This window comes from Megalops cyprinoides, chromosome 6, assembly GCF_013368585.1.
Source record: "Megalops cyprinoides isolate fMegCyp1 chromosome 6, fMegCyp1.pri, whole genome shotgun sequence".
NCBI lineage: Eukaryota > Metazoa > Chordata > Actinopteri > Elopiformes > Megalopidae > Megalops > Megalops cyprinoides.
Window position 1 is genome coordinate 32943344 of NC_050588.1, and position 121896 is coordinate 33065239.

Below are 121896 nucleotides of genomic sequence, written 5' to 3' on the forward strand. Positions count from 1 at the left end.
ACGTGTTTAAATGAGCTGTGTAAATATGCAGTTGTTATAAAAGAATGTATTTTTATCCTCAAGCAACTACTGTGGTTCTACAGTATAATTACAAATTGCTTCATACCCCGTATGATTATTTGGTGCCCCTAGTCTGGATGTATCTTTCACCTACTGTAGCACACAGTAACTCATGAGTCAAACAGTCCAATGTTGCCTTTAGAAATCAGTGTCATGCACTATGAATAAGTTAGGAGAATGCAAGACAAATCTGCAGTAGTGGATCATCATTTGGCTTCATGTTTAATGAAATATGAAATAATGTTGCTGTGAAGGGGAGCCTTTACTTGTCCCCCACAAAACTGTTTAATTGTTTAAATGTGTTTGTAAAAAGATTCTTGCCTCTCCAGATAGTACTTTTTTCAATATTTGAGCTCATTTCATTCAATCACATCTGAACAGGTTAATTGTTTCATTGTTAATTGTGTAGCTGTTTGTGTGTCAGACAAGCCATTGGTTGTCAAGCCACACCTGCCTGCTCAACTGAAGGCCTGTTAAATACAAGTGTGTGGTTGGAGAGCAAGGAGATGGTTTTGTCTATGTGCTCACACTGGTTCGTTCCTGTGTTGTTGTTTTTTTTTTTTTGTTTTTTTTTTAAACTAAATTCTGTTTTTGTAACTTTACTCCTTTTATTGGGGTTTGTGGGAAGCATCAGTCAGCTTCTCCACAGTTACTCTTACAGATCATAGGTTTTTTTTTTTCTTCAAATTAGAATATCGGTATGTTGTACTTGAGGATAATTGTTGGAAACTATGTACATTAAAACAACTACTGTTTTGAGCTTATTAGGTTGTCACTTTTTCAACTTCATGCTCAACCATGCTGTTACTGGCTATTCCGTATCTATGTTATGATTGTTTTTCAATCTTGTGATGTGCATTCAATGTCTTGCTATAATGGCCTTGTAAGTCATGCTGGGTTGAAGTGTCTGCTAAATAATTACATGAATACAATGAATAATAGATGGATACTTCAGATAGCATGGAATTTAAAAAGGTATGGAAATGGATAAATGTGTGGTGATAAGAAAATTCTTTTATAATGTCACATAATTTTAGACATTTGTAGTAAAACAAACCACGAAACAAACCATTTTAAAGGTTAAGAGTAAGTATGCTTTCATTGAGATGAGACTCTTAAAAAAAAAAAAAAAAAAAAAAAAAAAAAAAAATGTCCTGGAGCAGGTAAGCATTATTTCATTCACATGTGACAACAGAGTGTAAGCATAAATTGCACATGCACATTCAAGTATTCTATGTTTTCATGATCAGAAGCAGGCATGAGTATTCACAAATTTGCATGTTCACACAACGGTCTAGGAATATGTTGTGGTGTTTCAAAGTCAGTTGTAATTGCTTGAGATGTGGAATTTGTGGATTTAGTGACATAATCCCTTACAGCTGTAGAATTGGTTGACTTGTTCTGGTGCTTGTCTGGAACCAGTTGACTGTCCTTGTAAAAGGTACAGAGTCACAGAATAGCAGGAGGCCTACACACAAAGAGGCAGAAGTGACTGGATTTTATCCAAGACTGATGAAAGGTACAGTATCTTGGTGAGGCAAAATTAGCCAAGGATCTGATCAGTTGCCAGGGCTAGTTTTTAGATTTTTGTGCCCTTGTATTTTCTGACTTTGTACATGTCCATTTCTAGTTATGGTTATGGTTGTTATGGTTACTGAGCAGCTTTCAATTTCATGCTGTAAATGATGTTTTTAAATGATGTACTACAATTTTACCCTTATGTCTTTCCTGTTTTTCAGACATAGGGTTTATTTGTGAGTACCTAGTGATTCATCCTCAGCTCCATTCAAATTAGCCTTGAATCCTGAATTTTTTATATCCCTTATATTGTTCATCAGAATTTCCACCACAACACCTGCACATTGCTGTAGTTGGAAGTGCCCAACAGCACTCAATTCTCAGATATTTTTTATCTCTGGTTTGGTTATAGTACCACTACTGAAAAACAAGGGAGGGACAGGTGTGCCTTTGGGAGGGCAAAGTGTGTTAGGTAAAAGAAACGGACAACATTGAGCTTTATCTCTGCTTGAAGTCTCCTTTTTTTTTTTCCTTTCTGCTCCTCTACAAAGAATCTATTTGCCTTTTCTGCAATAGGTGATATAGATCTGATTAGTGTTACAAAATGGCAGAGTGATGTAAACTGTGGTACTTTTATTTTAAAATGGTACATTTATTTTAAAGTATACAATAAGTTAAGAATGAACACAGGCAACAAACACTACCACTTTTAGCTCTTACAAGTAAAAGAGGAAAAAAGCCAAAATCATTTATTCTCATTGTAATACAGTGTTGTGTGGTGACTCAGCCCTGAGAACATGTTTAATGAATAAATCCATTCAGAGAAGTGCAAGTCAGAAGGCTCTCAGGCTAAAGGTTACAGTCTGAGTTTAATGCCCGCAGTGGGATCTGGAACTCCTGGGTGTGACGAGGAGCAGAGGTCACTGGCTTCTGGACTCCATCTTGAATATTGATATGTAGACTTCACATGCAAAGTAAAGTCAAAAGGAAATTAGATAAGCTAAGTTTCAAACTAAGTTTCTTCAACTTGGAATTTATACCAGTATTTAATAACACAGACTCTTGTGTCTGAATCTTTTCATAGTACAAGTGAATGTAACCAATGTTTCAGCCCATTTACTGTAGATATGGTTATAGATCAAGACGTAATCTTGGAAAACTATGTGTAGCATGAACATACTATAACACAAATCAGAACTGACAGTGGAACCAATGTGGTAATGGGAAGAACAGGGTTGCAAGGAATTGTGATCTTGATCCTAGGCTGGCTTCAAGTCTGAAAATTTGACTGTTGCTTGTAAATACCTCATGAGACACTATTACTTGCCTCATCAGACATGCCATTCTGATTGCTGGAACACACATCTGGAACACACAACCTGCTAAATGAGTGTGTATGCTTGTGGTTCTTATATACACAGTACATACATGAATGGGTGATCAATGAAATGTCCACAGCTCTGGGAATGTTTGGAAAGCCAGACATGGTGCAAAATCCATCTTTGATCTTGTGGATTGCTTTCTTAGTGCTGGAAAATTTGGTGTACCTGGCCATCTTCTGTAACATGGCATTCATATACTGGACAAATCTGATGGGGATATGCTGAAATGAACCTGAGGCCAGAAAGTGCATTGTGAGAAGGAATTTTGGCATTGCAGGAATAGAATGGCCTTTGAGTGAGTGGCTCCAGGTCATCTCTGATTTCCTCCTGCAGGTTTAAGATTACCTGGCTAGACAGACAATGGGTCTGCATTATTTTTTTGCCTGGGACCTCTGAAACAGACAAATATGAGTTGAAAGTACCCTTTACACTGGAAGTCATGCTCTTTGATTATGCCTGTGTCTCCTTCTCTTTACAATTACAGCAGTCATTACACCATTTTATGTTATTGCTAAGGTTAACACCTGCCTCCCCTATGTATTTCTATGCATGTGCAATTACCTTTCCCACAAATGCTTTGAGCCTTAGTGAATAGTATTATTTATTGTACAATCATTTATTAGAATATTTATCTCAAGCTATTTTGTGCTTTCCCATAGGAAAGGCTACAGTTACAAAATCATTCACAAGCACCAGCAAAAATCTATGGTTCATGCATCTTCCACATTTAAGACGTGTAAATTTCAATGAACCAGATTAGTATATATGCCCTGGTGATTTATTTCTTGTGGTGACACTTGCCCATGTTAAAATGCCTGCAAGCCTTTAGTAAATCATGCTTTAAGTATACTCCTCCAGCGACAATCACTCTGCTTCACATAGACATCAGTTAATAGCAAGTGCTTTGCAGATCCACTAAAATGCATGCTAAATGGATGCGCACAGACATCAGTGTAAAACAGATGCTTGGATCCACTAATCTTTGTTATATGGGTGTGTTATATGGATGTGTTAATCTAATGATCTGCATCCACTACCATCCCTTCCTAATGATACAAAGATTAACTGATCTCTGCAGTGCCTGCTTTGAATTGATACTTTGTGAAAGACGACCCAGGCTTATCAGTGAGAACAATAGCCTTGCGAGCTCTGAGGCTAGGAAAGTTCTGAGGCTGGGGAAAGTAAATAATTGCAAACTGGCATTTTGTGATAATGCATTTCTCGATATTGATTTGTGAGCTATTGTGGGATAAGGGCTTAAATTGGGGGAAAACTCACACAATTTTAACAGCATGTACAGTCCATTAGTGAAAATTGAATTTTTGGAAAAATAATTTTTCTGATTGCTCTATTTTGTCACTATACTTACATGAGCCCCAGATTCACAATTTGTATGGCTACATGAAATGTGACAGTTCTTTAACCTTGTGTTTCTGTAAAATAAAATTACCAACAGATTAAAAGAGATGATCACATTTGGTCTTTTACAATAACACAATTACATGTAATATTATTTCAATCATAAACTGATCTTTATTTATTTCAGAATCAAACTGGAAATATTGACCAGACCAGGGACAGCCAAGAAAGGTGTTGGAGTGGATAATAACAACCAATTTTTCATCTTTTATTGTTTTGTCCAGTTAGGTTTCTGGTCACTGCTCAGACAAGATAAAGGACTTGTCCTTTGGCTTACATTTGGGGTTTGTGTGGCCAATAATTTAAACTGCTATTTTCATTGTCCAGGCACCTTACAAATTCTGGGTTACATGTTTTAATATTGCCCTCAAGTCTCTTTGTTTTGTACCCAGTATACCCAGGTAAGTCCCTAGAGTGAAATATAATAATTGTCTGTAACTGTCTGTAAAGCTGACAGTGTATAATCCTCATGTTACTGTAAATTCTGGTGAAAATGAAAATAAAGAATTATCCAGCATGACATTTTACTAATTTAAGGTTAATTACTCATTAAAGATTTTTAATGAATTGACATCAGTAATCTCATACATGGCACTGCCATCAACATTGAGCAGTGTCCTAAAACTAATTATAACACCCAGCGCCCCCCCCCCCCCCCAACAAATACAATGAATGGGAAACTAAAATACCATCAGTCACACGGCCCATAATGTTTTTATTAGGGAGATCAAATGTAAATAATTTATGAAAAGCCATATAGGGAGTTCCAGAGGCACTTATTTATTATGTTAATAGTTCATTATCTTCCTGCCTCTGTCGCCTTGCTCCAAAATCCACCCTCATTAACTGGAGCCTCACTTTTTCCGAGCAGTTCTGTAGCCGCCAAGGGGATTAGAAGCGTAATTTGTGCTGAAATGATAGTATGTCACTGGAGAAGTATTGACCCCGCGTGAAAAACAATACAGGCCCCTTTTTTCAGCATTAATAATGGAAGAGAATGCATTGGTTTGGCTTAGGCCGTCCATTACTCTGTAGGTCTCCTCACCATAATTTATTTACTCAAGCATTTACTTACTTACACGTTTATCCCAGTTCTTATAAGGATACACATTTCTCTCGTCTTCTAACTTCTTCATCCAGCTTGGCGCTTTGGAAGTATCAGGAGGACTTTACTTAATGTTTAAATAGTTTAATGTTAAGTGTTTTTTTTTTTTACTGTATACTTTCTTTAATTAATTGTTTGCCCTTTCTTAATGGTATGTTAGTCAAATAGCAAAGGATTTTTCTGGCCTATGCATTTGATTCTTGTTAGAGGAAAAAGTAATGAGTGTTTTACTTGGCTATACTGCACTTCCCTTCAAAAAAGCCTGTTCATTTCAGACTTGCTAGTACTGGCAAAGTTTCAATGTAGAATCTTTGAAGATGCTATGAAGTTCATCATTAAACAAATATTTTACATTTTATGAAAATTAGTAATCATAAAGTCACTTTATAGGCTTTGAGAACTCCTTTTGCATGTTTTTTTTTATTTTGAATGGTATTTAAACTATATTTTTTTTTTATCAAATTGCTTGTTGAGTTCAACTCATGGATCAAACAGCTTTCACATTATTCTCATACACATAACAAATGCAACTTTATCAAAAGGCTGCAAGTGCTTGTCAGGGGAGAGAGAGGTTATGAGAACAAAACACCTTAACCATTTCTGTAATCATATGCCATGAGTTACATTTCTTGCAAATTCAGTGATGACAATATGGTCAAAGAAATACCAAATCATGTTATCGGTAATTGAAGATTGCAAAATTATATAAATAAAATAAATATCGCCGTTAATGGTGATCCTCATAAAACAAATGGCATGTTGTTCTATGAAGTTTCATTTTGTGCGGTTCAGGTTTTTTTCCCTCTAGATTTGCCTAAATTACAAGATGGTCTGGAAATGTGGAAGGTAGTGTGTTGGTGTTTTATCAGGTTCTCTTTGTTCAGCCAGTCTTATGGGAATTCATATACAATTATAATAATTAAGTAATTATTAAGTTCTGCGCAATTTGTTTCAATGGAACCCCATATTTTAACAGGATGTTTTCCAGACTTCTGAGCTGTTCGTCAATTGGTGTTGACTGTACTGTAAAAAAGTGGTAGTGTAGCATAGTGAGCGTGTAAGGTTGCCAGTTTGATTCCCCGCTGGGGAACTGCTGCTCTACCCTTCCGCAAGGTACTTAACACACAATTGCCTCACTAAATATCCAGCTGTCTGGATAACATGTAAAAATTGTAACACATGTAAGTCGCTCTGGTTAAGTGAAAATAAAGTCATGTAAAAGTACATCTTTAAATTCAAAGGTATCAAATGCAAGTGAGATGCAATATATTAATAGCAACACATGACTTTATTGTTGCGAGAATGACCGCACTAGAAAAACCTTCCTGTATATTGTTAAATTATGTCAAAACAGGTGCTCTTCAAGATCATTTTAAAAGGTTTAAGTGATATTAGAGGTAAGAATGGAAGGTTATTTGCTTTTTTAGACTTCTTCCTGCTAGGAAAATGTACAAAAATGAAGTGTGGTAGCAACACTTATAACTGCTAAAACAATCTTATTTGCATTTTCAGTATTCTCTCAAACCCACACATGCCCTTCCACTTAGTTTTTCTTGCTCAAAACTTGCAAAGTGGAGCATAATTGCTGCCAGGATTAACATACAAGCACAATGGTGTAGTTAATGTAACAGGCAGATGTCACTGAATGATGAGCAGAAGGAACAGTTGTCTTAAGCCCTTCGGGACAATTGCTTTTCAATCTGTGCAAAATACATTTGGTACAATGCAGTCAAGTAACAAATAATACAGTAACAAGGTGGTATTTTATTAATGCCAATATTAAACTCTTTAGCAAGGCACTACAAATTTGATTTTAATCCATCATTTAATATTCGTAAACCAATGATTGAGGGGATATGAATACAGTCCTACTTTCAATGTGACTTTCACCTTGAATGATAAAATTCATGAATATAACATACACCGAGTAGTAATATATTTTTCAATTAAACTTGTTATTGTCAGGCTAACAGACTTGTGCCCATGTTGGATATGGAGTCATTTTTATTGTTCAGGATTCATGTCGTCCCAAAGAGAACTGGGTCGTGAACTCAATCTAAGATCTGAACTCCCCTGCACCAGGACCCCTGTCACTCACAGGTTCAAGCGACAGATGTCTCTCAATGAGGAATGAAAACACGCTTTCCACATCATGAAGCATACCTAATGAAGCACTAACCTCTAACGACACAGAATTTAATGCGCTGATTAATTTTGGTCCTTGTCATTTGCGCATTGTTGAATTTGGCTGGATTTTTAAAAAAAAAAAATGGTACTTCAAAAATTGGAAGAATCATGAGATCATGTACACATTTACTCATTAGCATATACACATAATGTGAAGGCTTCACATAAGCCATTGGATATTTTAACAGAGTTTAAATAAATGACCTCTGGCTTTCAACCCAAACATATGAAAAAGCCATGCAGACAAGAGGAAAGTTCTACACAAAAGACCTGTGCAGTAACACACAACTCTTAATTTTAGTTTGTGCATGAGTTATATAACCTCACCATTGTTTTACTGATATTGTTCTATAAGGTGCTGCATGAAAGTGTTTGAGAATTTCACTGCAAAGGCTTCTGTTTCAAATAAAATTTGATCGATTGAATTTTCAGGTGCTGGAAAACTGAGACACACTCATTTTCAGAGATTCACACGGACATGTACTTTTGCAATGAATCTATTATACTGATTCACATTCTCTCCCATAATTGATGGTCCTCTTGCATCCTCACCTTCAGGGACAGATCAAATCTCTCTACATTGCATTACAGTAATGGGAATCCACATTTATTTATTTAATGTTGACTTCTCTAATTGAATTAAATGCCACTGATCTATTTCCATCACTGTCATATTGACAAAACTGGACATAATACAAGTATAAAAGAGGCTTATGTTGGCGCTAATTTGTTTTGAACAAATATATAAAAAAAATGCAATCTTTATGCATTTCAGTTGAAATATTTGTACTCTTACAAATATCAGCAAGAATGCTTAATCTCCTGGAAATATTCTCTCATTTTCTCTGTCAATCATTGTATTTAGGATTATTATTTTATTTATTTTGGTGGACCATATAAGATACAGGAAAAATTTTTTAAAAGTACTTGTAAATATACTTGATAAACAAATATTAACAAAACTAAAAAGAGAAAAAGTTCTTGAAAAGCACAGAGTGCTGACCTCGAGACTATGTTGTGCCTAAAGGGTACTCAGAAAATAGCCCTAACACAAGTCATTTTCTCTCAGGCTTGATTCTGTTGCTTTATTTTCTACGTTTATCATCAAAGCAAGCCAACATTTCCATCTGTATTGTCCTCTTGGTGCTGTATAACCTTGCTCTGCAGATGGGTTTAGAGGTGTGGTGCCAGTGTTGGGGCTTGCCTCTGTTGGACAGCAGTGCCTCCTGACAGGGACACAAACTTGGCTCCGTCTTCCTGTGCAAAGCTAAGCTGCCTGATGCGCCTCCAGCCAACATGTTCCCCGCTGTATCCCAGAAAGCAAAGCAGGAAGAGGTGACATTTTTCTTCCTCACAGCACTTTAGGCAAGCAACGCCGTACAGCATTCAAACACTGGCAGTCTGTTCAGACTGTCTGTTCAGACACTGAAGTCTCTATTCAATCTATTCAGGTTGACTTTGTCTGTAACTTTGAGCTAGTTTAGAAAAGCATCACGTTTTATTGAATCTCTTCACAAAATTGTTCATTGATTTCAGCAATAGCTGTAGTATCAAAAGTGTGAAGATGCAATTGTGATACTCAAAATTTAGGACAAATTGCATTTTGTTTGGTTTCAAAAATGCCTGAGCTGGATTGTTGAGAAGCTTCTGTGCATTTTGTTTGTCAGTTGAAAGTGGATAACACAAACTGGGGGATAATTATGCCAGTGATAATTCAGCTAATTCAGCTGAACTCACTGGGTTGCCTCCCGCTATCTGCTGATTATCTCTGTTGCAGATCATCTGTGGGAATGATTCATATCTTTTGATGGTTGTCTATACACCTGACCAATGAGCAGTTAGGGTGAACTGATACTTTACAGTCAATAATAACCTTTTCCAGCTAGGCTTCAATCCCCTTTTGGAATTTTCCCATTGGATCTTGCAGCATCCCCAGCTTAGTTTGCCTAGTTTATATCTCAGATGGTTATTCATATTCTAAATAAATTATACTCATCTTTTAACTTAGTATTAGTTCACAACAAAGTTTTGTTTCGTAATTGAAATTCTACAGACACACAAAACTAAAACATTGTAACAGGATCAAGGGATCAAGGTATGGTGCAAATATGAACAGACCTGAAAGGACACAATCTATTGAAATGCTCTTTTGAATCCTTTTTTTTTCCATTTAAAACAGCTAGCTTTAATCAAATTTATTAAATTCATATTAACCAAAATACTTCCAAATCAGCTATTGCTCATTAGATTGAGTAGGAGGCGGAAACCATAAGGTAATCACTGCCACATGTTGACCATATCCGACCAGCTGAAAAACCTCTTTTGGAGGAGAAAATAAATTTGGTGAATTATTTGTAACCTGTATATTAATATTCAAAAGTGCAGGATGCCAGCAAGTACTGATGAACACCCTATAACTGAGCCAAAGTATTGAGCCACCCTAAAGAAAGACCTGGGGGTAGATTAGCAAAACAATCAAGTGAGGGGGGAAATGTACAGAGTGCTTGATGATCTGTTTACTGAGTCTGGCGTACTCATCACATTACTCCACAGAACAGAGACCCTGGGAGGAGCAACAACTCGTCTGCATTGCCTGTAGTGTCTTGCTGTCCCTTTGTCTGTGAATCAACTCGCCAGCTCAGTGGAGATCAGCTAGGCTGCTCTTCCTACCAGTTGACTGTGATCCCAGATGTGTCATTCTCATTTAGTTCAATTAAAAACACTTTCAGCTTGCTGTCACAGCAATTTGGGTTAATTCACTGACTGTGATGGATCCTGCTCTAGACAGATAAATCCAAGCATCTATGTCCATGACAGATCTGTAGCATGCTGTACTCCTGTGTGAAACTTTCTTAAGCTGGTGTCAAGCCTCCATGCACTTTTTTTTATGAACACTGTGTGCAGAAAAATAATTATGGATCCATTATTTGTCTGGCTGCCCTGCTTCTTTCCCTCTTTCCTTAAAAAGAAAGCAGTTGTGTGCCATTATACAAATCACAAGAACTGCTAAAATGGCTGAAATTAGAGATTGTGGCAAACCTGCTGATGCCAAGAAAGAGAGTGTGTTCCTGATCATAAGAACACCATGGTCCAGACGTGTGAACAAAACCAGACATAAAGGTACATTTTCTTTCAGTGTACTTATCTATTACTGGACATAAGTTACATTAGTGGTCTAGAAGAGGTCTTTAGAGAGTCAGGGGCTTGGGTTATAAAAAATGCAGGGGGGACTACAGCCTGAAGTTAATTTGTCTTATTACCTCTGGCAGGAGAAGAGAACTGAAGCACATATTGAACTTAAGCATAAGACTTATTCTTTTTTTCTGCTGCTAGTCGCACACTTGTTGTTCTGTAGCTTGTCCTTCCCACACGGATTTCAAACCCAATTACTGAATCGGTGAATATAATAGAATGAATTGAAAAATGTATCTCAGGCTGGGAATATTGTGTTTATACTCATTAAAGGGCTTTTATTGACACTGGCAGGTAATATCACAGAATTGCATGATGTTGAAAAATTGTGCAATTACAATTAATAGTTTTTTTTGTTAAGGGATACCTTGAATGAAATTAACAAGTTGTGAAATTAAGTCTAGTAAAAATGGCTTATCAAATGCTTTTTCCATTGTTTGGAATTATGTATTAAATTGGTTTCACAGGCTATTTATGAAATTGTATAATAATGAGTAGGAAATATTCCTTTTAGAGAAAAAATAGTCACTTTATGCAAATTTTATCAAAATTGTGCTCATTCTGCCTATTATTTTGATAAAATGGCCATAGGGTACAATTTTCATATTACCCAGTCAGTCTTTTGAACAACATGCTAATATTTCTAAAGATTGTCATGACTGTATGTTGTGAACAAAAATCAATCTAATAAAATCAGTATGTTGCTATGCACAATTTTTTTTTATTGATATCTGTCACATTGACAATTCTTGTTCCTCTATAATTACCTTAGCAAATTTACTATTGTGTTTAATTTAAAAAATCTGTCTCCACCATTTTTGAGATAATATCCACAGTGCCAAAACTACCCATAAAGTTTTTTATCCTGCATCGTTTTAGTTAATACGGATATCTGGCAGGCATTACACCACACACAGGGATAATCAAATCTAATCCCAGGGAGGATTATCCTTACCACAGGTGATATATTTCAAATATCTCCACAGGAGCGCTGTCTGCCAGCCCCTATCTGCAGCTAGCAGCAGGAACAGATAATATTTCTATACATCAGTCACCAAGCATTAAATACATTATTTTTTCCGTCCCTCTGACTGATTGTTTAGGGTCTGGCTTGTGCAGATAGTGTAACGTGGACCACTTATCACGACCCTCTGAGGGAGGCATTAATCACCCCGCGAGTCAGTCACCGAGGAGGTGGGGCTCTTATTCCAACTGACATTTAAATATAGACCACTTTTAAGGGCTAAAGGGCTGAAAAGCGGTGTGTGGGGCAGCAAGAGGCATGTTTTCACTCACAACACCTGTCTTTAAACGGTCAGAGCAGAAGAGAGCATGGAGGCACTGATGGAGATAAACTGATTTGTGCGCGCAAAAGATGCTTCCCTGGAATTATGTGCAAACAGAACAGCGACTGCAAAGTAAGAGGATGGCAGATTGAGACCATGACGACAAAAAGACAAGTGGTCAGAATTTAAAAAAATAATGGCTCATAAGTGTCATGTATTCAAAATGGTTGAGGTGAGTGACAGAGGCACAGACTGACAAGGCAAACTATGAGGCTCCTATGAGTCTTTTCATAGTACACAGCAGTACAAGGCTCATCATTATTAGTTACAGTTTCAATTGCACTTGAAAACAACCTTTTATAGTAAAGATAATCATGCACGTCACAAAAACCAGGGAGAAAAAAAAATTATATATATATATATATATATATATATATATGTATATGTGTATATGTATATGTATATATAATGGTCAGAATGGTTTAGCATTCTGTGTACTTGTACTTGTACTTACTTGTATCCTTCAGTGCCAAGGTTGTGAATGGGGAATACACTTATAACCATCACACTATTACTGTTAATATGCTGCATAATTTGCCCTGACGTGCAGAGTGCAATTTATTGACAAAACTCCGCTGGCTTGTTGACGTTAATATGAATGTTACGCTGGACTGGCCCAGTCAGGGGTCTACCTGCATTTCTGTTTGAAATGCTGCTTTTTTATGGTCAGTTGAACATGGAAAAGCACTGTGTGCTGATACACAGTGCCTGCAGAGAGAGAATTGCAATACAATGTACATTCTTTGGAAAAAAAGGTGGTGCACTGATGAGATTTTAAGCCTTATTTCCTAAAGGACGATATATATATACTGCAACAAGTCCATACTGCAACAAGTAGTAACAGAAATGGGTCACATTTTGCATTAAGTGCAATGCACAATGTAATGTGAATGCTTAATGCAACTATTGTTCCATGCTTAAGCTGGCTTTAAGTATGCCTCATGTAGTTGCATGTATTCTACAATGTGAGCCAAAACTGTAATATATTCACATTTGGTAACACACTAAATATTTTATATGTATTATTTCTTAAACATTGTTTTTCAGTGAAAATTGACCCCTCTTAAAACAAACACCGTTGCAGTTATTAATAGCTTGTGATCATCCAAGCATTATGGACTGTAAGATCATATGAAGGGGTTGTGCCAAAATAATAATTTCCATAAATGTTAATCATTATATATTTATTGATCGGAATATTGGACCTCTAAATGGTTTGCGCTGAATGATACTACAAATATGACTCTAAAACATGAAATACAAATTCTTACCACTAAAACACTTTTGTGACAGTTTGATTTTATAGAATTTCAACAGTTGCAAACAGTAGTCTGCTGCTTACCCCTCTCATTAGTAAAACAATGCCAGGATGACAAATGAGCAATCAGCTGCAGAAAGGGGAGGCATCCAATAGCCAAATGTGACTGTGACCCCAGCACATTTTTACACCAGGGACGGTTTGGCATTCAGATTACACCTGAATCCTTGGGAGATGGCTTGTGTACAGCCTTGAAATACATGAGCATAATAGTTAAAGCAAATGCGTAGGAGCACTGGGTAATCACATATTCAGACCCTATGCTGTCAGTTCCAACGGGACCAGTAATATCTGCCTGCATGCAGAAAACCAGGAATCTCCTGGATAACTTTTGCAAGTTTGTGAGTATGTATGACACACACTGGTACACATTGTTGAGAGAAGAAAGAAAACGGCATAATTGAAGAATGTCCTCATGGTTTTAAGCCTATCTAAGGGACAGTACATAATTTACAGATTCTATCTCTGGGTATGTTCATTGTTTTGATTTCCCTAGCAGACAAGTCAGCAAACATACTTTCCCAGCTATTATTACATTATTTGGAGAGGCAGCGTTCTTATGCAGAAATTTACATTCAGACATTTACATACATGTTAAACTATGGGACATACCTTTGAAATTCAGTCTTACCAAAAACACTGAAGGGGTGCAGACATTTTTTATTATAAATGTGCTCTCATATATGTGTTCTCACATTTTTCCATTTAATCCCTTCACTAAAGCCAAACATGTTGCCTAAAGCAAATGCCATTTCTGTCTCGCTTGCCTCTGTCAAGTCAGAATAAAGATAATGGTGACTGCAAAATGTAGATGAGCGGTTGATAGATGAAGGCCGTAATTTGTAATGTAAGGACATCTTGACTATATATGAATCACATATTCTTAACATCTCATATCCTAACAAACAGCAAGATTGGAGCAATATGCTTAAAATGTATCTTTTTCCACTGCTAAATTTGTATCTAGCTTTTTAAAAAGCCACAATGAAGAAAATTAATAAGCTTTTCATGGCTCTTAAAAATCACCCTTTTCAGAATTTTTTTTTTTTTTTTTACAAGTGAGGTGTTCTACCAGGTGTCCAATGAGAATCCTTGATATCTTGTTGGCAAAAGTAGCCATGTTGTCAATAAAATGAAATTAAGCACCCTACAACGTAAATGAATAGCTGGCTTGTAATAAAACGATGTATATGGGATAACCGAAATGTATGCGCGGATGTAAATCCTTAAATGCAGAGTGAATCACGATATACTCCTGTATCGGGTTTGACACGGCTGTTTAATAATTAATAACAACAGCAGTGGGTGTACTTTATGGATTAATTCTGTGTGGGATATTCTATTGCTAGCAGCAGTTGTGGATTGAAATGATTTCAGGTGGGATTTAAGCGCATAAACACCCACCTTCTGGGTTTTTGAGAGGGAAGGCACAGATTCCCATGTCAAAGCTCCAAGGACACGAGGCAGATCTTGAAAGGTTTAGTGATCGGCTTGAATTTGCATCATACTGACAGAAGGCCACAATTAAACCTTTTATTTTTTTGTTAGTTGCCTTTGTCACAAAAAAGGGCAGAGAGAGAGTGAGAGAGACAAAGTGGCATGATGCCTGCTTCACATTCATAATCCATTTAATTTGCTCTTGAATTAATAAACGGGGGCCTGGGCGTCTTGTGAGAGCGAACATTTTGATATTACAGGAAAATGTTTTATCTTACTTTTATGACTTAGCTGCTCCTCTCAAGCACTCAAGGGACGGAGGGCAACCCGGTTTCATTCCATGCCCTAAATTAATAAATTAATCTAATTTCCCTAATTGAACCAATTTAGCTCATTTTATAGTCTTAAGCAGATGGTAATTTCAAGGAACCTATAAAGCAAGCTGGACCAAATCACTGTGGGAGTGTCGAAGACACTGCGGCGCCAGATGGGAAGCAATCAGTGGGTGTCAAAACGGGGAGGTGAGCGTGTGCTCATTCATCAAAAGGCCGGTTCACTGTTGAGACACAGGAATGTCACGAAGAAACCGCGTTTTGACACCCACATCTATTCACAGCTGCCTTTAAATCAGCTATGAAGAAACTGTGCTGTCTTGGGGTCAAAAAAAATGTTTAAAACAAATCCCGTATTAATGCTCTGCATTGTCAAAGTGTTTAACAATATGCCAATCAAATATATTTTTATATACCTTATTTACTTTTTAAGTTGCAATGCACTCTTAGCAGTGGCATAGGAGCCCTGTATTAGTCATGAAAGCCATGTGGCAGTGGCAGCTCAGAGAGGCACAGCTTGTTACTAACTGTGCCCTGAGAAACCTGTATTCAATTAAAGAGTCCACAGTAATTTGCTTTGGTCATTTTTTCACTGCATAAGTTCTGGCGGAGCTCATACCTCTAAAGAGCGCATTATTTCCTCACGGCAGTGCTCTCGCCTCCCACGGAGATCAATTACATGAATCTGCACAGGCAGAAGGAAACTTACGGACAAAGATTCCCTGGGTCAGGTCTGACATTTCACACTTTTCCCGTAACTGCTGGGGAATGAATCTGAATCCAGATTATGTGTCATAGCACCTTTTTTAAAAATCTGTGGGCTTTTTCCCCTCCCCCTCCTGTAGCCTGTAGCGTAGCTCTCTGCCCCATTTTTCATGAGGTCAGAATCCCTGGTGGGTGGCAGGCATCCCTGTCACACAGCAGTGTATACGGGGCTAAGGAATATGACAACTCTTTCCTTCTATTTAGAATGAAGGAAAAGGATTACCCACAACTGGAAATCTCTACAGGAACATAAGTAGAAGCAGATGTAGAAAGAACAGGGGAGACAATGTGGGACAGCAATGGGGTGTGGTGGTAAGGAGCAGTGCTTGTAACTAAAAGGTTGTTGGTTCAATTCCCCACTAGGGCGCTGCTGTTGTACCCTTGGGCAAGGTACTTAACCCAGAATTGCCTCAGTAAATATCAATCTGTGTAAATGGATACAATTGTAACCTACTGTATGTAAGTTGCTCTGGATAAGAGCATCTGCTAAATGACAATAAATTAATAATGTAATGACAACCTAATGGTATAATAGCCAACATCCTGAACTCTGACATTGATCATGACTGAATATCACTGCTTGATGAATTTGATGAGTTTGAAAATGAACCCAGCAGCTCAGCAGCATTCCTTGGTATTGAGCACTTCAGTTGCCTTTTGGATCAAGTCGGCATCAAATAATTTACCCACAGCCTGACAGGATATCAGGCATCTGATTGCTCTGCATGATCTATAAGAACTCCATGTTAATGAGCAGACATAATACATTTAACAATGGATCAATATGTTCAGGGAGAGAGGACACTGTATTGCCATTCCATTTCTTTGAGTGCTTGTTTTTTTATATGTATATACGTATTCAATCCAGATTAGATGTGACAGATTCAACATGAAAAAAAAACAACTTAAAATTCAAACTCAAATCAAAAAGACAGAATTGTTTGAAATGGGTGTTACGGGTGGTTTCATCAGCCACTATAACTGAAAAGCATAAAAACCACTGTGTAGCATTATCAACACGGCTAATCACAATGAACGCCTAATGATACCTGGAGTGTGCTTTTCTTCCACTCGTCAGAAATATGACATAGCGTGGAGTGCTGACTGAAAACAGAAATGTCATGAATGATTTATGCTTCTGCTTCATGTAAAATTGTTTGCTTGACAATTTGGCTTCATCTGTGGATTTCCCATGAATGATTTATTAGAAGTAAAACAAAAACACTGAAACTGCAAACACACAAAGCTGTTGGGTAAGGGGAAGAGATGTTCACGCTGGGAAGTGTTTAGCGGAACGTGAGTACAAATTCCGTAACTTTTAGCAATAAGAAGAATTCAACCAGCAGTCTTTAAAAAATATTACTGAAACTGAAAATGATTGCAGCATTTATCAGTGAAAATGTCTCCTGTAAATTGTCAACTGTACATTCACACATGCATGTGAATATTCATATGTAAGCACAAATGAATTAGACAACTAGAATGATGCAACTGTTTAGAGGCAGGCTTTGTGGCACCAATGTTGGAATTCTGCTGATAACCTTACATACATACATGCATGCATGCACATACTTTACAGTAAATAACACTGCCCTAAAGCAAAGAGCATAATGAATCTCGCAATTTAGTGAATTAGCTAACGTTAGCTGGACTTGTTTTAGTTACACTAACATAAAACCAGCTAATTGTCTGACTGAACATAAGCAAGGCATATAGACTTCCTTGTCACAAGTCTCTCAATAAGTTAGCTAGCAAAGTAACGCTATTGATATTTTGGCTAGCAAGTTAGATATGTGCCTCGTTATAAACAAAAGATAAAAATAAATGTACTGTACCCAGATCATTTTCATTGGCTGCGGTATTTAGCCATATTATTCTTTATTGTACAGGACAAATACAAAATACATAGTGAACTAGCTACTGACCTGCCAGATACACTTATTGATAAGCAGTGTACAGTAAGCCTAAGTAATGTATTGGCATCAGGGCAGACAGGTAGATCTTCTTGATTATCGGTAACGATGATCAGATTTATGTACATTGCATGTCTATTAAAGCTGTTAGGACATTACTGTTTGTTTGCTGTTTGTTATTAGAAATGGAATATATTCATCCTTTCAATGAAATATTATGGTCCAAGTGAAAATCCCGTTTTAATGTAGGTTTCTGTCATAAGATAAAGATTCAGAAGATCCATGCATGTACAAAACCTGGCATGAAAGGTGGCTCTTAAACTGATGACAAGACTGAGATTTTCAGTCTTAAGGTCAAAGTAAAAATGCTGGTAGAAAATCATGTCATTGGCTCAATGAAACAGCTTTATCAATTCTTCCCTAAACAGTTCCATTTAATACTCATACTTCATCTCTCCTGCTCAAACCTTTTTTTTTCCACACACAAACTGCATTTTATGATAGCTGAGTCATTGTAGATGAATTACTTTGCAGCTGCGAGCTTCCATGTAAATATTTACTGTGTCGTTGTATGGCATTAACAAGTCAGAAAATGTATTGCCATTTCATGAGAGTTGATTAATAACAAAACTAATTTTAAGTGCACAGTGCTGAAAGTAAAGCTGTAATTACTGTACATTTCTGTTGTTTAGTCAAATGTCTTTCAGCTGGCGTCCTACATGAACATCCTTCAGTAATTTATTTTGGTATCTGTAACCCCTTTTTATTAAGGAGTTGAGTAAATCTGCTGAGACCACAACCTATGCTTAGTTGCTCCATGTACATTAACTTTCCCTTTATCTAAACTAATAATGCATTTGCAATGCCCAACCCCTCATATGGGCACTGCCTCTTGTCCATTCATTTCAACTCACAGCATTGATTATTACATTACTGTCATTTAGGAGATGTTCTTATCCAGAGCAACTTACAATTTTTACATGTTATACATTTATACAGTTGAATATTTGCTGAGGCGACTATTTGCTGAGGTTAAGTACATTGCCCAAGGGTACAGCAGCAGTGCCCCAGCAGGGAATCGAACCAGAAAACTTTCAGTTATGAGCCCTGCTCCTTACCACTATGCAGCACTGACACCTGCTTACACTGATTATAAGTGCTTCCTCATACCATTAGCAGTCTTAAATAATTTCCAACATCGCAATTTATTATGTAAATTGGTTATACAATGTTTTTTCTCTTCAGTGCTTGGCACATGTTTATGTATAAATGGATGTGTGGATAACCTGGTGATACATCCATCCGTGCATTGCATTTAGAAAACCACCTTCTATATTTATAGAGAAAAAAATACATGTATGCTCTGACAGTTTCTGACATATTTTAAGAATACTTCAACTGAAGAGTGAATTTTGGCAAGCAGATTATAAAATGAAGGAGATTTTTTTTAATATGACACACATATGATACACTAATAGAGTGGATAAAATACTTTGCCATGCATTTTCCAAGCACGCCTCTGCAAAATATAGTCTGCAGAGACATGCAGAAATAGCTGTATCCTATTAGCTTGTAGCTGAGGTTTTAGCATTGCAAATATAGTATTTACCCATCTCCCTGGGAATATGTGGTCTACTGTTAGATAAATTCTCTACAGTTGAGCAATTGTTTTCATTTGTGAGTAATATAAATTCAGTGTAGCATACACAATTTAAAGAGGCATCGTATTCATTTTATAAATAGATGTTTAAATGTTAAACATATTAAATGTTTACATTTAGTACTTTTTTGCTTAGCACACACCCTTATCTACAGATATGTATGTAGTATGTATAGGATAATGTTATCTGCTAATGTTATAGCTATATATGCCAAACAAAATAAAATACAATATTCTATGATTTATTATTACTTCAAGATGCTATATACAATCAAACCAGATTTAGTGAGATTAAATTAAAAATGATCAGAAAAGGAACTGAAAAATAGCAGAAATGCAGAAGCAATATTTAAGAGAGAATTCATATAATACGAGTTGCATCTGTAGGAAATGATGCAAGGTAATAATAAACCTATTATGATAGCGGAGATCTCATTCCACTGTTACAGAGCCAGCATAGATTTTGAAATGGGTGAATGAAATGTTGGAAGTTGGTCTGGCAGAAGATGGTGATCTGAAGGGATGAGAGGGAGTGTATTAGAGGCTGACAGATTGAAGATAATCAGGATTATTAAAGTGATCTTTGGGGAGTAATCAAGATGAATAATGGACAGAGCCCGGACAAGGGCTTATGTAAAATATACTGTTAGACAGGCCTGACTTGCCTGTACACTACATTATGTCCAGCAGCAGTGGAGCAGACAGAACATATAGTATAGGTGGGGTCAGAGGTCAGCTTGGTTGGTGCATACATAGAGAGGAGCTGTAAGTCTCAGTGCAAGCAGAACATAGGTGATCTCTTTGGAGAAAATAATGACTACCACAGCTATTGAATGGCTCTAAAAATGAATTTTCGTCTACCAAGAAACTCCAGGCACCTACCAACAAACATCTTAGGCATCTTGTAACTTGATAGGCACCTAGGAGCCTGTCAATGACATCAGTGTAATTGTGGCTATCCTTCTGTCAGCTTCTTTACTATTGTGCTGTGTGGGACTTGAAGTGTGAAAAATAGGCATTTTGTCAGGTATTAGATTAGCTGTTTTTTCATTGTGAGTCTGTTGGAAGATTGCATTCATTTGGCTTCAGTGCTCCTGCACAAGTGTGCTTGCCGATTCCAAAAAGGGTGGCATAAGGGGGGAAAAAGCATTTGAGAAAGTCACCCCTAGGGGGCTCTCAAGTGGCTCAGTGAGTTTAAGCACTCATCATGAATGCAAGCTGAGCTCTATGGCCCTGGTTCAGGCGCAGCTGTGCCATTCAAGACAACGATCGAGAGCTCACAGCCGTGAAACAAATTGTCTTTGCTCTACCTGGGTGGGGTGGGTAAGAGTAGAATTATCAGTAAGATTCCCACATCTCGCCAGCGAGTTTACCCCAGTGTCTTATGTAACAGCTGTGGTGCTGTGGTGCACTATGGGACTTGTAGTGTGAATAACAGCCATTGACTGCACCTGACTCAGAACATTTCATTCCTGTGGGAGAAGAGGCAGCAGAGAGAAGCTTAGCATGTTATAGCTTAGTTATACCCAAATAACATTAAATTCCTGGAATGGGAATGTTCTTTGAATGTTCCCACTTACCAGGCAATGATGTTCTCTGTATGTTATTAAAATTTTATTAATTGCTTTGCCTTAATTGCTGAAATGGTTTCAATGCATTGTTTTCAGTATGTAATGTTATTTGAATATGGACATGGAAACAATGCCGTAAAACTTTTCTCTATGAATTTCTGAATATTAAGTTGTTGCAAGATTTTTATGGGTTTTATGACCACACACAGAGTACTGTATGTATCACAAAAATTTTTTTAGAATTCCTGCTGCATTCTGTTCTTGCAGAATGAAAAGGAGAGGCAGCTGATCTTTTTCATGCAGGTTACTATCTAAATGGAACAACTGGTGACAATTTATTTCACAATGCGTTACCTGTTAACTTCCTGTGATGTTTGAAATGATGGTTTCCTATAATTTTTATATCTTTTATCTCCGCATTGAGTGGAAGGGCCTCACAGATATTTGTATGCACTCATATATGCACATTCTATGTGCTCACTGAATATTTAAGATGACCATTCTACACAAAATCGACCCGAGGCACTTTATTCACTGCTGTATCTTTGTTTTGTTTTGGTTTGTTTTGCTTTAACAATGAGAGTTCAGCGGCAAAAAAGATACAGATCATCTCGTTCAGGATACGCAATCAATTCTTAAGGATACAAAGTAGTGTAGCAGCACTTTGCTTTCCTGCTTGGATCATCTCTGTCAGCAGTTTCTCCTCTGGTCTGGTTAATGCAGACTCACGCCAACCCACTCCATCGACTAAAGTCCAGGCAAGGAGGTGCTCTCTTGTTTTGGCCTCGTCAAATAAGAAAGCAGTCATTATTGGCAGGTAGGATCTATAAGCAACTGTGAACAAAGCACTCCAACTGGGGATCCCAGCAGTTGCCTGACTGGCTGGGCTCCAAGGGACAGTGCTTCCCACGGATCTCTGAAAATGACATCTCAGGCTGTGGTAGTCTGCATGCAGCCCCCACATTACCACAGAACAAATCTTTCAAAGGAGGTTTTGTTTGCAAACTGCTGTCTTCAGACCAAACAAAATTTTCTGAGTGATGCTCAGAATGCCTGGAGCTCTGAACGAATATCCTGCGGTACTGAGAATCGTGAGGAGGTACCCCGATGAGTAAGATAATCTTTTAATAATCAGCAATCTGCATTTGAACTGATTAATAGCAAACAGCCCCAAACAAAGTGTACAGAAAATACAGACAACTCACTTGGCCCTCCTCTGTTCCAACAAAGTTGTTACAAGTAACAAAGACACAGCAGTATAGCAAGCCCCTGCAGTGCATCTTCAGTACAAGATATAAAGACTTGCTCTGATGTCTTTTCAGTTAGCCTCTTCCATGACTGTTGGAACATCATCACTAGTGAACCCTAAGTGCAAGCATTCCTACATTCTTGTCACTTAAATGATTTTTTCTCACCCCTAAATCTAGGAACATTCAGACTGACCTGATATCAACCAATATGCACATAAATGCTGTCATTTTTCTTTGCCAGGTTATCAGACAATAAATGGTACGCCATCCCAGAAGGCTCTGAAAACAAACCCATGTCAGGTGCCTGAACCCTGTTGACTTCTGTTTATAAAATGACTTTTACAAGGGCGGCCTAGTGATGCTTTGCTTTGATGAGTTCACAATACCGACACACTGACCCTGACACTTCACCATATCAGCCCTTAAAGCTTCTGCACCAAGGAAGCCATCCATCTGCTACACATCTACAGATATCTGGTCTGTGTCATGCACGCTGCTAGACATACAACCAAACACCTGGACACAAAGGCAGATGTGCTTGCGTTTAAGTATTTGCTCTTTATAATAGATCCGTTTTCTGTATGCATTGTTCAGAATGTAACCATGGCAACATCAATGCACAAGTTCGGGGGAAACAATGAATTATTACATTACAACACTTTTGTTGATAACTGTAATTGAATGTCATGTTTTATGGCTTCACAATGATTAATTAGGAAACTGCGTGTCCCGGTCGAACGCGAAAACCCGTAGATTCTGAATCAATTTATGCATAACCATACCAACACCAATTTGAAAAGCAATAGGGAACTGTTTATTTCATCACATTTTCTAGGCTTCCTCTTAAACTGTATGTTCCTTGACGTATTAATCTGAAGCTGAAATCACTTAGTCTCACCTTCTTCAGCCTGTGTTGCACTGATTTCAGTACCATGACAATAGAATCAGCTTTTTGCTTACTAAAATATGCCAGTTAGGAATAATCTAATCTGTTCCCCCTCTTTATATTGTTTCCATTCATAATGCTACACTGTTGTTACAGTATAAAGTTATACTGTACCTCCCTGCCCAGGGATAGGCTGTTAAGGAAGGTGCAGTACTTCAAAGACCAAACTCCTTACTTACATCTGACCCTGAGTTCCAGGCACAAGTGAGTACAATTACACGTCCTGCAGTCAGAGCGTCAGCAAAGCTGGGTGTGTCATCACGGCCCCCTCACCCATCCCTCCCCAACAGCCTACGGTGTGACCGAGGAAGCATCAGCAGGAATGAGTCACCCATAAATTGGGCTCTCGCGTTTTACGTGTGCAGCGTTCTGATTGGCACAACAGAAATCGCCAAGAAAGAAAAAAAATCAATAATTTAAGGACAGTTTATACACAGCAGCTGAGGAGGTTGATATTCTGCGCACGACTCATTTAGACTAACACCCGAGCCTTCCTGTCCGGTCTTCTCTGCATAACAGACCTTTTCATTTCTGCTGATACGCCTTTGCCCAGAGGAGCCTGTGGCACAGAACCAGTCAGCAATACAAAGTCAGACCTCGAAACGGGGATATCAATTACCATGCATATACTACACAGATATACTCCAGTCATGTCAAAGGCCTCAACTAATGAAATCGGAGAGTTTGGCTCCGATTTGCTTAAGAAGTTAGGCTGACCTAACACCTGCTATTTTCTGACAGTTGTACACAAAAAAACCCTGATGCTGCTGTCCCCGTGCTCATCATGATTTTTTTAAAATAACTGAATATGAATATAGTTTTGTGCATTTATGTTGATTTTGTGAATTAATGCTGTAGCTCTTGGACTGTGCATTGGGGGAAAACAAGCTGCTAATGAGCACAGACACCTGTGTCTTGAATGTAAATAGCATGAAGGACTACGTATTATGTGATGTATTGTCTGCGTGCGTGCGATTCCTTACTGTGTTTACCAGGCAATTTTAATTGACAGGATTTTTTTTTTTTTTTTTTAGACGTGATCAGACGTAAAGATGTAAAAATGGTGATACCTACCTATTAAAGGAATGGTTTAGTCCAATTACAGTAGTTTCAGGCAGTCAGACTCCTTAGGTGGAAAAAACTAACTTAGGGACATAGGTTTTTATTTTAGTTTTCCATATTTTGTCCCTGAATTTATGCCATTTTAAGGGAGTACTTTCTACTTGACATTTGCTGTGGAGGTAGGTTTTTCTAGATTTTTTTTCTTTGTAGATTATTCTTTATAAATCAGCCATCTCGGCTGTTTAGCACTATTGCTGGCAAATGTGTGGCACCCCAATAAAGTGTCATCTTAACGAGACTGTGTCAGTGTCTTGCCAGTACCATCATCCTTAATCACTGGGTCATCCTTAAACCCACATTTTGCATTACTGAACCCAAGCCTAAGTCTCTATCTTACATGCTAATGGAATCACCTTGTATCTATATATGTTGTACCTATTGTATTTGTATATTGGGAAGTGAGTGACAGAATTGCCACTTATTGTCAAGTGCAAAGGTAAGTCTATGGAAGTATTTAGGCAATGACTATGAGAAAAATGCAAGTCCTATATGCTTTGAACATTATCAATATCTGTATATAGAAATAATAAAAAATATAGCCTCTCCTCTCTCTCAGCCTCTGATTTGGCTTGAAAATGGTGAACTGGTTTTGTCAACATCATGGGAATTAGGGAGGGAATGTTAGCGATACGGAAAAGGAACATAAACAACCAGGCCATATTGTTTTGATGCCTATGGTTATAGAACATTATTTAGTAAATGAACATCTCTCTTAAAGGATAGACATTTTAGGTTGTTCAAATGTAAAAAGAAATCATTCTGGTGCCTGAGATGAGAATGTTAAAGGTGCTCACTTATTTTTAGCTCTTCTGAATGCACCAGTAAGCAACATTATAGATGAAACCACACATGTGCATGCCATCAAATATAATGGGGCCATGTTTTTCTTAGATAGGAATTTAATTGAACATCTTTGGACTGTAGGTTTGGAATGGAGCTACACAATTTATTTCAGGAGAAACATCTTCATACAGAGACAGAACAAATAGACATACATTCACATACACTCACACACTGGGAATAACAGTAGTCTTAAAAAAACTGTCCATAATGTGAGTTATAATTAGAGTACAGAGTACTACAATGTGAACAATTAAGCAAAACCACATATCACACTTTTGCACAGCAGGATGGGTTTGGTATCTTTTAATTTAGAAAACTAACATTCTACTGTAAATGCACACAATTCAGATAGATAAGTGGAGCCCATCCATCAAAAGAATTCTGACTGACATCTTTATTGTATTTGTATTTTCATGTCATGCAAGAAATGCACCAACCATACGTCTTATACTTTCCTTTGATCATAAGCATTGACACAGAGGAGACACCTGTGAAAATGTTAAGAAGCTCCAGAAATGAAAGTAAAGCTCCAGGCCTGGAGAAAGTGCTTTGGATCATGAAACTTCATCTTTCAGTATCAGGCTTTACACTTTGCAGATACATATTAATACCCTTTAAAAATGTATATTTTAGGGGTGAGTGCTTTAATGCATAAAATAAATTCCTTAACAAAACATCATTATGTATTGGGATTGCCTTCAAATTTATCACTACAGAGCTGTATTTAATTAACTTTTGCTTACTAAACACAAACCACAGAAACAAATAAGACAACCAGTTCCTGAGATGTGTTTTTGCCCTTTAGTGGAGAATCAATCAATGGAATTTAAATACATTTTAAAATAATCAATAACCTCTGCTGTGGAATATTTTCAGTCCTGTGAAAAATATCTCAATGAATGCTGGGATACATCTCTGCAGAGTTTGGGGGAAGGATCACAAATTGCATCAGCTGACACTTGCATATCGCCAGTTTTATTAAAAACCACACTGGCATCCTCCTTGGTATTTCCTGTGTGCCCTTCTCAGTTTCAAATGATCAATAAATGTAAAACAAATATAATTACCATGCCAGTCTTTCATTATGACAAAATTTTGTCTGTAGGTTTAACTGATGTCAAAGTCATTTTATACAAAGTAAATGCATAAGCATGTGTATAACACATTCTGAAGGGCAGCAGCTCCAGTTTGAAAAATGACATGGTTTGGCAATGGCCATTCTGGCAGGAAAGGTCACTTTTGACTTTAGGACCCAGAGGTTATTAAACTAACATGACAGCAGTCAAAACCAACAAAAAACACACTTGTAAACAGGAGATGAAGTGATTGATTAAATAAAAAACCAATAAAGTCTGATTTTGTACTTGCAAGCCTCAGCTAAGATGTGACATTTAAAAATGTAGAGATTTTGTTTTTCATTCAATTAAACAAATTCCAAGCAAAGGTAAAAGATAATCTTTGTTTTGTCCATGATCTGGTGAGCTAAGAAGGGACAGAGAGACCTGTTGTATGGAAGATGCTGACAGAAGAGAGGATGCCTGCTGAAAAGTGAGCAGTCTGAGTGGAGTAACCTTTTTCTTACCTTTGTATGCAAGAGGTGTGTCCACTGACCACACATCCAACATTGGACAGCTGCCCAATTTAGGCTTCCTGTAACAGGCTCACAGCTACATGTAGGGCTGAATGTGTATCACACAAACACTAGGTGCAAGTTGAATGGCCAAAATAAGTGCAAACCATGCCTAAAGATTGCTTCTTCAATAGTCCATTCCGAGTACTGTTATTTCAGACAGTGCTGTATACTCACTTCTGACAGCTAGCTGTTTAAACCAAGCCCTCAGCCTCAGCATCCATTGTCATTCTAACAGTGGACAGGGGTTACGGCCTGGAGGAATGGTAGAGGAAATTGGAGCTTGAAAAGCATTTGGGTAAACATGATCAGATGAGAAAGGAAAGGCCAGTATCATTGGCCAGGGGTTGGCGGTGGGGGGTGTATTTGGATAGATAGGTATATCTGGAAGACCACCTTAACAAGAAATGCAAATTTATCACTTTTGGATTTTTCATTTTGTTTCTGCATGTATTTTATGCCATTGCTGATTTCCACACAGCACTACTGTGTCATACAAAATTCCGTTTTCTTCCAAAAAAGCAGCTCTGAAATGTATACCCCTATAGTACCAAAAGATTTACTCATACGTGATTATACACACAAAATGTTTTAAGCTAACCAGTGCTATCACTCTTCCATATAACTAATAAGGGAATATCAGGGCACCAGTTGAAGAGCTATGTTATAATAAATGGATGAACTGAACTGGTTGGACTTAAACTGGCTTATATTAATATGGCAAATAAATGCCTGATTGCATCCTGCTTTCATAGTTCTCATCTTCAGCTTTCAACTGCATTTTCTAGGCTGTAGGAACACCATTCAGTCAGCCACATGCCTTTACCCTCTAATCTAGTTTCTGAAGCATTTTAGATATCATCCATTAAATTCTGAATATGCTCATAAATTATACAAATATAACCTTGTTTTCTGATTTCCATGGAAAACAAATAAACGGTTGTGTAAAATGCCATCAAAGAAAAAGGGTTTACAGGTGCGATATATCAACAGTAAGGCACATTCTGTCTTTTAAACGTTGGCATGCCTCAGTACAATGGTGGTAACATTGGGAATAAATGGACATTTTATTAAACATTTTCCGAGAAAAGAAAAGGGAAAAAAATATTCAGGTCTATTGAGCACAACTGAGTGAGTCATGAATAGCCTGACATGCAGCTACCAATCTTCCAATACCAATACACATTCAAATCCACTGCTAACCAACACCCTGCATGTTTTTTTTTCTGCTCAATAAAATTTGACAAAATTTTAATGTACTGCAAAAAAACTGTAACACAGGCATTGTAAATTCCTTTAATAAATGGCAGAATAAATGGCTAAATAAATTTCGCACTCACACATGCATTGTTGAAGCTGGCGCTGTGGATTCACCAAATTACTTTTATTGATTATGTGAAAGTGAATATCAATATATCATACATGGGTTATTTGTATACTGTGTGTATTTGCATTAATCTTTGTTTTGCACCCAATATTTTCAACAGTAAAGAGCACAGTAGCCAGATTAATTAAGCACATTTGGAAGGAGTGTTAAAATTCGCTTTCATGAGATACTTTCTGTTACCAGGAGCTTAAATGACATTGAGCCCCTCAGGTGAGAGATGATCTATTCAGCTTGTTTTGCTGCTGCATGATCTTAGCTGACAGATTGCTTCCTGCACAGCAGACCATTGCCACCTCTGATGTCTGAAATTCTAATGTTTTGCTGGTAAAGAACTGCCTTGTCTCAGACCACAACAGCACATGCCCTCCCTCACCTGTCCAAACTTTCCTGAATACTGCTTATCTGGTGTTCAGAGTGGTTCAGTCAGCAGCACCCTCGCCTTGAGTGGAGGTTGAGCCCTATGGTTTGGGTTTGAATCTGGCTGTGCCACCTGCCAACAATGACTGGAAGCCCACAGCAGCGGAACAAATTGGCTTCATTCTGCTGGGGATGTCATCAGGGTTTGCCTACCTCACCACTCCCATGTGATACAGCAGGAGCCTGTAGGCTGTGTAGATGACATCAGTGGACTCGTGCTAAACTTCCAATGAGCTCCCACTGCACTTTGGTGTGCTGTGTGAAAAATAGCTGTTAACTTTGTGCAGGTGTGTCAGGTTACTTTAATCTTGCTTTATTACTCCTTTATGAGTGCAGAGGTTGTCACAGTGAGACAAGCCAAATGTAAAAAAAAGTGTTGCATAAAAAAATACTGCTCATATTTTAAGGAGCCATTTACTGATGTGTAACAAGAATTTGAACTGACAAGAACTTTAGAATTGTTTACTCATATTGAAACATTAGAGCTGTCTTTCTACAAGCCTGTGATGCCAGGAAAGGCCACCTCACCTTTGGGGGGGTCGGGGGTGGGGACATTGAAGATGAATTGAGAAGAACAGATGGTTGAGAGCTCAGGTCCATAGACAGTCACCGCAGACCTCAAAAACACAGCTGGCTCTAGTATCAAGGACAGCCCACACATTTGCAGGTTATCTACCTGCAGCTCATCCAGCAATGGGTCTGCCCAATGAGAGAGGTGTCAGCAGCCCAAATAACACAGCCACAGCGTGCTGTGCTGTGCCCTCCTGTGAATTCCAATGTGTTTTCTTTCAGACGGTGCCGACACGGACTCCTCCGGTCCTACAGTGCTCCAGCCGTCTCACATTTTAATAGAATCAGAGAATAATTTAATAAAACTCTAATTCAGTTTGGGCTTTAACACAGTCTGCACCTTTATTGTTGTCTGGTAGGTTTCCTGCACGCGCACACACACGCGCACACACACACACACACACCACCTGTGCTGCACTCACAAGTGTGACAAATGCAGTGGAAAATGCAAGCAAGCATTTGGTGATCCACAGGCAGATAAGCATCAACTCCCAAGGTCTCAAGTGACTGTCCCTTCCTTTTTTGACGTCCCCCAAACAGAGGGACAATGACACTGTGGAGCAAAGGACTTGAAAACCTCATCACGCAACTCCTCCACATGAACAGGCAGTCACACCAGTGGAGGCGTACAGTAATGCAGGGAATAGACAGGCTCCTACAGGAGATGTCACAGCTGACCCACAGTGTGGAGGCTGCACCATTAACTGCCTGTAGACTCAGGGCCAAGGAAACAGCTCAGGAGCCTCTCCCACTGACATCCCCCAAAGGGCTCTGAATGTCGCTGAGATATCACAGGCCGAGGACTCAAAAGCTGCCCTCCTCACCTTCAAGAGGAAGGCAGAGCACAAGATGTGGGAAAGGGAAACCTGAAAAGGCATCCTGGCCCTGTGACTCGCCAGGCCATGGTCTCTGATTATTATGGCCTGAAGGAGGAGATAAGGGGTTGTACTGTGAGTTGCACCGTCTATCAGTAAATTACATCAGCGAGTTTATTCTGTCATATTTGCTTTGGCAGACTAATATATAGGCCGATTGCCAAGGATACCATCTAGAGCTGGTTTTGTTCTTCACCAGAGGTTTTTGTAGGGATGTTCAGGGCAATCAGAACAGTTGTAACTTATCAACAAGATAAGGGGTGATAGCCCCTGTAACTTGTCGCCTTGTGTTGGGCAATAATATTCGCCAACAATATGCAAGGTCTGACACACTTTAAAATATCTTGAACATGAAAATGCATGCAGGGCATCCTATGTTGTATTTTTCCATACCTTTATGGAAAGAGTTTAGGTGCTTTCAGCAGATCTATAGACAGGCTTTGACAGGAGGTCCAGGGAATCAGTGGCCCACGTCTCCCCACAGTTAATAAATATGAAAAGTTTCCATTATTGACCCATTCATTGCAGAGCATATCTTCTCTAATAAATTAAATATTTCCAACTGTGGGGTTTGTGAGATATTGTACATGTAAAATATTTCAATGACATGAAAAATTAACAACTAGATCCTTAAAGTCCAAGCATACTTACCAATCCAACAAAATCAGATTATTGGTTTTACCTGTTTATTTTGTCTCTGAGGTTTGTCTGTCATTGCAATGCTAGAAGGACGCCTCAGTGTGTTCCAGTGAACCATGAAACTTGGCAGGAGTTGACTTGACTTTTAATCCAAGGAAAATTTGCTTTAATCTTAACATACACCCTGTGGACCGGCAGTAGATAGTTACACTCTGTTCATGGAAAAGTATTTTTTCTCATTAGTATATATACGTTTATTTTAGAAGCACGTTTAATGGGGGGGGGGGGTGGGGGGGGATTGTTGCTTTTTGCTTTTTGTTTTGTTTTGGTTTACCTTATCAGCTAGAAAAAGATTTCCAACATCAGCACTGAAACTCTACAGTGAGCAGCCGAAACACTGTCCGTCCACAATGAATTATTGAAAGGTGGACTGAATAATGTATGTGAGTGTATCTACAGATTCCAAACAAGGAACTGGACCGCAGCCAGGAAACTGACTCTGTGAGCCTCAGCCGAGCTATGAACTTATTACGCAAGTGGTCTCTCAGACCGAGACGATTTAACTTTATATCCCTGCAGCAGGAAAAGCTGCGTCAGAACCTCACCGGGCCTTTCTTCCTGAGCTGGTCTCCGGAGACTCCTAAAGGTAATGTTCTGCATTGTAAAAGGTGAGGCTGAGCAACCCAGCCGTAAAACACAGAGACGTAAAATATGTTTTTGATTCAATACTCAAGTCAATATTCGTACATCACATATTTAAAATAAATACTGCTACCGTGTAACAACAATATGGTAAAAAAAAAAAATTGCGAATGAGGTGCTTTTTGTTGTTTTTGGTCAACTGAGATACATTGCCAATCCACAAAGGAGAAAATGGTTTCAAGTGAAATTTCTTTACTGTGAAGGGGAACGCCTTTTTTTTCTGAACAATGTACATCATGTCCACATTATTATAGTATGGTCATGATCATTTCTGCTCAGGCTGACCTTACGCTTTCCTTCACACCTAGGAGTGGGCCTGACAGGGTGAGATGATGCTCGGGTCAAGTTATTGACAGATTGGGTTTGTAGTCAAGGCAGCTGACATGTGGTCAATCACCAGACACTTTCAGTCCTGCCCAGACACTTCAGAGTGGTTTTGTTCTGTTCTGTCCTACCAAATACCGTTAACTAATCAAGATGTTTAGCGACTTAGACTGTGCAGTAGTTATAGGGAGCATTAAAGGGCCTTTTAGTAATAAGGGACTTGTCTGACACATAAACAGTGGTTAATATGGTCATGACCTATAGCAGCTTGCTTTCCAATTGGTTTTAAAGCTATTTTATTGAGATTTTAAATTCCACTTAGTCATTTTGGAAACTAGATAAAACTATTTTATTTTGTCTGTTTAAATCATGTGGGCAATGAAAAAACTACCTTACTGTCACTCACTTTTATTATTCCCCATCCTGGTGTGTCTTGTCATTTTAGTAAGGGTGGTCTAAATTCACTGTGAGGAGCTCTGGCAGACAGTAGCCTGGAGAAATCAGTCTGATACAGTCTACCCAACTATCCGCAGTGATCACGTTTCACCTATTCATGTAACTGAAGACATACTGTAGGTTCAGGCTCAGGGCTAAAAAAATGTCACATCTGTTACTGAGCATGGCTGAATTTCTTGAAATTTATTAATAAAGATCAATATAGTTATGATATTAATTATATTACTGTAGGCCTCATTATTCCCAAATATTCCCGAACTCACCCTTTACTCATATCTTGTCTACTCTTGATTGATGGGTCTCGGTCTTCTTTGTGTGTCCATGCTGTGACATCAAACCTGATAAATAAATACATACACACAGCATTTACTGAAAATATTCCAGATATTACAACACATTGTAGTTAAGTGTAGCTCCATTTAATATTCTTAAAATTAATGCTCTAGCATGGTGCATTTTATTTTCTTCTGTGGTAATGTTTGCTGCGGTAATGTCTGCTTTATGCACTTAAGATGTGCTGTGGAAATTTCTGTAGTCTGAGACAAGGAGAGACAAATATGATGTTTGCGACCTAAATGTGCTCGTCGTGGTTTCCACTCCACCTGTCGTCTTAAATGTCATTGCACGTTAATTTGAAAACATCTTTCGCAAGTGAGATTAAAAATCCTAGTGAGCCATCTTAACGTTGCATTTACTGGAATATTGTTCCCTAGCTCTTGTCAGATTTTTTTCTTCTCATTCCCTCAGATTTTTTTGCAAACTTAAGTTGGATGTAAACAGTAGTCTCCCAAGTGTTGCATGACAGAACTTTGAATGGCCCATCTGGATTCCCTTCAACACAAAATAAATACTGTCGATTTGCATATGAAATTGGGTTGAAAGCAGCTCTGCTGAAGTGGAATTTAAAGTTGAATTTTCATTTCCATGTTTAACTAATTTGAGCTGTCCATTTGTGCAGAAAATAAATTGGCATTGTGGCACCATGTTTTTTTTTGTTTTGTTTTTAAATAGCCACATTTATTAAAACAGAAAAGGTCACCAACAGTGGTGTTAGCAAAAATAAATAAATAAATAAATTAATTAAATAAAAATCTGCTGCTGTGACTGTTTCTGTTTCAATGTCAAAAGCCATTCACTGTAAATGTGTACTTGCAAAGACCAAGGACTCCATCTGTTGATAATGCAAACCCACACAAATGCTTTCAATTACCCTCTCCCCACCTTTTCATAAACTGTGAAGATCAATTGCCGTAGAACAGGGACTACCAGCCTTTCCTGAGACCTATTCATGAAGAATACCCTGCCCTATTACAATGTACATTGACAATATATGAATTGATTACGGTACACATTCAATTACTGGATATGCATTGCAAGAATGCATTTAAAATGAAATGAAATGAAAGGAAATCTTTACACTTATTTCAGCTGATACTGTGTGCACCTCACCAAACACAGTGCAATCTGGTGTGTACCTGAGAGGGGAACCTTCAAGGGTGGTGTTTGAATGCATGTTGGTCACACAGGTTCAAAATGTGGATTCGATCAAGTTCAAGTTCATTCAAAAAGAAAAAGCTAATTTGCACGGACAGGTAGACCTAAACCAATACCAAAGGACAAGGCTGGTCCTATACATAAGCAATATAACGGGGATAAAAATGGAGAAATGATTGCAGAGCAGCTGTATATCATTAATATTTTTTGAAAGTTTTACCTATTGCATGATTATTGTGTAAGAACTGTATTGTAGTGGTGGGTAAGTGTTGTGTCGTGTTGCTGTGTTTTGGCTTGTCTGCATTGTGATTGGTTGTTCCCCTCTAATTACACTAGGGCCGGCCATGCATTAGGACCACAATGGAAATAATCTTATGTCCTTGATTTATTTTTATATGCTTTGTATCCACCATGTGATAGTATTGTGTTTGTAAACCTACCAAATCCAATAGAAAACTACATTTAATCAAATTAACAGGGAAGCTCCTTTCACTGCTGAAGTACAGATGTTTCAGTCCTTCTCTGTGTCCTCCAGCAATTGAAAGCAGACTGTCTTGATTTCAACTGCATGTCATTTTAAGATTGAAATTCTCCATTTCCAGACGTGATGCAATCAAGGTTTAAAAGCACACTTATTTGTTGAGAAATGTCACTGACATCCACTTCCATTAAGAGGGTTGAAATAAACATTATGCAGAGCTCCAGCTGCCTGAAGTCATTAAATTGGTTGTTGAACACTTGGCTAAGCCTGATCAGGTGTTCATAGCAGTTGCCAATGTTCAGCAGCCCAGCAGTGCCTTTATTTTCAGCTAGCATTTGGTGTACAAAAAAAGTAATATTTACAATTCCCTTTCTGCATTCACTGTGCCAAGACTTTAAGTTTCAATTTGAAAGCTTTTGCTGTACTTATCATGTCAGCTATTGCTTTCAGTTTCCCTTACAATTCAAAGTTTGGGGTATTCAACTTTGTGGGCACAGCTGTTAGATATGCCAAGTCAAGCAGAATCTTTAATAATATGGCAGTTTCTTTGTTTCTTAACTACATAAACAGTTTCACTTCGGACAAAGGTCATGGAAAAACAAACACAGAATTTTGATCTTCCAATGTGTTTCAGTATGCCATATTCAATGCTATCCTCTGATAACGGCCTGTCGAGCTGAAGCTTCATTACTGTTTGGAATTGCAAGGATGAAATTTGTAATTCCAACCACTGGAGTCTTGCTGTGATCAAACCCCATCACTTTAGCAGTCATAGCCTGTTGATGGATAATGCCGTGCTAATTCAAGAAACATTTGGGTCTGTTTTACAATTTAAAAGGCACAATGAAATAATAAGGTACAATAAAACCGGCATAATATCCTATAAATGCTGGCATGGCATTGGTTATTCCCACTAGCTTCACACTGGTTGGCAACTGCATAGCCAACAATGTCAAAAACTGAGTTTCAGGGGAACTCTTCAAATAGAATTTGTATAAACACAGCAAATAGAGCAGCATCGCATGTCAACTGATTTATGACAGTAGACAAAAAAAAACACTTCTTAAATCCCCCACAAGTGTTTGGTCATGTTGGCCAATAATGCAGACACTTTTAAAGGCAACCTTTTAGTGTTAAGGCAACGGTACCCGTGTTGTCAGAGTTGGTAAATTAATTACATTGGAAAAATAATTACAGACTGGAATCCTGTAATCTACCTGAGAGTAAACTACCATTCACTTGAGATGGATGTGTCCGCGACCACTGCTTTAGAGCGATGTAGAAGCATTTTCCTCATCGGCTTAAAGGTGTTGGAATCCTTTAAGCTCATTCTTACAACTTGCATTGCAGGTAAACATGTGACTGCACATAACTAACTATAAACTGATTGTAGAAAACTATTAATTGATATCTTAAAATTGTAAGCTATGTAAGTTGCTCTTGATAGGAGCATCTGCAAAGTAACTGTAATGTAGAGCCAGTAAATATAATTTATAGGAAAATTAATATAAGTATAAAAGGGTAAATAGTTCACACAAACTATATAAAAGTGGTAAAAAAAAAGTACATACATAGTTTTCAAAGTACAAAAAGGTATAACCCTTTATTTCTTTGGTAACATAACAGGAATAGTTAACTAGAAAAAAGCAAACCTGCTTCAGCACTACAGAAATAGTCATTATGCATTAATGCATTAGCTATATAAAAAGGTTTCCGTTCTTATTTTAGTCCTGGGAAGATTATGTGAGGTCAAGAACAGAAATTCTGAGAAAATACTATATTTCCAGTCGGCTTGGAGATGACTTCGCATACCCACATCCTCATTCAGCCCTGGAAGTACATGAACAATAATAGGAGTGACAACAACCATCACTAAAGACTCCACCAACTGCTTTTTGCAGTAGCACAAGAAAAAGTGAAGCATTTACAAATCCAGATCCTTGAGTTGACATGAAAATTGAACCCATTAGAGACTCCATTTGACAGGACTTTTTTATCCTTGTATATTTCACAGAATTAGCAATATCTTCTATACTTAGAAGTTGTATTTTTTCTACTGTAAAAATGTAAAAAAATCAAAACAACTAAATAATAACCAAATATTTTCACAACCAGCCACAGAGTAGACAAATTAATATATTCCATGACATGCAACTTTCCTCAACTTCACCACATTCCAGCTTTACTTTCCAGACTGTATCTGCATACCCTGCAACACTGACCAGGCAGTCATTGGTGTAGCAGATGTATCTTTTAACCAAGGTCAGATATCCCTCTGATTATCTGTACAGATTAGTTTGCATACTGTGTCATAGTGTTCAAGGTTGTGTTCAAGATTGTATTTTATTAACACTTTGCATTTTTTCCAAGTGTTCGTACTGACTACAGGCACAGTAGTTTGTCCTGGATGGGGGCATTTGCCAAATAAATAAACAGCATCAATAATTGCAACAGAGAAAGGGTGAGCTCTTAGGGGTGTATAAAGAGTCATCTGTGCAAAGGCGATTTGCAGAATATCCCTGTAGGGGTAAATTTACCATGTAAGCTAGCAGCACCGGAGCTTTCAGAAGATCTCCTGCCCCATAGCCGTATCTCCCCGTGTGTGTGTGTGTGTGTTTGTGTGTTCATGTGTGTTTGTGTTTGTGTATGTGTGTGTTTAGGGGGTACTATATGAAATGGAGGAAAAGAAAGTTCTAGGAAGCAGTATGTATCTTCACATTGTGATTAGAATGAGAAGGAAAGCACTGCAGCCTCAGAAATAGGCATGCTACCCTCACGCTCTCTGATCAGTTATTGATGTCTTTGTGACTTGTGATTTTTAACGTATACAGAGCCGTATAAGTGTTAGGTTATTATTCACCTTGGTTCACTGGTTCCATTTGTCATGTTATGCATTTGTATACCGTCATTTTTATTTATTTATTTATTTGGCAAACTTATTCAGCTTTTGTTGTGAATAACTGCCTGTAGGGTGCAAATATGATGGTATTATATCTTTCAAGTAATTAAGCAAGGATCAACTCAGCAATGACCCATCTGTAACTCTGCACGAATGTCATTATTCAAATCAATTTTAAAGGTTAAGCACTACCCAAGGCAACACATCTTATTCAAAATACACTATTTAATTAATATCCTCTCAAGGAACTATTTACTAATAATGTTTTCAGGATGAATTTAATTCATAAATCCATTAATTAAGTTTTGCAATCCTAGCCTGAAGACAAACGCATTATATTATTTATTATCTATTACTTCAGTGGAGGAAACTCATCTGAAAAACAAAAACGATACTAAGTCATTTGGTCATCTAACAACAAATTGTAATGCTGGTTTGCTAAAGTCATTCATACTACAGTGCATCCAATCGTACTGCCTGCATTAATGCTGAGTTTCTGTGCCGAAGAGCAGTTGTACAGATTGCACAGACTGATCAAACACCACATACAGTGCACTGAGTACAAATAAGTGCTTTGCACAGTAATAAATAAATAATGAGCATTAAAATTGCTATTGTCCAAGGCGAGGCCCAGACGCATTCTCCCATGCATAACCGGATTGATTCTCACTACCCACCTTCATATTCCACAGGAACTCCACATTACAAGTCCTGCAAATAAAACCCTGTGACAGAGTTATTTTTCTCTTCCTTTTATTGAGCCAATCAATTGAACACCAGCTGCTTCTAATTGGTGAGCAGAGCAAATGAAAACATGCCACCTGCGAGAACCGCACAACCCAATAACTTCACTAAAGCATTTAACTAGCCTTTTTGTCGCTATTATTGAAGCCTTGTGCGTGATGCTTTTATATAATCAAATGATGATTTGGCTGTTATACAATATTTTCTATTTGATTCACATCACTGCATGAAAACCCCTGCTGTTATACATATTGCAAAAGGGGAGAGGCCAAGATTGTTTGCGGCACAATATTGCCCCTCTGATGTAACTTCCCTTCCTGTAACTTCTGGTGTTTGCTCTTTCTGTGTGATGATCCCTAGGCATAGCTACACTTTGAAGAGGTGTGTGAGGTGAGGAGGTATAAAAACACTTCACTCACCAGGCTTGGCTGAGCTCTTCTCCTTTTCCGCATAGCTGAGAGCGTACCTTGTGAATACTGATCTCTCTTATTTTCATTCTTCCCTCACACTTTGGCAACCTGCATCCAAGACTTGCTTATTAAGAATGGATTTCGATGGAAAATTGATTGTCACATTTGGCGGGTTTAAAAACTAAACTAAAAGAAGAAAACTTTTGTGACCCCCCGTCTAGATGACAAAATGTATATTTCAAAGTCTTACAGTATACAGGTTTGGTGTAACAACAGTTCTGATTAAAACAAATGCATCAGCAGAACAATTATATTGATCCCTCCACAGCAGACTCCCATTGACACTGACCCCCATTGAATGAACCAGTTACAGGACATACATGACTCTACCAATCAAATTGTCACTCTGCCTGACACCTGTCCAATATTGAGACATAAGAACATTAACAAGTGCTGAGCACAAACTGATACCTGTTCACAACTGAGGTTTAATTATGTCAGTTTAATTTAGTTTGATTAATTAAATAATTAAATATTGAATGATTTTTTTTCCTAATGCTATTTCCAGTTCACTAGATAGATTCTAGTTTGCATGTATAGCAAAAGCATCTCGCTCATGAAGCTAATTATTGATAACTTGTGATTAATTTAGAAAGGCTCACCCATGTTCTCTTAGGAGGAGATGTAGCTGTGGAAATCTACATAACCTTATTACGGGTATTCAGAAGACTGCGAGATTCCATCTTGGTTACTACAGAGCCCTTTCTCTTGCCTTTTCCAAATGTATGGGAAAACTCATTATTTTAAACTTTTATGATACCCGCCACCTGGGGTATCCAGTTTGGTTTTGTATTTCTCCGCTGTTTCTACAATAACCCTGCTGTTTCTGCTGTTTACTCTGCCCTGGACAAGGCCTTTTTATTCTCAGTTATTTGTAGTCCTGCACAGGTGTACAAATCGCTAGCATCATCATTGATAATCGGCCCCCAACAGTGCTGGAGAGGACTGAAACAAGTTTGAAAGGTGGTGGAAAGAAGGCTGAAATCTGCCTGCACTCCAACACAGATCATTCAGACTGGGCCCTGGTTCAGTTGTAACAGGGTTATACTGTTATGTGACTGTTTTTTTTAGTAGCATTTTATATCTCTTCAATGTGGGATTGAATTGTATTATATGTCATCCTGACATAAAATATTAATTTACCGTTATTCTTGACAAGACAATGCCAGCTGGGCATGGTAATCAATGCAGAATTTGGAAGATTGAAAGATGGGGAGAGATGAACCGTGGGCTGCCCCAGAGCCAAGTCTCTAAATGTAGTCTCTAAAATGTTAACCTACAGACAAGACAGCTTTTTGAGCCCAAGGTATTATATTTCTGCAACAGCAGTCAGCAGAGGAGGCCAGCCTAGTTAACATTCTGAAATTTGCTAACTTTTTTTCTGGGGGGTGTCATCCTACTTAATATGTAACTTCTAATATTCATATGTAAAATTGTCATGAAAGTTGGGAGGGGCTGTCCATTAATTGTTCTGTTGAATTAGCAAATGTAAATTTTGAAATTGAAAGCTTTATATTTGTGCAGAAATTTTATTGAAAAAAAAGGAGATGATAACTTGTTTTTTGTAATTTGTAATTTATTTTGGCCAAAGCAAAAATGAAAATTTTTGCCACTATTAATACATCATCCCTTCTGACCTAAAGTTACAAACTAATTTTTGTGGTATTTCATAAGTGTAAATTACAATGTGTTTATGCATTCAGGGACTGAATGTGTTCTATACTTAAAATCCATAGATTCTATGATTGTTAGAAGTATGATAGCATAAGTAGATGTGAAGAATATTCAGATATATAAGTCTTGATAGGTCTAATAAAGAATTACTGTAAATAGTAAAAAACAGAAAAATTTTTATGAAATTTGTTTCCTGTTTAAAGGTGAACATAAAATAAGTTATTGAGATGACAAATACAGCATATTATAAATAATAAATTTATATGTGATTTATTCAAGTATCATAGTCAGATGGATTGCCACTAAACGGACCAAATTTGATTTTAACATAAAATTGATAAGTGTCTTGAGCTTGTTCAGACGTGGTCTGTTGTTGTTCTTGGGATAGATATCGACATTTTGAACAGATACTGAACCTGGCTTTGAATCTATAAACATTCCCATCAGACATGAACTTTTCTGTAAGCCATTATCAAATAACCTCACAGACCTGAGAAAGTTAAGTATTTTAAAATATTTTGAGTCACCATACACATCAATAATAGATTTACTGACTATATGTAAAATCTGCTCTGAATGCCCTCACTGTAGAGAGGTGAAAATGAATCAAATGTCTCTCCTAACTGTATATAATTATAATGGCCCTGCTGATGCATAATGCACCATTGCATGTATTAAAATTTATAAAAGCAGCATGTTTCTGGTCAGAGAGGAAGGTGACACATCGTACTAAATGTGACACTTACACCATTCAATTTATGATGTGCTGAAATGCGTAAGATGGAGCTTTTTTGCCCATCAGCATTGGTGGATGCATTTATGGATAGAATATAACAAATGAAGAATCATGTGCTCTCAACTCGAGGGTCTGTCTTTGGTTAAGTGGCTTTATGTTTAGTTTCTCATCAAACCCTGTGACGCTGTGTTTGATTCCTCGAAAGGTCGTGCCAGAGGTATCAAAATTCTATCCACAGTCGTTGCTTGGCACACAGAATTAAAATTGGCTGAGTGTAGTAATGCCCCTTTGACAGACCAGAATCTTCTCCTGGGGGTTACTTGTCTTAGGCAATTCATGCTAACAAATTCAATATAAGGTCCAATCCTATGTGCTATACCAGCTTTTTAACATGATTTGAATTCATTCATGAGCACATATCAATATACATACACAGGTGCCGGATAATATTTGTGTTCTAGGGTGATTGATTTGGGTGACATTTTTTGATGTTTTGGAAAAAAAAGGGATCACTAAATTGCTCACTAGTGCTGACAGGCTTCATTGACAGTGAAATTATGACCACAAAACTCATGAAGATGCGCTTTGCTGGAAAAAAAAAAAAGCTCAAAGAAAGAAAAGAGTGGGCTGAGAAAGCAGTGGCAGCAATATCAAGTAGCACAAGGAGAGAAGATCAATGCAGAACAGAAAGCTCTGGCTCTCCCATTAACCCTTGACAGTTTTCCCAATGTGTTCAGGTTATATTTCAAACTCCTCACCTCTAGAAAGTGTATCCAGGACTTAAGTAATTCCAAATACTGTCAAAAAGTTAGGGTTAATTTGATATATCTGAATGCTTACAGTAAAATGGGAGTGGTGTACTGTAGGCCAGAGATTTTACCTGATGTCAATAGGGCCTCCTAGTTAATGACTGAAATCTTAATTAAATTAATAGACTGAAATTCTAATTGTATAGTCAAGTGATGTGGGTGCATAAATATTAAAAAAATAATAATTATTTTTAGTTAGTTAGCCAACAATAAAACCTACAACACATATTGTAGAGCAGCATTGTTTACCATTTAGGAATAATAAACAGAATGTGTCTTAAATTTTACAGTATGTGCAGTTCACAATATGAAAGTTCAATACAAGCATGTTTAAATGAACTATTTGGGCCTGTCATGAGAAAGGGCATCAGTCCACATCATGATCAGATTCTGTTCCTAATCCCAAAGCCTATTCCAGACAAAATATCTGTTAAAATTTTCAGTTAATGGATGGATTTCCAGAAAAGACCACAAATTCAAAAAAAGAAAAGAACTGTGAAAAGGTTTTTTCTCCACTCAGGTGCAAGTAGCATGACAACTGCTTGACAAAGGAAAATATCACAAACTCTTTCAATGTGCAAATGGTTCCTGTACTTTTATATAAATTGTTGTTCTCCTTGAGCTGTTTGTTTTGGTAGCATCAGCAGTGTTAAAATAGCTGTGAAGCTAAACTGATTTGAGGAATTCATTTTTTTGTCAGTTAAATATGGTGTCTTCTTCAATGCGTGTTTGCAATATCCAAACAGACTTTTATCATTCCACTCCGATTTTCTCCTTCTACAGCTTTTCAGCTACACTTACGAAACTTGGCCAATACCTTCAGCTAAAATAGTTCTGCGAGATATTTATGATAACATGAATGGAACATTTAGAATCTGCATTTGTGCACCTGATGTCACAATGGGCCTACTATAGCAGCTACTGCTACAGCAGCTACTGTCTACTGCCCATCAGTCATTAGCCAAACTGCTGTGCCTTTCGGCTCTGGATATCTCTTATTCTCCATACAGGCTCAGCCTTTGTGTAACTACCCCCAATTATTAAAAAAAAAAAAACTGGAGTCTGACACACATACTTAAACTCTGGACCTCTTTCTGAATTTTGGACCATTTAATCCCACCTTGATCAATATTTCATTACTGCTGTTTGCCATGTAATCTACTGAACATGATGAATGTGCCTTGACAGGGTCTGAAAATTGCCCTCCAAAAATTGCATTTCTGATGGAAGTTGGAACAAACTGACACGCTAAGCAGGAACACTGTTTCGTCCTATGTAGCTATTTGTGTAATTGTGTTTGTTTCACCAGTGACAGCACTCAAAGAAGAAATCAGACCCTGCTGGATCAATGGCTATTTTGGATCGCAATGTACGTTTACTAATTGTACTTTGAGCTGGTACAGCTATCTTCTGTCTTGTTCCATGCAAAACTGATGATTATGTGGATTAGAAAGTCAATGCACCCAAATTATAGATAATCACACAGTAATTAACACCATAGGACTTTCAAATATGCACTCCAGTTAAAATCCCATCCATATGAGTTTGCAGTTTGCAGACTGCAAACTACAGTCAAAAACAAAGTGAAGTGCGTTACTTGTATGCACCACTTTCCTCTTCAATAAAGCAGTTGTGGTGGGAGCTGAAAGGGTTACTGGAGATCTTTGCGTTATGCCACCTTCTATGTGCATTATGGGTGTCCCCGTTATTGACAAAGGAAAATATTGAGATTGAGATATATTCATAAATTCACATCTCCCCTGAGCTGTTCATTAATGTGGGTTGAAAGATCTTATCTCTCTCATGGCCTTGTACTATGTCCATGAATTAAAAAAGAGACTAGGGACTAAAGAGATTTTTATTATGGTCAGCAGAAGCATATACTTCAGTGCACTTTAGGATACAATGAATGGATATTTATAAGTGTTGACTGACTGGATATAAGGAGACTTAAAGATAGAAATGTTCATGATACATTAGCATATAATATTGTGGCTCAGAGAATTCATATTCTGTATATAACTGTTATTAAGAGTGACTTCACCTCCATAAGGAGTGCTTGAGGACCACACTTACAGAGTAAAAATGGTTCTGGTTTTTGAGTGCCACCATAAGTAATGCTAATACAAAATATTTTGAGTTTTTGTCTTCAACAGTTGCGCAACAGCTTTTAAGAGAGAATAGAAAAGAAGCAAGTAACATGAATACTATTTACATTTTACTTTAGCATGTAAGAGTTTATTTAGTTCACTTGATAAACTTCTCTCAACTACAATCATTTTCAAAACATGCTGCCTGTATAGTCAGCTATAAAGCTAAGTCAATAAATCTATTTTGTCACTCCCGGGAAATGTCAAATGACTTATAATTCTAAGAGATTGCTTTAGCCTGTAAATATAATTAATTTCTCTGCTTTCTTCTTTTTTGTGTGCTAACCTTGTGACAGTGCATATTAGCCACAAATCAGAGACTTAGCTCACTATCTAGCTGGCTATCTTAACTGCAGTTGTATTAAATTTTGAGAGCACAAAGACACTGCCACCAGTTGGACATGGTTCTGTTTGTAATTTGCTGTCTCTGGTTGAAAGTTGCTCAGGGTGTTTTACAGAAAACCTTTCTCGTATCTGAAATAGACTGGTATCGTGGACATTGAATAATATTGAACAGATCATTGGAAGGATACTCTTGCCCTACAGAGATCCCTGTTTCACAGAGCATGCAGATAGTGGCGTGGTCTTTGACTCTGGTTTGGACTGAATACTAAATACAGTTAACATTCTGCAAAGTGGTAGAATGAAACAATTTCTCAAAGGCTTCTTAGTGTCAGATGGGGAGTTGATATATGTAGTGTATTTTTTAGTATAATTTTTATTATTTTAACTTGGCAGTTCACCAGCAAGGCCTGGCCACTCCTGACCTTATTGAAGCCTCACTATTTGTTTAGCCATAACATTTATGTGCCTTTTGTGGTTTTTTTAGCCTTAGCAAAATAACAAGGTTTGGACCACATCAGGTGCTGACCCTATGTTTAGGACTGTTGGACTGTACAAGAACAAAACCATAAAAAGGCACAGCAGTTATGCTGAACACCCCCCTTAGTCAAGGAAACATAATGTAACGTTCAGTGCAGCACTCACAAACTAAATAAACACAACTCTTTTTAAACAGCTTGGTAAAAGCATATAAGCCCGCTAGACGTTCATCGTTCATGTAGCAGTAAATTCTTTTACTACTGAACAGACAAGTGATCTTCTTTAAGCTCTGTTTCAAGTAGCTTTCTCTGTTTCTGCTGCTGCAAGCACATTTGATTTCACACATGTAAAGTGGCAAACTGATGAGTTGAGCTTATGGAATATGAATTATCTTTACGTTATTTAATTATTGCATTCTCACCATTCTGCCTAGAGTCTATCTAGCACTGTGTCAAGCCTGGCCTAGAATACTCTAAGGGTATCTGAGTCTACTATGAATACTGATAAACTATTGCATGCATTAATACCTCTAAGTCATAAAATACTTCTGAGTGTCAGCGTGAAATTTGCCATGAAATTTATTCCCTCAGTTTTTGGGTGAGTTCATTTTATGCTGTCTGTCAGTCTTATGTAATGGCTATAAGTCCTGATTTGGACCTTGTTTCTTTGGGCTTTCCTCTGGGTGGCTCCCTTGATGATTTTGTGCCTGTATTTTGAAGTTGCTCTTCATCAGAAACATAACTCTAGTGAGCTTGCTAGATAGTATTCATGGTCTAGCCAACTTCAGCAGGTTACTCACCTTCTTGCTGAGACATTTCTCCATGTGTCCCTATATAAACCTTTTAATTCACAATCCATTTCATTGGCTTAGACCAGCATGGGTTATTCCAGTTGGAAGATACTTATGCTATGCTCCCTGACCTTTTCCATGTCTGAATTTGGTGATCCTTTTGTTGGTGACCTCTGACCTTCAGGATGTTTTCAAATCTATTTGAACTTACCAAACACTGCTGGCATCTAGGAAAAAAACACAAAGAAATGGAACACAGAAATGGAATAGATTCATGTTTTGCATAAAAACTGAGATGAGATGTGTTAGACACTAAAAAAGGCAGTTCACTTAATTATATACTTGATCATCCTGGTTGCAAACAGGAGCAAATAAATTCAGAGAACAAATTACACTTTACTCAGATGCATTAACTAATCTGATCTCACTCCTACGCTGTTTTCCAGGGCAAATATTTCTGACAAAACTGTAGATATTGACAGTTGATATTGTCTTTGTAACTGGCAAATTTCCGCTGTCGATATAACTAAATATACCAGTGTAGAACTGTAATTGACGACACTGTCTGTTGTAAGGTGTCCAGTGCTTACACACTTCAGCATCACCATGGTGTTGACATTTATAGTGTTACAGTACATCTTGTCATAATAATGACCCTTTTTTTTAAGTGTAGACAATAACACAAAATTGCTGTAGTCACATGTTGCTTGGATGGAATCCAGCCAATTTTTAATGCTGTTGTGATCTTTTAGGAATATGTATCTTCAGTAAGTAAAACAGCAAGGGAATTCAGGACCTGCACATTGTGGTTAGGGTGCCAAAGCTGTAAACTGTGGTTAGGGTGCCAAAGCTGTGGCTGCAGTGTTTGAATCCAAGGTGTGGCACTGCTGCTGCACCCTTGGGAAAGTTGCTTAACCTTAATTGCTTCAAGTAATTATCCAGCTGTTTCAATTGATAATATGTAAAATATAAGCTTTCTGAGTTTCTCTGCAGAAAGAAACTTACAATGATGATAAATAATGCGATGATGTCATCTGATCTAGTTCTAAAGCGCATGCGACCAGATGAAATGGCCACTCACAAACATGATCGTAAACTTCATAAGTGCATTATCACTTCATAAAAATGTACATCCTTAGGAGTTTCCATGTTCTTGAACTTCCTGGAAGCAGATCCTCATGAACACCAGGTAATTAGGCAATAATTACAAAATGTACAAAGCAAGACCACAAAGACAATAATAAATCGGAACATAATTAAAGTTATATAAGAAACGGCTCTCGTGGAGAATTAAATGATGGAATGGGATTTTTTTTTCAAAGCTACCTTTTCAGTCATATTATTGCCCATGGCTTTTTAATGATAGAGCAACTTTGTCTGCTTTTCCCCTAGACCCCTCAAGGATGTGACAGAATCTAATTTTGAAAAGAAAATGAATTTTTTCCAGCATTTATCTTCTGAAATGTAATTAATTATAAATGTAGTTAAATTAAACCATCCAGAAACATCTCGGGAACTCATTTAAAAGCTGTGGACATTTGCCTGTTGGGTTCATCCATGTCAAATCAAACAGAGACTCTGTTGCCTGAAATTGCACATGTACAACTTGCAAACTTGTGCATGGCATAGGTCTATTACAACAGTGTGGCATATATTTTGCTGTTTTTAATTTTTTATGAGTTATGAGTGGCGAGATGTAAAGACATTTTTATGCCATTTATTTTTTAAAATATAGCTTATAAAGCCTTTTCAGAGTTTAAACACTTAAGATTGTTTCCTAAAATCACAGATGGTTGCAAGAAATTTTGGTTTATCACACTTGCGCTTTGGTTGTACAGGGCCTCAGACAAACAGACAAAGGGACACTGGGAAAATATATTTTTTCTTGTTCTGCCTAGACAAGGATTTAAGCCAGCAACTCCCTTCTACAAGGTTTATTGAATCAACAGAACAGTTGATGTGATAACCCTGTTCATTCACATACACACAGTAACCAGTCTGTATGCACACAGAGTGTGTATGTTCTGACAAAGGAGCTTGTCTCCAAAATGCGTCAACTTTTTCATTGATTCAATAAACCTTGTTGAAGGGAATTGCCATCCTAAAACCTTTATTTCTCAAGATTCAAACTTTTCTCTGTGAGGCAGCATCTTTTTTTCTGCAAGCTAACTTCACATTTCCAATCCCCGTTACAAGAGCTGGCAGTCTTTGTTGCAACATAAATGTTATTCATCTAAATGAAGTACAGACAGGGAAGGGTGGAACAATGCCAGCTGGAAAAGGGGTCATTGTGATTAAGAAGAATTTCCGCAGCTGAAAGACAGCACACTCATAAATTCTCCTCCTTTTTTGGAAGGCTCACTTAAGCCCAGTTCATTCTGAAACAGTCACCCCTCCATCAGTCATAAATCCTTACAAATGTGTGCCACATGGCACTTTTTTTTACTCTAAGAGGCCCATTCTTTCCAAGCCTAAATGCATCATCAAGGATGCTGTACTACTGATATTTCATTCAGCTAGGGGTTATTTTAATATGGCTGGGTCATGAAATGCTTACCTTTTTTTGGAATCTGTGATTTAGCAGGCAGGTGGGGGAAAAATGTTTTCATTAATCAAGCCTAAAGGATTTGGCAGTTGAGACATACTTGCACACCTGTTGTAGCTGGTTCAGCCGCACCTTGCCCAAATCCCAGTACTTTGCAGTATCAACAAGTCCTCTAACCCCAGCGCTACATTTTAGTGAAACAACAGTAGTACAGCTTAACAGCATAATGCAAAACTGGTTTTTGATGGCATAATCAGGGAGCCATGTCATCGTGACCGGCACACAGATTACCGCTTCCTGAGCGCTCTTTCTCCTTCACTTGAACTTCACAGCACCTCAGTGTGCGCACCCTGCGGGACCGGTGCGTAAAAGTTAATGGGGGATAAAAAATAAGGAGCGATAAAGGGGATTTATTTAGGAGACCCATGATAAATAAGGCCCTCTAATGATGTGGCTGATGTTATTTATGTGAAGCGGAGCGCAGACAGACGGCTGGGAGGACAAACTGGGCCTTGTCTTGTCAGAACCTTGCGAGCGCAGGAGAGGGCTCCTGATTGATCAGCTTCCACTGGGCACTTTGTCTCCAAACGGACATAATCATTCAGCACGGGAATTGATGGCCACCGAGCCTTTCCGCCAGGGGGGGTTTAAATCAGGACAAGTGGAGGGTCAAGCAGAAAGGCCCATTGGCTCTGACAGCAGCTGTCTGATCCACCCCTTTTCCACTTTGCTCAAAGTTTCCAACTGAAAATGTCGCTGATGTTTTTTTTTTTTTCTGTCTCTCTCTCTCTCATTCTCTAGTGATTGAGATACAGATAGTGATTATGAGACACACTTCATCTCGAATCCTTCATCTGACACTGATCAAACAGAGAACCTATTCATACTGCTCAAGACTATGTCTGTCATATTGCTTAAATTAAAGAAACTCTGCCTAGAGCGTTGTGAGATTGAAACACTGCAGCACTATAATTGATGACCGCTTTATGTTATGCTGCATATTGGAAACTGACAGACATCAGACATTTTTGCTCAAAACACAAAACTACAAAACTTTAAGAGATGGATCCAAAGCCCAGTAATGTGCAGATTCCCAGTATAAATATTCATTAACTTGATGTAATCCTAGAGGAGAGCTGGAGACAAAAATAGCACTGATTCCTATGCTTTGTTTGAGCACATTATTAGTAAGACACTTTGCTTTGCTTTCATATTCATACTCTATATTTGTCTGTAGGGTGAGCGGTGTGTGTGTGAGAAGTAGAGATATATCAGAAATATTCGATATGTTTGCTATGGCATCAGTCATGCAGCGCAGAAGATTTGTGGAGCTGAAGAAAAGATTGGACAAAAGCAGTAAACTTTTATACAGACACAACTATGGCAAGCATCTTGGAGAGAAGTTAAGCATTAGGATTGGATCCTGAATGTATGAAAGGACACGCTCCATTGTTGTTTCCACACACTGGATTGGTAAATGCTTTAATAGCACTCCGATGCCTTAATAACCCATTAATTTCAGAGCAGGTTTGATTACCGAGCTTGTATGCCTACAGCGGCAGAAGCTTAAACATGTTTCTCAAAACACTCCGCTTTTAAATAGGCTATAAATACATAGCCTTTATTACTGGGTCTAGAGAAAGGCAAATGAAAAAAAAGCGAAAATGATTATGCATCTACATTTCTCTCTCAGACAGAGATTTATTGGGATGGTATTTTTCATCACAGATGGTGATCTGTGAAACTCAGCAGAAAAATATACTGTAATGAAAATAAACTCAAACTGACATAAAACACGATTCCAAAGTTTAAAAACCTAAAGATGACTCTCAGAACAAAGGCGGACCATTTTCATTGCTGTAACTCTACCACATTACTGAGTTATTGCGTTGTCATGGGCTCCACGCTGCCTTTGGTTAATAAATGCCTTTTTGTGTACATGATGGGGGAGATGTTGTGGGTTTGAACCTCAGGTGAAACACTACTATTGTATAAGGTGCTATTCTTCAGTCAAAAGTCTGTCAGTAAAAATGGGTCACAGAATGTGTATGATTATGAGCATTATTTGCTGTAGACATTCCAACTCAACTACAGCCAAATGTGTGGTATAAAGTTATCCTTATAAATCCATAAAACAACTTTCATTCCCTTTGCATTAAAAAGTTTAAAAATTGCATTTAACTGAGCTTTGAGGACATGTAGGCAGTGAGGTGAAATAAGACATTTCTAGCCCAATTACATGTGCCACTGTGTACCTGAGGGGTCTAGGAGTTTACAGAAGGAACACTATACCACACAGAGGCTGCCCACACACAAGCTCCAATGCTCCCTTGGCATTATATCCATAGGCTCCTTTCAGGGAAAACTGCATCTTTCAATAAACACACCCACATAAGATTAAGGTTAACCTCACATTGTGCAGCGGTAATGTGCTTTCACAAAGGCAGCTGCAAAGATTCTCCTATACTGGACCTACTTTTGCCAGTGTGGGGAGCACTTATGAGGTGGCATATCAACACCCAATTAAAACACTGACTCCGGCAGAGGAGAAATTTCACTCGCAACAATATGCACCATGATACAGAGGCCTACCTCATTTCCACTTGGATGAAGAATATCCTTAAGAACATATTAAACATTTGAAAAGGAGCACATTAAAGCTAATTGAACCTTCATGAGCGTAATAATGAACAGTCAGCTACATTTCCCAACTCTTATCTAGACGTACAGTATACATGGTTTACTTAGTCAATGAAAGATTTGACAATCATCATTCTAGGCCTGACTTTAATTGAAGCCAGAGATGCTGAATTCTTAAGCCAGCTGAGGAGTGGGTTAGGGAAATATTAAAATGGTTTTAAATTCACTTAATTTAAATGCAAATGACAACAAGGTCTTTTTAGCATTACTTGGCACTGCCGTGAGAAATTGCCTAAACCCAATGTTTTTTTTCCCTCTCTTCACTTACCCCCAAAATTTAAAAAAAGAAAATAGCAGTACTTCTTTTTGAGAAGAGTCTGATGTCATACACACTAAATCACAGACTTTTGGGCTCTGTGCATAGGTAACCTCTCTATCAGACTCTCTGGACATTAGACATTCATTCCATTGACACAAGCACATGGGGCCTAGGAAATATTTATAACACTTACAGCATTGAATGTATAGTCAGTGCTAATCCTCAAAAAATGGTCACAACAACTACAGAAGTTAGTAAGGAAATAAACTTAAATCTAGGGACAATTCAGTAAAATAAATAAGTATACATTGTTTGGATGTATGAATTATGCACTGTAAAAAGAGATATTTACATATAGGTTTGGTATGTCCAACTAAATACTTTCCCTTGGGTTCATCTGCTAATACTTATTTACTTGCTAAAGAAATTGAAATTGACAATATCATTATACCAGATATATATTTTCAGCGAAAAGCCTTAGGGCCCATATAAAGTGACAGCTTTGCCTTTCCCTGCATTCATAAACCATAACACACATTTATAAAAGTAGCCTTAATGATTGTAAGGCACAATTTTTCTTGGGGAAAATTGAACGTAGGAAGGGATGAGGGTTAGGTCATACCGTCCTTTGAGGGGTAATGTCATTTGGTGCCGGCGCTGAATAGCTCATCAGCTTCCTTTATTGCAACGGTGCTTTCAGTGGACAGAAGAGGGGAAAGGCTGTATGTAGTTTGATCATTTTGACAGCAATGATCTGCGCTGTGCTGGGTGTTGCACCACACTGCTCTGCTAACCTGTGCTGGTTTGAGCACTGCCCGATGATCAGGGCTGTTTCTAACAGTGAAGACAGCCGGGACACTGAGCACACTGAAAACCCAGCGTGCGGGGGCAGAGCCCCGTCGGTTTGACAGGCGTTTTCTGTCACGAGGTGGGACACAAAGCCCAACGAGAACCCAATAGTCCCCCTCAACAGTAAATGAAGTGTCTGCTCTCCCTGATGATTTCTCTACTTCAGGCCTATGCTGCTCAAAGGATCCTGTGAGGCAATTGCTTCTATGGATTAGGTCTATTTCAAAGAGCTGTGCATCTGTTCTTGTTATAAACAAATATGGTCCCAATTTTAATCTCTGTTCTCTAATCTCTGCCTAATCTGATTCATCATGCAAGTGCAATTAGGAGAAGCAGTGTACTCCTGAAATGCGATATCTCAAATGTACCATACAAAAATAAAATCTCAATCCACAAATCCCTGTCAATGACTGTCTGACAACACATCACACAGTGTGATACAGCCTCAATGTTATGGTAATACATAACATAATCTGCAATGATACAAAGTACAATTTCTGTCTCTTTCTGTCTTGATTTTTTTTCCTTCTGGTTTTCTCTGTTTAATTAGCCCTGCCTAATCCCCCATGCCACACCTGCAGTTTGGAAACCAAGCTCCATTTAGGGTCACTGAGGATTTCAGTAGTATAGAAAAAAACACATAAACTGAGGCGTAACATAATAAAACATGATTTACAATGGATTCACCTTACTGCGGTTACAGAAGAATATTTTAGGAATCCGTGAGGCATCCCAAAATAGGCATTTTCTTTCTTTCTCAATTTGGTGTCCTAATGATACACAAAACAATACAGACGAGAGACTGTGCAGCAATGTGCTGGCTCCATTATTGATAATGGATAAATAAATAAATATTCCCATTGTCACTCTGGAAGAGAAAGAATCCAATTTGCAAGCACACTGCTGTTACCTTGAATTAAAACCAGGAGCTTTTGTCAAAGCTCACAAGTTCCCTTTGTTGTTTTTATTGATGTTATCAGCTGGAGAAAATGCTGGAAGCCTTTTTGTCTGTAAAGCAGAGGCAGGTGTTGAATGTAGATGGTGGAAGAGACATAACTTGCAGCTCTACTGTGGTATCAGTGAGGTATTTAATAGTATAGGACTTTGTTGATTCTCTTGCAGCACTGACTTGCAGAGGCATGCGGGTCAATGGACTGTGCTTCTGTTGTATTGGCCTCCATGCTTATTCATACAAATGATTAAATAATAACAAACATTACATAACAGAAAAAAAATATACTGGGTCATTTCTTCTGCTGACAGTAAGGAATGTTATACTTATTCTTAATATAATTCCACAGAGTACACTGTCATATTGCAATATAGGGAATTCATATTGTCCCAAGATAATATATTTTATTCCAGAAAACCAGAGGGTCATGTTCATTCACACTCTTGTAGCATTTTGTAAATTCTCTGGTATGGATTACTCTTACAATTTGCTTCCTGCAGAGTTGTAAAGGGTTATGGGTCTTGTAAGGGGGTATTGACCACTCTTCTTGATAGAATTGCTCCAGGTTCTTCAGGCCTTTTGTTTTTCATTTGCGAAGTGATGATTTCAAACTACATATTAGATTCGACTGAGGTCTGGAAAGTGGGATGGCCAGTGATTCATTTTGAGCTCAGTTACCCATTTCTTTGTAGATCTGGATGACTGATTTTGATCATTGTTTACATGCTGGAATGTCCATTTTTGGCCAGGTTCAGTTTTGGCCTCATTGGACGGTAAGATATGCTTCCAGCAGACATTCAGACTGAACTTGCAATACAGAATGTATAGATGTTTTCTCTGATTTTAATGCTTAACAGTGTGAACAAGTGTGACCCTCAATAAAACTGTGACCCTGTAATAAAAGTATTGTCATGAACAAAATGATCCAAGATCTTTCTCCTAGAATACATTTGCTCCTTTTTAGATGGGAGTTTGAATAGATGTGGAGGCCACTGTATATCTGTATACTGCAATTGAATGGTGAGAAATAAAAACTCAGTAACAACTGTAACAACCAATTATATGTCTGGAGCCAGAGTTATAATACTAAAAGCTCTTACTGTACCGTGAGGTCAGGCAACATTTTCAATGTGCTTCACAAGAAGGGAGCAATTGCAATATTGATGCAATTGTAATAAAGTTCATGCATGTTCAACAACCTAGAATGATGCAAAAGACAAAGTCGGCTTCAACAAAACGCTTTAATGACGGTCTGTTTTTGTTTTTCATAATTGTAAACCACACCTCAGTTCATGAGACATATACTCCAATATCAGGGGACACTTTGACCTTCTATACACACCAACACCAAACAGTCCCATCATACAGGAAGGCTGCTGTTTCAACTGTTTCAACAAAGAGAACAACAGTTGTTTCAGAGTACAACACAGCAAGCACACAATAAAAGCATTGTAATGTAGGTTTGATTGACTCTGGTTTTGTTGGTCATGAGTCTCCAGTTAAAGTTAAACGAGTTAAAGAGTCACTGGGTTGAACGGAAGCCACCCATTTCCTCATCTGGAGTATGCATCGGCACGTCCGTTAACCCTGGATGGACACAGAAACTGCAGAGGCGTGCAACGCCATGTGGCATTTGACAAAATATCTCTGCGAATATCATGCTGTTTGCGCTGATCGTCTGTCCTTGACGACTCCAGATATCAGTGTTAAAGACAGGAGACAGCCGTGTATTTATACAGGCAGAAGTCTGGCTTGTCTCTGCCTTGTGAATTATTCAGGCCCAAGCGCTTTGCACAGAAGCAGTTAACAGGTGATAAATTGCCTGGTATCATTGCGGGCAAGGAAAATTTCATTTCCCCAAAGCAGTGGGTGTTTAGCCCAGATGGGGGCTGGGGAGCAGGTCCTATGGAGTATGTGTTTGTCCTTTTGCTACACATTCCACTGACAGTTCTATTATGAAGAAAAATGAACTTTGGATGTGGAAGGTCTGTCTTCCCTCCAGTGAGGGGCCCCGCGTACTCTTCTTAAATGAATATGAAAAAAAGAGAGCTGTAATCTTTGCACCCACTGAAAGTGATTATAACTATATTTTTTGTAACATTTTGACACTCTATTACAGTGGAATTAAAGCCAGTGTCAGTGATATTGAAGGGGGTATTCCAGTCCATCCATCTGAGCTGAAAGTGATGGATTACTTTGAATGTTAAACAGCTGATTTCTGCAATAAAGCTGCTGTCATATTTAAGAAAATTTAAACTAAATCAGAAGGCAGCCAGAGTTCTTATTCATTTACAGTACTGACTCCAAAAAGAAACATCTATTTCCCAGTCAATTTAAGCATGTTCCCAAGGCTGTACTGCAACAAAAGCTGTACCTGAACAAATTAAAGTTTCAGTGTATTAAAAAATGTGAAGGGGAACAGAACCAATACTCCCATGCACACTGGCATAATAGTTGAAAATCTATGCCATCAAGCGTTTGCTTTCATCTTTCATCATCACAACCTTAACCACTGTAAAAGAGTCACCATCCATGGGATACAGATAACCCCAGGTGAAACTATGTGAATAAAAACTATTTTGGTTGATCTGCCTACCTCTAATAGTAGAAGCACAATAAAAGCTGTTATGAATGAGGCTGAATAGGTAATGTCTCCATCAAACTGACTTGTCTCATGCTTTATTTAAAAGATAACTAAAAAGTAAAAATAAATGGAGCATATATTTCCCAAACAAAATCACTGTACTTCATGTTCTGTGAACATGTGATGTTGCCAGGTGTTGGGATTATGAATAAATGTATGATCCTCAAGTAGACTTCAGCTAGATGGATGGCCTTGATGGGAGTCTTCATGACTTAATCATGATGAAGAAGAGATAGCTCAAAGATAATTACGCCTCTCAGCTGATTTAAAATGTCATGCACTCCTCTTCCAAATCTCAAGCCTTCCAAAGAGGAATGTAAAGTTCTTAATCTTATAAATTCAGAACCTCCCACTGCTCAAAAATAAGAAAAAAAAAATGTTGCCTAAATGACATGAGATGAATGGATATGTCAGCTAAGGAAAGAAAGAAGTTACTCTGGGTAACGGTGACTGCTGAATTATTATGAACTAAACAATATCACATGGTGAACTGCTTTACATGACAAAATGGACGACAGTCTTCTTACACATACTCCTCAATGACATCATTGTCTAAAGCTTCTTCAGCTGTGGTGGAATTCCAGGATCAAGACTTGCTTGCTCCTGTGCTGCAGAGATCAGGCCCTCCGAAGATTACTTTGAATGAATGGGACAACTCAAGCCCCTAACTGAACACGTACAGGCTGGTTCCCTTTAGAGAAGGGAGTACTAAATCATGGTGGATCCAATGCATTGCCTCTAGACCTAGAATAAAGCACCCTGTTCTGTTTCTGTGTGACTTGCCGTTTCCCATTGATGATCCTGAGATAAAGTACAGAGTTCATCTTTTCAGACTAAAGAAATGTCCATCAACCTGAGCAGCGCAATCACAGTGAGCAGATGCAAGTGGCAATGTTTCCCAGAGCTACAACAGGCCAAATATTCACAACATGAGGACATGCATTTACCACCATCATTGATCAAATGTATTAATACGGTTGCAGCTGATGGAATAAACATGATAGAAAAATATTTTTACAAATAAAACAAGAAAAAAAAAAAAACTAGAATGAAAATCACTCCACTCCTCATACAGAGCGACTGTCGTATATATCTGGCTCCATCTAGTGGTGTTCTGTATTGACTACACCTCATAAGGTCAGAAGAGGGCATTTTAAGCAATCCACCCCCCACCATTGTATTGTGAACAACAATCATTAGATTGAAGATGTTAATTTTATTTGGAGAAGGTAAACTAATAAAGGTCACATTCATAAAATAAATGTGACATCTGACATTTAAAGTACCTTAGCAATCACAACAAAGGCTTATTCTGAGCTGAAAGCTATCAGCTCAGCATATGCGTAAATGGATTTGAGTGTAAATGATGTGCATCTTGACAATTCAAGTATTAGAATGTGATGCCTGTGAAAGGAGGTTCTTTTCAGTCCAGACAGAGTGCAAATGCTTTCTGTAATCAGCACTCCAATACATGTCAAATGTGACAACAGAGAAAATTAATTTTAGATGATGCAATCGGAACCCAATTTAACAAAGACCGATATAGTATTAAAAACAAATTATCTTCCTATTTTTAAGTTGTTGATGTCTTTTATACAATTTCTGTTGGAGAGCTCTGCCTTTGAAGGATCACTGCAAACAAATTTATGAGTGCCTAGAAATGTTAAATAGACCAGCAGGAGGAAAATGCAAGGCTAGCAATTTGTTTTGTCCTAAATAATTCAACACAAAAGAAGCAGGGATGCCATAATAGAACATGACAGGCGCTTCTCAACAGAAGCAAGACGACAGAATGCAAATAAACAAGAGGCACCCAAACTGAAGATAACCATTTAAGCCTTTCCTGAAGTCATCAACAATGAGCCTAAGCCAATCCCGCCCAAACACTAGGTGCAAAAATCAGAGCACAATGCAAGGTTAGAAGTGTGGGGAAAAAAATGCCATTTATTTTATATGTACATTCAAAGGCACTGATAGTCTATAAAGTTTAACTGCTGATACAGTTGCTACTGAGATGTGCTTTGGAGCAAACATTTAAAACAATATGAACGGTGACTTCTGCTACAGGCCAGTCAGTTTAACATTTAACATTACAATCTAATAACATTCAGAAAATAATACTGAAACATACAGTAATTAACATGTTAAAACACACTCAAGATCTTTAGAATTATCCAAAATAAAAAGCCATAAACTAAAAACAACTGATGGTGTTTTTTGTTATATTTTCAGCAGTCTCTTCTACTGAAAAACCAATAGGGGATATCAGGTATGCTCTGTTTTTGGGTAGGTGGTGAATGTTCACATTTGGCTTGAGTGTGGGTCATGGAATTAAGCAACAAACTGCACCACCGTACTGTGAGGTGCAAACTGAGGGTAACTCAGGATCAGATCTGTACCCTGCAACAGGGTGGACCATTGCTTATTTCTACTATAAGCACTGCTTTGCGTACATTTTCCTGAATATTGCAACAAAGGTAATGAATCTCATATTAAAGAAGATAAACTGAAAATGGTGTCAGTACCAATGCATTAAACTCCTGTAAAGAGTAAACCGCTTAGGTTAAGACATCTTACAAAGGTCACAACAGGGGACTTGCTGCACCTGGAATTCAGAAAGGTGATGATGCTTTCAATCACAAAGGGCCCTTCAGCAGAACCTCAGTAGTTGCAAAATACAATTTACAGCACTGATATTTTAGTAGAAAAATACAGTTAAGCCAAGTTTACAAAACAACTACTGTTTAGCAAAATAAATGCATTTTTATAGAAAAATGGCACTATTAATTCTTAACAGTACAGTCATTTGCTTAAAACTTAAAAGCTTAAAAGAAATAAAGTGTAGATACTACACATTCTTAGACAGAATGCTGCCAAAACGAACAGCATAAAAACCACAGACCTTTGGAAACCACCACACCTCAGGTAGACTACTGAAGACGACTGACATCAGTCCCAGAGCCTCTTAAACATTTTAGCTACCAGCCCAGAGCAATCTTGGCCTGGTATCTAAGAATCTCAATGACGAATGCTGTTTGTTTGGATCAACTGCAATCTGTCTGCTCTCTCTGAACTGCAATCCAGGTAACTGCACAAAACACAATCTGGCTTCTGGTTCAAAACCAAAGAATGGGATATGAAAACATAGCAACACATATATATTATCGCAAGTTTAACCTTGATTTCTTTTGAAGGGGCAGGGATTATAAGGAAGAAAACCCCATCCCTGCTGACCCACGTTCACTGTTAAAGCTACAGACCCGTGCCGTGCTTGACGGACAGTGACGCGTGACATGATTGCGTGTTTTGGGGGTGGGGTCAGTGGTGGGCTCTCTCGCTCACGACGTCCTGCAGACGTTTCAGCAGCACGTCCTCACTCTCCTGGCAGAGCCTCTTGGTGGGGGACTCGGAGTAGTCGCCCTCCATGGTGAAGGCCCGCTTGCGGCTCACCCCGCCCTGTTTGATCATCCTGTTGATGTCGTTGAGCTCCTGCGGACAGAGAGGCGCAGTGAAACAGATGCTCCAGAGAGGGGCGGGAGCGGCCGTTCTCCCGGCTACATCAGAGACCTGCACTTCAAACAGGTCTAATCATAGTATGCCTGGCTTCTGTCAGATTGCACAAGTTAACTTGCGGTAGGGCTTGAATAGTGTTAAGCTCACACTCACTGGTCTGGGAGTGTTGTTAGCCTGGCCTGATACCGTTGCTTGTTTAAATTTGAATGGATACACTTATGTTCTACTGTGACTGAAGTCGCTTTGGATAAGAGCGTTTGCTAAATGCACTTAAAGTTATGTAATTTAATATAATGCCTTAAACCTGCACAGGCAGATCGGCAGAAGACTGATTGCGCTCTTACCTTGGAGGGGCTGCCGCTGAACTTGTAGGTGAAGGCGGAGTTTGGGGTGACACAGGAGCCGTTCTTGTGGGGCGACACGTAGATGGAGTGCCTCTGGGACACGCGGCGTGGGGACAGAGGCTGTGCCCTCACAGAGGGGAACGGGGACAGGGGGGGAACCTCCATCTGAAACGCAACACAAAGCACCTGAACTTTTCTGGCTCCAGAATTTGCTGGAATAGGCTGCAATCAACTCTCCGCGGGGAAAGGACTGCGAGCCACGCTGGACTACTTAAGCCAGAAGAGCTCTGATTGATTCAATCAGCACAGTTATTGCTTTTTAAAGTACCCTGTCGTCTCTACTTGCAAGTTACAAAAACGGAAAGGTCAAGCCGCGGTACGTGGAAGTGGAAAGGACAGGCCCAGATGAGGTTAGAGTTAAACTTGGGCGCGGGCGCACAACATCATAGTATAGCCAGGCAAGAGAAATCAATACACCCGCAGAAATCTCATCTGGGAGAATCGTGCACAGCATTAGCAAGCATCAAAGTATGCCACAGTGCCAGTTATCACTCTGAACATTTAATTCATTTAGCCTCCGGAAATCAGAATTAGATGCCAGGTCCCCTACCCTGTGGTCCGCACTGGGGATGGCGTATCTGAGGGCGAAGCCCTTCATCCTCAGCACATACACCGAGTTGTAGAACTGGATGAGGTCACCGCGGTCCTCCCCGGACTCACTGGCTGCAGGGGAAAGAGCACAAAATAATCAGCCAGTACGTCAACCAGTAATGGAAAGGCATGGTGTCTACAGAGCTATTTGAGACCTGCCCCGGTTGCTGTTATTCTGTAGTTGTCGTATAAAAATAAAAACTGTACAGACAGAGACTGATGAGATGGAAAAGGTAAGCGAAGGTAAGGTCCAGTCACCGTACCCCCACCCACAGATGGGTCAACCTCCATGCTGTTCTCATCAGAGGGCTGCTCTCCAGTGTTCTTCCGGAGGAGGACACTTCGATAAACCTGGGGGGGGCACAGGTGGGTTACATATGCTACCAAACACAACCTTTGATAATCTATTATTAGAATTATTAAAATATTATATTATATTATATTATATTATATTATATTATTAAATATTACAAATATATGTCAGTTACAACCAAATTCTTAAGTTTAAGGCTACTTTTGGTTGAAACACGACTTTTTCCACATACATGACTGCTGGCTTGAGGCTGACTGCGGTAACATTTCATGATATCCTGGAAAGTGCGCTCTTCTTTAGTGATCTGAAAAAGTACGACAATGTATGAGGCACTGATACATTTCACAGGAGCACAAACAGCCCTACCAGAGGGTCAGATGAAACAGGAGGACAAAGCCATTACACAGGTTCACACAACTTTCAAACAAGCCTGCACCAGTCACGAAGAGCCCGAAGAGAACGTCTTTCGCAGCTCACCTTAGACACGATGTACACGGCACACAGCAGCAGCTGGTCCAGGTGCCTGTCCTTCATGAGGTCAGTGCAGTGAACGACAGAGTGCTCAAAACAGGTCCAGATTTTCCCCCGCAGATCTGAGGAGATGTCCAGCTTCAAGCACAGGTCCCGCAACCGCACGCTGGCCAAGTGATAAACCTGTAGGGGTGACAGCAAATGAGCTTTTAACCACTCCCCTGCTTCTGTCAGTATTACATTGCTGGAAGTATCAGTAACACATATATAATGGCACACAAAGCAAATCAATCGTTTATTACAAAAAGCCTCACTTTTAAAAATCACACGCATAAAGGTGACAAAAACTGCACTCTAGAAGCTACATTCACAACAGAATCGGAAGGCTGAGCCAGTCAGATCTGCCATCAGTGTAAAAATGGTTGTGTAGTGAGCACACAGGAGCATGCAGCTTTTGGGAAGAGAGCCTGTGCCCTGGCAGGGATGGGAGCTCTCACCTTCCTGAAGAAGAGGGCCAGCGAGCCCGTGCGACGCGGTTTGTTAGCAGTCTGGGCGTCGGGGACGGCGCTGCCAGGCCCAGGCCGGCTCGGGGACGCCGTGAGGAGGACCTGCGTGGTGAGAGGGCTGCTGTCGCTCGGCTGCACCTGGATGAAGGTGATCCCGCCCGCCTCGTTCACACCTGAGAGCACCAAGTGGGAAACATCACTGATTAATAGAGGCTAGTCTTGGGTGTGGATGATTTAGTACTGAGCTTAAAATAGACCATAAAGGGAAAAAAAGCTTGCTTCGGGTAATATATGCTAAGAAGTTGCAAGCCGAAGATCAAATGAAGGTTATATTGCCTGTTTTATAACAAACCCAAACTCAACTAACAAAACAGCAGAGCAGCCCTACTAATTAATGAGAGCTGGTGAGGCAAACACACCTTGCAGAGGTATGCTCAGCTGTTGCTGGCCACTGTTCGCCGTCATGGCAATGAGGGTCCTGGCGGGGGAGTGGAGTGTGGCTTCACTGGGAGAGGGGGACGTGGGGATAATCTTGAGCCCGCCGCCGTACGTCAGGGAGATCCTCTTTGAGGGGGACTGGGGCTGGCTGTCGTCTCCAAACAGGCGTCTCTTTGCGACTCCGGCAGTGGGAGAGCTGTAGCGGTCGTGCAGATATATTGGCGAAGGGGGCACATCTGAACAGAGAGAGACACGGAAGACGTTAAAGCTTTGCTAAACCTGTACGTCAACAAAGCCTGACAGTACACAGCTTTAATTTACTTTTGCTGCAACATAAACCAACTAATTATCAAGGAGAACTACAAAATGAGAAAGGGGTAGTTACTGTTTTCTGATATGACTGTTTACAGACATGTCATAATGGCATCTGTTTTGAAGCACTGGGGAAGTATATCACATCAAAGTGGCTACATATTGGCTTCTTATGCCACATTTCCATAATGTGTGTTTTACTGGTGCCGTGTCACCTCTGAGCCATTGTGAATGGTTATCTGCATTTTTATTAACTGTCCCCAGGTATCCCTGACCCCAGAAGCCTTGCTGAAAACTACTGATAAACTGAAGGAGACAAAATTACTGAATATACCTCCCACTGTGTTTTGTTTTTTGGGGGGGGCATACAAGATCACATGTAATTGATATTCCAAGTTAGTTTAATGTAAATCGTGTCATTTACAGGACATCAAGGGTTTAATATTAGTCCACCAGTTAGCTAGTGATGTCAATTATATAGCTTTAAACTCCGATATCTGTTGCTCAGTTCCCAATCAGCAAAACTTTTTAATGACTCACAATAACACAATAAGAATTTAATAACTCTTTTCTGCTGTGTGTGCAAATGAAAATACATACAAAAATAATAAACCACAAAGACTAAACCAAAACAAACAAAAACGTGCCCATTTCCACTGGGGCACATATAGTCAATTCAAGAATCATATTCAAGACTCAAAAAAAAAAAAAAAAATACATGACTTGGCATAGTTAAACTGGTGATAACATAAGCACCCTACATCTGTATAAGGATTTGATTACAAAAAAGGAAAGGGGGAGTTCTGCTAAAGTGAATCACTCTCTTATGATGGAGCACCGGTCTTACCTTTACGAGCACTTCCTCCCAGGCCAGTCCTTACCTCCCTGAGCCGAGGGTGGATGACAGGAGACAGAGCCATCAGCGGCAGGTGCGTGGGACCACCGCTTGTGCTCCCATTCTCAAAACTGCTGGGGAAATTCACCTGGCATGGAGAAAGCATGGAGTAATAATTAGCCAATGCAATGTACTGTAGCATTACACACATGTATCATGGCAGGGCTGCCACTGTATCACAATCCTTAAATTTCTTAATGGACACTGAAGTGGAAAGCGGGCGATTCAGCTTGTTTGTGAATTCCTTTACCGCCATCTTTCAACCTGTTGAGGTCAATGGCAATTTACCTGCAGTCCTCAGAGAGCTTTATACCATAGGTGAAGAGAATCATGTTGGGATGCATGTGTTTTTTTGCACATTTTATCATACTCATACTTAAATGTTTGACTAAATGTAACCATGTTTTTGGATTAAAATGTATTATTGTTCTGTGCAGCGCTATCATAAGACTGAACTTTTTTAAGCAGAAAAAAGTATCTAATATGTACATTTTCTTCCAAATACTGGATTTTTTTGTCCCAGTTTAGTCAGGGATATGGAAAAAACAGAGGGCACCATAAAAATGCATATATAATGAATGTACTGTATGTCAGCGAGCAGCTGGATAACTTAATTTCCCACTGGGATTAATAAAGTACATATCTATCTATCTATATTACATATTTATCTCTGACAGTTAGTCCCACCTCCTCAACAGTAGGGACCTTCTTGTGTGCAGCCTCTAGTGCCTCCCACAGTGCAGAATCACTGGTCCAGGCTCTGCATTCCAGGATCTGTTCCTCTATGTTATTCAGGTGCTTGACCATGTCCCGCGACAGGCCCTCCTCCGAGCGAATGAACACCTCAATCACCTGCGGTTGGGAAAAAGAAGGAGGGTGGACATCTTGCCAAAAAGTTGACCCATGTCTTTGTACTCTCTCGCCTAGATTAGTGCAATGCGCTCTTTACTGGATTACCTAAAAAAACTATTGATAAGCTGCAACTTGTACAAAATGTAGCAGCCAGAATTTTAACAAAAACCAGGAAAAGAGAACATATTACACCAGTTCTAGCCTCATTGCACTGGCTCCCTGTAACATTGAGGATTTTTTAAAATTCTTTTACTTGATTACAAGGCCCTAAATAGTTTAGCACCTTCATACCTCTGTGATTGCTTATCTAGGTATGTTCCAAACTGTTCCCTTATGTCATCTAGTGCTGCGCTTGCTCAATGTCCCAAAAATGAATTACAAAAAGTATGGTGAAGCAGCTTTCTGTTCTTATGCACCAAAGGTTTGGAACAAACTCCCATTACAAATAAGACAAGCAACCTCTGTTGATAGTTCTAACAGCCAGCTCAAACCCTATTTTTATGATCTTTCTATCAAATAATTCCACCTTTATTTAAACACTTTGAGCTGCATTTCGTGACATGAATAAAGTTTATTATTATTATTATTATTATCTTGAATTCAGACTTTCACAAACACAATCATATTCCCTTCTGGTCACGGCGCATACCTTGTAGAAGTAGAACGGCCGTATGTTGAAGACTTCGATGATCCAGGGGAAGGTGCGCTGAGAGTTATAGGCGAACAAGACCACGTCCAGACAGCAGGCCATCAGAGAACGGTGAAAAATATCCTGCTCCAGCAGCACCTGATGGAGGGCACCAGGTAGAGCTCTCACATCGGCACAAAAAACCTCACTGCAACAGCCATGACAGTCACACTCCAGCAAAAGCTATGCAGGTCATTCTGTGTGAAATCAATATAGGTTTTGATGCGACCCTCTCCGACTTTTATTTGAAACTGTATCTGTGTCAGACAAACCTTGGCCTGAACAGCTCTACTCTTATGAGCCAACTTGCGTCAGAAGTTGTGTTCACAGAGATGTTTTGCAACTTCATTCCCATTAGGTATGGCATGTACACATTTGTTGTGTAATGAATTCTATGTATTTTTCATATCTTATATAAAATGCAATCAATCATGAATGTGAAAGTAGGAGTGAAAACTTCACTTACAGCCATGTCTTTGCCGTGCAGCCTCTTTATCTCCTGGGCCATGACATTCTCCAGGATCTTATAATACAGGATTTCAGCCAGTTTCAATCGATTATCAGCAAAATCTGGAAAAGAATGGACTGGATCAGGAGCAATTACCTGCAAGCACAAATAATGACTTTTCTGCAATCATCTACGTTCTTTACTCCCCTATTAACTACTTTGGCAAAGTCAATAATAATGATAGAAATACAACACAGGCCAGCCGCTACTCTTTCACTCCAACTTCTTATGTTTACTTGTTCACTGCTCTTGTTTTCTCACCCATATGTGATCCTGGCTGCTCGTCTGTGCTCTTGGTGTAATGCTGACGGAAAGTCTCCCCCAGGGACTTAACTCTGTTCAGAATAGTTTCCGTAGGGTCTCGCGAACATGACCTTCAGAAAGTAAACAATACCTGAAATGAATACATGCCGAGAGCCACCCGTATACAATAATGATGAAGCAGAAAGCACCAGGGAGCAGGCCGACTTGTTCGTGGAGATGCAATTTAGGAGCAAACTGCAAGGCGTGAGAACACCCCAGTTTTATGTTCTGAAGCACTCCTCACCTGAAGATCTGCAAGAGCTGCTCGCTGGGGGCGTTACGCAGTCCGGACACCATGCTCTGCAGCCGGCTGACACTCTGCGTGGCCGAGGACACCGGCGTCACGATCACCTCCTTCTCCTTCAGGTAACGCCGGCCCGTCAGAGGGGTGGAGGGGGCGAAGGACCGTGTCTGCAGAGGAATACACAGAGATCACGGTTCTCAATGATGCGGCCCTCTTCACACGTCTGAATTCACCAGTGTGGCTCCAGAACTGCACGTGCAATAATGGCTTTGTGACTCAGTCTCTCTGTGGTTGTAATGCTGCTGCACACTTAAGCAAGGCACTTAACCTTAATTGCATTACAGAGCATAGCGCTACAAATAGCAAGCATGTAAAATTTAAGCTACACATGTCACCCTTGATAAGGGCATCTCATAAACAATTAAAACAATGCAAATGTTATGTCTCTCATGACAAATTAATCCACTCAATTTATTACGAGGTAGTGATGTCAGTTCAGCATTCATTATTTTGAATGGTTATTAAAAATGTATCACACAGGCAAAAACAGAGGCCCCTGTTCTCCCTGCTGTGGCTGTTATTGAGTACCTTCTCAAAGTGCTGCTGCAGGTTGCACTCCACCTGCATACGGGCAGACAGTTGTCCCTCGGGGGGCTCCGTGACCGCCTTGCGAGGTGTGCCGATCTCCTCATCAGCGTCCGCTCCCAGAAACACCCTCTCGTCAAAGTCCCCCACTGTCAGAACATACTCCTCGTACTCCCTGTTTACGGCTTTACTGGGGGGAACAGAAAGCAAAGAGGCTCTCAGGACACCATACCATCAGTGATATTACATTTTTTAACCTCTCACATAACAGCCGTTTTCTAGATTGTAAAACATTGGTTAAGACTACCCAGATTCTCTGGTGAGTCTGAGGGTCAGTCTATGTTAGATACACATCTTGATGTACTTCAGTAATTAGACTGGAGAATGCAAGGGATGATGACAAAGTAAAACTTGTCGATTCATTCAAGATGACAGACGTTATCACGTCCAAATCTGGTCTTACTTGTTGTCGATGAAGTTGGGAGCATCCAGCAATTCTGTGAGCGTTTCCTCATCCCCCTTCAAAATCTTGAACAAAACAGAAAAAGGAACACATTCTGAATTTGCACTACACAGATAAGTGGAATTCACTTGATTATATCTGGCAAGCCAGTTCTGTACCTTGTGCTTTTAAAATACAAGTTCAATTTCTACCGGAACAAAAAAACATTACTTTCCTCCAGGGAACTGCTGAATACAGATGTCATCTGTTATAATTTCTCACCTAAGGATCTGTACAAAGTGTAACACTGAGCAGTAATCAAAGGTTAGAATAACTACTGAAGAAAACTTAAATGAATGTGACTGGGAAGGTTATGACTTGTCTGACTGTCTCAGTTCTCAGTTAGGGCAGGTGGCTGGAGGTCACAATAAAAAGACCTGTTACCTGTCTCTCAAAGAGCTTTTTAATGTAGGGCTTGAAGTAGTGCTCTTTAATCCCTTTTGCTTCTACGACCAGTCCATCATGCAACTCACACAGCCTTTCAATGATACAGGGAACCTCCTCTGGGGGAGAGTAATCAGGACTATGACAGTCTTTGGTTAACCCTGTAAACACACAGAAGAAAACCACGCAAATAAGAAACTGATACATTTAGTAGTGGTCATACATCAAACAAAGATATGGTTAATGGAACTAGGCTTGTAACCACAAGATTGCACATGTAAATCCTAGGTAGGCCACTGTTGCAAGGTACTTACCCGCAAACTGACTCATACTATACCCTGCTGTGGAAACAGGTAACATGAAATATAAACGGTACTAGTCCTCTGAATAAATGGGTTTACAGTCTTTTAAAAAGCCGGTACCTTTAAAGCTGGGGTTAATAAGGTCTTTCCTGTTGGCACAGAGCAGGGCATTGGCAAACACCAAATCCAGACAGCAGAGGAGGAGATGGTATGAATTCACCAGGTCATCTCCAATCATATGGAAATTTCCTACAAAAAAAAAAAAAATAAAATAATAAAAGAGGCCAGAGAGGACAAATCAATGAAAGCTTAAACAGCTTACTTCGCTATCAAACCCACGCTACTCCATCTCTTCAAGTAACAGCGCTACCAGCACTGCTCCAAACATGTTGTGATGAATCTGTACACAGAGTTTAAGGAGAGAAATAGAACCTTACCTTTTGTGTGGACAAACAGGGTCCAGCAAAATTTGAACACATCACTTATGTGACATGGCAGACGTCTAAAAAGAAAGGTGGAGGTTAATTTCAGTCTCAAGTTTCAACCAAGATATCAAAAAAAAAAAGCTTCAGCATTGTAACTGCTAGGGTAATGTCTGAGGTAGCAAAGCACACGTGAATAGCATCAAACAGGATTGACTGAACACCTGTGTTTCCGGCTTCTTGGCTGACGTGGCGGCTCTCCTTGGGGGTTCTGAAACATGTCCATGAATATGGGCTCAAACTTCCTGAAGATCACTGTTGATACTTCAAAATTCCTCTCAAGGCGCCCGATTCGCTCACGAAAATCCTGGGACAAATTAGACATGTCCGCCCACTTCTTCATCTTACTGAAGAACTGAATTAGACTGAAAATGAAGAAAAGACAGACAAAGTGTTACAAACACGCCAGAAAAATCAACATTCCATTGAGTTCAATAAAAAATAGTGGACAAAAATGAGTGCTTTACCTCAGTTTGGAGGACCTCAGGATTCTGGTAAGGGACACACAGTTCCCCTCCATTACCCCCTTCCCCACTGTGGGTGTCCACCCTTTCCTGCAGGCTGCATAGAGAGAGCAGGCCAGCCAGTGCACCACCTCTCCCTGGAGAAACAGAGAACACAAGCCAGTGCTTATGAAAAAGCCGCTTACGTCTAAGGCTGAGCTTAGTACATTGTGAATCTTCTGCCTTCGCCAGTCTAACACTTACTGTGGAGGCCTGAGATCAGAAAGATACAAACACTGCGATTTAGGGTCAATGCACTTTACAATTACTGATTTAGCAGTTGCATATAATTAAGTAAATAGATGGCATTATAGATGCTGCAAAATGTTCACAACATAATGTAAGTGAGAATTTACAACCAGAGATTTATGTAGGCAAATACATTAGTTTATATGCATCAAAAGCTCCACTGTCCAAGGTGAAACTATACTGTGAAGAAAAATCAAAACTATAAGCTTGTTTTGGAGAAAGATGGGTAACTAGTCTGTAGATAGACCTAACTAGATTTATGTGTTATGTTGTCTCATTATTTTTCTGTTTGTGTTGCAGCTTTCCAGTGAGCTCTCATTGTACATACGCTTTAAAAGGTAGAAAAATGAATTTTAATATAGTTTAATGAAGTTGGTATTAGCTAGCTGGCTACTTACCTTTATTGCCTAGTTTACAGTTCATCAACATGAACTGAAATATTGTTTCTTCACCATAACTAAATTAGTGGCCAAACCCTGATTTTCAGAAAACACATTCTACATTTAAAATTATAATTAACCTGTATTCGCTCTAGTCTACAACAAACTATGCCACAGTTAAAAAATACCATTGACATACTATTTAGGCTATTTAGCTACCTGCCAAATTCCCCGAATTCTGATCTGACTTCACTTTGTCTCCTATATGAACTAAGCAGTCCCCACAAATTTGCACTACCATGACAACCAGTTTAGTACTGTCTGTGAGGCTGATTGTTAAACTGAAGTCATCTGTCATTTGTATACATTAACCACTAAAGTAGTTAGCCAAAATGATCTTATTTCCTGTGAAGGTACATGCATGGAAAAGGACCCTGAGGGACATTGAGAAACACTACGTGAGAACGGCTCTGTGAGAACAGTGTTGAAAGAGCAACTCACCGCTTACTGGAAGGAGGAACAGCGAGACAGTATTTAAACTAGTGGAGCACAAACATGTTAATGATGGACCAAACGAGAGAAAGAGCTGCCATAAACTTCCACTGCTCCAGGATTAAAAATTACACTGGACCTTGTTTTCAACACCCCACTGATTTTAAATTTATTGAATATTAAATTTGCTTGAGGCCAATTACTTTGGGGAAGAATAACAAAACATAACTAGCATGCTACAATTAATTTCTTATCTAATACAGTGTTATTAAAATTATCAAAACATTTGTCAATAAGTAGTAGTATGACAGCAAATTCATTTTCTCAATAAGCACAGCCGGCCGGTAAATATTACCATGAGTAGGCTATCATCAGCAAGTTTCTCCAGACGTGCAGCATAATTATCATGAGAACAAGCTTGTAAATAATTATCTCATGTGGCTGAAAGGTGTAGTGCAAACACAAATGCATTTTTACTCGAGAGGTCTACACTATAGATCTTCACTTTGGCTTGGCGACCCCATTTAAATCCACCGCAACCCATCCTTGGATCCCAGGAGATTTAGAAAAACCAACAGATGATAGGATAACAGTGCCTGGGATTCAACAGCACCATTAATGAGCACAGGGGTAATAAGAACTGCGGTTCACAAAAAGCCAACTGTACCCGCTGGCTGGGTTGAGGCTGGTCCACTTTAATGCAAACACAAGGCTCTGAAAGAAAGACAAACAGGACAAAACCCGGGTCTGATGCTTCGTGGTCGTTAGTGTGGTGTAGTGGAAAGGAGTTAACTCATAATCGAGAAGGTTGCCGGTTCGATTCCCCGCCAGGGCCGTGCCGTTGTTACCCTTCGGTAAGTTAATTAACCCAAAAAACCCTCGGTATATATCCAGACCGTGCCGCCAGTTAAAGTCGGTCAGCAGTACAGTCACTTAATGCGGGTGGGTCACTCAACCGTACTTCGGTTACCTGTAAGAAACTCTATAAAATTCGATGCTCACACAAGTAAATACTTCGTGCCTAATGCAGGTAGACCACCTAGCGTCGCCAAACCTTAACTATTTAAGCCAAACCGAAAAGATTTGTCCCTCAACGTCATGCATTTTCAGCTGGTTTTACCTTTTACTGTAATTTCGTTGTCCTGAACAATGACAACAAAGCTCTCGTGTGTCTTATGCTTCAATCAAATAAAGCTGTGCAAAAAATCTCGCTAGCTGGCTAACTAGCTAACGTTAGCCAACTTGCTTGCAAACAAACATGGCAGGCATGCAAACCAGCTGGCTAACCGTTAGCAAGCTACTTTTTGTGTATGAAAACACGAAAAGTCCACTCGTGGTGACGGACGGCTAGGTAGGCTGCACAGAAATGCTAGCGGCATATTGTCGAGGACCTAGTAAGGATCCGTTGTTTGTACAGTTTGGTTAGGAAGTCTGAAAAGCCAAGAAAACTGGCACGTTGCTTTCCTGTCTAATTTAAAGGGCCAGCGAAGACATAGGGTACATATACAGTATATATCCCAAACTTGGCTAGTTAGTCTGGTTGTACAGTGCTGTTACATTTCATAACCTACACCCGAGTGTAAACACAATGTCTTTTTGGAACTGGCCGGGGCAAAACATGTTGCACGAAGCCAAACTATTTGTTTATCTAACTTATTTGCAAATTAATGTGAGCTTCATTCTTTAGCTAGTTTATGGCAAGCAAGCTATGTAACTAGTTAACCAAGTGATGTGTCTGAACGTTGCGCTAGCGAGGCTGTAACTCCAGAAAGTCGTTTTTAGCAAACTAGCTAACTCACCTCTAGAGTGTATGTATCCCAGATCGTAGTGAAATTCTGCAGGGCTTCGGTTGCCGTTTCCTCGTCCATGTTCAGTTCTTGACAGATAGTTTCCAGGGTTTTCCGGACAGAGCTAATGTCCGCTTTCCCGGACTCGGAATCTGTTTCGTTTTCTCGCATTTGAATCTTTCAGTTTTCGACACGAAAGGACATAAACAGTTTACAAACGAGCACCAAGAACGCCACTCCAGAAGTCGGTCCTCCAGCTTTCTGATGCTATCCCACAATGCTTTGCGACACGATTTGGCGCGAAAAGGAGCCGAATCACAACTCAAAGACATTCTGTTCTTACACACAATGTAGTCCGTCCATACCATTTAAGTTAGGCAGACTGCCCACCGAACGTTAATTTATAACGTAGAGGCAGATTAAAACAATCAGCCTATACCAAACTTAGTGCGTTCAAGGTCATTTTGTCATTTCAGCAATTTTATGTAAACACAAACTGCCCTTGTATGTACACATTACTAACTACCTAATAAAATAAGGGACAGCTGCAACTTCCATAAAGGTGTAGGCCTGTATCTACCAACATATATGATGCTAGCTGATTACTTCTCAGATTCAGCACAGTGCAAGAGTTTGATCTTATCTTAAACTGGATACTAAATATTTCCAAAATGTTTACCCACAAGGCTCGAAAAAGTTTCCCCACAGTGTTTTAATGTTGATGTCACTTGACAGATTTTGGCTAATGCATCACACTGATAGATTATGGATTCAGTCATGTCAAACACTTTTAACTCATAAAACTTCTTTAAAATCCAGTACATCATACAAAAGTTGAAAGTCATCTTTTATTGCACAATAAAAGATCACATACCATGTTCTGAGTTAAGTGATTGGTCCACATGGGAATACAGGAGCTAGTTCAACAAAAATAAAATAAAATAAAAACAAAACCACAATGCTGTAAAAATGCTGCTGATTTCAGACCAACACAGAGTACACTTTTTTTTTCTTTTTTTGTAGCATATGATCCCAAATACAGTACCCTTGGTTCAATGAAACTAAGAGCTTACAGTACATCCACTTGGTGAACACTGGCCTTGACTGCATGAGCTGAAAACTACCCTCCTAATGCAAGCGGTTGCAGAACAGAACCTCAGAGCATGCATAGACACTCCCTCTGAGTACAGAGCCATCTGTGAGACGTGAACGTATTTCCATCAAGGTGAAAGCTAGCATGTTCAGGTATGCAAAGACAAACGGCAGGATACCAAAATGCAGCATCCTGCATCTACACACACGCAGACGCATACACACACACACACACGCACATAAAACCATCTACTACAGCAAAAAATAAAATAAATAAATAAAAAAAGAAAGGCTGGGACGTTCTGTAACAACCCAGAACTGTAGAAAATCTAAAACCTTACACTAACAAGATAATGTAACAATAGTATATATGCACAAGTAAAGTGCACTTCAGTATGCTGAAACATGGGGCTATTTTCACTGAAAGGAAAACTGTTTTATAATTTAGCCATAAGATAAAGTTGCAGGCTGTTATGTACTCAGAAGGAGCGGGCAGATTTGCCAATTCTGTTATCAGTACATTTAAGTATTTTTTTTAACTATTCCTGCTTCCACTGGAGGCAAAAATATGATCAAAAAATAAACATAACCTTAAAGAGGAAAACCATGTCAGAAGCAGAAATTCTTCAGAACCTCTTAGTTTTCCTTCTGAATTCTTATAAGTTAGAATAGATATAAAATGAAACGGGTAAGACAGAAGCGTACAATAAATATTTCTGAAATACAAATGACCCAAAAACAATCTGACCTTTGGATAAATTATAAAAAAAAAAAAAAAAAAAAAAAAAGCAAGGTAAAATGGTGACATGACTCAATGACTGTAACTGAATAAATACTCATTGACTGCACCACTTTCAAGTCTTCACATGAGTAATGGAGTTACATGAAATGGATATGGGCTTGTATGTTACGGGATAAAGCATACTTTTCATTTTACATCTGGTTGAATTGTATTCCCAATTCTTTTGGGGCTTTTCATTTGACGATAGATATACTTATATATGTATATATTTATATATATATTAAGAATAGTCAAACGTTTTCGCAAGACAATATGCATCTGACAGGCAGAAGAGATTTGCATTAGGATGACCTATAAATTAAATGCTATGTCCACTTTAGTTGTATTCATACACACGTTCGGATTGTCAGTTTAATTATTTGAGGCTTAATTTGGTAAGTAAATTTTCGAGAGGATGTCATACTCTTCTACTGACAATCTCAAATTGCATTACAATACTTGCGAATCACCAATTCAAAAATGCATGGTGACATTCACCATTGTCAATCACACCCAGTGATTAGCCGGCGGGTATGTGTTAAGCAAAAGATTTAGGAATTGCTCAAACTAGCAGCTTTTCCTTTGAAGGTGCTTCGATGATTTGATCCAACGGCCATTAGAAAATGATTGTCAGCATCAAAATTATATTCTCAAGACAGCGTTAATAAGTCTTGACAAAGGATAAGAATCAAAAGCAATCTGCTGTTTACCATTTGTGTTTGAAGGGAGTATTGAAAAAGCATTTTTTGGTGGGGGGAGCAGGGGTCTGTTAGTCAAGACTATATTCAACTCACAATCCACAATGAGTGTCTTCATCTGTGGAATTTGAACCATATAAATTCTACCTTAGAATATGCAATTAGTGAACCAAGTATGAATCCAACTAAAGGGAAGTTTAGAGCAGACCAGTGTGACTGAGAACAACTTTCAATTTTGATAAGATCAAACTATTCTAGTTAAGTACTTTAATATATACTTTCTGATATGGAGATGTAACAAAACATCCATATACATAACACTAAATAAGGCATTTGTACTTTTAATAAACCTAAGATTGAAAAAAGAAAAAAATAAAGATGTCATATTTGGTGAAAGTTTGGCAAAGCAAGACAAATAAATTATAAAGTCACAAGTTGTGACAAGGCAACAACAACATTTCTTTTAACAAGAAAGGTGACTGAGGGCAAGACAAGCGTTCTAAATAGAGAACTACGACACACACCTCCTCCATGGGCCCGACTGTTTGAGCGTGCGCATGCATGCACGCAAACACTCACAAAAAAGAAAAAAAATGTAGAGACTCTTACATTTACAGGTAAACATTCACCAACAGGACTGTGCAAAACAAAAAGTCATTTAAGAAATGCGTTTTCAAAGTTTAGCTGAGAGGCAACAAAATTCAAAGGGGATTCCAAAACGAAACAGACCCTGTTGTCAAATTTGGGGAGATAAGGAGATTTGCTTCCATCTAGTATACAGATTTTTTACTTTTCAACTGAAGAACCACTGGAGTTGAGTTTGTGTATTTGTGAACAGAAACGTGAAGGTGAAAAATAAAAACAAAAACGTGCTTGTAAACAATAAAGGAACAATATTATATAGAGATTTACATTTGTTAAAAATTCTTACTATGATCTATTCTACAGTATCTTTAAAATGCATTTGGGGGGTAATGACACAACGACCCTTTAAAGTAATCAGGCACTCTGCCGTGGCTGTTCATCCTTCTTGAGCGAACCACAAACTCTTTCCTCTTGATGCACAGACAGATGGGAATAGACTTTTTTTTTTCCTTTTGTATGTTAAACAACCCCCCCCCCCCCCCCCCCCCCAGCTCAGGTGTCCTTAGCATAACCTGTGTTCTTGCACTGCTACAACACTAGCTTAGACACCCTGTACGCATGTTCCTCTATGGCACTCGATCACCGATCCTGCCCTGGCAGAAGCACAGGCTGGACCCTGGTTATAGGCTATCGGGAGAGCACGACTGGTCACCCTAAGACTTCCGATGAAACAGGCGTCTTTGAAAGTGAAACTGCAAGTTTCAAATGCATACAAAAAAAAATACATAATCAAAAGTGAACCTAGGATTTCTCTTGTTTCAGTGATCAATTTTGTATTCCTTGAAGACAAACCTGGTGTTTATGGTATACAACATAATGCGTTTGAAGAGATCCATTATTTGTTATTCCATTATTTCCATTCATATATATATATAATTTCACTCCTCTAGAATTATCCTTTAAAAAAGCCTATGTAGCAGCACAATGACATACCAACAATGGATGAGCAAAGCTGCCCTAAGAGACAACTTCTTAGCAGCAGTTATGCAGTTAACCTTTCTGGGGGGTGCTCGCTTCCTTATTTGCTTCTACAGAAACTTTTAAGAGAGTTTCTACGGAGAGAGAGTTCCTTTAAACCGCGTTTTAAGATCTGGGATCTGGAATTCCGTAACCCTGTTTAACACCATCGAAGGTAAACGGCGGTGACTGTTAAATGTGCAGCCACACCAGCCCTGTGGTACAGAGCTGGCAGAGCCCATTGGTGCCATCCGCACGTGTAGTGTAGTCAGGAACACGGGTGGTGTGGCCCAAGGCTTTCAAACCCCCCCCCTGTTCTGACAAAAGGCTCACGCTCCATTCTGTACGGCCCGGTCGAGCTGTGCCGGGGCCTTCCCTGGCACCAGTCCCATGATGCAGCAGAGGGAACCCGGCTGCCGTGTAGCTCCACTGCTCTGTTGAGTGCTGTGTGCGTTCACATGCATATGTGTCTCTTTCTAGTCTTCGGAGGAGGGGGAAGGGGGTCATAATAATAATGATCACAAGTTTGGTACTGGGCAGGAGATCTATAAACATTAATAAGTGGATAATAAAAGTCTTTACATGAACATCATCGACTTACACATCACAAACTGGTAATTCTGTTGCACAGTACAAAGAGCAGGGCAGAGGAGGTCTATTGCAACTCTACTTCCTTCCCTGCTCCCTCGTCCTTGTCCTCCGCCAGTTTTTCACCCACTTCTCCCTTCTCTTCCGCCGCGTCGTCCTCCTCAGTACCCTTCTGCGCCGTCGCACTCGGAGGCTGGTGGGGGCCCTGATCTGTGCTGTCCTCGATCTCGCCCCTCATCTCTCCCTCGGCCTCCGGTCCAGCCTCCGCCCCCGCGCTCCCCCTGGCCTCAGTCTGACCGGCACCGTCCGGTTTGGGAGGCACGGGGTCCATCTGCGGGCGGCCGGCTTCCGGCGCCCCCTCCTCCCGCACCTTTTTCTTCTTCCTCTTGGGGCTGCCGGTGCTGTCCGCGGGAGGCATGCCGGGGAGCGCCATGATGCCGCCGTGCGGGAGGAACATGTGCGGGTACAGCAGTCCATGGGACATTCCCGGGATCAGGAAAGGGTTGAAGGCCAGGTGACTGCCGCCGTTGCTGCTGCTGCTGCTGGTCGTAGCAGACGGCTCCCCGTGGCTGCAGACTGGGCCGGGCTTCCCCTCCGCCGGGGGGGGCTTATCGTCTTTCCTGTTCTCCGCACCGGCCGGCGCTTCCGCCCCCTTGCACTCCCCCGAGGCACAGACAGCGGCCGGGTCGGGCCTGCTGCCAGGCGGGCTGGCGGCCGTGGATGACGAGGACACGGCGGTGGTGGCGACGGGCGCAGCGGTGGAGGGGGTGGAGGGGGTGGAGGTGGGGGCGGCCGTGGTGGACGGCTGGCTCATGAGCCCGCCCACGCTGAACATGTGGGGCTGCACGGCCGTCATGCCGTGGAGCATCATGGGAAGCATGCTCAGGCCGTTCTTGGCGTCCTCGCCCCCAGCAGGGACGGCGGCGAAGCCGTGGGGGAAGCCCATCAGGCCGGTGAGGGGGATCCCCGGAACGTTCCTCAGGTTCTGCAGGCTGACCAGGTCCATGCTGCTGATCAGGCCGTTCATGAAGAGCGGACCCATGCCCGAGGGCGACTCCGACAGCATGGCCCCCGCCTTCGCCATCTCGCTGCGGGGCCGCCGCCCCCTCCGGCGTGGCCCGGCGTCTCGGCACACGGGCTCCGTCAGGATGCGGGTGAACTTCCCCTCCGGCAGAAACCCCTGCAACACACCAAACAGGCGCTGACTCCAGCACTCTGACACATTCCCTCCAAATGACACTCAGTGCTGACATACACGATTCTTACACTGCACAGCAATATAAAAGCTTCTTCACTGAGACTGGCAGGAATGTATGGAAGAAATGAATACAAAATAAATATAACGCAAAATGCTGAACTTCAGCAGGTACCTCTTCAAATTAGATTTTTTACAACCTGAACCTTAAACAACACAATCTTTTCAAACAGCCACACACGAAGTGCTTTCAGACTGCCTCCTATAGACGTTTGAGGGAGAGGAATGAAAATGAATTGGTGTTAGCCACTCACAGAGTGCTTCACGATGTCTGCCCAGTCAGGGGCCACACAGTAATCCGTGTTAGCATCCAGCCATCGGGACAGCTCCTTTATAGCCGGTGCCATAGCACCCCCCAGCTGCAGCACAAGGAAATGCAGGATCAAATGAAATCTGCTCTGACGAGTGAGGTTAAAACCGTGGCAGTGACACAATGGCATTTAGTATTGCAATCGGATGCCCTGAAATTGACAGCTCTTTCTGTGCTTTTGGTATGACTGCATCACATGTGCAAATTTCCGTGACTGAATGCTTACAGCCATGAAAAAAAAATCCATGCTAAAATCATTCATTAAAAGATGAACATGGGTGTAGTTCACTGAGATTAACAGTGACAAAAGCGTAATGGGCATGACTTGGTCTTATGTACAGATGTATAAAAGTGTCCATTTTAATTATCCTATGAGAATAATATTTATCGGATGTAGATCCGGTAGCTGTCCTGAGTTGAACCCCAGCATGGGTGTAAAACGAGGTGAGAGGCCAGGGGTGCGGGGGCGTGAGGGGGTTGTTACCCTGCGGCCTGTGGCTCTGTGGACCACCGGTACCCGCTCCTCTCCGGTCAGCGTGTTGACGTCCAGCTTGCTGGGGTCCTTGCAGCGGTGCCGCCTCTGCTTGGGCCTCTCCACGAAGCTGTGAAGAATCCCCACACCCTGGGACTGAGAGAGAGAGAGAGAGAGAGAGAGAGAGAGAGAGAGAGAGAGAGAGAGAGAGAAAGAGAGAGAGGAAGGGAGGCAGGCGTCAGGACACGGAATTCAGTAACGTCGATAGCAACAATTCAGTTACATTCGCTAGCAACAACTCAGGAACACTAAGAACAATTCAGTTATATTGCTAGCAACAATTCACTTACATCTCTAGCAATAATTCAGCTACATCAGTAGCAACAATTCAGTTACATTGTTAGCGCTTCTTAGCACCTCTTCTGCATTAAACTTACAGCCCTTACAGAACGTATGCATCAATCTTAGATTTTAGAGGAACATGGCAGAGCCCAGCCTGGTTATACTCACGGGGGCAAAGGCCGGCACCTCCATGGTGTAGTTGGGGTTTTGCCTCAGCCACTCCATCAGTCCCTTGTTAGCAGCTTCTCTGTCCAGGGCCAGGCCTTCGGGCGGCGGGGGAATAGGGGGGTGCTCGGGCGGGGCGGTGGTGGACGACACCGCCGGCTGGCTGACACTCTCGGGCCTGCTCTGTAGAAAACCAGACGAACACTCATCAGAGGGTTGCACCTCAGTTTGGGGGGGTGGGGGGGGGCACCTCACAACTGGGTGCACCTCCTCAGGCTGCATCTCGGTTCCACCTCCAATCCCCAGCCCCTAACACCCACTCCTTGTATTACTTGCTGTTTATTCTACATGTAGTATCACAATTTGTGTTGGATTCTGTAATCTGGTGACCACGATGTATGGCAGTGTGTGTACTTCGCTTCCCTTTGTTTCTGGGAGGGCTAGTCAGGTTAGCCCAAGTTAACTTGTGGTGGGGCTTGAACAGTGTTATGGTCACACTCACTGGTCTGGGAGTGTGTTGTTAGCCTGGTTTGACACTGCTGCTCATTCAACTTGAATGGATACACTTCTGTTCTATCGTGCTGGAAGTTGCTCTGGTTAAGAACATCCGCTAAATGAACGTAACGTAACGTAATACAATGTGCCTGCAGCCTGCACACAGCTGGGATGCAGTGTCCCATACCTGCTGCTCCGGGTAACGTAACGTAATGCAATGTAATGTAATACAATGTGCCTGCAGCCTGCACACAGCTGGGATGCAGTGTCCCATACCTGCTGCTCCGGGTAACGTAACGTAATGCAATGTAATGTAATACAATGTGCCTGCAGCCTGCACACAGCTGGGATGCAGTGTCCCATACCTGCTGCTCCGGGTAACGTAACGTAATGCAATGTAATGTAATACAATGTGCCTGCAGCCTGCACACAGCTGGGATGCAGTGTCCCATACCTGCTGCTCCGGGTAACGTAACGTAATGCAATGTAATGTAATACAATGTGCCTGCAGCCTGCACACAGCTGGGATGCAGTGTCCCATACCTGCTGCTCCGGGTAACGTAACGTAATGCAATGTAACGTAATACAATGTGCCTGCAGCCTGCACACAGCTGGGATGCAGTGCCCCATACCTGCTGCTCCGGGTAACGTAACGTAATGCAATGTAACGTAATACAATGTGCCTGCAGCCTGCACACAGCTGGGATGCAGTGTCCCATACCTGCTGCTCCGGGACGTGCAGCACTCTGTTCTTGGGGAAGCCCATCTCGGGGCCCTCCACATTTCTCCGCCGGCCTCTCCTCCGGCGCATGACGGCGTCGTCGCGCCGCAGGTTGCCGTTGACGATCTGGCCCGTGACGGGGTGGATGAGGCCGGCCTGCAGGATCCCCGCCATGTCCAGCCCCAGGGAGCCCTGCATGGAGCTCAGCGGGGGCATTTTGTGCGGGGCCGGGTGGCCCGGGTGGGCCATGTGCCCCACGGCCCCCGGCTCCGCCCCCATCCCCAGATCCCCGGGCTTGGATAGGTCCATGGCCGCCTCCTGCCAGCCATTCAGCATCAGCGTCCCTCCCCTAGGCTGCATGCCCACCGGGATCTTCTCCCCCGCGTGGCACGGCTTGCCCGGGACCTCCCCCTCGTACTCAAACGCCCGCCGGCCCCGCTTCAGCTCCGCCAGGAAAGGCACACTCACCAGGCTCTCCTGCAACCAGTTGTCATGTCAACCACGCTGTGTGACCAACGAAACTGCTGTGCACAGCATCAGAATCCCAGCCTCCATCACTGAACAATGAACTCCCTTCTGAGAAAAGTGTAAAGTAATAATAGCAGAGGACTCAAAGCTCTACCACTACATCTACATTACATTACATTATTGTCATTTAGAAGACATGCTTATCCAGAGCAACTTCCCTAGGTTTTTATTTGCTACCAATTTATACAGCTGGATATTTACTAAGGCAATTCTGTGTTAAGTACCTTGGCCAAGGGTACAGTAGCACTTTCCCATTGAGGAATCAAACCATCAACCTTGTGGTTACAAGAACCGCTCCATACTACTATGCCACTAACACTGCCACCCACAAAAAGCCTAAACCTCATGTACTGGCCAGGAGTTGAACCCAGGTCAACTGGGTGATGCTGTAGATATTCTGTACAGAGCTGGGGGGGGGGGGGGGGGGGGGGGGGCGTTACCTTGGGGAGGTGAGAGACAGGAGCTGAGATGTTGAAGTTAAGGCTCTGTGCTTGCTGCACCCTTGCAGGGATATACCCAGCCCTCTGGGGGGCGCTGTTTGGTATGCACGTGTTGGCCAGGGAGCTGGGTGAATCATACTGCTGGCTAGAGGAAGGCCACTTTCCCTTCAAGATGGCGTGACAGATACTGTCAATGCGGTTTATTATCACCCGGTCCTGCAGAAGAACAGAAAGACACGTTCACTTATGTGTACAATGCTTATCACAAAACCAAGTATCTGATTTTATTTTGGAGTGCCCAGCACAGGTAAAATGGGCATATCGGAGGGGAAAAAACTGGCATATTTGCACAACCAATATACAGAACCGGTCAAAACTTGGACACACTTGATTAACATAACAGGAAACATGCATTCAAAGACAATGCTTGAAATTTTTTTTCTTAGACAAATATAAATAGTGAAGTTGATGCCTATGTATGAATTTCTTGCAAAAAATTATATTATTGGCTACTCTGAAGAACCTAAAATACGAGCTTTGACTTGTTTAACGGTTTTTGATGACGGCATAATTTATGCTATTTTACAGTCTTGATGCCTTTACTATTATGCTAAAATGTGGAAAAATAAAAATAAAGAAAAGCCCTTGTATGAGTCGGTGTGTCCAAATTTTTGACTGGTACTGTAGAGGTGTTCAATCTTTTTTCCAAACTTGAAATGAAAAGAAAGTCTGTCAAAAAAAGGCAACAAATAATGAAAAACAAACTTCTAATTCAAGCGGGCGTTTAAAGCAAGTCAGATCTGAGGAGCCTGAGGGAGCCCGCGCAGGCCTCGGGCAATACGGAGCAGCCGGCAGCCGTACCTTCGGCCACTCAGAGAAGGAGTACAGGGCCTTCTCCTGCAGGAGCTGGGCGATGGTGGGCTCCCGCACCTCTGACAGGCTCTCCGGCATGTCGCACACCGACAGCGGGGCGGCGAACCTGGGCTCCTCCACATAACTCTCCACCAGCAGGGCTGATGAAGAGGACAGCAACGTATTTTTCATCCAAATTAACAACAGTTCGGAACACACTGCCTTATACTGCCCACTGCATTATAGCATAAGCTACAGAGGGTGGAACACAAAAGCGTTCAACTGTCTACTTTGCTGGTATCCACCCACACCGTAATTCTGCAATATATGCTATACGGCATATGTGAAGTTGTTGTAGGAAATCTAGAAGATGATTGTGGACTATTATACATGAGATATTGCTTATTGCTTAGTGCTTAGGTCCTTATATTTGCATCATCCACAAGAGGGCTGTTTAGAATGAAGGGGACTCATTAACTCCAGTTCTGGCTGGACTGACAGGGACAGTACCTGGTGTTTTGGGTCTCTCCTCCTTGATCTCGTCCTTCACCTCCAGCATCCCTGTCTGCTCCAGCCTGGGAGTCATCATGGTGCTGTCGGGCTCCAGGGGTTCGGGCTTGCACTCGGAGCTCAGCGGATCCAGCGGGAACTCCTGTTTAAACTGCGTCACCTCCTCGGGCCCCGGGGACACCGGGGTGTCGGCCTGAGGGATGGGGAGGGAGGGGGACATGGGGAGGGAGGGGGACGCGGGCTTAACAGCTGGGAAGGTGTGTCCGCTCAGGGTGCTCTCGTCCCCAGCCTCTGAGGGTCCCTCGCAGGACTCCTCACCAGGGCCCTCAGAAGGCCCCTCGCAGGACTCCTCACCGGGCCCCTCGCAGGGAGCCTCGCAAGACTCTTCACAAGGCCCTTCACAGGAGTCCTCACAGGTTCCCTGGCAGGAGTCTTCACAGGGCCCCTTGCAGGACACGTCACCCGGGCCCTCGGAGGGCTCCTGGTGGGGCCCCTCACAAGGCTTCTTGACAGGCTCCTCACAGGGGTCTTCCGAGGCTTCGGGCCCCTGCTCCGGGGGTCCTATCAGGCTCTGGCTGTCCCGGGACAGCTCCTCCTTGTCGAACTCGAAGGTGACGCTCTCAGTGCCGTCCCCGGGGCTGGGCACACTGTGGGTGACATCCGAATCGCTGAGCTTCTCCTCAGGCTCATCGGCGGGCCCCTGGTGGTGGAGGCCCATGTCGGACAGGGAGAGGGGCGGCGGCGCGAACTGGGGCGGGCTGACGGACAGGTCGGCCTGCTCCACGGCAGGCCCGGCCACGGCGATGTCCTTGAAGAGCATGAAGCTGGACTGCAGCGGCTCCACGGCACCGCCCTGCGGGTCGGAGCCTGCCATGCTCAGGCAGTCGGTCAGCGGCCCGTCCACCCTGCCGTCCCCGGGCTGCCCCGAGTCCAGGAACTCCGTCTCCAGGGTGGGAGGCCCAAGGATGGCGTCCGGCTCGTTGAACATGTCGGCGGCGCCGGAGTGGTCGGCGCTCTCCCAGGGAGCCTGGAGCTCGTCCAGCTCCACGGAGGGGGTCATGAGCCCCGTCTCCTCGCAGGGGTACTGCTCCCCCACCAGCACGTCGCTGCGCAGCTTTCCCGGGATGGAGTCCATGTCGCCCTGGCCGCCGTTCAGCTCGCCCTGCACGCCGTACGAGTTGAGCATGCTCTGGCCGCCCGACGCCGAGTTGAAGGGGAAGCCGTTGAAGGCCTCCTTGCTGGGCTTGCCGTGCAGCGAGTCGGTGGCCAGCCCGTCGTGCTGGAGCGAGCTCAGCTCCAGGGACTCGTCCAGCGAGGAGCAGTCCAGGTAGCCCTCCCTGGCGCCGGGGCCCATGCCCATGGCGCCCGCCGCGTCTGCGCCCCCGACCGCCTCGGGGGCGGGGTGCACGTGGGGGGCGTGGATGTGGGGGTGGGCGTGGTGCGGAGCGGGGGCGGGGTGGAACTCCGGGGGCTGCGGGGAGTGGCAGTGGCTGAGCCCGGCCTCGTACAGGCAGCAGTGGTGGTGGTGGTGGTGTGGGGGCGCGCCACCCGTCGCGGGGTAGCCGCCGCGGTTCTCCTTTTGCACGTAGTTGCGGTGCGCCTCCAGGAAGGACAGCTGCGGGTCGTTGAGGATGTAGTAGTCGGTGCGGCTCAGGCCGTGCCTGGCGGCGCCGATCAGCAGGTCGCGGTCGTGCTTGCCGCACTCCCACCACACCGGCAGGTACAGGCTGGGCCGGCAGAGCTGCAGACGCGGGCCCAGCAGGGGGTGCCGCAGAACCTGCTCCCGGACCTTAGATAGATTAGATATATTCTTTTATTGTCATTGCACAGAGTACAACGAACTTGAGTAGCAATCCTGACGGTGCATTCACACAAACAGCATTTAAAAATAGAAAACAGCTAAACTAATTTAAAAAAGATAGATATATAGCTACATATATAAATAAAATATAAAATGTATATATTTGTTGAACCTATAAAACAATAAGATATGATAACTTTTATTATTAGCAGCTGAGATATTGCTCTTCAGGATGTGGCACATTTACTGAATTGCGGCGGCCCTGTGTACAAGTAGTGCAAATAGGAATTAGGACCTTCCGCAGCAGCTCGATGCGGTACAGCGTCCGGGCCGCCCGCTCCTCCGTGATGGGCTCCACGAACAGGGAGTGGTCCAGAGGCCCTGAGAAAAGAGCCCCGACAGGAGGGAAGCCGTGAGATACCCCCCCACGGCTCAGCAATGACAGCAAAGCTGTGGTAGCAGGGACTCCATCATGATCAATAAGGCCTAACCCCTGCTTAGGCTAAGAAAACAAATCTGTTTAATCTGCTATTTAACTGAGCAACTCTAAACGTCTTGGAACAAAATGAGGTATAAAAAGTACACAAAGATATTAGCCTAAAATTAGCCTGATATTACAGATGTATTAGAGATATTATTATTATACCTGCTCCACGATTTAAATTAGCAATTTAAAACATAATCTGAGTTTGCTCTAAAGTATAAAGAGCTGTGGGGCAGTCTGGCTTACATCAAAGGTGACCTGCAAGATGTGCAGGGCTACAGTGTGTGTGTGTGTGTATCTGTCTGTGTGTAAGCATTTGAATATGTGCGTGTGTCTGCGTGTGTGTGCATCTGTGTCCATGTGCATTTGTGTCTGTGTGTGCATCTGTACGCATGTGTCTGTGTGTACATGGACGTGTGTGTGTGTGTGTGTGTGTCTGTGTCTGTATCTGTGTGTAAGCATTTGAATATGTGCGTGTGTCTGCGTGTGTGTGCATCTGTGTCCATGTGCATTTGTGTCTGTGTGTGCATCTGTACGCATGTGTCTGTGTGTACATGGATGTGTGTGTGTGTGTGTGTCTGTGTCTGTATCTGTGTGTAAGCATTTGAATATGTGCGTGTGTCTGCGTGTGTGTGCATCTGTGTCCATGTGCATTTGTGTCTGTGTGTGCATCTGTACGCATGTGTCTGTGTGTACATGGACGTGTGTGTGTGTGTGTGTGTGTCTGTGTCTGTATCTGTGTGTAAGCATTTGAGTATGTGCGTGTGTCTGCGTGCATGTACGTCTGTGTGTTTATGTGTGTGCATCTGTATGTGCATCTGTGTATGTGTGTCTGTGTGCACGTGGACATGTGTCTGTGTGTGTGTGTGTGTGTGTGTGTGTGTGTGTGTACAGATGTCTGAGTGTTTCTGTAGGTGTGTGCATGCATCTGTGTAGGTAGGAGTGTGTGTGCGCGCGTACGGGTGTCTGAGTGTGTCTGTAGGTGTGTGTATGCATGCATGCGTGTGTGTGTGTGTGTGTGTGTGCGCGTGCGTGTGCATGTACGTGTGTAGGTATATGCGTGTGTGTGTGTGTGCGTGTGTATGTACGTGTGTAGGTATATGCGTGTGTGTGTGTGTGTGTGTGTGAGTAGGTATATGTGTGTGTGTGTGTGTGTGTGTGTGTGTGTATGTGTGTGTGTGTGTGTGTGTGAGAGTGTGCATGCATGCATATCCGCCCGCTCTGTGGAAGTGTCTCGCGGGCAAGGCCTCGCGCCCCCTGCAGCGGGGGGGGATGGTTTACCTTCGTCCTTGCGCAGCGGCAGCCTGCAGGCGGTGCGGCACATGGACACGAAGCTGCGGAAGTATCTCTCCAGGCTCTCGTCCGTCTTCCTCTCCAGCCGGGCGAAGGAGCGGAACTGCGTCCAGTCGAAGGCCTTCTTCTCCGGGTCGTACACCACGCCGAAGGAGGACACGGTGCGGTAGAAATCGGCCTGCTCGCGCCGCGTCCACCTGGTGACAGAGGCAACAACGTTCTCTCCCTCTGACCGACCTTCAAACCCGGTACAAATCTTAAACACAAAACGTTCCACAGGGTCTCACACTCAGACCCAACTGTAACGCAGTGTCCCCAAACCATCCCTGCTTCCTCCCTGGAGCTAATCTCTGCAGTGAAACGTAATATAGCCTGGAGTACAATGATAAAAATATCTTTGATATCAGATATCTTTGATCTAAACCTGGTACGCACAGCCATCTTTTAATTTTAGCGACAATCAGAGAGAGGGCTATTTCATACAAAAAACATTCAAACCGTGTCGTATAGCCTTTACTATTCAATGGAGTGATGAGATTTAAAGGCTTCCTTCAAACGGATTACCAACATTGCACAGCACGATTACACTGATTGCAGGGCAGTGAACGCTTTCCCAAATCGACATAGTGATCAAAGTCACACAACAGTTTCCATCTCTTCTGTCAGATACCAAGAATCACCTTTCAAGGCAGTCAAGGCAAACAGGAGTCCATGTCTGTAGTCTAAATAACCACTGCTGCCAAAACCCCTCTCTCCTGGGGGGTTACTCTGATCTGCAGGTTCATATTTCTCCAAAATCAAAGCCAGGTTGCATGGTTGTGCAAACAAATCATTTATATTTTATCTAAGGGAGATGATGATCCTTCCAGTATTTCAGTCTTAATATGGGGGCCTTCCTTCTTCTCAGAGAAGACAGGAGCAGTTTAAGGATACAGCCTGTGCAATTAACAACACCTATTGACATTTTACCTTTGGGAGACTTTTCACAGTTATTGTTGCTTAACATGTCATTATCTGACTTCAACAATCCTGTCATCAGTGTGTGACAGCATTAAATATATAATGAATAGCATCTAATCACGGATCTTTGGACTTCCCCTTGAGTAAACGAAATACAATTTTGCAAGTATCAAAGGTGTTGATAGATACTATACAGAAGTTTGTAGCCTTTCTAAAATGAAGATTCATAAGGAATCTTAAGATTGTTTCATTCATTTTGCAGCTTCCCCAATGTAGACCACATATGTGTACTCGATACTAATCGGTACACAATCACATTTCTGAAACCATCTGTTAATGTGCTCCGCCTGTGTGCTATCTGACCTTCTGGACTGGTACATGTCTCTTTAATCTTAATACTCGAAACATAATGAGTGGCATTAAATTAAGTTGAATACAACTGAGACACAGGGAAACACGCTGCCAACAATTCCATAAATCTCTATTCCACCCGAATAAGACGCAGGTCAGCAATTCCATACATCTCCAGACCGTCCTCTCTAGATGCAGGTCTGGCGAAACTCACCTCCTCTGCCACTCCAGGAAGAGCGGGTCCGGCTCGATGGTGCGCCGCCGAAGCTCCTCCCCCAGCTGCCACGGCATTGGCCCCACCCCGACCCCCACGCCCACCCCCTCGGGCATCAGGAAGTCAGGGCGCGTGGGCTCCCGGCGGGTGAAGCGCTGGTACGCCGTGATGAGGCGGCGCAGCCGGGCGGTGAGGGCGGAGCCTGCCGGCCACAAGGCCCGCCCCTGCTCCCCACCCTCCTGGGTGCTGACCACTGAGGTGAGGAGGAGGGCGAAACAGACACAGAACATGGTAAGAAGGAAGGAGGAAGTAGGGGGATGCTAAAAAAGGTTTACTCGTGTAAAGCCAAGCAGATTTCTATCCACAACACAAAAGTAGAAGTCCTGTGCCCCAATCAATTTAATACCCATTCAATAAATCACAGCTAGACCCCCATGTCATCACCCTGCGAAGCAGACGATCCCTACACCAGCTACTGTGATTAATGCTGTTTTTACAGTGTCCTGACACCGCACCGGCTTAAACACTGAGACTTCAGTTTGGGACTCTATTCACAGTCTTGTACATGTGTAAACAGTCTCCCTGAGACAGGATACTCCCGTTTACCTGCAACAGCGCTGTCATTTTTGTCTGCCGTTTCGTTACAGGACGCCGTCTCCTCCTTCAGGGTAAAATGAAGAATGACGCACCACAACATCATTTCAGTATACAGCAGAGCCAACATAAGAAGCAGAAACATCTGGTGGTACCCGCATGCGCTAACAAAGCGAGAATATCAAGCTAACAAGTGGCAAGTTTTTTATATACCAAACACAGTATCAGGCTTTTATGGGTTAAAAACTTGAATACTTAAAAGCTGTGCGACCGTGACGTAGTAAAAACCCACTCCCTCCATAGTACACTTAACAAAACTCCACACTGACCACAGAAGTAGCCTTAAACAGGACATGCCTTTTTATAGGTGCTATACACAAAGTCTGAAGCAATTATTTGTCTGGAGGCCACTGCGGAGCCCCAGGTGTAAGCAAGGACAGAAACAGCCCAGCCGGCGTTCAGGTGATCACAACACAAACAACTCAGCGACTCGATAAATAAAAGCACATATCGTGTTCCGAGCTGTGCTTCAGCTGCCGTTTCTGCGCATTCACCACAGCCTTCTCACCTCTGGCTGCTCCTTCTCCCCTCCCACGTCTGGCTTGCTCTCCGTCTCGTCTTTCACCTCGTCACTTTTGCAAGAGCTGCAAAACAAAACAAGAAAAAGAAAAAATAAAAGAAACAGGACATAAGTCGTGGAAATGCCGGCCCACTTCATCAGCTGGACTCCATCTGTTTATCTGATATGATCCTATTCTTTAAAAAAAAACAGATCACGACAAGTACAACATTACATTATCAGCATTTAGCAGACGCTTTTCTCCAGGGCAACTTACATAGGATGCGGTTTCTACATGTTACCCATTTTTGCAGCTGGATATTTACTGAGGCACCTCTAGAATAAGTACCTTGCCTAAGGTTACAGCAGCAATGCCCCAGTGAGGAACCGAACAAGCCCTGCTCGTTACCACTACACCACACTGCCGACATCTGTATTCAATAAATACAGTATGCATTAGTAGTATAACATTTTCACAAATCTGAATTTGTGTGAAAAGTACTGATTCCACATGCACCATTACTGTTGAATGTTTGTATTTTCTTTTTACGAACGGTAAGAGCACATGAAGCGTGTTTAGTAAGTGTCCGAGCCCCTGTAAATCTGTGTGGGGGATCCCCCTCGCTCCCTCCTTGCCTTTCAGTGATGTCAGCCACCACGTCCCCGACACCTTGCTCAGCAGACAGCGCCGTGACGTCCGGCATGCCCACCCGCTCCAGGAAGCAGAGGTCCGGGTCTGCCCGCATGGCGTTGTATCGCTCATAACCTGCGGCACGCACACACACAGCAAACGCACACACAGACCCAGGTTAAATCCCAGCGCAGAGCAGCACTTATCTTATTAAAGCACATGGGGTTAGCAGCAGTCAACAGTGCCTATAAATGGGTATTCAAAGGAGCCAGCATGTGGCGTGTTCACCTGCTAACACAATGAATTCTCCAGTTCTCTCCAGCAACAGAAATAAAGAGCTGAAAAGACTATCTTTGGAACTGACTTCATCTCGGGATCAAGGACACCGAGCCTTAGTCAGTCTGAACTGTGTTAGCAGGATACAGCTGCAAAGTCACACACCCACTCGCAAAAATAACCATGAATCTGTAAAATGCACAGTACCAGTCAAAGGTTTGGAAACACTTTTCTTTCTTTATTTTTACTATTGTCCACATTTTAGAATAATAGTAAAGACATCAAAACTACGAAATAACACAAATGGAATTATGCAGTGACCAAAAAAAGTGTTACAAACAAATAACTCAAAGTAGCCAAAAAATCTATATTTTTTTTTAATTAAGAAGTTTTTTTTGGAAAGAAATTCACACATAGACAAATATAAATAGTGAAGCTGATGCCTAAGAAACATATGTCATTGGCATTTAAGAATAAATCTTTAGATCAAGATGTCTTTGCATGCATGATGCCCATTATCTTAATCAGGTGTGTCCAAACGTTTGACTGATACTGTAGTATAACTATTACATGGTAACACTTCAACTACACAGAGGCAACAGTGCTGGTGCATGCAGTGATTTAATCCCATAGGTAGAACAGTGAAACCTCCTGAAAGCAATGATGAATGACCCTGGGCACAAGGGGTCCTGAAGGACTGAGATAACATCCAGCCAGCAGCTGATATGTTCACTTGATACATCGCAAAATATTTATCAAAGCTTAAATCCAAGACTAAGAGACAGTTCTAGAGCTTAACAAAGTTCCAGAACTAGAATCATCGCCCTCCCCTGTTGAAACGTTTAAATGAGCAACAATAACTGAAACATCTCAATAGCAGGAAGCTAACAATACTTTATTGTAGTATTTTATTTTCCAGCTGAGAATTATTTCCACAAACACCATACGGACGTCAGCAAAGTACTCATGAGATTGACAGCCTGGTTTGTGTTTAAGCACTCAGAGTCCTATCCACGGAAAAAAGTACTCAAACTGTGCGGCAGCTTTTTAAGCTGGGTGACTTACACTCCTTGGAACTGCAGAAATGCTATGTCAACAGGAAAACGACACTTGAGCCTATGAGGCGATTCCAGAACCATGTCTGAATTATGGTCTACGTGTTTAATTAATCATAGACTACATACTTTTTACAGTACTTTAAATACTTAAAGTACTTATATTTTTTAAATATATATGTATATACAAACACACACACACAAATCTACTGTCAATTTTACTTTAAAACCTACAAGCAGCCCCCTGCAACCCTGAAGATCATAGCTGGAGGCTACTGATATAAAGCACAATCTGTCCTCTTGCAGAGATGAGATTACCGTGTTTATGGACGCCTATCAGGAGAGACTTGTCTGCTTCTGCATCCCACCACACCACTGGGATCTCCAGGTAGTCAATATCCGGCAGGGGCACCTCCAATTTGCTGTGGAGAAACACACACACACACACACACACACACACACACACACGCACACACACACACGCACACACCTCACTCAGTATTTTACTTTCATACACCCATAAAAATATACTATCACATGGTCACAAATACTGATGTGGAATTTTATTCCATTACATTACATTACATTATTGTCATTTAGCAGACCCTCTTATCCAGACTGACTTAACACAGGTTACAACTGTAACACAGGTTACAACTGTATATGTTATCAATTTATACAGCTGGATATCTACTGAGGCAATTGTGGGTTAAGTACCTTGGCCCAAGGGTACAGCAGCAGTGCCCTAGCAGGGAATTGAACCAGCAAGGTTTTGGTTACAAGCCCTGCTCCTTACCACTGTGCTACACTGATGCCCATTCCAGGTGAATATATAATACTATCCATGTACACCAGTATATGCATTAATTTATAGCAGTGGCTTTAAAATCTGCTGATGTACTGTTCAATTGTTTGCACTTCCACTGGTGGGATCAACAACCAGGTTCTCATTCCAGAAATCCTGGTCAGTATGCAGATGCACTGATGCCCCTGGCGGGCACTGCGCCCACCCCTCCACAGCCTCTGGCTGAGTCTCCCTGGCGCTAGCCCCTGACAAGAGGCTCACCTGGCAGGGATGCCCTCCAGGGCCTGCGCGGCCGCCTCTCCCAGGACCTCCACTTTCAGGTAGTACAGCATTCGCACCCTCAGCAGGACCCTGTGGGAGGCACACAGCGCAACCGTGCTTGTGAGCGGCCTGCTGTTGTTATCGGGACGTCCTGCTTCCAACGAGACGGCCGCGGAACCAGTTCAAAATCCCTCTACATGTAATGATACCTCTGCACTGGGATTACATTACACAACACCCATTGAGCAGATGCTCCTATCCAGAGTGACTTATATAGGTTACGATTTTCACACGTTATGCATTCATAGAGGTGTATATTTACCGAGGCAATACTGGGTTAAGTACCTTGCCCAAGGCTACAGCAGCAGTTCCCCGGTAGGGAATCAAACCAACAACCTCTCGGACTGGGCACAGCCAGAATCCCTGTCCTGAAGTCCTCCTAGGGTACAGGAGCAAGCCGCAGAGACTCACTTGTTGCAATGCTGTTTGAGGTGCTTCTTGTAGCTGTCGTCTTGCAGGACCACTTCGGGGTTGCAGTGGACCAGCCAGTCGGCGTTCTTCAGCTCCGGCTGGCACAGCTGGTTCTTCAGCTTCTTGCCCTTGCGCCCTCGGGGCACGGGGGCAGAGAGGCCTGAGGGTACAGCACGTTTCGGGTTAGCCATCTCACTCACCTCACACAGCCCCCGACACTGCTCCCCCGCTGTAACATCAAAGGTTTCACACACTGGCAGTGCTCCCACTCTGGTCAGCTCTGTATTTTCCCTGACTTTTTAAGGATAAATGTAAGATTTACAACAGTCAAACGGAGCTACTTTGATAAGGAGGAAGTGCTTTCTAATAGGCATTGGAGAAAGTGCTTTATAATAGGCATTACTTAAATATTTTGTGTCTGCACACAGACACACTTGTGGTTGCCCTTGGATTTGAGTCAGTGAATACCACTCTTCACTGACTTTTGGCAGTGGGTATATTATACACAGTAACAAGCAAGCTAAACTGTTAGCAATATGACCACACACTGCCAGACATTATGTAACTGACATTTAAATAGCTCGTGTTAGCACGAGGGATGGACATATTTTACCAGCTTTTTTTTTTTGGATTTGTGTTTCTTTGACTTAACACGGACAGTGGGGCATCTGATCACTCTCCAAGACTTTTGGATGATTTTCCATGATGAAAATACTTTCAGGGCTTTTCAAGGATTATAAACACCCTGTATAAGGCACTTATAAGAGCTAAGGAACTAGACTGAACAGACAATTTCCCTTTGAGGTTCAAAGCAGAGTTGCTATGCAGTATAGGATATACTACGGCTGGTTCTGTTATCACACAGTAGCCTTAAGGATGGACATTCAGGTTCACACAGCAGTTTGTACTACAGCGAGTTAAAAAGGTTTATTGTGGGTTAGATAAGCTGAAGGTGACTCACTTCATGGTGTCATTTCTATTTAAAGAAACCTGCACTTATCCTTTTTTTTTTTTTTAATCTTTTCACGCGGTCAGATTCAAGCCGAGTCAATGATTCCTTCCACACAATTACATGCAACATTAACACTGGGTGGGGTCCTGCGTGAAAGAGCTCTGATTACTCATACTGCCTTCCGATCAAATCCTCCTCCCCCCAGCCGCGGATCGATGGATGGAAGCGTCCAGGGAAACGCGGGCAGGTCTCTGACTGCCGAGCGGATCGGACCAGATGGGCAGATCTCCGGCCGCCGGACCGGACTGAACCGGACTGAACCTCCTCACCTGAGTGGTTCTGCAGGGCCTCGTTGTGCCCGTCCTTGGTGGGCGTGATCAGATCCCAGATGAAGCTCTTGATCTTGTCGTCGCCCTTGTAGTGGCGCACGCAGTAGACCAGCAGCGCCCGGCACAGCAGCTCCATGTCCCGCTCCGCCAGGTGCCACTTGAAGCGGCCGTGGGTGAGGATGTCCTTCCAGCGGCCCCAGCTGCACACGCACACACAGATTCGGGGGTTTTCACAAATACAGGACACACACGTGTGGAAAACGAGCCCGTGGGAAAAACTCAAGGGCACGCAAAGAAGGGTAGAAGTTTTCCAGCCCAACCTGTGCATGCAAGCTAAGTTTGGGTACGGCAAAGATTCACCTGAAAATGACCGGGTTCTTCTCTACCTTGCGCACACACCTTTGGCATTTTGCGAGTATGGGACCCACATGTGTGAAAATGAGGCCACGGGGAAAACTCAAGGACACGCAAAGAAGGGTGGAAGTTTTCCAGCCCAACCTGTGCATACTAGCTAAGCTTGAGTGCAGCCAAGACTTTCCAGAAAATGAGAAGGTCCTTTTCGACCCCGTGCGCACACATTTGGCATTTCGTGGATACGGGACGCAAGCATGTGGAAATGAGGCTGTGCAGGCTGGCCTGCACTTCCCATAGAAACATAGTTAATTGTTTGTGTCAGTTGTTTAAAATGTTAAATGTTCAAGGGCCCTTTGTCATCAATCGAATTCAAACCAACAGGATATCATTTCCTCAACTGCACTGAAACGTGTTCATAACTGTAACTGTCTGCTTGTGAAGCTTGCCATTGTCTAACGAACCCCTGCCTAACTGGAGGCTTATTAAATACAGGTGTGTGTCTGGAAAGGGATGGTTTCTTCGTTGGATTTTATGATGTGTTAACCAGCTTCTCCACAGTGGCCATGAGGAAAACTCAAGGACATTCAAAGAAAGGTGGACATTTTCCCAGCCCAACCCCTGCACACAGGCCGAACCTGGGCGTGGCACAGACACGGCTTCATGGAGACTCACCCGAATATGAGCAAGTTCTTCTCGACCCGGAAGCACTCGGCGCGCAGGTAGCGGCGGTTCCGGTCGCTGAGGCGGCGGGTGCGGCAGGGTCGCTCCTCCGAGTCGCTGTCCAGCTCGGAGAACTCCATCAGCTCGTCGTCCTCGAAGGAGTTGTAGTGCCGCGTCTGCTTCCTCACCCGCGGGGTGTCAATCACCAGGCTCTCCTGAGGACAAGGGCCTCAGCGATGAGCCACAGATTCACCCCCAAGCATAGTGCTGATCGATCTCCGCGTTCCCATCATCTCAGCCCCAGAGTCATCCCAAACACAAGGCACTGATCGAGCTCAACCACCCCTTTCCCCCAAACCCCAGACTCACCCCAAACACGAGGCACTGATCGAGCTCAACCACCCCTTTCCCCCAAACCCCAGACTCCCCCCAAACACGAGGCACTGATCGAGCTCAACCACCCCTTTCCCCCAAACCCCAGACTCACCCCAAACACGAGGCACTGATCGAGCTCAACCACCCCTTTCCCCCAAACCCCAGACTCACCCCAAACATGAGGCACTGATCGAGCTCAACCACCCCTTTCCCCCAAACCCCAGACTCACCCCAAACACGAGGCACTGATTGAGCTCAACCACCCCTTTCCCCCAAACCCCAGACTCACCCCAAACACGAGGCACTGATTGAGCTCAACCACCCCTTTCGCCCAAACCCCAGACTCACCCCAAACACGAGGCACTGATCGAGTTCAACCACCCCTTTCCCCCAAACCCCAGACTCACCCCAAACATGAGGCACTGATCGAGCTCAATCCTCCCATTCCCCCAAACCCCAGACTCACCCCAAACACGAGGCACTGATCGAGCTCAACCACCCCTTTCGCCCAAACCCCAGACTCACCCCAAACACGAGGCACTGATCGAGCTCAATCCTCCCATTCCCCCAAACCCCAGAGTCACACCGAAAACAGGGCACTGATGGAGCTCAACTCTCCTCTCAATCTTCTCCCTCTCACACAGGAATTACTCTGATCTACAATAACCACCTGAGGATGAGACTTCTTACCCTTTCATTTTATGTCGGTTCAGTTTTTCAACAGTTAAAGTTCTACTTTGTTCATCGTCTGCTGTGACATGGCCATGTTTTTGTGGTTTTGAAGCATGGTTAGACAGTAGCTCATCTTCCCCTCTGAGTCAGCCGTGGCCCTCACCTTCTCTGCCTTGGAGTCGATCTCCAGCTCTGCTATTTTGGCCCATTTCTGCCAGAAGTTGGGGTCATCCAGAGAGATGTCAGTTCTATTCCCAGACGACACGAAGCTGGCCTAGACACAACAAACACAAGCGCTGATCAGGCTGGAATCGCAGGATCCTGGCTTATTTCATTCTGCTCAAGTTACAGAAGGAGTGACACTTTGAAAGTACGCTACCAGGACACCAGTAATTCGCACGTGTGTGTGTGCACACGTGTATAAAAATTGTGCACACACACATATGATTAGTTTATGCAAATCAGGACATCTTGTCAGTGGCAGCTATTATGCCATGGTAAACAGCAAACCATCAGAGACTTTCTCCCTTGTTTGCTTATCCTCTTTGGCCTGCTTTGCTGGTGAGAGCCAGACCGCGGAGCGGTCAGACAGAGGAGTACCTTGGCAAAGGTGGAGCCCTTTCCCTCAGACTGGATGGTGATGGTCTGCGTGCGGCGCTGCAGGATCTGATCGATGTCTTCCTCGCAGAACTTGGAGCCCTCGTCCTCCTCGTCCATCAGTGCTCCATACGCCCCTTTACGCAAGAGGTCCTCCACCTCCATCTTGGACAGCTGCTGCACCTATGGAAGTATCCCAATGAGGCCCCTATAGTCACTACCCCACAGAGGCAAGCGTGGAAGTTACTTACATGATAACACTCAGCCTATATATCCTAAATTTGACTGAACAAATGAGAACCATGAAAATATGAGTACATTTGTGCCAGTGCAGTCCCCAGGTAGTGGCTGTACTGGTAAGTCTGCCAATTTTAAAACAAGAAAAAGTTTTTTTGTGTTTTTGCAAGGTTTGATACTCGGTTTGGTATTCAGCCAAAACTACTGTGCTGGATTCAACAAAAACCCAAAATATATATTGGACGCATCCCTAATTTACTATATTGTGGCCAAGTCTTTAGGGGCTTGAGTGGAATGCAGTTTTAATAGCCTCATTACAACAACAGATCGACCTGCAGCGCCTCACTCCACTGAGGCAACCCCTCACTGTACACAGTGGAGAGAACAGACTATTACGCCACAGAGACAACCCCTCACTGTACACAGTGGAGAGAGCAGTCTCTTACTCCACTGAGGTGACCCTTCACTGTACACAGCAGAAATCCCTGTCTTTTACACCACTGAGGCAACCCTTCAGTGTATACAGGAGAAATCCTGGTCCACTGAGACAACCCCTGAGTTTACACAGCAGAAATCCCTGTCTCCTACTCCACTGATACAACTCTTAACTGTACACAGCAGAAATCCTAGTCTCTCACTCCACTGAGGCAACCCTTCACCGTACACAGTGGAGAGAGCAGTCTCTTACACCACTGAGGCAACCCCTCACTGTACACAGCAGAAATCCCTGTCTCCTACTCCACTGAGACAACCTTTCACTGTACACAGCAGAGAGAGAAATCTCATACTCCACTGATACAACTCCTAACTGTACACAACAGAAATCCCTGTCTCTCACTCCACTGAAGCAACCCTTCACTGTACACAGCGGAAAGAGCAGACTATTACGCCACTGAGGGACCCTTCAATGCACACAGCAGAAATACCTGTCTCCTACTCCACTGAGGCAATCTTTCACTGTACACAGCAGAGAGAGCAGACTATTACTCCACTGATACAACTCCTAACTGCACACAACAGAAATCCCAGTCTCTCACTCCACTGAGGCAACCCCTAAGCGCACACAGCAGAAATCCCAGCGTCTTACTCCACTGAGGCAACCCCTAAGCGCACACAGCAGAAATCCCAGCGTCTTACTCCACTGAGGCAACCCCTAAGCGCACACGGTAGAAATCCCAGTCTCTCACTCCACTGAGGCAACCCCTAAGCGCACACGGTAGAAATCCCTGTCTCTTACTCCATTGAGGCTGCCCTTGCGGTTGATGTCCTGCAGCACGGCCTTGTCCAGCCCCAGTTTCAGGCTGGCCTTGTCGAACATCTCCCTCTCATAGGAGTTCCGCGTTATGAGACGATACACTTTCACCGCCTTGCTCTGGCCAATCCGGTGACAGCGAGCCTGGGCCTGGCAACCACAAGCAGAAAGACACAGACAAATCATATTCTTTCCATGTCTTCCTATCATGAGAGATTTAACCATTACTGCAAAACACTGTGTTATGCATTCAATGTATCGATTCAATGTTCATTCAAAGTTCGCTTGCTTCTATCATGTCGTTATTTCAATTTTGTACATCTTGTTACTTCTTTGTGCCTGGGAAATATTTCCCTTACTTTGCACAAACTGATCTAATCACCGGTTTCCCTCCTTCACACATACTGGCGAGGACTACTCATTTCACTGAAATAAAAAAAATTGAGATGTCCTCTCAGACATGTCCCCCAACACACTGGCCTGCTCCAGAACCCCCTGCTGAGGTCTGGGCGGAGAGGGGTGTGCCGCGGGTCCGCGAGAGGCTCACCTGCAGGTCGTTTTGGGGGTTCCAGTCAGAGTCGAAGATGATGCAGGTGTCGGCGGCGGTCAGGTTTATCCCCAGGCCTCCGGCGCGCGTGCAGAGGAGAAAGACGAAGCGGTCCGAGTCCGCCTTGCAGAAGCGGTCGATGGCGGCCTGACGGAGATTCCCACGCACTCGCCCGTCGATGCGTTCGTACGTGTACCTGAGGTCACACACACACGCAGACGCTCAGAGACTCTACAGGTGCACAAAGTAACACTCTGTAATGAGGCAACACTTTCATTAGAATGGCCCTTATGACCACTACTGTATAAAATAATACAGACCTGGTTTCTGGCTGGTGAAAAGGTGAATGGGTCTTCATTAACCCATGAATTCAGGTTGTTATTCTGAGCTAGCAATGGCTAACTGCATTAAACCAGTCATCTGAGTTTTTCTTATTGGTTCATTTTTATAGTAACAGCCATGGATACATTCCTACCATACCAGAACTTCAGGTGTGTAGACACAGATACATACTCTGCTGACTGTTCCTGCCAATGCACAGACACTTTATTATTATTTATTTGTGTTCCATACACTCCTCATATCCTATATATTCAGACATTTTGTATATATTCTTGTTGTTTTTAAATTCTTGTTATATGTTGTCATAGCACTGACATGGGTAGCAACTGTAATTTTGATGTCCTGAACAATGACAATAAAGCTCTCTTATCTTATCTTAGAGTAAGTGATTATCCCAGTGTCTCCACCCCGTGTGGGTTTTATGAAGCATCATTTTCCTGTGGCTAATTATAATTAGCTTTTAACGCCATGTTTGTTTTGCGCCTAATACAGACCTGGGTTCTACCAAGTGAGAAGGGGAAAGGGTAATAACTTGTATTCAGTTACGCAACAGGGGGACTTCATCAACTGCTAAATTTGGGGGGATATTCTGAGCTAGCAATGGCTGATTTGAACCATTCATCGTGGTTTGCTATGAAGAGCAAGGTTTTTTAACTGGTTCATATGAACCAGTGTCTCACCGCACATGGCATCTCCACCCAGTGCGGGTTTTATGAAGCACCATTTCCTGTGACTAATAATAACTAGCTTTAGACACAGTGTTTGTTTTGCAGCCCCAGGCAGCAGCTGACTGAGGGGGGCAGCAGGTGACAGGGAGCCGGAGCCGGAGCCATCCCGTCCTCACCTCCTCTGGATGAGGTAGTCCTCCAGGATGTCCAGGCAGCGCACCATCTGGGAGAAGATCAGCACCTTGTGGCCCCCGGCGATCAGCTTGGGCAGCAGCTTGTCGATGAGGACCAGCTTCCCGGCCGCCTGGATCATGGCCTGCAGCTGGAAGTCCCAGGCGTCGGGGCTGTGCGTCTTCCTGAAGCTCTCCAGGATCTTCTCCTCGGCACCTGCGTTCACACAGCAAACATCACACAGCCAAGAGACGGTCACGTCACTGTGTCCACATCAAAACAAGCAAACTAGTGTAAAATGGACCCAAACATGCTGTTTTTTCCCTTCCATTCACTTTGGGAAGCTTGTGTGCTGTAACATGTCCTCAGAGATAAATGGTGAGAAAAAAAACAAAAAGTTATCAGTGCTGAGATTTTCAGCCAGGTGCTTTTTCAGCCAGGTTGTGAGCTTCCCATCTGGTGGCTTATCTGATAGAGTTCGCCAGAGTAGGGCATAAACACAGGCCATCTGTTGATTTGTAATTAACTATTTGTGTCTATACTTTCCTTAGCATGTGACAGACAGCGGTATACCACAATAACAGGAATTTCAGATTGCTAGACTAGTGCAGTGGATTCATAATTTGGAGATATGTAAAACAACATTAGGAGGGCAAGAGTTTCTTTTCTTTTCCACTCAATATTCCCAAGTCTCAACAGCGTTAGGATAAATAACAGATTCCAAACAGATCTTTGTGTACTTCTGTGTAATTTACAATATTAACTGACAAGGACTCACATTTACACAACTTCACTGGGGCCACTAAATTGGGTTTTTATGAATAACAGAATTATGAATAACATGGTAGTCTTCTTGCATTCCTTGTGCTGTAAAGCTGCCGTGCATGTTCACTTGCAGTCGTACGCGTGCGTTACCTGTGATCAGGTACGGGTGGTTGCAGCACTTCCGCAGCTCCATCATGGTGTTGATGAGGTTGGGCATGTTGTGCTGGTTGGCGCCCTTGGCCAGGAAGGTGAAGTTCTTCTCCAGGATGGCGCGGTAGTACTTCTTCTGGATGTTGGTCAGCTCCACCTCGATGATGGTCTCCTCCTTGGGCGCCAGGTTCTTCTCCACGTCGTCCTTCAGACGCCGGAGCATCATGGGCTTCAGGATGGCCTGCAGCTTCTTCACCTGGGAACGAGGTGACCCCCGTGCTCACATCATAGCCCGCAGTCACCTACCCCTCACTCTAACCCTAACCCCTAAACCCTAACCCGCAATCCCTAATGCCTAACACCTAATGCCTAACGCCTAACCCAATCACCATGCAATCTCAGGAAGCCCAAAATCAGACCTCAGTCAACAGTGTGACATTTACAATAACCACTGCAATACCCTTATTACTTGCACAATAACCTCGTTAGTTACACAACAGAGACACAAAACTTATAACAGAGAGTCTGTTAAATAATGCAATATTTTTTTTTTTTTTTACAAACTGATGATTAAAAGATTTGAAAATGATTTTGTGATCTATCAATGAGAAAAAAAAAAAAACCTCGTTTAGACCTCATTCCTCATTTAAGAACACTCTGGTATAAATGCCAGAGGAGAAATTGTACTTTTTTGTATTTAAAATGTATTGGAGAATCAGCACTGATTTAATTAGGCTCTTGAGAGTCATTACATTTAAACAAAGGGATGGTGGGAAAACATACTCGGGACTGAAAATCATTCAAGCAAAATTCTGAAAATCTACTGGAGAAAAACCATAGGCTGCCCAAATGTTTAAGCAGTCTACAAAAAATCCTCGCCTCTTTGATGCTCTAATTTGTCTACTACCTGGACAAAATCAGTCGCATGACAAGATAGTGGCAATTTCTACAAAATATACCCTTAGATGGCCATTGCACAAATGCTTGATCTTTGTGAGGAATTAACTGATGAACGAAAACTGCACAGACAGCATCACTTCAACCCTGCATTGGCTGAGAAAAGGATGTCTGGGATTGGAGCAGCCCTCCCGTTTTATCCAGACATTAACCAACGGCTTTCTGGGTAAAACGGGCACCTGTTCCTCTGTCTTCAGGTCTCCGAACTCCTCCAGGAAGCTGGTCTCAGAGGGGAACTGCAGCGGCTCCAGGAAGTTCAGCAGGCTGAAAAGCTCCTCCACAGAGTTCTGCAGCGGAGTGCCTGTCAGCAGCACCTTGTGCTCCTGGTGAGAGGTAAGGGGGGGGGGGGGGGGGGGGCAGCCCAACAACAGTCATTACATTACATTTTTGTCATTTAGCAGATGTTCTTTTCCAGAGCAACTTACGTGGGTTACAATTGTACATGTTATCAACGTTATCCATTTATAGAGCTGGATATTTACTGAGGCAATTTCTGGTTAAGTACCTTGCCCAAGGGTACAACAGCAGTGCCCCAGCGGGGAATCAAACCAGCAACCTTTTGGTTATGAGCCCTGCTCCTTACCACTGTGCTACACTGCCACCCGACCTACATGTTCACAGGTCAGTGCGAACACAGTGTGTATGTAGCAGAGCTTGCAACCAGCTTGTGCAAACTGACTGTCACACATTACCTAGCTGGGTGCTGCATGTCAGTGGTTAATGATGTGAGCCCCCCACCAACCCATGAAGTGTAAAGCACTTTCATATTGATCAAAGGCGCTATATAAACACAACCCATTACGATTCTTATTAGCTGAGAGTGAGTAACACTGGACTCATCTGTGGGAGCTGGAAACCATGACACAGAGACCCGTGCACATGCAGTACCAGTCAAAACTTTGGGCAAACTTTTATTTATTTATTTTTACTATTTTCCACATTTTAAAACAGCAGAATAGTAAAGATATCAAAACTATGAAACGCCACAAATGGAATTATGCAGTGACCAAAAAGTGTTATAAACAAATCAAAACTATCTCACATTTTAGATAAAAAAAAAAGGCTATTTTGATTAATTTAAATTTTCTTTGGAAACAAATTCATACATAGGCTTCAACTTCACTATTTAAATTAAAGCATTTAAGCATAGGTCTTTACATCACATGTTTCCCATTATCTTAATCAGGTGTGTCCTGATTAAGTTTTGACTGGCGCTGTGTAACGCAGGGCCGGGCCCTCACCAGGTTCATCAGCTTCAGGCCTTCCAGCAGCTTGCAGTTGCGGTTCTTGAGGCGGTGAGCCTCGTCAATGACCACGCAGCGCCAGTGGATCTTCTTCAGCTCGGGACAGTCGGCCATGATCATCTCGAAGGTGGTGATGACCCCGTGGAACTTGAACATGCCAGAGATCGGGTTACCCTGCAGTGCAAAGGGTAAAGGTGTGAACACACACGCGCATTTTAATAGTAAATATATATAAAGTCACGCTTACATGCTGTAATCTGCGATGTTAAAATGATAACTGAGGAATTCTCTTATTTCTCCTACACCTAAAAATGAATAGAGTCCCATTGATCAGAATACCTGGTGGTTGCCAAGGACAATTAATGGAGGCAACTGATAAATTAAATACTAAAAACAGGCCACCACAGAAAAAGCTGTCATACAGTCCATTACACCACATTTAATGTTCATGTTGATTTTATGTTACTATTAATATTATGATCAACAAATGCAATTTTTACATCAGTGAGAATAAAATGTCCCCTTTTTGTTTTAATCAGAGTAACACAGAACACAGACTGCTATAAACCATACACAATGAAAGGCTTACACAGCCTGAATAATTTGGAAGCCGTTTCTTTTTTTTTTTCAGACAGCTTAGGGCCTATGGTGTGTAGGTGCCATACTGTTATTGAGATTTACATTATCTTTCTTCTTCCACCACTTTGTAAAAATGGTTGTATAATCCAAGAGGTTTAACAGAAGCCCACCGAACTTGGCAGGCTTGAGGGGGGCTATGGGAGTAGCCCATCCACCCAATATGGCACCGGTTTGGGCCTACTGCGGCGCTGTGACAGACGCTGTCTGTGCAATTGTTAAACCTTCCTGTGCTCAGCAGAGGTTTGAAGATCGCCACACATATGCATCCCCTCATGGTGAACATTCTTGAAACTGGCACGTACTACATCCGCCATATTGCATCTTAGATCCAGAGAAGTGGAAGATCTAAGATGCAATATGCATCCCCTCATGCTGACCGTGCTCCAAACTGGCACTTACAACTCCTCCCATATTGCATCTTACATCTTCCATTACTCTGGATTTTTTTTGTAAAAGCCTAAATTGATATCTCCTCTGAGGGTTTTTCTCTTATCAACATGCAATGTTTACTGATGGACTCCTTCATTATTATAAGTTATTAATAGTTTCTACGAAATGACCACACATGGATCAATTCATGGTGTTTACACATGGTGTACAAATCTGTTGGAGCTATGTATATGCTTGCCTTTCATAGTTTCAGAAGTACAGTATGAGTTTATGCCTGTAATGAATTGCAGCTGTGGTAGCGCATATTACAACCTGGAATCTCCGTACCACCCTTGTATGTTACTATCTATAAGAATTTCTACAAGGACCGATCACCAATTAGGTCCATCTACCAGGACCAATCACAAAGAAGGTCCATCTACATGGACCAGTCACCAATAAGGTCCACCTACAAGGACCAATCTCCAGTAAGGTCCACCTACAAGGACCAATCACCAATAAGGCCCATATACAAGGACCAATCATCAAACAGACACTTGAGTTCACCTGTACTGTATCGCAGTGGCCAGTCACAGTGCGGCAGTACCCACGATCCTCGGCGCGGCTCACCTGTTCGTCCTTATGGTACATTTCGTACTGCAGGATCATCTGCCGGCTGATCTGGCTGCCGTGGTAGACGATGACATTTATCTCCGTCCAGGTGCGGAACTCACGTTCCCAGTTGGTGATGGTAGAGAGGGGGGCGATGATCAGGAAGGGGCCCTTGATCCCCATGGAAAAGATCTCGTACAGGAACGTGATGGACTGGATCGTTTTCCCCAAGCCCATCTCATCCGCCAGGATGCAGTTCTTCCTGCAGAGGCCCAAGCAATTCAAACAGCGATAATGTACCCAATTGGCAACGAAGGACAAGAACTGCTTGAAGGTCTGTAAATTTCTTATGAATGTCAAGCTTTTAGTATGAACATTTCTGTTTTCTTTTTTTTTGCATATACGTTGATTCTCCATTTCGAGGCAGAACTACACCAAACTACATTAGACCGTAAACCGTAACCTCCAACTATAAGCTCACATGGGGGCATTGCTGCAGCCCTAAGGGACACCATTGCTTCAGAATAATTACCCTAGTGCAGCCCTGCAGCGCCACAGTTTATCGGAGATATAGCTGACAATTCTAATAAAATGAGAGACGAGCCCCTCCGAGCCGCTGCCTGCCGTACGAGGTGGGAGGAGTGCCAGTGTACCTGTTGTACCAGTTGAACAGCAGCCAGTTCATGCCCTCCAGCTGGTACTCTCGCAGCTGGTTGGCGTTCCTGTAGTCCCGCGAGTGTTCCAGCTTCTTCCACTGCTCCGGGAGGGGCCTCTCCTACGAGGCAGCACAGCGTGAGGAAAGGACAGCCTCCCTCTTCTCTTTCACACACACACACACACGCACGCACGCACACGGATATACACAGACACACACACACACACACACACACACATCAGAGACAGACACACTCAGATACACACCAGAGACAGAAACACACACAGACACGCAGACACGCAAAGATGCACTCAGATACACACACACACACACACACACACACACACACACAGACAGACAGACAGACACAGACAGAGACATACACACACGCGTACAGACATAGTATACACTAACACTGCTGAGAACACACACACAAATCCGCTTGTTCAGAAGAGCGTCTGTTTAATACAGATATGCAAAGACATGATCCTTCTTCCACACTAAATATAAGGAAAGAAAAGCCCCCCATGTCCCTTTCTCACCACGTGCTTCAGCTCGGGGATTTTTTTAATATCCTCAAACTCTCGGATTTTGCCTGGGTCCACATCTTCCTGAAGCTCCCAGGTGCTCTCCTCGTACGACAGCGAGCACCACTTCACCAGGTAGTGTGTCACCTCCTGACGCCACACACGAGCACACATACACAGACACAAGAATGGGACAACAATGCTCTGCACAACTGCCACGCGTAGTAATCAGTTTCACACAAATAATTTACCTGAGAATTATCATTAGACATCCTGATCTTATTCTGACGATCTGAAGTGTTTCCAGAGAAGATTTAAAGTAATTATTTAAAAAGCTAAACAGGGAAAGTGTTTAGCTGACTGTTTTGTTGAGGAGCACACATCTAGTAAATGGCCCTTACAGGACCCATTTACAAATCCTTTGCAGCACACAAACAGACATTTTCCCTGGCTTTTATTTTGTAACGCGGCCCTAGCTGCATTTCAAAACAGCTTACTGTGAATTGATGTGAGCGAAGCCGCTACTTTCCAAAACAGCTTACTGTGAATTGATGTGAGAGAAACCACTACTTGGCTCTGATCCTGGCGGCTCATGCGGGTTTTTTTTTTTTTTTATTATTTTATCTTTATTTTCTACATACTGTGGGAGTGCTGAAGCCGAACAGCGAAGGCGCTTGAACGTATTGATTTCGAATTCCTGTAGCCGTACCGAGCCGGGAACAACGAGACTGCACATTCGATGTGGATGCATCAGCAGCAGCAGCAACGGCAGTGGCTCTTACTCCCTTCCAGGCATAAAACCCCACGAGCAATCCAATCAATGAGCTGCTAGCACTCCTACGAGCGTGGCTCCCCCGCTCTTCCCTACCCTCCGGCTGCGGTCCCCCTCACCTCCCCCGTCTCCGTGTCTGTAGTGTGGGCCACCTCCAGGACTCGGTCCACCTCGATGTAGTCGGGGTTAAAGAGGTCCTCGTCCGGCTACAATGTAGAAAAGAGGTCAACTGTGAGTCTCTTAAGCCTCTGTTCACCTAGGGCAGTACCTTTCAGTGTATCAGCAAGTCGTGCAAAAAAAATAACTGAACACAGTACTGCGAAAAAGACAAAGGAATTTTTTTTGTTTCATGTTTTTTTTTTTTTTTTTTACATTTTACTTTCATGTTTTTGACATTGTTACAATGCAGCATGGAGACAAAAAAACAGAAGTACATCATTTCAGCGTACACCACCTTTTTTGAAACTTGTGCTTTCTTTGGACAGCTTGTATCAGTCCCTACGGTTTTCATCGGAGCGGGAGACTCTTCAGCTCAGACGCAGGCATGGATCACGACAGGCGCTGGGGTACTCACCTCAGTGAAAATGTGCTTCATCTGTGCCTGCTTGTTTCTGAAGCGCTTAATTTTTTGGTGGATGCGGGGGTCTTTCTCCAGCTCCTCCAGCGTCGCCCACTTGCAGTGCAGGTAGGAACTGCGGACCAAAACAGAGGACGGCTCAGATTTTACACTTCTGGGAAGAGGGGGAGCCGGAGCTTCGAGGCCCACTAGGGTGGCTTTCTGGGAAAGTGAGAATGGTAGCTTACATAACAATTGCAATTTATAAAAATCATCTAATTAGAGCTGGAAATCAGCTTGAAATACATGGTGATGATAAGGTTGCATTCGCATCCACGTGTGCCTCAAAGTGAGCTTCTACTGGGCTGTTGCTTTCGAACATTCGAACAGCTCATATGGAAAAATGTTATTACATTACATTATTTGGCAGACACTCATATCCAGAGCGACTTACAATTTTATCCATTTATACAGTTGGATACTTAATGAGGCAATTGTGGGTTAAGTACATTGCCTGAGGGTCCAACAGCAGTGCCCCAGCGCGAAATCGAACCGGTGACTTTTCAGTTACAAGCCCCGCCCCCTACCACTATGTCAGACTACTGCATACAACCCCACTCTGAGGATGAAATGGGGAAATTTGCAATGATGCAAAAGCAGTGTACGATTCAGTCTCAACAATCCTACCCTCCTCTTGTCATCTGCATAGCAGATTGAGGGCCAGAGTTTCTGCTGTTTATGGTGTACAAACTACACCGGCTCCACTTGTCTCAATCAAATCAACTTCGGCCTATAGTGCATCACTCTGAGCTGCATGGCACATTGTCTGTAGTGTATAATAAATGGTCATAGCACTTAATAAACGGTAATGGAATGCACAGATGGTCACTTGTTGCACTGAGACTTTTTCCTCTTCCTCTTCCACAGTTGCTCTCTTTGTTCACCTTCTTGATTCAAGGTGAGCTTCACCAAGGTAGCGTGCTACTCTAGCAAAAATGACGCATCAGCAAAATACGCTGCGGACACTGGATGCAAGCAAATTCAGTTTTGGTTGTGTTTTGTGCATATGAATCATTCACACTTAAATATCACACCTAGATGCCTCTAAGTTCCAAAGCAACAATCGCTGTAACATAACTGTATTTGTGAACACCCAAACTATATGAATATGAACCATGTGTAGTCTCTTGAATCACTTAGTTTGATATTGATCTGTACGACTAAACACTTCCTTTAGGATTTCTGTTCTAACAGAGCAAGCCACGTTCCTTTCAACTAGTCATGAAATGAGCTCTTAAAGAAGATGACACATACTATGCAAAACCTAGTCACCAACCATGACTAATGGTTCTATGCCAGCTCTAGTGGCACATATAATATTATATTTTAATATTTCTGAACAAAGATGTCAATTCTAATTCAGCTCTGCAAGGCGCTATTTCAGTTCCTTGGTGTATCTGGTTGTCTCAGGTTAATTGACCTTTCACTTTAAGTAGTGGCGTACTCTCAAACTCTAAGGCCAAAGCATTTCTAAGAATATCAGAATATTAGCTGTATTAGCGAGAGGAAAAAATCTCTTTCTCACACACACACACACACACACACACACACACGCACACACACACACACACACACACACACACACACACACACACACACACACACACACACAGTTACTTTAAACAGTTTTAAGAAGCACTTTTAAGAAACTACAAGAAAGTAAAGCACAGAGAAAGCAAAAGCACAGCAATCCAAGAGGACGGTTATGTTCTTTGGAGGAAGGTGGAAGTGCGGAGGGATGTCTTTGCTCAGTTTAATCTTTGAATGCTAATCTTGAAAAGCACAACTAAAATTACTAAGTGGTGTGAAAAAAAAACAAACAGAAAAGAGGGATGAAAAAATAAAAACCTCTTAAACAAATCTGTCTCCTAAAGTGGCATGTCAGTTGGTGCCTGTTAACTGCTGAATCCCAGACAGGGGAAGACAGGGAAACACAAGTTTCAATACAGCCTTTGATGAAATACTTACAAATTTCTATATTTGACATAGAACTCCTCTGACTCCTCCAGCTCTCCTGGAGATGTCTAAGCAAGAGAGAGAGAGAGGGAAGAAAGCGCTGAGTTCACAGAAGCAGAGAGGAGATAATAATATGGGATGATGTGTACGTAACTGTGATTATACACCCAAACGGTCTTATTAAGCCGGTGGGACTCTCAGTACCTCTTTCTTAACAGTTCGAACAGACAGAATTTTCTCAATGATGTTGGCCTCATCTTCAGGGGGCTCCTGGGACAAGGAAAGAGAGAATTACTAATGTGGGAATGTGTGCGTGTGCCTGTCTGCTTAAGCAGGTGCAGGAAAGGCATGACTGCGGTAATTAAGCAACGGCGGCTATTTGGGGGTTACCTCCGACTGCCAGGCCAAGGTGGCGGAGGAGAAAGCCGGAATCCGCCCAGTGCCCAGCACGGCGATGGTCTCCCCGTCATCGTCCACCACCTTGAAGTCCAGGTCTTCGTTGTACTTTCTGCGCTTCACCTGTCGCCCTGACCGCCGCTTCTGTGGAGAGACACAGGTAAGGCCTCTGACTGGTACTGTATGTCGTACTGGCTGCGTAGCAAAGTTTGGACAAAACTTCTCATAGATGGGTTTTTCTTTACTATTAGTCTAAATGTGAAAAATTGTAAAAATAACAATGTCAACGCTATGAAATAACACAAATGGAATTATGCAGTGACCAAGAAAGTGTTAAACAAATTTTTGACTTATTTTAGATTCTTCAAAGTAGCCAAAAAATGTTTTTGGAAAGAAATTCATACATAGACTAATATAAACAGTGAAGTTGATGCCTAAGAAACAAATTTCAAGCATTTAAGCATACATCTTTAGATCAAAATGTCTTTGAATGCATGTTTTCCAAATATTTGACTGGTACTGCAGGTAAGGCTTCTGCTACGCAGCCAGTGAGAAGCAGGTAAGACCTTTGCTACACAGCCAGTGAGAAGTAGGTAAGGCCTCAGCTACAGAGCCGGTAAGAACCTGGCAGCCATTACAGCCACATGCACCGCCTGGGGCCTCACCGTGCTGTCCAGGGAATCGATGCTCTCCTCGTTCCCCACCGCCAGGGCGGACAGAGACGCCGACTCGTCGCTCTCCCCGGCCTCCTGCAGGGCCTCGCATTTCCTCTTGCCCTTTTTCTTCTTCTCGGGAGGCACGGGACCTTGCTCTCTGTGGGACACGGGACGGGGTCAGAGTGCGGTCTCACTTCCTCCATACACTTCCTGCCAAAGAGGCCATACCCTGACGACACAGCGCAGATGCCCCAAACCCTCCAGCTAACATGAAAATCACGTGGATTGAGCCTGATTGTGACTGCATGTTTTTTTTTTTTTTTTTTTTACTTACATCTCCTTTCATAACACAACACTCAATGTGAAGTGAAATATATGAATATGAATCAGCTACCTATCCAACCGGTATATCATTTGTAATGATAAACTAACAAAAAGGCTTTAAATTCCTGACTTGTACCTCACATTCTTAAAAAAGTGAGGTGCATTAAATCACTCCCCCATAGCTGAGAACTTTTGGCTGCGGTACATTGCAAGTAACAGAAACCCTAACTCACCCAAAAAAAAAAAAAGAGTTATGATGTCAACTGCACACCCACGCAGCCTGAATTAATAGAGTCATTAGAGTACGTTCAAAAGATAGTAATACAAGAAATGAAACTGTTCCAACAGACAAAATGCATGCAGTGCACATTTCTATATTCCTGGCCGACGCACCCACCCATGAAAAAAAAATTTCAGGGCATTTTAAATTAATGTGCAGAATACAAATATGTAAATGAAGAGGAATGTGTCAGTGTTTTGTGTTTCTCAGCCAATGGTGATGCTGCAGGGGCAAAAATATGCCTTTGATCCGAAAAAAGCCATTCTCTTTCCATGTACTCATGTATGGAATAATGCTGAAGAAGTGTCCAGCACAAAATGTTTAGAAGAAGATTGCATGTAACTCAAATGCTTGATGATCAAAAGGGTTTTTGACATTTTAGTTTGCCAACTTCCAAATATAGTGATGGAAATAACTGGCAGCTCACGGCACAAAGTGCAGTACACACTGGTTGCCTGGGTTTTATATGTGTTATAGACCTCACTCAATCAATTACTGTGGAAGGAAGAGGTTTAACTTATTTGAAAAGAACGTGGTCAATCTACATCCACAATCTACAGATAAAGCAAATGATTGATTGATTGATACAATTTAAAAAGCAGGCCAACAGTTATAAAGGTCAACAGTTATAACTGGAGAAATATCTTCTCTTCAGATGCTTATAATGTGTGGTATTTAACCAGATTATCCTCGGATTACACAAACAGGTGCTACAGGACCTCAACCATCATAAAAAATGGGTTTGTGAAAGTTAGCTATCAATATAATATGTGATACATGGCAGACAAAGACCTGCTTGCCTTCACCAAGAGAGGCAGTGCTATCTGTAAGGTTATAAGGTTCACACCATGAGTACAAAAGACATCCAAAGCCATAAGCTGACCTTGATGGTTCTCAGTCATGGATCCAGTTATAAAGCTAACAGAGCATCCAAACCTCCGTGTCACAGAATTTAAGCACCTGATGCACACTACGTAATAAAAAAAAAATCTAATTAAAGATTTGACTGAAGTTTTGACTTAATAGCACCAATCGCAGTGAGGCCCCATTCCTTTGCTGTTTGTATTTCTTAAGCCAGCCTGTCCTCAAGTGGTGAGAAAAATAACAGCCTACACAGTACCCTGCTGAGTAAATAAATGAACAAGGCACAACAGGATCTGAGAATGTTCGAAAATAAACAATTCATTTCTTTCAACTTTCTGACCCGTTCAAGCTTTTCGGAGATGGAATAATTCTTTCCTAGCACGAAGAGAATGCTTCTCACCTCGCTTTGCGCCCCCGCTGTTTGGGAGGGGAGGAAGGGGCGCTCTTGCAGTCGCGCGGGGTCTTGGGCTTAGGCTCACGGGGCTTCCTGGCCTTTTTGGGCTCCTTGGCCTTCTTGGGCTCCTTGGACTTCCGAGGAGGCGGCTCCTTGCCTTCCCTCTGCTCCTTCTTTTTCTTTGGTTTGATCTCCTTCTCCGCTTTCTGCCAGAGGCCCGCCTCCTTCTTGTCTTTTTTCTTTCGTTTCTTCTTCACCCGGGCGCCACCCCCGCCGTCGTCCTCCTCGCCGTTGAGGGGCGGGGACGGAAGGCAGGGCCTGAGGCTTCCCGCTCCAGGGCCCGGCTCCCCAAGACCGGACTGTTTGGTGTGGGCCATGCAGTGATTGGTCAGCCCTCCAGGGGCTCTGGTCTGTTCCTCCGAGGAGAGCGGGCTGCTGGGAAATGTAGTTTGTGCGTTTTGGTCGGTGGCAGTAGAGGCTGCTGTAGCTGGAGTGTGCTTTAATATCTGGGTGGTGGACATCTGCGAGACAACAAACGGGCAGAGACAAAGACAAACAGGAGAGTCAGCCAATAAGGCACACCAGCCTGAACCACGGGCTTACAACCACTAACCTTAGAAAAAGATCAAACAAAAAAAAACATGGTGGATTCAACCGATCCATCCACGGTGATGCCACTCAACCAATCATAGCGCAATCAGACCTCACACAAACCCAACAGCACCTCTGCAGTAGGTGGTCGCTTGTGACACATGCATGAAATAAAATAGTAGAAGAGTTACAACCATGTAGTTGCATGACCTGCAATTCAGGTCACTGGTACCCTTAAAGCCAGTCAGAGTAAATTACGTCCCATTTCTCAAACCTGAGACAAATAAGGAGAAATATGCGCTTTGGATCAAGCTCTGTCTATACAGCAAGAGTTGACACGACAGGAACTGCAGTTTTTGGAGGGAATCATTTTCTCTGCGTGTAGGTGTCTGATCACTGACCGCACCAAAACGTTCTGCTGATATACCGCACCTGAAGTTTATACGTGAGTGGTTTGTGCATGGGGCATATTTCAGTGCTCTGCTATATTTCTTCCAAAACCATCTGCTTCTCTCCGATGGCCTCAAAAGCTCGGAGCTGCCCGAGTGTCAGTAACATAAGCAATGAGGGCGGCAGTTTGGAAGCATCAATTCTCAGTCATCAAGGCAGTATATCATCCACAGGAGACACTGTATCAAACGGTGGATCCTGACCCTTTAAATCCCTGCAGCTCGTAGTTTGAACTTTGAATTCGAAAGGTCCAAGCCATTCCTGCGGTGCTTAAAGCATAATTCAACCACAGTTTTATTAATGTACACATTCTTTCTTACCATTACCATAATAGGAATATACACCAAAGGGGCTTTGTTTTAAGTGACCAAAAAGGTAAGCTGAAGTAGTTTAGCGACAGACTTTACAGTAATAAAAGTCTCATTCAAACCCCAGAATGCATTTTGTATTTGAACAGAGGGAAGAGGCTAAGGTACTTGCTATCCCCTCTGAGTACTGGAAGCAGAAATTAGAAATGTTGAAGCAACCACTGTTTGACATACTCTTATGATAAAACAACTATTTAAAACAAAAAAAAGGATTAACTGGTCCCAGATAGATAGCCACCTTAGTAAGCATTCAGGGTCCATACGAAGATCAGGAAGTCAGAACTGAAGCATGAGCTCACTTCTCACTTCCTAGAACAGGGATGTGTCATTTGCTGATGCATTCAGAGTGGAAACTGGGAAACCAAGACCACACCACCGGCAAGACCACACAGTGCTCTTTATCCACAGGTCAGATTAAATCTACAATATGGAGCAAAATAAAAACAGGGTTACTTTCAGGTTTAGCACCCCTTTAACTGCAATGTGATCTGAAATCATAATAGCTTGATCACAGTGTTGTAGCTGATTCCAGCTCAATGAATATCTTTTTCTCAATGTTTTTGTTAAGAAAATAAGCCCATTCATCACACATCAGAAAAAGCGGACTAAAGTAACTGCCCTGTTCTGTTTTCAAACAGTCCTGAAAATTCAGTCCTGAAAATGGCCGATTCCAGTTTCTTCTTCCTGTTTGTCCCATTCCAATTTGGTCCATAACTACATGTTACATCCATACAATTTTTTATCTGCATTGCAAACCAACCTAAAAAATGCCTTATTATAGAGAACTACCTCAAATGAAAGTTAAATTCAAGGTAAAGTAAAATCAAAGTGGAAAGAGCAAAAAAAAAAAAAATAAGTAGCATGTTTGACTAGAATAGATGCTACTGTAAGCGGAACTCGCCCACAAACTGCAACTTAAATGTTTAACTCTAATATGCTGTTGATAACCCAACAGATTGATCAATATGCATTCTGAAAAGAAAAGCTTTAACAACAGAGAAATCTTCACTTCCTCCCACAAATGTTCCACACTTTGATGTATTTTCCCTTCTCTAATGCATGTGTAATAATAAGCGGACTGAAGTTTCCCTGCAACAAGTCAGTAATTTCAGTCTCCACACAAGCACAGGTGGTTGTCCTGAATCACTGAAGCCATTTTTCCTGAAATATTTTAGCTGAAACCAAGTGTATTTTTTTCCATCAATAAAAAAGGACATAAGTTAAAATTCACACAATAAGACACAAAACAGTGAAGAGCACATAGAGCAGACCATTTCAGTAGCTTAGCAGAATCACTGCAATCTCTATTTTAGGCATGTATGAGCTCAACAAGAGGGATGCTAAAAACCCATAAAAATGCAACAGTTTTACTGATGATTTTAAAGCATTCAAACATGTACACAGCCAAGCTGCATTTATTATACATACAACTTTTAAACATTTAAACAGCTGTTCCTGTTAATGTAGCTTATCTAACTAGCTAATTATTTTTTTTTTTACTAATGTTATATCTCCCCTACAAAACAGTCAAATCATTCTGAGATTTTCAAAAAAGTGCAATTAACATGGAAAAGACCATGCATTGGAGAAATGCTGCTTAAAGCAACAGCCTGGCTGGCTCTGCAGAACAATTACTTTCACTTGTATTCTTTTGTGAGCATAATCTACCAAAACATGCAGAAGGAAATAACTATAGGCTCTCAAGTTATACAGCTGGCCAGAACTGCCCACAAAGGGGAGATAATCATTCTTTTGCTAGAATGCAAAGGTGGCTGTGCTTCATATGTGTGTGTGTGTATATGTCTGTGTGTGTGTGCGTGTGTGTGCGTGCATGGGTATACGTGTGTGCATGTAAGAGATTTTTGAGAAAGAATTCTGTCTATAAATAAAGTGTCAAGAGCATGTGGGGGCGTAAAAGTGCTTAAAGTATTCTGGGGTAAAAATGACATTTATAGGTTCGCTTTTGTGTACATTTTGAAAGGATATGGGGTTAACATCCTTCCACAAGACTGCCTTTTGCTTCAATTCTCCGAGAGCAGAGGTGTAGTGATGCTTTATGGGCCTTTTATGATGGTTAGACAATCTTCATCAGGTTATGAAACCAAAACACTACCTTGTGTTCTAGCTATAGGTTAAAAGTGAAATAGTAAATATGGACATCTGTTTTAAAACTGATATGGAAGGTACAGAAAGGTTCTCTGACATATGAGCCTTCATTTACAGTTATCCATTAATGTTGATTTTTTATTTATTATTCCAGCTGATTAAATATGATAGTTGTACGAGTACATTTTGTTCTCATGAGTGAGCTGTACTTTCACAGCACACGAAACAGTGCAGCTATTTAGACAACACAACTTAATCGTGTAACGGAGAACTTAAACAACGAACATGTGCCATTTTGTCAGCTGACACTGCGCAGGCTAGGAAAGGGTTGATAGCAGAAGAGGCTGGGTCCTTGACCGAGGACTGTGCCGTCTGACCCACTTCTACATTTGTTACTCATCTCTCTCCTTCCCCGCTGCAGGGGAGGAGAGGCCATTCCAGGCACCAACACATCTGGATTTCCTGACGAAACCTGGACACCCCTGCTTCAAGCAGCCACGTGGTAGTTTACATGAGGATATGGAAACATCAAAAAAACAAAAAAAAAACAAAAAGGATATCACAGCAGAAATATAGTAAATGCGAAAGGCAAGTGCTGAGGTTCCTCTGAAAAAAGGACAAACTCCAACTTGTTGTGTATTAGGACTAGCGCACTTTTTGATTAATTCTACATCAAAGCACCCAGGCAGAGGGGACACAGTTCAGGGTGTAAACTGCACAATGGATTCACGCTTTATTTCAAAACCAGAGTTATAGACTGCTGTTAGGCAATCCATTCTGTCAAGGACAATGCTCTCGGCCACAGGTTCTGGGCTAACAGATGAGGCTTCCCCTTGGGTCAGAAACTCACACTACAATAAAGGAAATAATACAACATTCACAACGTGGACAAGACAGGATTTGTGGCGGCGTATTTATAGCGGCAGATTCAGCGCGCCTGGTCCAATTTCAAAGCGTCCATCTATAATTTTACAAAAGGGTCAGCTCGTGCAGCAGCGGGGGGCAACTTGTGCTCGTGTGCTTTTGAAAGCAGCTATTTTTGCCGAGGAACGCCTATCTGCAGCCGCACTCCAGCAGGTATGAGGATAATGTCAATGAATCACACAGACTCCGCGGCGGGCTGGAAACAGGGCCGTCGCCACGGAAACAGGCTCTGTACCAAGCTGCAGGAAGCGGCAACGTAAACACGCAGTCTCCATGGTAACCCTTTCGCTGCCAGAAGACACCGGGGAGATTGGCCGTTTCCTCCATTTCACACTTGACGGAACATTGGGGGGAGGGGGGGCAGGTGGGGGTGCAAGGGGGGGTGTTTGCCAGATACCTTCTGCTCCATTCCACAGGAGTCTGACATCACCAGCTGTTTTGACCATACTTCAGTCCGCTGGTCAGACAATGAAATGGATAGGTTCAGAGGCCCTTGTCTAAGAATAGAGCTTTGTCTCTTGTCAACCAGCATTTTAACAGAGTGCAAGGCAGAACATATTTTTTTGTTACCTGACAAACAGAAAAAGGAAAAAGATTCTGGTCTTTCTACCTTTTGAATGCACCCAACAGGTCAACATTCATGAAAAACACAAGGTTTTATAATTTTGTTTTCTTTTTTCCACCTGCAGTGGAAATCGGGCTTAAAAAATACCATTACCATTAAAAGTAAATTGCCGTCTGCATTTCAAAAAACTCCATTAAAGAGAAAAATGGTTTCCAGGTAATCTAGAGATAGACCGTACTTGAACCTGTGTCTTTCTCCGGTTGTAGGAGGTACTCAGATGCCATTAATAAAAAACGCAGGAAATGGCCTGAATAAGCCTACAATGAACGAACTGGGTAAAGAAAGAATGCTCACAAATTCCAAGGTGAACGAGGGATGAGAAAAAAACGAAACCCTCCTCACCTTGCTGCTGGCCACCTCCTTCCTACTCCTCCTTGCTTTCACCATCCTTCCCAGGCTCTGGAGGAGTGCCTGTGTCATTAGCGGAGAAGATGCACTCCGCAGCCCGCATCTCTTGGCCAGGCTCTGGTAGCGACGGCTAGCCAGCTGATGGCACATCGCAGCTAACCGTTCATGGTCCTCAGCCTCACATGCACGCTTCTCATGCCTGCCTGCCTGCCTGCCTACCCACACAGACACACACACACACACACACAGGCGCGCGCTGACACGCACTCACGCTCGCTCAGTCAGGAACGCAGGCGCACTCGCACACACGCGCGCACACACACACACACACACACACACACAGAGCCCTGCCGCTCCAGTGACGTGCTGCAGTGTATGCCTCGCCGCAATCAAGCCGTCCGCGAATCGATACCGGCTCCCGACCGACGGAACCCGGCAGCTGCAGTCGGGTCAATGCCAGCGCAGTCCTCGCGGCTCCGGGAGCGCTCCCGCGCAGCTCCGCGCAGCCCGCCGACCGAAGGCTGCCTCTGGCCGGCACCGCCGATTGATCCGGCCTCTGAAAAAGCACAGCGCTGTGGGCTGGGACAGGGGAGGGGAAAAAAAGCCCCACAAGCCAGAGCAGGGGCTGAAAGGAGAGCTCTACAGAGACCATGTTTATGTCCTTGTGTGTGACGAAGGGGAGGGCACTGTCTGCAGTGGGGCTTCTTCACAGAAGCCTGCGAGAGGCAGGCAGACAGAGGGGTACGGCAGCTGGGGCCGGGACCGTCACCCCCCCACCAGGGGACTGTCCTCACCACTGCTCGCTCTGTGCCTTACGCCGCATATATGGCCCACAAAGCTACACTCCACTCAAAATGCTGTCGGCGAGTGCTGCAACCGAATCACGATTTTCCATCTATTTATCCAAAACACTGCAAATTCCTGTTCATGGCTGTAACAGTCATTGAGGATGGTTTAGATGCAATAAGACTGAGACAAGGCTAAAACAAAAGTTAACACACCTGCTTTCCGGGGATAGCTGATAAGAGTGGGCGGATCACTCCGTTTGTGTTGTCAACAGATCATCTGATGTCGTAGATAAAAAAATATAGCTTATTTTAAATAAGTGTATACAGTCTAGGTAAAGCTCAGGTATTTGCATGTGCTGTTGTATCTCAACATGTATAACTTATATCACATATACCGTTACTGCCCTTATTCACATATACCTTCCCCATTCTTTATTAAAATCTAATCATGCAAGGACAACAAATTAGGAAAACCTGTGTGAACTTCTAACCTCAATGGTCTAATGGTGTCCAATAAAAACTGCAAAATATTAACTTTTTTCAAGTTAATACATTTCCTTGATCCACACAGGCTCTAATGAATACTGCTGAAGTCAAGCTCATTTTGGCTTGGTCTGAGAAAATCACCAGTCAACAGCTCAACTGAAAATGCAATTAAAGAGCGTGCTTTGTGATGTGTAAAAATTAACATTTTAAATCAATAAAAATGCTATAACTATTTGAGTTCTAAAAATTAGTTAATCAGCCCAATTAATCAATTAAAGACAACTATTCTTAATCAAAACTGAATGGGTATAACACTTTGTTTCATATATTCAAACTAGTGTTGCAACTGTGAGGGTAGGTAATTTGATCTACACAGGACCTTAATCTCTGCAAAACTGGCATACACTTATCTCTTTATCAAAAGAGACAGGAAAAATTATTTTGTAACATCAATAGATATCATTCATTACTAAAATTAACATTTATTATTTCTGAAAGAGATTTCTTTTTTTTATTTTTATATAACCACTGACCATCCCCACTCCCTTTTACTTTCAATACTGTGAATAACAGACACACTATGGAAACAATTTAGTATACACAGAAAGAATAATTGTAGCCAGGGTAATAATTTAACTTATTAGGCTTGTCAAAAGCTAGCTACAGTAGCTAGTAGTGGGGAGAAAAATAAAAGATCATTAGGTTCAACACAATAGTTTTAAATAAACAAGCTAGCCAACCAACAATAGGTATAGTATGATTGGCCTGCTGCAGCAGCCAGTATAAGACACCTGAGAACTCTTGCTGAAGTGTCAGCCTGAGTTTAATACAGCAACACAACACTTTGGTTGTGAAGATCAGCGCAGGAAGGCAACAGAAGGTTAAGTGCAGCGCTAGCTAACTTGTGCAGCCAGCTACTAGGGATATACCCAAATCCAATCAGGTCATATTTCTCCCCTTGCACCATGCAGAGAGGCGCTGCCACAGCTAACAATACCACTGTTTTGGCATATAAAGAAAACAACTTTCACACCCCCGCACTCACGTTGCAAAAAGCACTGAGCTCATCATAACATGCGGACTGCATCAAGTACGCCACCCCAGCAGACCAAAAAAACCCTCACAATTAATCATGGTAGGGAAAAGGAAAAAAAAAACGACTGAAGGAGCCCTTCGCAACAGATATTTGAATCCACCAGCCCTTTCCGGCAAGACTATTAGACACAGAGTCTATGGGCTGCATCAATATCAAATTCATTGCTCAGACAGCTGGGATTTACTGCAACACGTGACAGCAGCTAGCTACAGTATACACTAAACCGCAGGCTCTGTGCTCTTGACTGCAAGAAAAAAACAACTTTACAAGAATTTTACAAATGGGATATAAACGACACGTTCTTGAAATGTAGTGATCTTTTTTTTCCAACAACTTTAAAGTGAAAGTAAAGAGGCTGTGGCAAAGTACATGGTTGTGTCATACTGTATCACATTCTCTAAAAGGCCTGTGTTGTCCTTCACTCAATTTCTAGTAGGTAGAAGAGTCAAAAAAATAAGACAAGTGTAAAGGTGGCTTATGGGAACTGTTGGCTAAATGTCACAGTTGCATCCACTTCTGCCAGTGTAAACTGACAGGTTAACAAATATCATATTGCAAACACTGTGAAGAAAGTGAAAATGGCAGTCACTTGCTTAATTTAGAGATTGGTGCATTAGATAATGACAGTTTATTTAACAGAATAAATGCTGCGCATTTGTTATTTGTTAAATAAAAGCCTGCATTTTTAAATATCGGTGTATAAAGGCTGAATATCACTATAGCCTTAATAACAAAGCACATTGTTTTGTTTTAAAATGGTGCACTAGAGTGGAGAGCCAACATTATTAATATTTTATAAATATTCATTGTCACTGCAGGAGGCAAATATCAGAATTAATTTACTTCCCATTTCCTTTGATCAACATGGTGTTAACCGTTACAAACCCTAGATTACATGGTTGTAATCATCCAAGAAAAAAAGCTATATTTAACTTGTACACTTCAGATGATGCAGAGTACTTTCCGACTCTGATTTTTCTGTCAAGGCTGGTCATAAAGAGCACATCTTGTCTCATGAGTGGCAGAGGCTAGACCCTTAGGTTGAGGAGTGCCACAAGAAACTGCCTGAATGTCTACTGTAAAATATTAGTCAAATTAAATACATTGACACCTAAAGGCCACGACACCTTAACACATGGAAAGAGATTAATTACACGTTAATTCACTCAAAAATACCTATCGCCAATAAGGCAGCAGTGTGGATGAAGCAAGGCACTGAGATGGACCTCTTCGTACCAGCTCACTACCGGTTCCTCTGCCTTCACCTCACGAGAGCAAATCATTCCACACCCAGTGAAACCTTAAGCCCATTCCTTGCCCTGCCTATAGATTTCTATCTCATTTTGCTTCTCTCTTTCTTTTTAACTCTCAGTTTCAAATCAAAACAGCTGAAACTTAAAACAACCCCATATGGAGGGCAACCGAAAGGCATATGTAGATGAAATATTACTTTATGGGCAGTAACCCAGTAAAAATACAGGAACCACGACAAAAAAAAGCAGACTTGAAAAGAAAAGTGAGCCAGCAAGCAGAAGGACCCTCCCATCTTTGATGCAAAAAACTCCAGCAGAGTACGGCCTTCCAATGTATTCTCTTTCCGGAAAGCGATAGAGGAGGAAACGGACTGTTCAAAGCTTACGGGGGCAGACCACTCCTACTCTTCTGCCGTTTCTCCTAACCCAGGGAAATTCACAGAAGGAGAGGATGCCAGCACTGGTGCTGCAGCGGTCTGGAACACAGGCACGTGGGAGAAGAGCTGAGCAGAGAGTATCCTGGACACCGGTGACACAGCCACGGCGTCCATTCCTTCTAAATCTCCACCTGTGCACTCTAGCTACCACTGAGGTATTTTCGGAATTTAAACCACTTTTGAGTATTCACCCTGAATGCCAAAAACACACAAAGTCCTGTGAATCTGCGAGAGCAGAATATTTAGGCAGATGACACATTTGTTTATGCACATATTTTATAATTTGCGCAAACATTCTGCATTTTTAACATCTGGTGACATGCCTTGACAATGAAAGGGTGTCTGAGAGTGTACATTCAGATTCAGATAGAAAACACAGGCTATTTCCACATGAGAAAAAAAATGTATGAGAAGAGACACTGACCTGTTTGTCTTTCTTTTGTATTTTCATAATTTTCTAGTCCTTGCTAATTGTTGTATCTAGAAAACAAAGACGAATTGATTCAGTCATTAGAACAACAACATCCTGAAGTTCATAATCAATAGTTCCCTTTTCACAAGCAAACAGAATGTAGGGACATAAGTAATTTCAACAATTCAATGAGGACTGTTTCAACTAAAACAATGTAACCAGAAGCGTAAGATTAACCTGCCATCACGGACTGCAGTCTGCCTCTCTTAATAATGATAGTAATAGTGATTATTATAATAATGACCTATGTCATAATGTGCCATTTATGTGTTAGCATCTCAGGTGCTGGTGCAATAAGACGAAGAAGAGGAAGAAGAACAAGAAAAAGAACAAGAGAAAGAAGAATTAGAAAAAGAAGGTGAGGAAGATTAAGAAGAATAGTGAAAACCTGATATTGGAGGTCAGAGGTAAACTCCAACACAGCTCAACACATAGCTCTGGCCATGTTTTAAATAGCAGTAATATCAAAAAAATGCACACAATCATAAAAACACAAAGCAAACAAAAAAAAAATATCAACATATCTCAGCAAAATCATGTGAATTATAGACTTTGGGTGGTCAAAGTGCAAAAACAGAGCCCTAGCAAGACAGCAAATGCCTCGGACCGATATGTGGTCAATGATGTATCAATTGGACTTTCTCATAGTATAACGGGTGAAAGACTTCACTATATACTTTACACTATATGTCAACATGTGTGATTAACCCTTGATGTTTAGAAACGCTCATAACAATAAAAGTGCACCAACACTGTAAAACAGAATTTAGAGTACAGATGCAGAATGTATTTAACCCATAATACAGGACTCAGCCTCAAAAAACAGCCTCCTCTCTAGGCTTGCTATTCTTTAAGTGGTAAGTACTGGTGGTGGTTTCATATTTGCAAGAGCTGGACACCCAGAATAATTTCTAGTAATACACACC

The 121896-nt window shown here is 42.0% G+C and overlaps 2 protein-coding genes across 2 annotated transcripts; both read right to left on the reverse strand.

Annotated features, from left to right (window-relative positions):
* Positions 1–58352: 58352 nt before the first annotated feature.
* Positions 58353–71344, reverse strand: rbl1 (retinoblastoma-like 1 (p107)). Its single transcript, XM_036531053.1, has 22 exons — positions 71101–71344; positions 68145–68278; positions 67842–68042; positions 67633–67697; positions 67316–67444; positions 66894–67054; positions 66471–66535; positions 66011–66197; positions 65423–65589; positions 65137–65249; positions 64834–64937; positions 64329–64466; positions 63515–63679; positions 62780–62915; positions 61602–61856; positions 61174–61355; positions 60683–60859; positions 60438–60509; positions 60156–60243; positions 59852–59964; positions 59242–59406; positions 58353–58873 (listed from the first exon to the last, which is right to left on the reverse strand). Exons 1-22 carry the CDS (start codon positions 71257–71259, stop codon positions 58703–58705), a joined length of 3147 nt encoding a protein of 1048 aa, XP_036386946.1. The 5' UTR covers positions 71260–71344; the 3' UTR covers positions 58353–58702.
* A 3478-nt stretch (positions 71345–74822) lies between these two features.
* chd6 (chromodomain helicase DNA binding protein 6) lies at positions 74823–120958 on the reverse strand. Its single transcript, XM_036530714.1, has 38 exons — positions 120923–120958; positions 111033–111547; positions 109174–109321; positions 108503–108652; positions 108317–108382; positions 108125–108180; positions 106115–106232; positions 105660–105746; positions 104784–104918; positions 104240–104361; positions 103605–103848; positions 101964–102140; positions 100902–101045; positions 99766–100021; positions 98856–99066; positions 97670–97865; positions 97108–97272; positions 95637–95816; positions 95200–95310; positions 94002–94204; positions 92976–93175; positions 91695–91854; positions 91224–91313; positions 90476–90579; positions 88832–88961; positions 88205–88280; positions 87649–87703; positions 87043–87295; positions 85506–85714; positions 84036–84121; positions 81940–83728; positions 81439–81590; positions 80578–80793; positions 79610–80086; positions 78397–78576; positions 77899–78042; positions 77359–77463; positions 74823–77029 (listed from the first exon to the last, which is right to left on the reverse strand). The coding sequence occupies exons 1-38, from the start codon at positions 120947–120949 to the stop codon at positions 75917–75919; spliced, it is 8850 nt and encodes a 2949-aa protein (XP_036386607.1). The 5' UTR covers positions 120950–120958; the 3' UTR covers positions 74823–75916.
* Positions 120959–121896: the final 938 nt, after the last annotated feature.

What these genes read in the sequence shown, in the direction of transcription:
- rbl1 (XM_036531053.1), bottom strand. Translation starts at nt 71,259, where the DNA reads ATGCGAGAAAACGAAACAGATTCCGAGTCCGGGAAAGCGGACATTAGC. An exon ending in CCCAACTTCATCGACAACAA is followed by an intron (nt 66,198 to 66,470) that starts GTAAGACCAGAT and finishes TGTTCCCCCCAG; the next exon opens with TAAAGCCGTAAACAGGGAGT. An exon ending in TGGCCCTCTTCTTCAGGAAG is followed by an intron (nt 60,860 to 61,173) that starts GTGAGAGCTCCC and finishes TCACCCCTACAG; the next exon opens with GTTTATCACTTGGCCAGCGT.
- chd6 (XM_036530714.1), bottom strand. Translation starts at nt 120,949, where the DNA reads ATGAAAATACAAAAGAAAGACAAACAG. An exon ending in CTGTTCAACTGGTACAACAG is followed by an intron (nt 103,849 to 104,239) that starts GTACACTGGCAC and finishes GGGCCTCTGCAG; the next exon opens with GAAGAACTGCATCCTGGCGG. An exon ending in CTGGAGGGCATCCCTGCCAG is followed by an intron (nt 90,580 to 91,223) that starts GTGAGCCTCTTG and finishes GTTTCTCCACAG; the next exon opens with CAAATTGGAGGTGCCCCTGC.